We start from the raw sequence: 126663 nt of genomic DNA on the forward strand, positions 1-126663 counted from the left end.
CCAAAACAGACTGGATCATGAGACTATGGGAAGAACCTTCCATGGCCATGAGGTTCATTATAGGAAAGAGGAAGAAAGGATGGTGGCAAGGACATGCTCTGCTATGCAAATGACCTACACAGACACCTGTGTGTGTGTGTGTGTGTGTGTGTGTGTGTGTGTGTCCTCTCTCTTTCAAACACAAACACACACATCTCATATCATCTGTACCTTCAGGGCTTTTTTTTTAAACACATGATATAAAGGTCATGACCCAGAAGCCACCATTGAAACTGGCTTTCCCCAACCCCCAATTCCTTCTCCTAACTTACCTGCTTTGCTTCAACCACATTGACCTCTGCTGTTCCCTGAACAAGGTGTTTTCTTCTGTATAGAACTTTTGCTCTATTGTTATGGCCACATGCAGCACATTCTGTTCATGTAGGCTTGCTGTGTCCGTTGGTCTTGCTCAAATGTTGCCTCCTCAGAGAGGAATTTTTGGATGACCATGCCTGGTATCATCTATTTTTCATCATGACTCCCTAGCATTTTATTTGTTTATTGAGATAGGTTCTCTATATGTATCCCAGACCAGGCCCCAACTCTTGGTAATCCTCTGGTGTCAGCTTTGGTTCCTCTGTCTAAAAGGGCTGAGATCTTCTCTCAGCCCTGCCTTACCACTTCCTGTCCTTCTCTCTCTAAAGTCCTCCAAACCTCTATGGTCAGCCAGGTGCCAGCTCTTGTTGTTGGTTTTTTATCTGTTTGTTTGTTTTTTTTATTCTTTTGGCTCTTTGCTCTTTGGCTCTTTTGGGGGCCCACCACTCAGCTCCCAAGTAAATCACACATGGGGGTTTATTCTTACTTATAAATGCCAGGCCTTAACTTGGCTTGTTTCTTGCCAACTTTACCTAACTCTAGGTTTTTACCTTTCTCTTACTTCTGTAAATCTTACTTTCACTCTTACTCTGTAGCTGGCTGGCTGGCCCCTACCATCCTCCTCTCCTTATTCTCTTGTTCTTCCTTTTACTTTTCCTCCCAGATTTCTCTATTTATTCTCTCTGCCTACTAGTCACACCTATCCTTTCTACTGTCTAGTCATTCGCCATTCAGCTCTTTATTAGACCATCAGGTGTTTTAGATAGGTAAAGCAACACAGCTTCACAGAGTTAAACATATGCAACATAAACAAAAGAAACATACCTTAAAATAATATTCTACAACAAGCTCTGTCCTCTGACTCCAAGCAAGCTTTATTTGTCAGAATACAATCAAAATATCACACAGCATTTCCCCCTTTTTGTCTAAATAAATATTGAAGGTTTTAACTAACATAGTAAAACTATATACAATAAATACAATAACTATATACAAATATTTATAGGCAATAATTGCATTAATAATGTCTGGTCCATTTGCGTTCAACCAATTTGGAGAAAATACTAATACTTTATTATTTATCCTATCTTGGAGAGTCCAAAATGTTGTACCTAATTCACTTTTTACCCTAATTTGCATTATGAACCCAAAACTCTTTTTATGTCTGTCAACCTTGTACACTTTATACCTCTTTAGTGAGTTTCTTTGCTGAATTTGTTAACAAAGAAAACTATAACTATCTAGTCTTCAACTCCATCAGAGACCTGAGAAGAATGATGTAGCATGAATTCTAATTATTCTTAATAATAAAAACCCAGAGACAGATATCAGGGTGAAAGCTGAAATATCAGAGAAGAAGAACAGCCAGCAACTAGGAAGACTTCTAACCTCTAGGAATTCATACACTGAAAGGGGCCCAAGCTCCTGTCTCTACCTGCCTTATCACTTCTTCTCTCCACCCAGCCATACCACTTCCTGTCTCCTCCTCCCAAGAGCTGTACTTGAAGGCATGTACCTCCCAAGTACTGGGGTCAAAGGCATGAGATCCCAAGAGCTAAGATTAGAGGTGTGTGCAACCACTACCTTGCCTGTAGTGGCTAGCTGCATATTTTGTTAGAGCACCAACAAAATATTACCAAACAATATAATGTTACCCGAGTAAGCAGGAAGTGAAAGCAAATGACTTCTAAAAAATGTGACAAATGACAGAAATAGCTGGCTGCCTGGACAGTCACCCAAGTTTCCTCTGTAATGTTGTGGCATCCATTTTCAGCTTACAGGTCTAGAATATCTGACAGACTTATCTGTGAAGCAGGATTTTCTGAAGGGCTATCCTACCTTGTCTTGCCAAAGTTCAGCAGTCCTTTCTTTTGTGTCCTGCTTGTCCAATTTGGACAGCATATTGTCAGCAGTCAAGTGAAGAGCAGTTTCTTGCCCAGTGGCTAACTTTTGTGACAAAGAGAATAAACTCCATATAGAGTTTCTTTGATGCCCATCATCTCCTCTGAAGTAGATTGATACTGCCAGGAGCAGACATGTCTCATTGTCATAAAAACCAAAACAAACAAACAAAATCTTTATGTTGTTAAACATCTTAAATGCCATATTCTGTAGATCTTTGAAATGTTTGAAGACCACCTGTCTATCTAAAATATATCTGTTTGACCTTGAAAACATACCTAACATGACTAAAAGTTCAATTGTAATAGGTGACTAACTCCTAACCTGAATTTCTTTATTATCCTAAATATTTTGTAATAATAACTTTTAAGGACTAGAAATTTATATTACATTGTTAAATGAGCTATATAGGTACAATACCTTGAACAAGAGTAGAAATGTATATACAACATGTTCTAACAAAAATAACCTTAAATTTGTATCAATATATAAAAATATCTTAAACAAGAGTAGACATATATATATATATATATACATATATATATATATATATATATACAGTATAATATAAATAACCTCATTTGTGTCAATATACAAAAATACATACAAAAGTAAAATATTTAAGACTAGTAGTTGCTTTCTTGGTTTAAAAGTAGAGTCAATAGTCTACCTTTTATCCTTTCATTTCTATATCTCCACCTTTCTCTTTTCAGAACCTTAGTTGGATGCCTTCATTTTCCTGGAAAGACAAAAACAAAACCCTGCCCCAACCCTAACTTTGGGTAGTTTCCCTTTTGGCAAGTTATACCTGATCAAATGGAAAGCATTTGTTAGTCATATATGTTATTTTAGATTGAATGGTCATTTTTGTTGATGAACTATCTCCTCTTCGAATCAAGAGGTCTCTGTTGTTCAAATCTAATCTTTATCAGTTTTGGTGGTATCCATAGCTTTTCTTCTCCTGTGAAAACAAGAGCAAAACCTCTTTCCCAACTTAACATATATCCCGGTTTCCACTCAGAGGTCAACACATCTTTAAAGTAAACAGGCTGATTTAATTCAGAAGGTTTTTTTTTTCTATTATCCAATGTTTCTCCACATCTGCCATTCCTTTCTCATTAGCATTTAGAAAATTTAAAGTTAATAAAGCATTGTGCAATCTATCTCTGGAGGTCTTTATTACCCCTTTCTGTTTATGTAGCATATCCTCTAGAGTTCAATTAGATCTGTTAGAACTGTTTGCCCTGTATGGTGTGATATATCCATAAAATGCTTTATTTTTGCTATGCAAAATTGTTTCATTTTGAGATATAAGCTGGATTATATTTTCAGTCTTAATTTGTATAGGTATCCCCATGATAGCTATAACTTCTAACAAATGTGTGATTACAGGATCAGCCTTTTCAGAAATCAAAGCAGTGCGCATTTGGAAGCTGCAGAATTGAAATTCGTCTGCGTTATGACTCAAATGGACTTAATAGATATCTACAGAACATTCCATCCAAACACAAAAGAATATACCTTCTTCTCAGCACCCCATGGAACCTTCTCAAAAACTGACCACATACTTGGTCACAAAACAAATCTCAACAGATACAAAAATATTGGAATAACCTCCTGTATCTTATCAGACCACCATGCCTTAAAGTTAGACTTCAATAACAACAAAAATTATAGAAAGCCTACAATCTCATGGAAACTGAATAATGCCCACCTGAAACATCAATGGGTCAAGGAAGAAAGAAAGAGAAATTAAAGATTTCCTAGAGTTCAATGAAAATGAAAACATACCCAAACTTATGGGACACTATGAAAGCAGTGCTAAGAGGAAAATTCATGGCTCTAAATGCACACATAAAGAAGATGGAAAAAGCTCATACCAATGAATTAACAGCACAACTGAAAGCTCTAAAACAAAAAGAAACAAACTCGCCCGGGAGAAACAGACGCCAGGAAATAATCAAATTGAGGACTGAAATCAACAAAATAGAAACCAAGAGAACAATACAAAAAAGTCAATGAAACAAAGACTTGGTTCTCTGAAAAAAAAAATCAACAAGATAGACAAACTAACCTAGCCAAATTAACCAAAAGGCAAAGAGAGAGCACCCAAATTAACAAAATCAGAAATGAAAAGGGAGACATTAAGAACAGAAAATGAAGAAATCCAGAGAATCATCAGGTCATACTTCAAAAACCTGTACTCCACAAAATTGGAAAATCTGGAAGAAATGGATAATTTTCTGGATAGATGCCACATGCCAAAGTTAAATCAATACCAGCAAACTATTTAAATAGACAAATAACCCCTAAAGAAATAGAAATCGTCATCAAAAGTCTCCCAACCAATAAAAGCCCAGGACCAGACGGTTTCAGTGCAGAATTCTACCAGACTTTCAAAGAAGAACTAATGCCAATACTCTTCAAATTGTTCCACACACTAGAAACAGAAGGAACATTACCAAACTCTTTTTATGAGGCTACAATTACCCTGATACCCAAATCATACAAAGATGCAACAAAGAAAGAGAATTACAGACCAATCTCCCTCATGAACATTGATGCAAAAATACTCAACAAAATACTGGCAAACTGAATCCAAGAATACATTAAAAAAATTATCCACCATGATCAAGTAGGTTTCATTCCAGGGATGCAAGGATGGTCCAACGTATGAAAATCTGTCAATGTAATACACCATATAAACAAACTGAAAGAAAAAAAAAAAACATGATCATCTCATTAGATGCTGAAAAAGCCTTTGACAAAATCCAACACCCCTTCATGATAAAGGTCTTGGAGAGATCAGGAATACAAGGAACATTCCTAAACATAATAAAGGCAATTTACAGCAAGCCAACAGCCACCATCAAATTAAACAGAGAGAAACTCAAAGCAATTCCACTAAAATCAGGAACAAGACAAGGCTGTCCAATCTCCCTATATTTATTCAATATAGTACTTGAAGTTCTGGCTAGAGCAATAAGACAACAAAGGGAGATCAAGAGGATACAAATTGGAAAGGGAGAAGTCAAACTTTCACTATTTGCAGATGATATGATAGTATACATAAATGACCCCAAAAATTCTACCAGGGAACTCCTACAGCTGATAAACTCCTTCAGTAAAGTGGCAAAATACAAGATCAACTCAAAAAAGTTAGTAGCCCTCCTATACATAAATTATAAATGGGCTGAGAAAGAAGTCAGAAAAACATCACCCTTTACAATAGCCACAAATAATATAAAATACCTTGGAATAACAGAAATCAAAGCAGTTGCCCCCTGAAATCCTGAGTATGTATCTAATGATAGCATGAGAAGAGCTTATAATTCTGACTTTTGAACAGATCATAAGGGCTTTGAGCCACTTTACTTAAATTTTCTGTCTTATAACCTGCCTTTCCTGATTTTTTTGCATCAGTATAGAATGTATGAGTTCCAGAAATCGGTGTTCTCCTCATAATATGAGGAAGGATCCAGTTATCTCTGTTTATAAACCAAATTCCCTTGTTTTGGGGATATTTGTTGTTAATTTCTCCCAAAAAATTAATGCAAGGTCTTTGCCAATATTTATTTTCTGCCCATAAAGAGGAAATTTCAGCATTACTAAAAGGTACTACAATTTCTGCTGGATCTATTCCTGCTAATTTCCTTTTAGAATCAACTTAAAAACCTTTTCTTTCAACTTGGTATGCCAGACTTTGTTGACTACCATGGGAGGCCTTACCCATTCTGAGGAGTGGATGGGGGTAGAGTGGGAGGGAGATGAGGAGGCGGGAGAAGGGGAGGGAGGGGAAACTGGGGTTGGTATGTAAAATGGAAAAAAAATTAATAAATAAACATATTTAATAATAAAAATATTAAAAAATTAAAAAGTTTAAAAAAACCTTTTCTACATAGGTCTTTAACTTTTTTACTCCATTTGTGTGTAAAAATAGCCATTCTAAAATATCATCTGTTGTATGATATTTTGTTTGTGTTCTGACAAATAAAGGTTGCCTGGAAATCAGAGGGCTGAGCTAGCCACTAGTTAACCATAAAGGCCAGGCAGTGGTGTCATAAGCCTTTAATCCCAGCACTTGGGAGCCCCATGTCTTTAATCCTAGCTCTCAGGGGGTGGAGACAAGAATATAAGGTGGGTGGAGACAGAATCTTGGCCCCTCTTTTCTGTCTGAGGTTTCAGAGCAGTAAGAAGTCTCTAGTGTCTGCTGCTCTGCTTCTCTGATCTTTTAGCTTTTACCCAGATATTTGACTCCTGGTTTTTATTGATAAGACTAATTAGGATCATGCTTCAATTATCTCCTCTCTGCATTGAAATTCCTGTAGGGGAATGTGTAGAAGGTAAAATAACCAGAATACAATCAACCTCTTGAGCCAAACAACCCACATGTGCATCTTGTAATTTCTTTTCTACCAGAGCCAATTCTCTCTCAGCTTCAGCTGATAATTTTCTTGGACAATTTAAGTCCTTGTTACCTTGTAAGGTTTGAAACAAATTACTCAGTTCTTGAGTTGTTAATGTAAGAGTGGGCCTTAGCCAGCTACTGTCTCCCAGCAACTTTTGAAAGTCATTAAGAGTCAGCAATTGATCTCTCCTGATTTGTACCTTTTGGGGTTGAATTTTTTGTAAACCTATTAAATATCCTAGGTAACTAATACAATCTCCTCTTTGTATTTTTTTCAGGAGCATTTTATAATCCCCAACAAGGCAAAATTTTCTTTACTTCTTCAAACATTTTCTCTAAAGTATCTACATTTGAATCAACTAGTAATATATTATCCATATAATGTTAAATTATAGATTGAGGAAACTGTACATGAATCATTTCTAATGGCTGTCATACAAAATATCGGCACAGGGTGGGGCTGTTTAACATCCCTTGTGGGAGAACTTTCCACTGATATCTTTTAATGAGCTGAGAATTATTATAAGTAGGCACCATGAAGGCAAAATTTTCTATATCCTGTCCTTGCAAAGATATAGTAAAGAAAAAGTCTTTTAAATCAATCACTATAATAGACAATCCTATAGGTAATAGAGAAGGCATGGAAATTCCAGGCTGTAAAGAGCCCAAAATTGGCTTATTAATAGCTCACTGGTCTGTTATCATTCTCCATTTTCTATATTTAATTTTAATAACAAATACAGAAGAATTCAAAGGACAGGTTGCTTGATTAATATGTTGAGCATTTAGCTGCTCCTGTACCAGCTGTTCCAAGGTCTTTAATTTTTCTGATGTCAAAGGCCATTGTTCCACCCAGACAAGTTAGTTAGTTAACCATTTTAAAGGTAGGGCTGTTGGTATTGTTGAAAGATTAGCAGCTGTTGTATTATGTTTATGTATAACCTGAATGACCAGTGACTGTTTTTTTTATAAAACTTTTTAATATTTTTCTCAGAAACATTTTAGTTTATGGTTTGTTTCTGAGACTGGAAGAATGGTAATCTAAGTATTCCATTGCTGTAACAAATTATGTCCCCATAAATTCATTGCTATGTTAGCCACATATGGCTTTAAATTTTCCTCTCTGTCCTTCTGGTACTGTACACTTGCTCCATCTCATGCTTTGTTTTGCCTAAGATAAAGTTCCAATCCCTAAAATCTGAATATTTACTCCCTGAAAAGGCCAATTTGGATGCCAAGATTTTGGTGCAATAATTGTTACATGTACCCCTGTGACTAGAAGATCTTCAATGACAGTGCCATTTATTTGTATTTTTACCTTTGTACTTTGATCATTTAGAGGAGTTTGCCAAAATATTTGCTTTATGATTTCTCCTGAATTTTTTGTTTTATCTTCTAAAACTGTTCTATCATCCAGAACAGTATCATTTTTTACAATAGGCATTAGGTCCTTTAATTGTTCTGGGGAGGAGTTTACCCCCTTGTGACAGGAAATGATTGAACCAAATTTGACATGGGAGCCTTTGAAATCCCCCTAAGGCATTTGCTGATAGCAAAGGATTACTTTGTCCCTTATTGATCTATATTTACTGGTCCAATGTTAGCCTTTGTTGCATCTTCTCCATACTTCAGAAGGCAGAAGCTTTCTGTTTAGATTAGTCCTAGAAAAAAATTGTTTCTAGGAATGCCATGCCTACAATTGATTTTTAGGTGATCTTGTTTACCACAATAAAAACATCTGATATTTTCATTTTTCTTCAAGCCTCTGAAAATTACCTCTGCTATCTAAGCATCGTCATCAATATTGACTGTATCTTAGATCCATTCCTCTGTGAATGCTGATTTGCCTTTAAAGGTCTAATTACCCTTTTGCATTGTGAATTAGCATTTTCAAAAGCCTAAGATTCAATTATTATTTGTCTAGCTTCTGAATTTGGTATCATTCTATTCACAGCTGAAGTCAATCTTATTTAAAAAAAAATCAGTGACGGTTTACATAACTTATGTAACCGCCCTCTATAACTTTAGTAAATGACCTAGTTCTCTTTCCAACTTCTTCAACTGTGTCCTAAGCATTCAAAGCTGCTACATGGCATAGAGCAAAGGTATGGTCATCATATATAAACTGTCTCTGTACATCAGCATAATTACCCTCTCCAAGAAGTTGGTCTAGGAAAATTCCATACTTCTAGCACTACTTCATTGTTCAATGATCTTAGCCTCATCTTTCTACCAGATCCTCCATTGTAATTGAGGACCAGTTTCCAATACTGCTATAGCCAAGTGTTTCCTGTCTTGTGAAGTTGACCATGATTTTAACATCTGCCTCATAAAAAGTGAATGTGTACATTCTGAGACTCTCACTTCCTTGAATCTCCTCAAATCTAACACTTCCACAGAAATCCAGTCAGCTCTTACATAGCCTTGGGTCATTTGGCAGTTGTTCCTGTAAGGTGACTGGATAAATTAAGTTGTGTTTTGTTTTTTTTTTAATAACCTTGGGTTGTTCCTCTCTAATTTTACATTATAATGGTGAGGTTGGTTCTCCTTTAAATTCCTCTGTCTTTGTCTAAATATCCCTATTATCTGTTTTAGTACATTTTTCTAAAGCTTGTAACTTATTTGTTAAAATTGTCTCATTTTCTTTAGTAACATTTTCTAAGACCTGTATCTTGGCACTCATATCAACCAACATTTTTAGGTATAAAATAAGAATTACCAATCCTATAATGTTTATAATTGACATTATGTAAATCCCAGCTAAGTTAATTGTCCCCTCCTTTGTTAAATTTTTAAACCATACATTGTGGAATCATACAGAGACCTAACTCCCTCCATTGTAATAGTATTTCCCATTTTTTAATGTAGTTAAAAACTCTCTCTCTCTCTCAACGAATTCCCCCCTTTATGAATTCCAAGTTGTCTCACCAAATTTGTTGACGATGACAGTGAACTGTCAGAATGGCTGTCACTGCATAGCATGTCTCAGTGGAGAACACAGGTGGTACACAGTCTGGTTAAGGACAGCTGCTGCTGATCACATTTCTGCAGCCTGAGTAGGGGATCCATGGAAAGCCCACAACTCATGGGAAAAAGAATCCAAAGAACCAGTCTCTGAAAGGCAGACATGGGGAAATGTGTGAAAGCAGCATATGTGACAGGCAGGAAGTGAAAGCACAGAGCTGCCTGAAGGCAGAGCTGACTGGTGGTGAGAGGCAGCATTTGGAACCTGTGGAGTTTGGGGCTTGTGGAGACTGCTGTAGAGAGGCTGCAACAGGAAAAATCCCAGACTCTCTCAGAGGACTTGGGGGAAGAAAGGAAAAGCCAGTGTTGATGTGACTCCAGCAGGGGCAGCTCCCAACTGCAGCTCTGATGAGTACCAGTGGCTTCAAAGCCATGAGCAAACTGCTGTTTTGTTAATTCATGCCCCAAAAGTTGGGCGCCAGATGAAGCATTAATCTAATTAATCTTTATCAATAAAAAAATTGGGAGTCAAATATTGGGGTAAGAACTTGAAAGATCAGAAAATGGAGCAGCCACCAGTTGCTTCCTACCTCTTCAGTTCCTCAGTCCAACAGGTCCATGATCCTCTCTCAGCCCCACCTTACCACTTCCTGTCTCCTCTCTACAGTCCTCCAAACTTTTATGGTCAGCTAGTGGCTGGCTCTGCCCTCTAACTAACTCCAAGCAAGCTTTATTTGTCAGAACACAATCAAAATATCACAAAAAACAATAATCTATTCTTTGATCTCATTATTTTTATATCCCTCTTTTTTCCTTTAGAAAGAGATCTTTGAATTTAACTCTTTTGTTTAGATTTTTTTCTGACTACAACCAATAACAACTTGTAACCAACTCTCCTAAACAATGACAAACATTTATAATCCTTTAAATAACCAAACTCGACCATGCTCCATCTCTTGGGGATGTGGGTGTTGTTCTCTAGACTACTTCCTGTTTTATGTGGGCACTGGTATTATTGGGGGAACCTTGAAAAAATCAGAATAATTGTTAAGTCTTGGTTGGAGTAGTTTATGAGGCTGGAACTTCTCAGCCAGTATACTTGAAGCTGTTCTGGATGCACAATTCTGAGGAGACTATAACAGGCATTTTGAGATGCTGGGTCAGCCGGACCATCCATTTTCATTGGCATCTGGTCCCCTTGTTCTGAAAATACATAAACTTTTAAAGGTAACATACATGACTGTGTTGTACACAAGTTTGCCAAAAATGATTTTTTGTTTTCTGTTTGAGCAGTTCCTACTGGGCCTCATGGATTTCTCCTGCTGTCTACCATGGGTCATGTGTGCTCTTAGCCACATCCAGCTTTGCTTCCTGACTACTGGTCTATCTGCCATGTGGGGGCTGATGCATTGCCCAAGATGAGATGGAAAGACAGGATTATGCACCAGCTTCCCATATCCCCACAGTTGTGGAAAGTCTGACTCTACCATCAGTTCTTTATTTCAGTCATTCATAAGGTCTTGCTTCCCTGTCAAATTTTAATAGGTAAGCAAGTTAGCTACTTTTACTAGTTGCTGAAGTTTGTGCTTATTCTACCTTGGCTGTTTGTTGTGAGACATTTGATTACACTGTGTAAAGATACATCACTGTGATTAGTTTAAGAAAAAGCCAAACAGCCAATAGCTAGGCAGAAGGTATAAATGGAACTTCCAAACAGAGAGAGTTCTAGGAAGAATAAAGGGAGAGTCATCAGCCAGACACAGAGGAAACAGGACATGCTGGAGAAGAGGCAAAAGCCACAAGCCATGTGGCAGCACATAGATTAATAGAAATGGGTTAATTTAAATTATAAGAGTTAGTTAGGCCGGGCAGTGGTGGCTCATGCCTTTGATCACAGCACTTGGGAGGCAGAGGCAGGTGGATCTCTGTGAGTTTGAGGCCAGCCTGGTCTGCAGAGTGAGTTTCAGGACAGCCAGGAGAAAACCTGTCTCCAAAGCTACAAAGAGAAAACCCTGTCTCAAAAAACAAAACAAAACAAAAACAAACAAACAAACAAAAAGAGTTAGTTAGAAAGAAGCCTAAGCTATGGCTGAGCTTTCATGATTAATAAGAAGTCTCTGTGTCATTATTTCAGAGCTGGCTTAGACAGAGAAAGACTCGCTACAGTTTTTTTTCCCTCCACAAGAAAGGTCACATATATTGCATCCTGTACCATGCTTTGCCAATTAATAATATCTCTTGAAGATTTCAGTTTGCATATGAATATACAAAAAATTCCTTTGTTCTTTTTTAGAGTTCCAAAGTATTCAGTTGAATGGCCAAATAACATCTAACTGTTGAAATCTAAGCAAAAATTTCACTATGTGTTTTTATTTAAACACTGTCTGTTATATCAAGTGGTAAAGATCTTGGCAGGAAGGTCTTGTTTTTCCCTATTCCTTAGGACCCACAAATGTCTAGAATGTCCTAAGTTCTCAGTCAACAGTTTGCTGGAAGGACATGCTTCTACTTGTTCTCCATGAGTGATTTTATTGTACTCTTAAATCCTTATTGTCATCAAAGGCACCCCAAACCTAACTATCCCATATCTGCCTCAGTCCAAACCATCTGTCACTTCCTCATCTCATGGGGATGTTCCATCTCAGTGTTTCTATACCTCAACTCACTTTAATAGTCTATTGCTACATCTGAGCTTCAGCCTGTTTTCTTCTCTGGGTCTCTAGCTCCTTCAGTGGCACTGCAGAGAGCAGAGACTCACTCATGACCCATCTCTGTGACAAGCTCCTCTTCTTCCCTCTTCTTCTCTTGTTCAGTGCTGTGGATTGGACCTAGTGCTTAGCATGCACAAGACAAATGCTGTACCAGTGAACCACATTCCATAACAAACTTCCCTGCATGGATCAATAGTCTCTCCTTGTCTCTCCCAGTCCAAATCCCTCACCTGACTAACTGAGCTTTTGATTTTCCAAACATCAAGTCACTAGAGATTTTTATCTTATTATTTTATCTATCTATCTATCTATCTATCTATCCATTTTTTTAGACAGAGTCTCATTATGTAATCTTGGCTGGATATATAGATCAGGCTGACCTTGAAATCAGAGATTCATCTGCTCTGCCTCCCAAGTATTAGGATTAAAGGAGTGTGTGTGGTGATACTTTGTCATCTAATAAATAAAGCTTGCCTGAAGATCAGAGTGCAGAGCTAAACCACTAGTTAGCCATAGAGGCCAGGCAGTGGTAGCACCACTTTTAATCCCAGAACTCTGAAGGCAGAGGCAGACAGATCTCTCTGAATTCAAGTCTGCCCTGGGCTACACAAGATTGATCCATTCTAAGAGAGAAATAGAGCCTGGCAGTGGTGGCACACACCTTTAATCCCTGTACTTGGGAGGCACATGCCTTTAATCCCAGCACTAGGGAGAGGGAGACAGGAAGTGATATGGCTGGGCAGAGGGAGGAACATAAGGTGGGAGGAGATAGGAGCTCAGCTCCCTTTCAGACCAGTTAGGATTCGAGTTACAGGAATGTGCCATGACACCCAACTTTTTATTTTTATTATTATTATTTTTTTATTATCTCTCACTTTGTAGCCCAGGCTGGCCTTGAAGTTAAGGTAATATTCCTGCTTCATCCTCCCAAGTGCTAGATTACAGACAAGAGCCACTGTATCTTCTTCTTTTCTCCTCCTCCTTCTTCTTCCTTCTCTCCCTTCCTCCTTCTTTCTTCTAGACCAGGCTGGACTGGAACTCAGAGATCCCCCTGCCTCTGTCTCCTGAGTGCTGGAATTAAAGGTCTGTGCCACCCCCCAGCTTTGAGAACTTCGAAAGTTGCTGTGATACTGTCATTCCCTAACAACTGTGAGGTAGGGTCCCATCTTGACCTGTTCTAGGACTTTTTATACAACTCTTCCTTTCCTGTATTGTCTACTGGTTCCTAACCAGGCAGCTGACGTGGCTTGGGTATGGCTTGAGTGAACCCCCCTAGAATTCATGTATTGGAGGCTCTCTCCTCAGCCTGGAGATGCTGGAAAAGGACAGAACCGTTGAGAGGTTAGCTTAGCACAAAGAGATTCATTGATACCGGTCCTGGAGAATGAGAATTATCATACAAGTTACTAGAAAATTACAGTGGTAGAGCTTATAACACTAGAGTTCTTGTTTTCCTGTCGTGTTGCCGCCCCCCCCCCCCCCACGTAACCCTAGAATCCTGAAGGCTTGAGGCTAATTGTAGTGCAGGACTTTAAGATGAGTTCCAGTGAGAGAGACAGAGACAGAGACAAAGACACACACTGAAAGACCTTTTTCTCTCTAGGATTTCTGATGGACAAGGAAGGAAGGAAGAAAAGAAAGAGGTTGGGCGGCGGCACACGCCTTTAATCACAGCACTAGGGAGGCAGAGCCAGGCAGATCTCTGTGAATTCGAGGCCAACCTGGGCTACAGAGTGAGTTCCAGGACAGGCAACAAAGCTACACAGAGAAACCCTGTCTCAAAAAACCAAAACAAACAACAACAAAACAAGAAAGAAAGAGAGTAATAGGGCTAGTCCTCTACTCTTGGGAAGAGATTTAGTACTAGCGAGAGGTCTGGTCCACCTTTATGGACCTTTTTAATTGCCTGAATTTTAGACCTAGCCTTTCCATTCTCTTGCCTCTACCTGCCAGGGCTGAGTTCCATGCCTGTGCTGCCACAATCACCCTGTTGTGTCTTCTCTCTTTCAGTTCAGCAATCCCTTAGCTCTTTTTCCGTTTTCCTGGGTCATCTATCCTGCCCAGGTATTTAGTAGCGTCTAGTTCACCCCTGGGTCTCCATCACAGAGGACACTGTAACTGATTATTTCCAACCACCTTAGAGGTTATACCCGATGGGATCACAAGACCCTGGATCACACCCTGCTTGCAACATGGTTGACTGACCAACGTCCTCCGGAAAGGCCAAGTGATTTTCTCTCTTTCAGCGTTCTTTATGGGAACAGGGCGGGGGGATAATCGGGGGTGGGGGTGTGGGGTGTGTGTGGGGGAACAGCATTATCAGTCCTCGGCCCAATATGGCGTGCTCCAGCTTCTATACGACTCTCAAAGATGGCAGCTCCCATCTGGAGACCGCCATATTTCCACCCCCCCACAAGACGGACGGTCAGGGCCTGACGCGACCGGAACGTGACGCAACGTGGAGGCGGGGCTCCTCCCCCAACCCCTTGCGTCGTGTGTCTCGTGACAGGCACTTCCGCTCGGGGCGGCGGCGGTGGCGGAAGTGGGAGCAAGGCCGGAGCTTTGACCATAAAGCCCGAGGCGGCGGCGTTGGCTACGGTGTTTGGGGCTGGGCAGCTCCTAGGAGCCTGCTGGAGCCGGAGTCGGACCTCTCTGTCGCGGCCTGCGTTGTGTCTCCTTCTCAGCGTATCCCGCGGTGAGCGGCGGACTCGGGCCGCCCTTCCCCCGCCGCGGCCCCGGCCTCCGGGCCTGGCGTCCTCGGCGAGAGCCGGGCCGGGCGGGGCGGCGCCCGGCGGGCGGAGGTCGGAGGGCGCGGGGTGAACTGACGGGCGGCGGGTACCGGGATCCTTGGGCCAGGAGCGTCCCCGGCGGCAACCCTGCTGGGTGGGAAGAGGTACGGGCCGGCCACCGAGGCAGCGCTGCCAGGCGCGTCACATGCCCCGGCCCACCGCGGGCACTGGGAGACGGGAGCTTTCAGGGTCCTGCACGGTAAATCCTATTTCCGAAGTTCCGGAGGGAAGGACCTCCTGAGTGCCTTTCAAAAGGCCTGGTGCCCTCCTGGCTCACAGTCGTGCGGATGTTGAGAGTAACGTTGGGAAGATTTCAGATTTCTCGTTTGCTGGGCTGCGTGGCAAGACCGCACAGGTTGCCTTCTTCTCCCAGCAGCCTTCCGAAGCACCGAGGCAGTGTCCACTTACAGAGAAATCCAAGAACAGAGAGGTTAAAGTCACTCGTCCAAGGTCACACCGCCGATAAGTTAGAGAGAGAGAGATTGAAGTGTAGGTACTCGGGCTACTTAGCCATCTCCTGGCCTCTGGCCTCTTGTGCTTTAGCTGCTCCAAAGCTTGCCACCTGTTGTCTGTCCATCAGCAACACCCTCCACCTCCTGTCTAGTGTTGTCATTTGAGAGCCTCTTGGTCCTACCTTAAAGCTATGTTGCATTGGCAGTTGTAACTTACAAGGCTGTTACGGAGTGTAGTGTCACCGAATCAGAAGATCCTGAATTCTGGCAAGGTATGTATAGGATTTGAATAGTTTTCGTATCCAGATCTTTTCTTTGAGTCAGGTCTGGCATGCCTGCCGTGCGCACCTTCCTTTCTACAGGAGTTGATGGGTGCCTAGCTTGTTGATTCTTCACTGTTGAAAATACTGTGTCTTTGGCTTCCCGAAGAACAGACCCTTGTCTTTTCCTTGTGACTTGAGCAGCTGATTACCCGCATGATTGGGTTAATAAAATCTCCTGTTGGTATGTTTTTCTTGGCGCTTGGGAGGATTGGTTCAGACTTGAGTGTAAGAGTTGGAAAGTGAGTTATACTGAAGTTGACCAAGCTAAAGTTTGGTGTCCTAGAGTGTGTGGAGTTTAATTTTGCTACCCGGCTGATACACTTAAGGGCTTTATGTAATATGTAAGTTCAGAGTAGAGCAGTGACTGGTGCCTTCATTTAGGACATGTTTTTCTTCCATTATATATGTGTCAGGCATTACTGGGTCCTGACTCAGGGAGACAGGCATGAATCCTGTCCTCAAGGAATTGTAAAATGGTGAGCCTCACACTAGGAACTCGGTTTGGAATGACTGGGCTGTAGAAAGAGTGTGGGGCTTTTGCAAAAAGTAGGGTTTTTTTGTTTGTTTGTTTTATTTTGTTTTTAAATCTCCTTTGGTGAATCAGACATCCAAAAGTGTAGCGTTCTAGCTAACAACTTGAAATATTGCCTATTGAAATATTATTTAGGTTTTTTCAAGACAGGGTTTCTCTGTGTAGCTTTGCGCCTTTCCTGGAACTGCTTTGTAGCCCAGGCTGGCCTCGAACTCATAAAGATCCCCCTGCCTCTGCCTCCCAAGTGCTGGGATTAAAGTTGTGCGCCGCCACCACCACTGGGCTTGCCAACTTTTTGTATGTAGTGTATGCACATATCCATGTGTGGAGGTTAGTATTGGGTGTCTTATTTATTGTTTATTTATTTGTTTGTTTGTTTGTTTATTTTTTCGAGGCAGGGTTTCTCTGTGTAGCTTTACGCCTTTTCCTGGAACTCGATTTGGAGACCAGGCTGGCCTTGAACTCACAGAGGTCCACCTGCCTCTGTCTCCCGAGTGCTGGGATTAAAGGCCTGTGCCACCACCACCTGGCTTGGGTGTTTTATTTAATTGTTCAACTTTTTATTTATTTGATTCAGGGTCTCGTTACTGAACCTGGAGTTTAGCCACTGCTAAGCAGGCTAGCTGGTGAGCTCCAAGGTGCCCCCTACACACCCCCCCACATCCACACTGGTGTTACAGATGCTTCTGCACCTAGCCTTTTCTTTTTCTTGATTGAAATGTAAGTCCTGGAGATCTGAACTCAGGTCCTCATGCTAGTACACATCCTGAGCCATCCTCAGCCCCCAATTTTGTGAGCTTTGGTAACATATTTGTATGGTTTGCTCCTGAGAGGATCATGTTACAGTTTATGATTGATTACCTCTTGAATCGTAACCATCAACACTAAACTTGATTCCCTTTTTGTTGTGATATTTTTGTCCTTCCTTCAGGGGGGACGCCACTTGCCCGCAATGCCGAAAGAGGAGGCACAGGGTCAGTCGAGGTACAGTGTACTGTAATGTGTGAGGAAAGAAAGGCACATTGAGTATGCAGGATTTTCATTTTCAGATGACAAGAAAGCTTAATGTAGTAGCTCCTGCCAGACTTAGTGATGCATTCTAGATTAAAAAACCAAAACCAAAAACCTGTGCCCCGTTTCCCACGGCTTTCTGGTCCCCTCCTTTAAAGGGCCCAGGTTTTACTCTGAAGGTGGAGGGTGGAACTAAGAAGTCGATCTAAAAATAGTTTTATTAGTGTAATCTTCTAGGTAATTGTTGGCAACCACATGGGTGACTTTTCTGGTTTTCTGTTTTTGGTGCCAATTGTGCCTCATAATCAGAGGTCCTAATCCTGTAAGAGAAGAGTCCTTGTAGGAAAGGGGCTGTGAATCAGTTTCTGGCTCCACCACCGAGTGAGGCAAGAAAGTTTGGTTGTTGGATTTGCTCTTACTCCATCTTCAAAGAGGTCTGCACGAATACTTTTACCATGCATTTGTTATTAACCTTTCTGTGAAAATAAGGTGTGAATTCCGACCCTAAGAATCACTGGTCGTCTTTGGCACCCATCCTCCATGGGTCAGGTCAGCAGATGTGACCCACATGGATGATGACAATTTCCCTGGGGAAGTAACCAGGAGGTGGCCTCCTAATCTGGGTTTACCAGCATCTCATCTTGGAGCTGGGTCCTCTTTGGAAGGGTTCTGCAGCTCCCCTTTTTGCCTTCTGCTTTCTGCTCCACTGGGGTTGCTGTTGTGTTCCCACTGTGTGACCTGACCCACCTGTGCCAGCCTATGCTCTTGCTCTGGGGTCTGGGTGCTGCCCTGCTTGCAGCTTCAGAGACATTCTGCAGTTTTCTTGAGTTATTTGTCCTCATATCTTTCACCTTTTAGACGACATTAAAGACTGGAGATCATTTGCATTTATGTTTTGAAGTTTAAATAAAAAAACGAAAACAAAACCAGACTTTAAATAGTGGTTGTGAGCTGTGATTTGTAAACTAGAGGTAAAACTAACATGATGGGTAAAATCAGAATGGGCTTCAGGACTCTCCCTGGCCAGTTTCAGTTTTAGTACTGCACACTGAGTCCAAAACCAAATTCAAGAATAGCTACTTGCAAAATGTCCCCTTAGGGAAGGAAGAAAGCTTAGGATTTGGCTTTAGTGATGACGTGACATGCAGTATTGGCCTTGTTCATCTGCTTGAAGATGCAATAATTAATGCACAGGGTGGGAGTCCAGCCAGAACTTTGTTTTGATGATGTCATTACTGCTTTGGAGATCTGTTTGATTCCTGTTGTCCATTTCCTGGTCTCCTAGGATTGCCTGTGTTGGTACAGAGTAGATCTGAGGCAGCCTGAGGACCTGAGCGGTTTGTAGGGATTACACAGCCTGCCTGGCCTGCTTCTCAGTCAATCTTGCTTATGATGTTGCCAGGCAGAGTGAAGGTTCTTGATGCTCCCTAGCATTAAGTGAAGATAACTTCTTCAGGAAGTTAACTCACTTGACTTCAGGAATCCTGTAACAGTTAACTGCATACGAGCAAAGTGCACTATATGTACATGTATGAAAATAACATAAAAATACATGTTAATAAAAATTAAAATGGTTAATACCATTTGTTCTAGTCTGTTTCATTGTGATTTTTAAAAGGTTGACTTCAGTTTAGTAAACTTTAGTTTGAGTTGAGAACACAATGAGAAAGCTACTATGAATTCATCTTTAAAATCTCAGCCTGGACTTTATGAAAAATAGTGGACTGGTGTTCATGCACACACAAAAGCCACCTTCTTTTGAAATAGGGTCTTCTGTAGTCCAGGCTGGTCTTGAATCCTTAAATTGCTAAAGATGACTAAACTGATCCTTTGTTTACCTCCTAAGTGCTGGGATTATAGACATCCATCACCGTGTCTCTTAGATATAATGATTGGTCAGTCTGCCAACAATTCCCCATGCACTTACCAGATCTGGGGACCTGGAAGCCTTAGGTCATCTTTGCAGTTCCTAGAACTGTTTCTAGGGTGTGGTGGTGTACAACTTTTGGGAGGCAGAGACAGATGAAGCTTTGAGTTTGAGGCCAGCCTGGTCTACATAGTGAGTTACAGGCCAGCCAGGACTATATAGTGAGACCCTGCCCACCTCCCCATTTTTTTTAAAGCAGTCCAGGTGGGTTGGCACACACTTTTAATCACAATAGGTGAATCTCTGAGTGAGGCCAGCCTGGTCTACATAGTTTCAGGAGAACCAGAGTTACAAAGACCCTGTCTTGGAGAAAAGTGCTTTGGCCTGTGTTATTTTGTCAGTGTCTGCAGGAAGAACATTGTTGTAGAAACCCTCCTACCCAGCATTTCCTGTAAATGCCGTCTAGTATGTGTGTGTTACTTCTGGAGTCAAGGGAAAGTAAATTCATACTCACAGCTCGGTGTTCCTTGTTGAGAGGGTCGTGACTGGTTGGGTGGCCCAGCTAGAGTGGAGTGCCATCCTGCCTTCTCCATCCCACATGTGTTTCTTGAAGGCCTCAGTAGTTGATCCCTTATGCAAATGTATTTTCTAACCTAGTTAAAATCACATCTTTTTTTCTGATTATTGGATTTTTTTTTTTAAAGGTAGGAGCTAGAAAGAAGAAAAGTTTGCCGTTTTCTACATACTAGTTTCTTCCTGCAAGTATATACTTTAATTTTATTTATTTTTTCCAGACAGGGTTTCTTTGTGTATCCCTGGCTGTCCTGGAACTCACTCAAGGTCAGGCTGGCCTCAAACTCAAAGATCTGCCTGCCTCTGCCTCCTGAGTGCTGGGATTACAGCCGTGTGCCACCATGGACGGCCCACTTTTTAAATAGGCACACACCTATATGGAAATAACGTAGACGAGCAGTTTAAAGATACTCCACAAACTTAAAAGACTCCTTGCACCTCTTTCAAGCCATTGTCTCCTTAATGCTAACTCAAATAAGGATTTTCTTTTCTTTCTTTTTTTCTCATCTTTGTAAAGCTATTTATTGAACATCTCCAGCCTTAGTCCTATCCCACTCCCACGCTCAGAACATGAAGCCAGCTGCAGCTGATTTCTAACACAGTGACTAATTTTGCTTGGTTTGGATTCCTTTGTGTAAATGGAATTATCCACTGTGCAGTCATTCCGTTATATCTGGTTTCCTTGACTTTTCTGAAACTTTGTGTAATGTGTGGTTTTAATTCCATTTTCATTGCACTATAATATTCCATTGTGGGATTAAAATATTTAAAATTAAGTAGAGTTGGTGGTGTGGTGTGCATCTCTAGTTACTCTGGAGGCGGATGCAGAGCAGTCTCTTGAGCCCAGGAGTTCAAGACCAGCCTGGATAACATAAAACCTCTATTTCAAAATGTAAATGAGTAAATAAAAAGTAGAAAGTCTACATTTTAGGTAGGCTATGTGTCTGCTTGTATGCCATGAATCTAGCAGTTTAAACAATGGCAATGTGTTCCCTTATGGCTCTGGAGGTTATATACCTGAGCTGTATATGGACAGAAGGGGTTTCTGAAGCCTCTTCCCCACCCTTCACACCATCGTCCTCATTTGTGTGGTGTCTGAACCTCCTCCTTTTAGTCATACTGAATAAGGGCCAAATCTAATGACCTCATTTAACCTGTAACCCCTTTAAAGATCCTACCCTGCAGTAAGTCCCCTTCTGATATGGGACTAGGCTTGCAGTGCATAAATGAGCAGCTATGAAGGGTTGGGAGTGGATCATAGTTTAGCTGTTTCAGTTTGATGGACAGGGCCCCTGCTCACAGAACCTGACCTTTTGTGGCCCCTGTTTCCCTTACTAAAGCAGGGAGACCTGGAGTGGGCAAGAGAGAGAGTTCCTAGATCAAAGAGTGCCCTTGTTTGAGACTGCTAACAGTGTTACTTACTTGTTAGAGGTGAAGGCTGAAAATGCTCGATAGGCAGGTGCAGGGACCTGAGCTTGATCCCTTAGCACCTCGGGAAGGAAAGCAAGTAATGAAATGATGGATGTTCTGAGGTTAGAAAAACAGAATGACTTGAGTGTGGTGAGTGAAGAGAAGCCTTCCATGGCCACCCCTATGGTCTGTTTGCTCTTGTGCTCTTTGATCTTGACCCATCTCTTGTGAGTTTGGCCCAAAGAGGCATAGTAGAGGGTACTTGCATTCAGACTGTTGATCTAACGTTTCATCCTTAAAGTCCTGGAGTCTCTCATGCACATGTTAGTGGCTAGTCTCTTGCTGTTTTCATTGGTGTCCAGGTAAGTGTTTGCTGGCATCAGACTGCCAGTTTTTTGACTGAATGTTCTTGAGTTTTGAACATCACATCTTAGTTTGAAGTATTATATGGCTTTGCTTCTTCCCAAATATCAGCCCCCTTTAAAGCTTGAAAATTCTGTACCAGTAACTCTGCAGAGTAACTTACTTTTGGTGTTATGTGAGTAGTTTCTGGACCAGTTAATTTTCAGATTTGTATTGTCTAATATAAGAAAAGGCTGCCAAGCTGGGTGGTGGTGGCACATGCCTTTAATCCTAGCACTTGGGAGGCAGGCGGATCTCTGTGAGTTCCAGGAAAGGTGCAAAGCTACACAGAGAAACCCGGTCTCGAAAAACCAAAAAAAAAAAAAAAAAGAAAGAAAGAAAGAAAAAGAAAAGGCTGCCCGCAGCAGCTGTGGGGAATGTAAAATTAAGAGTCCTGGAGCTTCAGGAATGGTTGTAGAACCAGGAAGGTGAGAGTCCTGAAAATAGCCTAAAGAAAATGTTCAAGTTCTTTGATGACTAAAGTAGGGAGAGAGGGCCTTAGTGAACTTTTGGATGCCGTTGGTGTGGAAGTGTGACTTTGTGGGAGGCTGGCATTGCTACTGAGAGGTGCCGCTGTTGTTAGTGCTGCGCCAGGTAAATATTCTCTTCAAACCTCATGACTGCAGTGAAGAATCTGCATAGCCAGGCTGTGAGGCCTCATGCTTTTAATCCCAGCACTTGGAGACAGAGGCAAGTACATCTAGGTGAGTTCGAGGCCAGCCTGGTCTACAAAGCAAGTTCCAGGACAGCCAGGACTGTTGCACAGAGAAACCCTGTCTGTCTTGGGGGTCAGGGTGGGGGAGGAAAAAAAATTTAAAAAATAGATTAAAAAAAAAAAAAGCAGCTGGGTATGCCCTAGTTCTGAGAGAGGAATGACTTTGTCGTTATAATTTACTATTACAGTTGAACCTGGGGCCTCACAGGAGCTAGGCAAGCACTCTACCACTGAGCTATAATCCCACCCCAGAATTGCCTTTAACAGTAAATTAAAAATGGGAAGAATCGGTGTGGAAGGAGAGACTTAATTTGATTTTCCTCTTCAACCAGCTGCTGTGTAGGTTTCTCTTAGGAGCTGATGGCCAGGCTGTCATTGATTGAAGTGTCTATGGTATCTGGAGTTGGAATCAAAACTTCTGGAGATGGTGAAAATCGTTCTTATATAACTGCCTGTGTTAGTAACTATCTGCTTTTCAGCCTGCCTGCCTAACCAAAAAGAAAAAGAAAAAGAAAAGCACTGTCACCCTTGTCTCTTATTTAAAGAGTTTAAAATTTAAATAGGTTTAAAAATTTAGCTAAGAACAGATTTGGAGATACAGCTGCATGGTAGAGACCAACAGATGCAAGCCGTAAGGTCCTCCTCATCCTTGCTCACACCACTACCACCAAAACAAAACAAAACAAAAAAGCCACAAACAAACAAACAAACCTGAGAGCTGTAGGGCAAAGCCCTCTTAGCAAGAATTGCTTTCCAAGGAACTTGCCTTTTGAAAGTCGTCTTTGTTTTCTCCTCCTTGTGGGAATATGATACCTGGAACAGAGTGTCTAATTCAAATTAAGCTTCTTGACCTGTCACTTTCTATTTCCAAGGAGATCTGGAGTATTGTAAAGCCACTATATAGAAGGTCTGGGACTAGCACCTAGTGTCTAAGTTTACAGAAGGCTTTGTGACCCTAACGTGAAGATCTCCCTTAATTCCGTGCTTTGTGTTTCAGCATTTTAAAAGTGAGCTATACAAGCTGGGTGTGGTGGTGCACACTTTTAGTCCCAGCACTCAGAAGGCAGAAGCAGGTGGATCTATGTGAGTTTGAGGCCAGCCTGGTCTACAGAGTGAGTTCCAGGACAGCCAGGAGAAACCCTGTCTCAAGAAACAAGACAAAACAAGTCAGTTATACTTGCAGTTCTATTTCTATGATGATGTGTGAATTCTCATGTAGTGACCTTCGAAGCATTATCAGTCATAATAGGTGAGGTTGTGCTTTGTAACAACTTCTGAATGTACACAATAGCACACAGTTCTTGGCTTGCTGCCAGGCTTTCTGTTGTTTTGTTTTGAGAGGAGCCTTGCCATGTTAGTCCAGACTGCTCTGGCACTTGAGATAATAGGCCCACCCATTTCCATGCTTCCCTTCCCCTTTTGTTCTTTAGGTAGAACCCAGGGCCTTTTGCATAGTCAGCAAGTGTTCCACACTGAGCTAAACTCCAGCCCTGCATCCTTCTTACTCCTGAAGGAGCGTCCATGATAGGGCAAAGGAAAAACAGTGCTGAAGTTTCTTGGACCTAGAGGGAATGGTTCCAGGCCAAAAATGACTCATCACTTCTGCTACTGGCTCATTGGCTAGAATAAGTCACAACATAGAAGGCATCCTAAAGTGTGATCCTACTGTGTATCCAGTAGGCCCAGGGCTGGAAGCACTAGTGTCAGTTGAAGTGACTGAGGGAAACAAGACTTTTTAGAGATTGCTGTTCCAGGCAGGTGGTTAACTTAAAAGCTGAAAGGAGCTTAGTTCTGCAGTATATATGTACATTGTTTGAACCCGGGTCTCCCCGTGTGTCCCAGGCTTGGCAGCCCTCATGCTTCAGCCCCTCTGTGCTTGGATTGTAGGTGCTACCAGCCCTGGTTTGGGAGTTTAGCTCTGTTTGTGAAGTGGCCTGCCACCTTGATTCAAGACTTACTCTCCAAAATAGATTTATTCTAGGGACAAGTGTAAACTTTAGTCAGATACCTGGAGTTGTCCTCTGCACACAGTGAGGATGAAAGAAACATCCATTCAGACCCCCACCTTTGCTTCCCATTTTTTCAGCATTGAAATCCTAGACCTTCTAAGTATCCTTTTACTGATGGATGCCATCCCATTTTCATGAGGCAAAGTATCACACACAGTCTTCAAGTATTCATTAGGTCTTCCTTCCCTGGCTGTAGAACCCTCCTTTTCTGTTGCCTGTGGTTGAAGCCCTTCACCTGCTGTTGGTAGTGTTGGCCTTCCTGGCTTTGAACCCCTGGCTGGCAATTTAGTCCCAATGGTACCTTCCCTTTATAGCCACATGGCTTCCAGTCTGCCATGCTGCCTTGACCTCCTGAGTGCTGGGATGACAGGTGTGTTCCACCAGGCCTGCCTCAAGCTGTGCTTTTGTATGTTTGGGCTGCTTTTATGTATCCTGTGAGTGTTGGGATTAAGGCATGGTCTATCATATCTGGCCATCCCCAACTGGCTTTTAACAAATAATCTACATTTATATCTGCTGTGATTAGTGATTGAAAAGAAGAAATAGGTGTAAATTCCTTGTATTGTGTGGAATGTAGGATTTCAGGTGCTTCCTTAAGCAGGACTTCAAGGTATAGTAAATTACCTGTTTTTAGCTGGGCGTGGTTGGGCATACCTTTAATCTGAGCACTTGGGAAGCAGAGACAAGTAGATCTCTCCTGAGTTTGAGGCCAGGGTTATACAAAGAAACCTTGTCTCAAAACCAACAACAAAAAGATTACCTGCTCTTAAAATACTAATTTTCAATACTTTGGCTCTTAGTCATAGAACTTTACTGATTTTTTCTTTTTTTCTTTTTTTTCTTTTTTTTTTTTGGAGAGGTAGGGTTTTCTTGCAGCCCAGGTTGGCCTTGAATCCCTTATGGGATTACAGGAGTGTATGCAACCCTGCTTGCTTCCTGTTAGCCATTTTCAAATCACTGGCATGAAGCTTTGCCTTACTTATTTCTTTGTGAGAGGAAAGCATTACCTCATGACCTGAGATTTGTCCTTTCAGATTGTTTAAAAATTACAAAAGCAGTATAGAAGTCTTTTTTTAGAGATAGAATCTCACTGCACAGCCTAGGCTGGCCTTAAATTGTAATCATAACTCTACTACCCAAGTGCTAGGGTTACAGGTCCACACCACTTGGGCAATATGGTGCTTATTCAAAACCCTTTTAAAGTGGAATCACACAGTACACATTCTATAGCTTTGTAAAAATTCTGCCATGTATAGTAGAAACCCTTTCTTGTAATACATGCTTGTTGGTTAAGCTGTGGTGCTCCTAGCTGGCCACTGCCCGCAGTGGCCATGCTGAAGGAGGAGACTGTTGGGTGTATCGGTCGAGGAAGAATCAGTGCACCATAGTTACCTTTCTAGAACTTTATTGAGAGAGACAGAGACACCTCGCGGAAGGAAGAGAGTGTGGAAAAGAGAGAGTGCAGAAAAGGAGAACGCACAGAGGGCACAACCGTTTTTTTAGGCTGGGACGCCGTCTCAGGCTGGTGACATAATTAAGGACAGAATCCGTACAATGCTGGGTTTTGTTTTTGCTGTGGTGGTGAGTAAACTCACTACCTCACGCATGCTAGGTAGGTGGTGTATCTCTGACCCACATCTCTCATCTATTACATGCTGTTTTTAATGACTCTGATAACTGCACTGGCCATCCTCTAAAGAACATTTTAGTTCTATCCCTTCAAGGAAAGAATTCAGGGGGTTAGAAGAGATGGTACAGGGCTTAAAACTACTGGATGAACTTTCAGAAGTCCCGGGTTTAATTCCCAGCACCCATATGGCCACTCATCATGGCCTGTAACTCCAGTTCCAGCAATCTGATGCCCTCTTCTGGCTTCTACAGGCACCAAGCATGCATGTGGTACACAGACATCCATGTAGACAAAACACCCACACACATAAATAAATTAAAAGAATTCAGTGTTACGCTACTTATCTAAGATACAGTGGTTAATACACTCTTAAAATTTTGTTTTCATTGCCAAGGCGACCTCAGGAAGGTTTGTACTTAACAGTTATAGTTTGAGAATTGTGCTTATAGATGTCAACTGTCAATGTTCTTAATTTTGTCCACTTAACAAATGGGAAAAATGTTAAGTACTTTAAGCTTTGAGTTTGCTTGATTAACTGTAGTAGTTTGAATGGGATGTCCCCCATAGTCTCCGGCATTTGAATGGGTGGTCTCCAGTTGGGGAGACTTAGAGGTGTGGCCTTGCTAGGCCACTAGGATCTGGCTTTGAAAGCTAAAGACTTCTATTTTGAGTTTCTTCTCTGTTTCCTGCTGTGAGCTCTCAGTCTGCTGCTCCAATTGCTATGCCTGCCTGACACCAAGCCTCCCTGCCTTGATGGTGGTGGGTTTGATCTCTCTGGAACTGTAAGCCCAAACAAACCCTACCTTGTAATTAGTTGCCTTGGCCATAACATTTTATCACAGCAGTTGGAAAATAGCTATTAGTTTTAAAAATACATTCATTAGTTATTTGTGTTCTGTGAATTTGCTCTTATGTGCCAAAGCTCCAGTGAGCCTCTCCTTCCCTCTATCTATATAGAAATGGCTCAGATAACAGAGTTTTGATTTCTTTTTTTTTTTGGCTTGTTTTCTTGGTGAGATTTGGCCAGGTGGTGTGTTTTTTAGAAACAAACTTTTCTGGGTCAGATCTGCCACTTTGTTTTCTTCTCTGGGTTTTATGTCATACTTAGCCCCACTTAGCCCCTTTCTATACAGGACAAAAACAGCTGTTCATCTAGCCCTTGGCCCATGTGTGTTTGGGGCATTTATGTTGTTTTGTTTGTTTGTTTGTTGCCAGGATCTTTCTCCAGATGCCTGTTGTTAGCGCTTAAATTATATTGTCTGTTCCTCATTCACAATATACTACTTTATCACATGAATTCCCACCTACATGTGCCTCCCCTCCACCCTCCCCTCCCCTCCCTTACCCTCCCTTACCCTCCCACATGCCTTTTTTCCTGTCTTTGGGGCAGTTTCCTTCTGCTTTGTGCTATGTTGGTGAGCCAGGCAATTTTCTGTCCTTCAAAGAACTCCATTGAAGTTGCTTTGATCAGTTCGGCCAGCAGAATCGGTCAGTCATCTAGATATTGAGAGGAAGCTTTTCCTAAGGCGCCCTCAAAGAGTGAAGAAGCTCAGTATTTCCCTGTTAATGTACCTGGGACAAACGCTGTGTGGTGTTCATAGATGTACAGTGGTAGAAGACCTGTTTTTGAGCCCTGGGTTTGTTGGGGCAGTAGTAATGGAGTAATGGATTTCCCCTTAAAGAAGCAAGTGTTTGATTTAAATGATGTTCCTGAAACTCCTGAGTATTTCCTTCTCTGCCTTCTCTGGTCTTTTCCTGCTGCATTTGGAAACAGTCTCAGAGAGGTGGCTCAGTCTGTAAAGTGCTTGCTGCAAGGTTGAGGACCTGAGTTTGGATCCTCGGTACCTACAAAAAGCTGGCTATGGTGGCACACTGCTGTGACTCCAGCACAGGTGGTAGGAGTGAGACTGGGGAGGCAAAGATAGGTGGATCCCAGGGACTTGCTGGCCGCCAGGGTAGCTGAAAGGTGAGCTACAGGATTAGTGATGGACTTTTTCAAAATAGAAGTTGGAGAGCAATAGTGGAAGACACCTAGTGTCAGCCTCTGGCTTACACACCTACTTACACACCCACATGGGTGCATGCACTATTCAACAGCAACAACAACAAAATTTCACAAGTAGGGTTACTTCATAATCTACATTGTTTGTTAACACTGTGTGCTGATTGTTGTCTTTGAACTGGATTTCTTTTATTGTTCCTATGGGAAGTTGTTAATGGTGGATTTTCTGTTTTATTAATTTAAAATCTTGATTTTTATGTGTATAGATATTTTACTTGTATGTCTGTGCAGTATTTCTGTGCCTGGTTCCTTGAGGCCAGAAGTTGTCTGATCCCCTGGAATTGGGTTTACAGATGTCTGAGATCTACCATGTGGGTTCTGGGATTCAAACTCAGGTCCTTTGGAAGAGCAGTTGGTGCCCTTCACTGATGAACTACCTCTTGTTTTGAGAGACTAAGAGACAGTTAATTAGTCCTCACAGAGTTGACCAGTGGGCCAGTTTTTCTTTTCAGAACTTTTAAAGGAATGTTAGCCATCTGAATTGAGGAAAATGATTGCCTTCTAAATAGGAAGAGAGAATCATGGCTCAGCCAAGTCTTCCCATTTTTCATGATTGTCTTTTGGAGGCTGAGTTAATCATCTGTACATGTCATGTGAAGTCTGTCTCTCTGCTCCTACTGATTGTTCCTGCCAAATGGCTGCCTTTTGGCTTGCAGTTCTGTGAAACCATGAAGCTGTGAACCCATGAAGCTGTCTGAAGTTGCAGAGGACCCACAATCTGCTTGTTGTCTCTGTGAAGGGTGGAGCCTTCTGGTCAGTTTTTTGTTTGTTTAAGCCAAGTAGGGTTTTAAAGCAGGCAGGGTTAGAAAGATTCCACTTACTTACTCTTGTTGGTGTCTGTAGTTAGAATGAGTGTGTGTTTGACAGGCAGATGGCATGTGTAGTTAATTAGTAACTTCACCTGTTCAAACAGTGCTGCTCAGAAACTGGGAAGTGAGTTGGTTTTTCTGCTTCTCATTGCTGCTGTAGAGAACCCTGAGTTCTTCTATCCTTGGGATTCGGGGAAGTGAAAGTGTAGTGAACATACAGGCAGCCACAGGGTGTGTCATGCTGAGTCCTGTGCTAAGGAAAGAAAGACCTGTGGAGGGAGTTCTTGTGAAGGGCCATCAACAAGATGAAGATGTGATATGCTAAGCTAAAAGTTAAGATTCCAGGACTTTATGGTTGGTTTGTTTGGTTTGGTTTTTTGTTTTGTTTTGTTTGCATTATTTTGCAGTTTGGGGCTGCTGAACCCATGGCTCCAACAAGCATCTACCATTGAGCTACAACCTCATCTCCACCTTTGTGAACAATGTTTTTGTTGTTGTTAGTTACTGTTTTGTGACACAAGGTCTCTATGTAGTCCTGGATGTCATTGGACTCACATAGATCCTCCTGCCTCTGCCTCCGGAGGCATGTGCTACAATGCCTGGCCAACAATGGTTATTTTTAGAGAACTAGTTGTACAAAAAGAACCCCCTCCATCCCCACAAAATTCAAGGGATTTATTTAGAAGAGAAAGTTCAGGGTAGATACAGTACATGGGAGCAGTGGCTGCAGATGAGATTGCCTAAGTCTTGATTTGTTTGAGGTTTTAATTTTTTATCTTTTTCTTAATGTGTATGATTATTTTGGCTGTATGTATGTCTGTGTATGTATGCATTACCTGCAAAGGCCAGAAGAGGGTATTGGATTCCCTGAAACTGGAGTTACAGATGGTTGTTAGTGAGCTGCCATGTTGGTGCTGGAATTAATCTGGGTCCTCTGTAAAAGCAGCCAGTGCTCTTTCCAGCCCATGTTGGTTTTTTTTCTGTTTTTTTTTTCTGTTTTTTTTCTTTCTTCCCTGAGAGGTAAGCTGGCCTAGCACTAACTTTATGTCTCAGGTTGACCTCCAGCTTTCAGCAATCCTCCTGCCTCAATTTCAGGAGTACCTGGTACTATATGCATGAGCTGCCACGACACAAAAGGAAGTCTTGTGAGATAAAGTCTTTGTCCCATTCAGCTGAGATTCTATTAACAAACCATGTTGAGCAAGGTATAGTGGTCCAGGCCTTTAATCCTAGCACTCTAGAGGCAGGGGCAGGTGAATTTCTAAGTTTGAGGGCAGCCTGTCTGCATAGTCCCAGGACAGCCAGGGCTATGTAGAGACTCTGTCTCAAAAAAACAAAAAAGAAACAAAGTTGTGCATGCTTTCTTTGATGCCAGCTCCCAAATCATGACAGGGAGGCTTAGTTATGAATGCTTGGCCTTAGTTTATGCTTGTCCCACTAGTTCTTAGAATTTAAATTAGCCTGTTTCTCTGCATCTATGTTTTGCCTTAGGGCTTTTTTTTTTTTTAACCTTTCTTTCATTCTGTATATCCTACTCCATGTCCGGCTGTCTAGCTAGCCCAGGGCATCTCCCTCTTTTTCTCTCTTCTCTTGAGCCTGGATTCTTCCTACTATTCTCTCGGGCCTGCCAGCCTCGCCTATCCCTCCTCTGCCTCACTCTTGGCTGTTCAACTTTTTATTAGACCAGTTAAGTGCCTTAAGTAGGCAAAGTAAAACAGCGACACATCTTTCCATAACTAAACAATGCAGCATAAACAAATGTAACACACCTTTACACAGTTAAAGTAATATTCCACAGCATAAACCAATGTAACATATCTTTGCCTGGTTAAAGTAATATTCCACAACACATTGTTGAGCTGTATACAGTTAAGGGTTTCTAACCTGCAGAATGATGACTTCATAAGGTAATAATACTGATGAGAGTACTGGACTGAAATAATGGATATTGTGTCTATAGGTTTGTGTGTATACGTATTAGAGCGTTTGCTAATAATGCAATGTTTACTTCACCTGAACTAGATACTTCTCCCCAACCTGGATTTTCTTGACTAAGCAAATGTGTCTAGAGATGGAAGAAGTGTTGGCCTAACTTTCTACTTGTGTTTATGGCAGAGCCCAGAGACCCCATGTGGATAGGCAGCGACCATTGGACAGAAATTTGTTCTGGAGGCTTTCTAGTCCTAAATGAATGGGATCTTGTACATTCTGGACAGTACCTGCACTTACAGCTTTACAGAGTCTGTCCAGCAGATGACAGGATCCTGATGACCATGATGTGGCACATTCCTTGCTCCACACAGTCATTCATCATGGGGCTATCCTACTTTGAGGATATAAGCATTTTAATTGGAGGCTTGCTTACAGTTTCATGCCTCCTGCAGAAATCAAAGAATTTATAAGGCAGTACTGTGAACAATTGCATACCTCTTAAGCAGATAACCTAGATGACTGGACAGATCCCTAGAAATACCAAACCCAAGGCTGAATTACAAAGAAGTAGGAAATCTGAATAGACTCGTAAGCAGTAAAGAAATTGAGTCATTAGTCTCTAGACTCTACAGTGAAAAGCCCTGAGCCTGGTAACTGACTTAGTGAATTCTTGAGCCGGAAAGACTGTAGACCAGCCCTCTCCTGGTCCTGGTGCCTCTCCTCAGCAGTAGAGCGGTAGTGACTGAGGCGTTTGAAGAGCCTACCGCTTTGACTCATGTATCCATCTCCCTGGCATGTCAGTTGTTTTCATCAGTAGTTTGTGACAGGTTTGTGTACTCTAACCTGCTTAAATCAAACTAGTCTCCATACTTTTATAAAGAGTTTTATGAACTTCCTTTTGAGATTAGTCTATAGAACTGTGATTTTAGCTTGCAGATTTAGTTTCTGCAATTTTGCTGAGTTACTTTATCAGATCTAAGCTTTCTTATTATTGAAACCCAGCCTTGCACACCAATAAGTTAACAATTCCATGACCACAACAACTCTTATAAGGGAAGGCATTTAATTGGGGGCTTGCTTACAGTTTCATACCTCCTAAACATTTTAATCCTATCAAAGAATTCTATTCCCTGGTGATTCAGCATTCAACTATGGGAGTCATTCTAATTCAAACCAAGTCTGGTGACCCAAGTCAATTATTAGAACCTACATAAAAAGCCACATGCAGTGGTGTGCATCTGTAATCCCATCACTACTAGGGTGAGAAGGGAGACAAATTGCTCAGAAGCTTGTGGGTTAGCTAGTCTGGATTATGAAGTATGATGCAACATACACACAATATATTTTTAAAGACTTTTTTAATTTAATGTGTATGAGTTTTTGCTGTGTGTGTGTGTTACCTGAAGAGGTCAGAAGAGTGCATTGAATCACTAGGAACTGCAGTATAGGAGGGTTATGAGCCATCGTGTAGGTGTAGGGAACCAAACCCCTGCCCTCTGCCAGAGCCACAAGTGCTATTATTAACCTTTAAGCCATAGCTCCAGCCCCTCTAGGAAGGAAGGAAAGGAGGAGGAAAAGGAAAGAAGTTAAAGAGGGCTGCCATGATACTGCTGTATAGAAGCATCCTAAAGGAAAGAGTGTTTTGATCTGCAGTTTGAGAATATACAGCCTGTCATAGCGGGGAAAACATGGCCTCAGGAGTGTAGGTGTTGATGTGTCTGGAAGCAGAGAGATATGCATACTGGTGGTCAGTTTCTGTTCTGTTTTTTTCAGACCCGGACTCCAGCCTGTGGGCTGTTTGCTCTCATTTAAGATGTGTCTTCCCTGTTGAGTTGAAAGGCAGCATAGCATACACTAACTAAAGCACAAGCCTGACACAGTGGCTTTTAGTCCCAGCACTGGGGAGGCAGAGGCAGGCAGATCTCTTGAGTCGAGGCCAGCCTGGTCTACAGAGTGCGTTTCAGGACAGCCAAGAACATACAGTTCAGAGCCTGCCTCAAAACAAACCAAACAAACAAAAACAATAAAATTTTCAGCAAACAGCCTTATAGACTTATCAAGAGGCATGTTTCCATGGTGCTTCTAAATGCTTTCAGGATTTGATATAGTGTCTCACTATGTAGCCCTAGCTAGCTTGAAGCTTGCTATGTAGACAAGGCTGGCAAGACAAGATTGTACTTCTTCTGCCTCCTTTGGTTTGGTTTTAAACAATCTCTGGTGATTCTAGATCTTAATCAAATTGATAAAATTAACCACTGCAACTGGAATGTAACTTACTGGAAGACGATATGGGACCCATCCTTAGCATTGCAAAAAGGGAAGGAAGAAAGGAATGCTAATGAATGAAAAGAAAAACTGCTTGTGTTCATTGACTAGGGAATCACAGTGCTATCCAAAGTAGCAAATTCATTGCAGTTCTTAGAACATTTCCAATTTTAAATATCTTTGCATTGTGGTATGCACCTGTAACCTCAGCATTCAGCAGGCAGAGGCAGGAGGATCTAGAATTCAAGGCCAGCCTAGGGTTACAACATAGTAAGATTCTGTTTCAAAAAAAAAAAATAAAAGAAAAATGCTGGACTGTGGTGGTGCATGCCTTTAATCCCAGCGCTTGGGAGGCAGAGGTAGGCGGATCTCTGTGAGTTCGAGGCCCGCCTGGACTACAGAGTGAGATCCAGGAAAGGCTCAAAGCTACACAGAGAAACCCTGTGTCGAAAAAACAAAACAAAAAAAGTAGAGGCAGGCAGATCTCTGTGAGTTCTAGGCCAGCCTGGTCTACAAAGCGAGTTCCAGAACAGCAAGGACTACAAAGAGAAACCCTGTCTCAAAAAAGGGGGGGAGGGGACAAATAACCTCCAAATTTATGTGGGAATTCATGGAATTCTGAGTGCCCAAATTGTCTTGACTATCCAGAACTAGGTTGTGTGGAGTGGTCACAGTTCCTGATTTCAAATTTTACATCAGTGTAAGCCAGGCATCACCTGAAATCTCAGCACTTGGAGGCTGAGGCAGGCAGATGACAAATTCCAGACCAGCCCTGCTTCCCCTAAACACAGTGAAACTTCCCCTAAACAAAGCTCCTCTAATCACAGTAGCCTGGTACTGACTGGCACAAGTCCAGAGTTTGACTTGAGGTCCTTTTTTCCACCTTAATTTAGTGTCTATTGATAATAGCAATAACATAGTAACAAACATATAACTGACACCCTTTTCAGTTAATTTTTGTGATAACAATGTAAGTGGTGTAAACTCGCCATTTTTATCTTTTGCTTTTTTTGTGCTGTTGAAGGCACATTTTTGGCATTTGTGTGGTGTATATGTGTACGCATATGTTTGTGTGGGAGTGGGTGTGCTGCTGTAGGCCAGAGGCTCAGGTTGGGTGTCTACTATTACTCTCCACCTCATATATTGAGAGGCTGCATCTCAATATATCAATCTAGAATTTGCTGGTTCAGCTAGTCTAGGTCACCAGATTGCTCCAGGGATCTTTTTTCTCTGTTTCCTGCCTGCTGGAATTACTGGCAGGCCACCCTGCCCAGCTGTTATTTATATGAGTGCTGTGGACCCAAACTCCAGTCCTCATGCTTGCTTGGCAAGTGCTTACCTACTTAGCCAGCTCCCTAGTGGAGTACACTTTTAGTTTTATTTATTTTTGAGTTAGCCCTGGCTAACTTTGAACTTAAGCTCTTCCTGCCTCAGGTTCCCTGCCTTGACCTGCAAGGCTTTGGGATTGATGGGGATGAGGGAATGAAGAAAGGACAGACAGATAAACAAAAGCTGGTTTGGGTGGGGGTGAGCCGTGCACTCTGATGGACCTGTACCAACAACAGTCCAGAAACTTGGGGTTCGTACTTTTGAATGAGGACACAGGTTCAGCTAATCTTGATAGGTGGTTTCTGTAGGGGAGCAGTTTTAGACTGTAAAACATCTGGGAGGTGTACCAGGCTTTTTCTTTTTTTGGGGTGCCACCAACCAGCTCTCAAATTATGACATGGAGACTTATTAGTTTTGAGTGCTCGGCCTAGCTTAGGCTCATTTCTGGCTAGTTCTTTTAACTTAAATTAACCTGTTTCTCTTTATCCACCTTTCGCCGTAGAGCTTTATATCTTTCCCTCTTCTGTACATCTTACTTTCACTGCTTCTTGTGTCTAGCTGGCAGGCGGCTGGCTTCTTGCCCTGGGCGTGTCTCCCTCCTTCTCCTCATTCTCTTCTCCTTCTCATTCCTTTCTAGACTAGATTTCTCCTCCTCATTTTCTCTCCCTGCCAGCCCAGCCTATCCTTTCTCTGTCTAGCTATTGGCCGTGCAGCTTTTTATTAGACCAATCAGGTCTTAGGCAGGCCAGGTGAAACAAATGTAACACATCTTTACATAATTAAAGGCAACGTAAACAAAAGTAACACCGCTTTACACAGTTAAAGTAATATTGTGCAGCATAAGCAAATGTAACACATCTTTGTCTAGTTAAAATAATATTCCACAACAGGGGGAGGAAACTTTGGTCTATACTTTTTACACATACTGTCAACATCCATACACGGCGCAAGTGAAGGCTTTGCTATTTTCATTAATTCGAGGCATTGAGGTTCTTGATATGGCTATGTTCATGTCAGTAGTAGGTAGATGAATTACTAAATGGTCTTATTAAATAAAAACTTGGAGCCAGATACAGGGGTGAAAACCTGAGAGATCAGAGGAATAGGAAACGCCACAAGCTAACCACCTCACCGACACCTCAGTCTCCAAAAAGAGCTGCTTCCTGTATACCCACACCTATATGCCTTTCTGTTCTGTTACATCATTTGCTCTCTCCATCCAGCTACATCACTTGCTCTTCCTACCCAGCTTTGTCGCTTCCTGTCTGTCTGTATAGACCTCCAGTGTCTATACAGTAGCTAGTGTTGGAATTTAAAGTTTGTGCCACCACGCCTGGCTCTGTTCCCAGTGTGGCCTTGAATTCACAGAGATCCAGACAGATCCCTACCTTCCGAAAGATAGGATTTAAAGGCATGTGCTACCATTGCCTGACTTCTATGTTTAATATAGTAGCTGGCTTTTTCCTCTGATTCTCAGATAAACTTCATTGGGTTGCACAAATAAAATATTACCACAGTACATTCATTCAAGACTTCATCCACTCCTTACATGTTTGCACTGGGCATCCTCGGATTCCCACAATTCCCTAGTGTTGAAATTACAGGTGTGTGCCTCCACACCCTGCTTGTTGTAGTCTATCTGAAGTGAACACATCTGGTACCATCAGGAACCATTCCATTGTTGTGCTGCTATCACCACTACCTGTTTCTGAAATTTGTCCATCCTGAGTCAGGTATTGTGCATGGCTGTGTTTTCAATACCTAGGCCGAGGCAGGAGAAAGAAAAGTTGAGGCCACCTTGGGATACATATGAGGACCTTGTCTCAAAAAAGAATACCAGAGTTCAGATTCCCAGAAACCCACATAAAATATCAGATGGGTGAGGCAAGCTGGCTAGCAAGATTAGACATATTTGGGAGCTCTGTGTTTGATTGAGCACCAGCCTCATTGAATAAAGTAGAAGACTGATCAGGATGATTCTGGACATCAGCCTTGGGCTTTCACATGCACACAAACACATGCACTCACACCACAAAAATAAGTGCATACGCCACACACAAGAAATAAAAAGATCTCAAGCATTAAAGCACCCCTATTACTTGAAACCTGAAATGGGTACTTGATTAGGTTTCATGTCTATCCAGGTATGATGGCTGATTTCATGTGTCTACTTGATTAGACCTTGAATGCCCAGGTACTTCACTCAGAGCTGTGTCTGTGAGGGTGTTTATGGGGGAAGCATTTGAATGGGGCACTTGAGTCAGATAGAGAGGCCTATGTTGACCAGAAGGCCAAGGGAGAAAAATGCTCTGTGCTTGTCTTTTCATGCACCGAGTCTGTCTTAGACATTTTGACTGTAAGATCATGGAGCCGATTGGCCTTCAGAACTATGTGAGCCATTCCTTAAAATAAATTCTTGGACTGCAGTTGTTGTTCAGCTAGTAGAGTGCTTAACTAGCATGAAGAAGGCCCTGGGCTCTGTCGTTAGTACCACATAAACTGGGCATGGAGATGTATGTATCTGAAATCCTGACACTATGGAGGCAGAGACAGTAGGATCAGAAATTTAGTGTAGTTACTCTTCCCAGTGGAGTGAGTTTGAGGCCAACCTGGGGTACATGAGACACTATCTTAAAACAAAACAAAACTCTATGTCATCTTCTCTTGATCTGGTTTTTGGAGAACCCTACATACTCAGCATTGATATAGAGTCCTTTTTTCTCAGAGGCCAGTTTTGTCCAGACTATCCATACATCGATCATTTTTATGCTCCAGTCAAAAGGTTGGTTCACTTTCCTAACCAGGAGGAAATTTATTCAGCAACTGCACCACACCGTTCTCTGACTCCCTGGTGCTGTGCTTTTTGTTTGAGACCTTTTGACTGGCACCCTGGCTGGCCTAAAACTCAAGAAATCCACACCTCTCTGCCTTTGGCTCCCAATTACTTCACAGTATAACAGTAAACTTCAAAAATTAAACCCAGTTTTAAAAAAAAAAAAAATGGACTAGTGGTGGCCTTGAGATGCTTTGTGATATAGTACTTTGCTTAGAATGCTACCTCTATCCAGCTGGGAGTTCAACATGTAGATACCTTTTAAGAAATTTATATCTTGCTGGGTGGTGGTGGTGGTGCATGCTTTTAATCCCAGCATTTGGGAGGAAGAGGCAGGCAGTTCTCTTGAGTTTGAGGCCAGCCTGGTCTACAAAGAGTTCCAGGACAGCCAGGACAGTTACAGAGAAGTGGATGTTTTGCCTACATAAATGTATATGCCCCACATGCATGCCTGATGCCTTTGGAGACTGGAAGAGGGCATTGGATCCCCTGGAACTAGAGTTACAGATGATTGTGAGCTACCATGTGGGTGCTGAGAATCGAATCCTCAGCTCACACTTCTGAGAACTCTGAGTCATGGGATAGGAGATAATGTTTTTGTTTTGAGACAGGCTCGTGTAGCTCAGATTGTCCTCAAATTTGTTATGTAGCTGAGGCTGGCCTTGAACTCTTGATCCTCCTGACTCCTCCTGCCTGCCTGATAGAGATGTGTGTGTTACCATACTCCAACCTGATTTTGGAACTTTAAAACTTATAAATTCGAATACAGATTATTATTTGAGGGAGGGTTCAAGACCTGGTTACTCTGTATAACAGGCCTGTCTGTTCTGCCTCCTGAGTACCAGGATTAAAGGTGTGCACCACCACGCCCGGTTTACAGATTATTATTTACCTGAATGTTTTTGTTTTCCTTGGGGATGCTGTTCAGGAAGTGAACAAGAATTTGTTTTGTATAAGAAATGGTAGCACGAAACTGGGCAGTGGTGGCACACACCTGTAATCCCAGCACATGGGAGACAGAAACAAGTGGATCTCTGTGAGTTCCAGGACAACTGAAAGCTGTTACACAGAGAAACAGGGGTGGGTGTGTGGGGGGTGTGCATAGCATGAAACACCGTATTTTATGTTGTTGTTGTTGTTTGTTTGTTGAGATTGGGCCTCACTGTGTAGTCCAGACACTCACTTTGTAGATCATGCTGGCCTTGAACTCACAGATCCTCCTGCCTCTGCCTCTTGAGTGCTGGGATTAAAGGTGTGCGCCACCACTGCCTAGCTAAGTTTTTTAAATTTTAAAAAAAGGTAAAAGCTGAATATAATTATGGTGCATATGTTTTTGTATATGAATACATTATGGAATAATAAATAGCACATCATGCTATTTAATGTACACCTATGTTTTTGTGGTGAGAACACTTAAAATCTACTTAGTAATTTTCCAGTATGCAATATATTGTTACTAAGTAGTTGCCATAATGTATAACCATTCCCTTTGACCATGCCTAGCCTCTGGTGACTGACACCTGACGTCCAGGCTTCTTTGGGTTTGAGATCAAGCTGAAAGTACCTTACTGTATCTGATTTATTTCATGTAACACAATGTTCTTTGATTCAGCTGTGTTTCTTCAAAGAATTTTCTCTTTTTTTTTTTTTGTTTTGTTTTGTTTTTGTTTTTCGAGACAGGGTTTCTCTGTGTAGCTTTGCGCCTTTTCTGGAACTCACTTTGTAGACCAGGCTGGCCTCAAACTCACAGAGATCCACCTGCCTCTGCCTCCCGAGTGCTGGGATTAAAGGCGTGCGCCACCACCGCCCGGCCCAAAGTAGTTTTTTCAAAGACTGAATAGCTAGCTATTTTGTATATCTTTTTTTTTTTTTTTTTTTTAAAGAATGTTCATTAATAGTACTAGTTGTATGAATGGAATTCAGTTGGATTTTTATTTTTGGTTATTCAGAACAGGGTTTTTCTTGTGTAGTCCTGGATGTCCTGGAACACTCTTTATATACCAGGCTGGCCTTGAACTCAGAGAACCACCAGCCTCTGCTTCCCAAGTGCTTAATCTAAAGGCTTGTGCCACCACCATCCAGGTTAGTGGGATATTTTTGTTATGATAAGCATATAGTGTAAGGGGAAGTTTCGGTCTGGACGTATCTCTCCCACCTGAGCTTTTGCAACCTCTTATAAAATAGTCACTCAGAGACTTATATTAATTACAAACTGTATGCCCTATGGATCAGGCTTCTTGCTTGTTAGCTCTTTCATCTTAAATTAACCCATTTCTATTAATCTATGTATCACCACATGTCTTGTGGCTTATACCTGAGTTTCATTACATCTTGCCTTTCCAGGCTGCTTTCAGCACCTCCTCTGATTCCACCTTCTTCTCTTTGTCTCTCTGCTTGGATTCCTGCCTACCTCTAAGCTGCCTTGCCATAGTCAAAGCAGCTTATTTATTAACCAATGGCAGCAACACATATTCACAGCATACAGAAAGACCATCTCACAGCAATATAGTGATAAGCATGTACTGATCAGATTCAGCCTCCCTTTTCCACTCTCCCCACGTCTTTCCCAGCATCTAGTAATCATTATTCTACTTCGAAAAAAAATTATTTAACCTCTCATTTTTTAGCCTCTTATGGTATATTTGTCTGTGTCTAGCTGAACTTCACTTAATATACTGTCCTACAGTTCCACTCAATTTGCAGCAAATGACAGCTGTCTTCTTCTTTATGGCTAAATAATACTGTGGTATATATGTATTATTTCTCCTTTTTCCTGGGTTAAAAAAACCGCTGTATGCATGTGTGCATCACACACACACTGTTGGAAGTCAAAGGACATCTTTTGGAGTCAGCTCTTCCTACCTTTTATGGCTTTTAAGAGTTGTACTAGGTCACCAGGCTTGCTCTATAAGTGCTTTTGCACACTGAGCCATCTCACAGGCTCCTCTTTTGGTGCTTGTTTGTTTTGTGGGGTCTTTTCCTGTTTGTTTTAAATTTGGAGACAGTCTAAGTCAAACTAAGTGTCAGCTGGGTGGTGGTGCATGCCTTTAATCCCAGCACTCGGGAGGCAGAGCCAGGCAGATCTCAGTGAGTTCGAGGCCAGCCTGGTCTACAGAGTGAGTTCCAGGACAGGCACCAAAACTACATGAAAAAACCCTGTCTCAAAAAAAAGACCGTATGCACGTGCAGGTGCTCACAGAGGCAAAAGTTGTCAGATTCCCCTGGAATCTGATTATAGGTGGCTGTGACCTACTTGATGTGAGTGCTGGGAATTGAACCTGGTCCTCTGGAAGAGCAATGCTCTTAACTGATAAGCCATCTTTGCAGCCTATCTTTGCCTATTTTTGTATGGGTTGGTCTCATCCTATGAGTTGTTGCTAATATGTTTTGGCTCTTAATTCCTTATTGAGGTGTATGGTTTGGTATAGCTATATTTTCTCATTCTGTAGGTGGTGTCTTCTTTCTGTAATAGTTTTACATCCTGAGTTTTGTACTTGATAATGAACTATTTGCAATCCATGTGCTTGTCTTACCAAATGGCATAAAATCCCTTCAGAGGCCTTTTTCTTACTTGTCCATACTTTGTAGACCTTCACACCCAAGCAGGGTGAAACTGCTTGTACAGGTTGTAAAGATGCATTGAAGCTTTAGTCTGGCACACGGCGTTGCCCAGGTGGTTGTCCCTCTGGTGCTGTGGTTGCATTTCCCTTTGCTCTGGTGTTACACATAATTGTTAGGATCGTTAACTGAAGCCTCGTCTCAGTGGATTCCAGAGACTTTCAGATAGGGTTTGAGCACCTATGGTCTGCTTTGACAATGGTCACAAATATTTTGAAGTGTACACTATTCTCTTGATCCACATATCAGACTTTACCCAATGTTTGCCATTGAAAAGCCAAGATTTATGCTGTCCTTCTGGAGCAGGAGAAATAGGTAGATACTGGGTAATGAAACGGGAAGTATTATAGGTTGAGATTTGAAGTGGCACACTCTATATTAATCCTAATAAAATACCCTCAAATATTTAAATCCGCTCTGTGCAGTAGAATTTTCTGTTATGGTGAAAGTGTTCATATCTGCATTTAATTTCTGGTGCTTATTAAGCACTTAAAATTGGGCTAGTGTTGCTGAAGAGAGGTGTTTAATTTATTGAATTGATTTCATTCAATGAAGCCAGCTATGGCTAGTAATGACTATATTGTAGATCCAGATCTTAACCAGTGTTCAAGCTTTTTCCATTATTGTTTTTTCCTTCTACTGTGTCTCTAGACATTTCCCCCCAGTGTCTCCCCAGGTCCAGCACTCTACCACCTAGCAACATTCCCTAGCACCCAGCGATGATGTTAATTCCATAAATGTACTAATGTGTGTACTTTGCCTGTTAGAGCTAAGTTGATTAACATCCTTTTGGGGAATGCATGGTCAAGACTAATGGAAGGAAAGTGACAGCATAATGAAAGCTAACCAAGTGTCATTGTGTCGTTGTGACTATTGAGGCTAGCCCTGTTTGTGACTTGTGTAGTTCAGAACTGGAAACCTGAGGAAGGTTTTGGAGAGCTATAAAGTTCTCATTCATCTGTCTTTAGGTAACATTCTATATCATCAACCTGTTTTTTCTTTGTTTGCTTTTTGAGGAAAGGTGTCATTATGTAGCCTTGGCTGGCTTGAAACTGTATGAACCAAACTGCCCTCAAACTCACAGAGATCCACCTGCCTCTGCCTCGTTGGTGCTGGGATTAAAGGCATGCACCACTATGCCTAGCAATCTGTTCTGATAGTGGATAGTACTTGCATATAGAAGCAGGTAGTTGTGTACACAATTCTGAAGAGATATACTCCTCTTATCTGATCAAAGTGGGCACCTTGGACGTTAGGAGTCTAGACTCCCTTTCATGAGGAGATGGAAGAACCAAGAGTGTTCCACTTGGTTCTGGAGAGACTCTGGAAGGATGTCTTGTGGTGAAGGGTGATCATGGCACCATGCTGCCTCACAAAAGAAGCAATAGAAGAATAATAGGTAGTTTCTGTTCAGTAGAAACTGCACAGGAGGTGGTGCAGTGTTGTAGATCTTAACTGGTGCTGAATTTAATTAAAATGGGGAGGGGGTGGCTGTGCGTGTGTGCACATGTGTGTTTGGGGGAACATATGGTTGTGGAAGTGTTGCACACAGAGGCCAGAGGAGGATGTTAGGTGTCCTGCTCTATCACTATCTACCTTACTTCCATGACACAAGGTCTCCCCCATTCCTGGAGCTAGGCTGATGTTCCCCACAGCACTGTGCATTGGCCACTCCTAGATTTTTATGTGGGTGTTGGGATCTGAACTTGAACTATCATGCTTGTACAAGTGCTCTTACCCTGAACAATTTCTCCTCTAAGGATCCTTTATGGCTAACTTTAAGGTACTTTGATTTTTGTTTTATAATTGGCCTGTTCACTTATGGAATTGCTTACCTTTCCTGATCCAGTAAGGAGCTGTGCAGTAATCCCTGAATTTGGCCATTGTGGTTTCTAGTTTGACTTTTGCAAAAGCCACAGAACTCAGTGCTGTGCTTACCATCTGATAGGAAACTCAGATGGTCCCCTTTTGATGTACGTCGGCACTGGATGTACAGGTTTGTTTGAACTGAACTAGGTTTTACTACTGCTAGATCATGGTCAGGGACCACTTCTCCAGACTATGGAGAGGCATCTAGAAGCCTGAATAGTTGGGCCTAAAGCAAGAAAGTCAGAGGATATTTTATTCTGGGGTGAGTAGGATCATGTGAATAGTAGTAAACTTATCTTCAAGGATACTGCAAGAATTTACATTGGTTTGTAGGAGTGAATCACTCGGAGTCAAGAGCCTGTGATTTCAGTGCTGCTTTCTTTTTCTCCTGTTGGAATTAGCTGACAGGAGACAAGAACCCTGTGCTGAACCTGAGTTTCCACTGAAGTATTTGTTAAAAGCATATTGAAACAATGGGGAAGTACACACATGAATGTGTAAACGTGTTAGAATGAAGACGCAGTCCCCAGACACGTGCAGTGAATGCACACGTGGATAGAACAAAACCCATAAAGCTAGTGTGGGACCGCAGCAGTGGGTTAGAGGATGGATAGCGCTTGTTGATTTGGTAAATGCTTTTGTCCAAATCACTAAAGCTCTCGTGTGATGATGCTGTTCATGAGATACATTCATGTCAGCTGACATACTATCCATTTTCTTTGTATGCATTATGTTACTTAGGGTTTTTGTTGTTCACATGAAAGCAGAGACATGTTTGAGTTCATGCAGTGGAATGTGTTGAAGTGGGTGGGATTTAAACCTGGGCTTTTCCCACTGCTACTGTGCTGCTGAAATTGAAATGGCTTTGTCTTGGTACTGTCTAGCCCTCCCTCCCATCCATCCATAAATGTTATTTGTATGTATCTGCCCACAGGGCAGAGGTGTGTCCATGCATGTACTTGCCATGGCATGCATGTAGAAGTCAGAGGGCAACTATGTGGAATAGATTCTCTTTCAATTTGTCAGGCTTATGCAGTAAATACTTTATCTGTTGAGTGTAGCAGTACTTTTTTGTCAGGACTGCCAGCCCACAAATAATGACATGGAGACTTACTAATTTTGAAAGCTTGGCTTTAGCAGGCTTTTTTCTAACTAGCTCCTATAACTTTATTAACCTGCTTCTATTAATCTACGTTCTGTCAAGTGACTTAGCTACCTTTCCTCTGTCCCTGTGTCTGACTTGTTCTGTGTCCTGTTGGCAACTTCTGTGCACCTAGACTCCTCCTCCTCTTCTTCCCCTCCCCGGAACTCCCGCCTCTCCTCCCTGCCTAGCTGTTGGCCATTCCGCTCTTTATTAAACCAATCAAAAAGTACCTTACACAGAGACACATCTTTACAGTGTACACATAAAATTCCACAACAGTTCAACATTCTCACAGGTTCTTTCCCCAGTAATCAATTTAAACATGTAGCCATTTCCTGAAAGTTTGGGAGTCTCTGCTTTTTGTCTGTAGAATGGGATATGATCTCAAGTTCTTTAAGAACCTTCACTGAACAGGGCAGTCAAAGAAGACTGTAAAGTTAGGCATGGTGGAGGGTGCCTCCCAGCTTTTGGCAGATGGAGGCAAAACAGGAATTCAAGGCCTCCAGCCTCAGCTCCATAAGGAGTTTAAAGTACACAAATATCCCCAATCAAAAATAAAATATAAAGTAGAACTGCCATATAGAACCTAGTCTGGTATTGGGCATTTTGGCACCCATGAAAATTGAAAGTTTGAGTGCTAGAAGATGATCTTGTAAAAAGAATCATTGAAGAGTGAGGACTGTGCAGTCTGAGGTCACATCCTGGCTTCATAGTCTCTAGCTGTGACCATTTAATCCTACTATTCTCTGTAGGCCTTAAGTTCTAAGCAACGAGTTGCCACTTAATACAATAGCTGAGAGGATCTGTACTGTGTGGGTCAGAGCAGTTCTCCCTGGGGGTTGGACGGATTCCACATGACTTGGGATGCTTCTTTCTGCCTTCCTGCTTCCTTACCATTACAAGCAGCGTGTCACAGGTCACCTTTGGATAGCAGCATACAAGCTCCTTAGGCCAACACAAAGGGATAGTAGTGTTTAAGGGCACCAAGCCTGGCTTGTGGAAATTAACAGCAAAAGCCTTCTGACACTTAGTTCTCTTGTTTAGTAAGTGCAAGCCAGCTTGTCTCTGCTGTCCATCGTGACAATAAGATAGAGAACCATGGACAGAATTCATTGCAATTTAATGGGGCAGGCAAGGAAGTTGCCAGATAGATCTCATGTAATCTTCCTAGATTTTGCTTTCCTCTTCTTCAGTCAGCTCTTTAAGGATCATGGGCCACTGAGCAAAAAGTAGTATTTCCACCTGAGGATTTAGTTACTGGTAGAGCAGTTGCTTAGCATGCATGAGATCCTGAAAGCATATTTTGAGCACTAGCATCTCCAAAAATAAAATTGGTTCTACTTTTTAAAGGAGAGCACAGGGAGCACTTACTAATATTATCTTGCTGCTTCAGACATTTTTTTTCCCTTTTTCTTTCTTTTTTTGGGTTTTTCGAGACAGGGTTTCTCTGTGTAGTTTTGGTGCCTGTCCTGGATCTCACTCTGTAGACCAGGCTGGCCTCAAACTCACAAGTGCTGGGATTAAAGGTGTGCGCCACCACCACCCGGCCATTTTTTTTTCCCTTGTCCAGACTTATCACCCAGCCTTTTCCTCATGATGACTAATAGGCTTAAGATCTTCGTTTGAATAAGAGTAAACAGCATTACAGTCCCTACCTAGTAGAGCTGGAAACACTCGGGGCAGCCACTTAAAAATGTGTGTCTAAAGGAAGAAGGTTCTGGGCAGGACTGTACGCTATCCACAGTGTTTACCTAGCTTTCTTACCCCACCACTGCTAGACTTGAAAAGTTAGCATGAAAGAAAGAAAGAATGACTTTAGGCTAGTGTGTGCCCTTCCCTTTCTCCTGGCAGGAAAGGTGGTCCTGAGTCAACATGATAAAAGGTGGAGTGGCTTGGTGTCAGAGCATCACTTCTCTCTCTCAGGAGAGCGAGTCTGCTCCAGGGTGCTTAGTGAGTGGGGCTGGGGAGTTGTGTGACTTGACGGTAGATATTGGGGTTGGAGTGAGGCTCAGTTGAGAAGGGAGTTAGTAGCTTTAACTCTTTCTCTCAACATGGTCATGTCTCTATGCCATGGTTTGTTGCCAGCTTTGGTGAACCTACATCCCCGAGCTCTTCTCCACCTCTCAGCTGTCTCCTTTACCCTCCTGACAATCATCTTTCAGGATGTGACCCTTAGTCTTGTTTTCATTCCGGACCCCTGCTCCTTTTTTCTTTATATTTTCTTTTTCTGTCCTTTCTGGGAACTTTCCCGATGCTTGAGATGGATTAACCAGTAAAATGTCTTGAAGCGCCTGCCCCCCTTTAAAATTATGATGCATGTATAGAGAGGTCAGAGGACAATCTGGGGTGTTGATCATAGTCTCTGTTTGCACAGGTCAGGGTAGCCTATCTAAGAACATTCAGAGATTCTCCTGTCAGCATGGGACAGTGGGGTTACAGATATGTACTAGCTACCACGTTTCACTTCATGTGGCGCTGAGGATTTGTATGCAGGTCACCACAGCTGCATAGCATTTACCCGCTGAGCTACTCATTTCTGATAGTGCCAAGGAAGGAATGCTTCTTCTCAAGATTTGCACATTCAGTGTTGAGTTTGTCTGTCTCTGCTGACATGTCCCCGCCTTTGCCGTGTTCTGTTTGTACTGCCTGGTGTCTCGATGGTATCATTTGACTTCCCAGATAGCAATCCTCTAGAAAGCAGTTCTTTCCATCAGTTTTCTTTTATATTGAATTGTGTGTTTGAGGAATGCTGGTGTTTCCAGCTTAGCACAGGGTGGTAAAATCCCAACACAAACAAGCATTCCTTCAGGTGAAACTTAAGTCCCAAATAGTCACAGTATCCTTTTTTTTTTTTTTTTTTTTAAGACAGGCTTTCATAATACAGCTTAGGCACCCTTGACCTCATCATGTACTCAGGCTAGCTTCAAACTTGTGATCATCCCGTTTTTAACTGCCAAACGGTCCTGCTAGCAGAGCCCTCCATTTCTTGTGCTTTTCCTGTCAGTCAGGGTTACCGTCAACTCTCTTTCCTCCTCGCCTCCCCTTATTCTAGTGTTACCCCCTCTTGTGTGATAGCTGCAGCCTTCCCCAGCATTGGGCCTTCATGGGGTACGTGTCTCTAGACTGTGGTTTTAGGACTTTCTCATGGCCTGCAAGGCCCCATAGGATGTGGTTAATGGGCTGTCTGATTTTTGTTTCTTTTTCTGATGAGATCTATCAACATGCTGTTCTCTCTGCCTGAAAGACTTATTGCTATCTTTTTCTACTCTAAAGTAGAAACCAGGCTCAGCTGGTTCTTCTATAGGAATCTGTTCCCAGTTCTTGAAGCTGTCATAACTGCCTTCAGCATAGCTTGATTTTTATTCCACCTGTGAACACACAGTTAGTATACAGAGTAACAGAGTTCATTAGAGCATTTTCCTACATTGTTTTGTTTGGTGTCTTATTCCCACCTCCCACCCCCAGTATTTTATGTCTGTGTTTGGTGTGGTTTCTGCCTGTAGTCTAGTGCCACTTTTTGTGTTGGATGTTTTAGTGACTGGCAGTACAATCATTGTAGTGCTGATTGACAGGCCTGGGGCGGAAGATTTATGTCAGTAGTGTAATTCAGAAGTCATGTATTAGAGCTTCCACATGGTACACATGTACACATACAGACAAAAGTCCACAGGAGAGAGAACAGAACTGAAAATGTAAGACATAGGGCTGGACAGTTGGCTCAGAGGTTAAGAGTGCTTGATGTTCTTGCAGAGGACCCAAGTTTGATTTCCAGCTCCCGAATGATGGCTCACAAGTGTCTATAACTTCAGTTCCAAGGGATCCAACAGCCTCTTCTGACCTCGGCAGGCATTTATCTGCACACATTTGGTACACATTCATGTGAGCAAAACAAAAAGAGCAAGACATTTGAGTGGCTTCACTCTTCTCATCATTGATGTTTTGTCTGTCGTTTCCTGCTAGACCCATTCAGGTTTCTTTTGAAGTTTTCTAGTAGCATTTTCTCTTTGAATTTTTTCAGAGATGATAGTTCTAAATTAAACTACAGATCAGACTACAGGTCAGCAACTACTTACAAGAGGATTGGCATAAAATTCCTGGAACATACAATTTTGGCATGACCATTATGCTGTGTATTTCAAGTCTTCATACATTTCAGCATCTCATAAACAAGTGAAAAACAAACAAAATCATGCAGGTGGAGGCAACAGCTTCATTAAGAGGACCGTGATTTAGTAACTGTTCCTCATCAGGAGTGGCAACGTGACTGTCTTTCAGGCACACTTGAGTTTTGTGCTGTTCCAGCTCCCCTCTCAAGTTAACAGAATGCCTCAGATCCTCTGTGGAGCCTCAGTTGCCCAGGGAGTGCAGGAAGAGTAATTTGGCCACTGAAGGAATGGCGGTTGGAGGCTAGCTTAGGCTTTGTAGACATCCCAGAGTTGTCAGTGAAGACACGATTTGACCTGAAGGAAAACTACAGACAGGCCCTGATGCCCTGGGAGGCTGGAGCCTGGATTTGGAGTTCAGTAGCTAAATTGCCACTGCTGTACAGTCAGAGAGAGGTACACAAATTCAGTGTGACTAGTTGCTGGATTCTGCCTTCCAAGCTCTCCCCCACAAAATGACTTCATTATTTTACAGCAGTGACCTGGCCAAAGCCACCCACTCATTCCCTTCCTTCTTTCTCACCTGGCTGGTGGTATTTTTATTCTTGCCCTCTCAGAACCAGCTATTACTCACTCTCTTTTTCTGGGCACTCCAGAAAGTGTAGCTGAGCTACTACTGTTGTGCTGGAGGACACCAGCATTTGTACTGTCTAACCTGGGGATTTCTATCGTTTCCAGTTGTTTTTGTTTTGTCTTAATCAGTGAGAAGTTTTGGCTACCATTTTCAGTTGTGTTCAATTTCAGTCCCTTAGTTTCTTCCTGTTGTTTAAGGTAATGGTACTGTATTTCTTGGGCTCTCTGTCTTAGAAGTTTTATGTCATTCATGTTTATTGTCTGGAGTGTATGTTTGGGGCTGGGAGGCATTCGTGTGACTTGAGGTATTTGTGGAAGTCATAGGACAGCTTGGGGGCAGGATTGGTTCATTCCACCTTGTGGGTCTCAGGCAGTGAGCTCATGTTGTCACACTTGACAGACAGCAAGAGCTTTTTACCCACTGAGCCGGCTTGCCAGCCTACTCTGCCATTCTGTTCCCTTTCCTCTTCAATATACAGTTTCCTTGTGTGCAAGTTTATTTTACAGAACTGCTTGAAAAATAAATTCAAGAAAGTAAACAGAAGTTAATGTGGTCTTATCTGCCCCAAGGAGGTGGTTGACACTTCGTTAGGACTTCTGTGACTTTGGGTCATAGAGCAGTCAGGACCTTTCTCCACACATGATGTTGCTGGTTTCCTTAAGTCCACAGCCAGGTCTTTTAAGATCCAAAAGAACAATTGCAGAATTGAAGTATGGGTCCTTCTTCCAGCCTCTGGGTAGACTTCTTTGATTGCAGTTCTTTCCTGGTCGTATCCACCAATGAAGAGCTGCAGCTCTCTCTTAGGCAAGCATGTTTCTGAGGGAGAACTCCACATAGGGTGGCAGTGGCGACCCTTACTGATGGTGAAGACTTGCAGTAGCAGTGAGCATGCCTTCTCTAGACTGAATGGCTTCTTGTTCTCCTTACTCCTCCTGTATAATGCACCACTGCCACCGTCCCCCTTCCTTGGCCCACCTCCTGCAAGCATGAGGAAGTAGCCTTTCCTGGATTTCCTTAACCCTTGGGTTATTAATCAAAGTGGCCATTGTTATTTCTGCCCCCCAAGGACCAACTGACATCTGTCCCCAAGTTATCCTAACCATCACACTTCCTAAACCTGGTGGTAGACATAAATTATTTATTTTATTTAAAAAATTATTTATGCATATAGTTTGTGTATGAGTGCTCTGTCTGCAAGTTATGCCTGCATGCCAGAAGAGGATGTGCTGTTGAGGTTGCCCTTTAATCACTTGGTTTTTTGTTTGGTTGGTTTTTTTCTTTAAATATTGAGACAGGGTCTCACTGTGGAGCTCTGGTTGTCCTAGAACTTATTATGTAGACTAGGCTGGCCTTGAACTCACAGAGATTTGCCCACCTTTGCCTCCCAAGTGCTAGGGTTAAAGGCAGGTGCCACCATGCCCTGCTCTACTTGGCTTTTTTTTTTTTTTCCCTTTTGGCTTTTTTTTTTTTTTTTTTTTTTTTTTTTTTTTTGGTTTTTCGAGACAGGGTTTCTTTGTGTAGCTTCGTGCCTTTCCTGGAACTCGCTTTGTAGCCCAGGCTGGCATCACAGAGATCCGCCTGGCTCTGCCTCCCAAGTGCTGGGATTAAAGGTGTGCGCCACCACTGCCCGGCTTCTACTTGGCTTCTTAATGGTGGGCTATCAAGGAATCCTGGGCCCAGTTGCTTCTGTTCCTGCACAAGTTCTTAGCAGTGCTTGGAACTGATGCTGCTGTTGAGGTCTTCGGTCATTAGCTCCTCAAAATTAAAAATCCAAATTCATATTTATATTTTATCTTTCCCCTATCAAAACCATAACAAGTTTTCACCTAAAACATCTTTTTAGATAGTATATGTTTGATGCTTTGCCGGGAGCCAGTAAAGGCTGGTATCACCTGTATCTCCTGAGCTTTGTTGGTAAAAAGCAAAATATACCCTGGTTAGTAAGTTATGTGGGATGTTGACGCTCACCATGGGCCTCCTGGGGGCACAGCAACTTGTGCTGTATGTATCCTTCATGGGGAGCCTGAGCAGCTGGAAGGGAGCTTTTTCCTTTAGTGAGTAAGTGTGCTCTGCCATGAGGGACTTTTCATGTCTTTTGGGCCTAACCAAACGCTGAACGGACTCCCACTGTTGATGCCCACTGATGCCTGTTGGCAGCGTGTGGAAGCTGTGTGAGTCTGAATGGAAGATCTCTCCATCCCTGAATCCTTCTCCAGCTCTCGCTGCCTCTCAAGGAAAATTATCCCAAAGACAGAAAGAATTCAGAATTATTTTTCTCTCTCCTCTCTCCTTCTCCCCTTCATTCCCTCTCTCTCCCTCTCCTTTTGGTGCTGAGGATAAAGCCCTAGGGCCTTTGCATGGGCCAGACAGGTCCTTTTACCACAAAACAGCATCCTTAGTTCCAAAGACATTCCTTACATTTCTCCTTCCACATTTTTCATATATCAACAACATGGGAGAATCAAAATAAGAAAATTGTATGCTGGAGACACTGTTTGCTGTGGTGGTAATTTGGTGACTTTGGAACAGCATTCCTCAGTAGTTTCCAGATAAGAAAGTGACTCTGGGTATCTCCCTTTACTGCTGCAGAGTAGACGTGTTAGGTGCTCTTGACTCTGTTTGGGTCATTAATTTCAACTGCTGATGTGAGGAATGGATTCAGCATTTGAGAGAGAGAGAGACAGACAGAGACAGACAGACAGACATCTTCATCCTTGTAGCTCCTGCCCAGCTGTCTAGGCTAGCTCAAGTGTTCACGGTTCTGCTAAGGATCTCATCAGGATCTAGGGCAATCTGAGTGAAGACTGGGGCTCTTCTGGCTGAGTAGAGTGGCAGTACAGCAGACAGTGTCTGCTTTGGTGTTTCCTCAGCTCACTTGTGCTTTTCTTCTTCCTACAGCTTAAAGGATGACCTCTAGGAAGAAAGTGTTGCTGAAGGTCATCATCCTGGGAGATTCTGGGTAAGTATTTCTCATGAATTTGAGCTCACAGATGAGCTTGAAGCCTCATCTTCACTGATTCCCATGACTGACAGTTCCACATTCTGCTCTGGGCCTGTCCTCAAGCCTTACTGTTGGGATATAGTAAAAATTTGAAAGTTCCTTTGGTGTGTATTTTTGTTGCTTGGTTTTTAGCAAGGGCATGTTTGCATGACCCTGTACGGGTGTGTGTTTTCTTGGGAATATAACCCAGGGCCTTGAGCATGTTAGGCATGCACTCTACCACAGCTATATCACTGTCTCTTTTAACATGTTTTGGTTTGGATTGGTTTTTTTCCCCTTGGGTGGGGGTGGGGGTGGAGGTCTGAACCCAGTAAATCATTGTCATTTTCTGGATCCTTTTCTGTACCATCTGGCCAGACACTACCTCTACAGTAGTGCTGGTCTTATCTCCTATTGGTCTCATCTCCTATTGCCAGTACCTTGCCTATGCAGATGTGGGTCTGCCCGCATGTGCATTAACGTCCCCCTTCTGTGCCTGACCAGTTAGTTATAAGTGAAAGAGTCAGGACCAGAATCTAGTATTTTGTTTCTAGATCATCCACTCACCAAGTAATGAACTCTTCAATGGCTATTAAGATTGTTGATTTAAATGGGGTCTCATCTTGTAGTTCTGGCTGTCCTGGAATTCATTGTGTAAATCAGGCTGGCCTCAAACTCACAAGAAATTGGCCTGCCTCTGCCTCCCAGTTGTTTTTTATTATAGTTTTCAGACTCAGTTTCTTATGTGACTCAATGACAGCCTTGCTTCACTGAGGATTTGTGTGTAAAAATAGTAAGTTGGCACAGTGACACATGCCTGTCATCCCAGCTACTTGGAAGGCTGAGATGGGAAAGTCACTTAAGCCTGGAAGATTGAAGCCAGCCTGGGCAGCATAGACCCTGCTTCTGAAAAAGAAGACAATAAGAACATACAAAAAGCAGGTGTGCTCCTCTAGTGTAAAGCCCCTTCTTTTCCTTAAGAGTCAGGGATTTTTCTGTCTCATTTGGCCTATTGAATTGCTTAAGGAACCCTTGAACTAGTATTTTCTTGTCCTGCAACTATGTCCCGGTGGGGTAGAGTGTAGAGGTAGTGTCTCCTGCCCAGTGCTGTCAGAGATGCCTTAGTCCTTAGACCTGTGCTGACCAGGCTTGTCAGAAAGGAGTCTCAGGGACTGGATCCATCAAGGTCTCACTTCTCCCCCGTGAGTTCTGTTGTGCTGCAGTACTGGGGAAGGAGCCCAAGGCCTCACACGAGAAGTCAGTGGTCAGCTAGCTATTGAACTGCACCCAGCCCAGCACTGCTGCCAGGTCTTCTGAATAGGTATTTGTTTCTTTGTGGAAAGCCCTGGACAAGGAATGCTTTAATCTTTAGGTTGCATTATCTTGACCCTACCCTTACCGAACCAAACACTTGGTTGGTGTGTTTTCTTGGTGAAAAAATTCCTTTGGAGGAACATCTTTGAGTTGGTGTTTGTTTGTTTGTTTGTTTGTTTGTTTTGGGTGTTTTGTTTTGTTTTGTTTTGTTTTTTGGTTTTTCGAGACAAGGTTTCTCTGTGTAGCTTTACACCTTTTCCTGGAACTCACTTGGTAGCCCAGGTTGGCCTCGAACTCACTGAGATCCGCCTGGTTCTGCCTCCCAAGTGCTGGGACTAAAGGCGTGTGCTCCATCACCGCCCAGCTTGTTTTTTTCTTTTTTAATTACGTTTTATTTATTATTACTGTGTGTGCATGTGATAGAGGTCAGAAGACAATTTTCGAGAGTTGTTTTTCCTTTCACTATGGGAGTTCTGGGGATTGAATTGAGGTCATCAGGCTTGTCAACAGGTACCTTTACCTGCTGAGCCATCTCACAGACTGTTTTGTTGTGCTTTGTTTAGGCTTTATTTTTTTGAGAGTGCTTTGTTTAGGCTTTATTTTTTTGAGACAAAATATAAGTGGCTCAGATTACCCTTGAATTCATATGCAGCCTCATCTAGCCTCAGGCTTCCAATACTGTTACCTCACTCTTTCAAGCGCTGAATTCTAGGCATGTGCTTGGAGGGACATTTTTTTCTAGCTGGCTACTGATGCTTTCTGCTGTGTGCCAGCTGAAGTCAGTGGCTTCTTCCTGGTATTACTTGATCACACTGAGTAACACACTAACCACCTGAGATTACAGTGGTGTGTTTGGAATGGCAGAGTGATCTTATTTCAGAATTTTCTTTTAGGAGTATATATCTGCCTGCCTTCTGTAAGGGAAAAAAAATTAATACTAGGTTCTGCCATTTGAGCTGCCTGTACTGAAACTTAGAAACTGTGTTCTGTATATGATGAGCATCTGTACTGTGGGTTCTTGTTTAATGTTTTTGTATTGTACTGCTGTGCTGGAAACAAGGGCTCTGCCACTGAGCTAATTCCTTCTCCCCTTGTTGCACAAATCCCAAATGGTCCTATAATAAAAAATCTGGAGCCAGATAATTGGGGTAAATGCTGAAAGATCAGAGAGACAAAGGAACAAGCCACTAGAGAAACTTCTCACCACTACCAAATCCTCAGGCCGAATGGAAGGTGAGATCCTATCTCCATGAGTCCTTTGACTGAAAGCCTCTGAGTCCTCAGCTGAAAGGCTTTACTTAGTTCTTGTCTCCTCACGCCTTATATGCCTTTCTCCACCCAGCCATTTTACTTCTTTCCTAGTGCTGGGATTAAAGGTGTGTATGCTTCCCAAATACTACATGTTAACAAAGGCATGTGACTCCCAAATACTGGGATTAAAGGTGTGTGCCACCACTGCCTGGCCCTGTTTCTCTCCTAGACTGAATCAATCTCATGTAGTCCAGGGTGGCTTTGAACTCACAGAGATCCAAACAGATCTCTGCCTCCCAAGTGCTAGGATTAAAGCTATGTGCCACCACTGCCTGGCCTATATGTTTAATCTAGTGGCTCACTCTGTCCTCTTATCCTCAGGCAAGCTTTATTTGATGTACAATATATCACCACACCTCCTGTATTTGTTTTTAATACTTTTTTTTTTATTTTGCGCGTGTGGGGGGGGTATTCATTTTGTTTCTGTATAAGTGTAGGGATTGTACATGTCCTGGTGCATGTGTGGAGGTCAGAGTATAATTTGCAAGAATCCCCACACCAATGAAGCCTGGGGATTGAAGTCATGTTGGGCTTGGCAATGTCTTTTCCTGATGTTTTATTTTAGTTCCTTTTCTACTTCTGTGATGAGACACAATGACAAAGACAACTTACAAAAGAAAGAGTTTATTGGGGCTTACAGTTTCAGAGGGCAAGTCCATGACCATCATGTTGGGGAGTATGGCAGCAGGCAGGCCTAGCACTGGAGCAGTAGCTAGGAGCTCAGGTCATGATTTGCAGCTACTAGGCAGAGAGTAGAGATTCTTTTGAAACCTTAAAGCCCATCCCCAGTGACACATCCCTCCAAGAAATCAAGTATTCAAATATATGAGCTTATGGGAGCCTTTCCCATTCAAACCCCCAAACCTGCTGAGCCATCCTGGCAGCCTCTTCCCCTGCACTATCTAAGGAAAATACAAACTTTCTAGTATGTGATGGTAGGGTGATTATTGATGCTACCCTTGGCTGAGAGGGAGACACCTGTTCTCAATTATGACAGACTGGTTCCTTTGTTCCTTTGCTTTGTTTTGTTTTTTAAATTGCAGTACTGGGGGTTAAACCCAGGGCCTGTGTGTCAGGCAAACACTTTACTTACTGACCTCTCTCTAGCCCAGACAGGTTGCTTTTTCAATTGCAAACACAAGTTGTTTTCAGTCCCTCATTTGACTTAGATTTATGATTTCCTCCAATTTCAGTGTTGGAAAGACATCGCTCATGAACCAGTATGTGAATAAGAAGTTCAGTAACCAGTACAAAGCCACAATAGGAGCAGACTTCCTGACCAAGGAGGTGATGGTGGATGACAGACTTGTCACCATGCAGGTAAGCCACTGCAGAGCTGTGAGCCTGACTGTTTGCTACTGGATCTTCTTAAAAATGTATTCCTTATGTGTGTATCCCGGGGACAACTTTGTGGAGCTGGCTGGTTCTTTCTAACTTTATGTGTGTTCTAGGGATTAACTGTAAACATTTTACCTGCTGAGCCCTCTTGCAGGCACAGCTTATTGAATATAAGTTGTTTTCCACGGCTGTTGTAGGTGGACTTTTCTTTCCCTCTCAACAGTTCCCAAATAACTGACATGAGACTTGATTATGAAGGCTTGGCCGATAGCTCAGGCTTATTACTAACTAGCTCTTACAATTTAAATTAATTCATTTATATTAACCTAGATTCTGCCACGTGGTGTTAACCTCTCTTTCATCTTGCACCTTCTGTTTCTTCTCTGTGTCTTGCTGGTGACTCCTGACTCCACCCTCCTTCTTCCCAGTGTCCTTAGTCTGCTTTTCCTGCCTAATCTCATCCTGTCCAGTTATTGACCAATCAGCTTCTTTATTAAACTAATCACAATGTAATTTACAGTGTACAGAAGGATTATTCCACAGAAACTTGTTTTCTTCCCTGTTTCTTAAACCTACCAGTACATTCATAGAATTGTTATATAAACTAAAATAAAAGGCAACCAGTTTAAACTTGAGTAGAGACATGGTAGGGATGGAGTCCAGGGCCTCATGCTTGCTAAGTGCACATGTTCCCAACACTAAGCTAGACCCTCAGCTCTAAATTGGAATTTTATATTGCAAGACAACTAGGAATTTTTGTAAAATTTAATTTAGCTAGGTTTATTTTTTGTCTGGTTTTTGGTGGTGATGGTTTTTTCCCCTAAATTTAGCAATATGTATGAGTCTCTACTGTGTTCCAAAATGTCTTAATTTTTTCCTTCCTTCCTTCTTTTCCTTCCTTCCCTCCTTCCATCCTTCCCTTCCCTTTTTCTTTTTTTTTAAAAGTAAATCTTTGAATTTTATTTTATTTGTTTACAGTGTTCTGCTTGCATGTATGTCTGCAGGCCAGAAGAGGGCACCAGATCTCATTACAGATGGTTATGAGCCACCATGTGGTTGCTGGGAATTGAACTCAGGACCTCTGGAAGAGCAGTGGGTGCTCTTAACCTCTGAGCCATCTCTCCAGCCCCCACTTTTTCTTTTAAGATTGGTGCTGTAGGGTCTGTCTGTCTGTGCAGCCATGACTGTCCTGGAACTCATGCTGTAGACTAGGCTGGCCTTGCACTCAAAAAGATGCACTTACCTCTGCTGGAATTAAGGTCTTGAGCCACCATCCAGCTTATCTCTTAGTATCTTTGTCAGTGCTTCAGGTCAAAAATCATTAAGGTGGTTTCTATTTGTTTATCTGTTTGTTTACTAGCAATTCTGTTTGTAGCCTTTGGGGTGGAAAGAATGGCTCAGTGATTAGGAGCACTGGCTGCTCTTTGCAAAAGGACCCGGGTTCAGCTGCCCAGATCACTGTTTACAACTACAGTTCTGAGGGATCTGACACCCTCTTCTGCTCTCCAGGCATTAGGCATGCAACTTGGTGCACAAGTGCAGGCACACACACACATAGCTAAATCCTTTTATAAGGTTGAATCCTGTTAAGCCAGCCTGGTGTCTTCATGCATCTGCTCAGCTTCATGCCCCAAGTGTATTAGTTGTCCCAATGAAACATACTTTTTGAAAATCTTCATTTTATAGCTATACATTTTTTTATTGTTGAGGCATTTTGTATAGTATGCACACGTTCTTGTGGAGAAACACTTTCAGAAAAAGAATCTCAGCCAGATGGTGGTGGTGCATGCCTTTAATCCCAGCACTTGGGAGGCAGAGGCAGGCAGAGTTCAAAGCCACCCTGGTCTACAGAGCAAGATCCAGGAAAGGCACAAAGCTACACAGAGAGACCCTGTCTCAAAGAAAAAAAAAGAATCCCAATTTTTGTCTTGTCTTCTGGTGGTCCATAATGCCCCCTCAGGTAGTTGGTACAGCAACATCAAACTAGAGAGACAAGAGATTAATTTGAGTTTCACATTAAAGCTAAGGGTTGACACCCCATATTTTAATTTTTTGGTGTGTGTGAATGCAGGTGCATGTGTACCAAGGCATGAGTGTGCAGGTTAGAAAACAACTTCAGGTGTTGATCTTTACCCCCTCCCCCTAATTTTGGGTTTTTTTCTTCCTAGATAGGATCTCACTTTGTAGCTCTGGCTAACCTGGAACTTGCTGTATAGACCAGGCTGGCTTTGAACTCAGAAGTATTCATCTGTGCCTGCCTCCTGAGTGCTAGGATTAAAGGTGTGCACCATTATAGCCAGCTTCCACCTTGTTTAGAGATAGGGTCTTTTTAATTTTATTTATTTTTATTTTTTATTTGAATTAATGTTTTGCCTGCATATATGTCTGTTTAAGGGTGTTGGATCCTCAGGAGTTGGAGTTATAGACAGTTGTGAACCTGTCATGTGGGTGCTGGGAATTGAACCTGGGTTTTCTGGAAGAGTAGCAGTGCTGTTAATTGCTGAGCCATCTCTCCAGCATGTCCTTTTTTCTTTTTTTAAAGATAATGTTTCATTTAGCCTTGTATGGGGCTTGGGGAACCACAGGGCTCGTAAAAGTCCAGGCTGGCCTCAAACTCTGTAGCAGAGGATGATGGCCTTGAATGTCTGATCTTCCTGCCTCTGCCTCCTGACAAATTTGAGCAATGGAATTTCCGGATTACAGGAACAAAGAAGAAAATGAAGCTGTGATAGATAGGCTCAGAGGCTCCTGGCACAGGATGGGTGTAGATGGACTTTCTGTGGACCACCGGCTCCCAAATAATGACATGGAGACTTCTTCATTATGAAAGCTTGGCCTTAGCTTAGGCTGGTTCCCAACTAGCTCTTAAAATTTAAATTAACCCATTTCTATTAATCTGCATTCTGCCACGTGGCTTGTTACCTCTTCATACCGTATGTCTGTGTGTCCCCAGCCCCCCAAGTCTCCTGGGGAATCCCCCTCACCTCAGATTCCTCCCTGAACTCCTATCTCTCTCCATTAGTCCCACCTACCCTCTCTTGCCTAGCTGTTGGCTGTTTAGCTCTTTATTAAACCAATCAGAGGTGCCTTAGGTGGGGAGGTTAAACAGAGACATCTTCACAGAGTACAGAAGAATTATCCCACAACAGATGGGATGACTTTTAAGTTTCAGCTGTGAAAGGACAGGAGAAGTTACAGCTAAAGCTGAGAAACACACACTCCACACCACATGGCCAGGCCCCCAAAAGAATGTAAAAGCAGGACAGCGAGACAGGCCAAAGGCATGGCAATGGGCTTGAGGCAGTGCCCCATTGTCTACCTGTCCACTTGTGTGGGGCTTGCTTTGGTTGTTTGGGGAATGGAGAACTTGGAATTGAACCTAGGATCTCTGCTGTTGGGCTCTGTCCGAAGACCTTTTTAAACTAGTGTCTTAAGACAAGGTATCATTTGCTTGCTTTTTTTTTTTTTTTTTTTTTGCTGAGGACTGAACCCAGGACCTTGTGCTTGCCTGGCAAGCGCTCTACCACTGAGCTAAATCCCCAACCCCAAGACAAGGTATCATTTAGCTGCCCAGGCACTGACGAACTTGCAGATCTCTTCTTAGACTCCACAGTAGCTGGAATTAAAGGTTTACCTTCCCAGATCCAGCATCATATGCATAGAATCTAAGTTTATACTCTTCAGAGAACAGGACTCGTTTCATTCACAGAAACTCGTATCATTCTAGACAAAAACCAAGATTAGTTTGTGGGACAACTTAAAATTGGAGTGAGAAGATATGCTCCTGGCCATATTCGGAAATCATATGCCACAAGAAATCTTCACAATGACTGTCATTAAAAAAAAAATGGGAATAGAAACCAGAATGGGAAAAAAATGCTATTAAAAATGAGGATATGGAAAAGTCAGAACTTCAAAAACTGAAAAAACATCAACAGAAGTGAAAGACACTGTTAAACTATAGAAGCCCAGTAAGCTGCAAGTGTTGGGCAAGGTTTCAAAAAGAACCTGAGACTGGCGCATGCCTTTGATCCCAACACTTGGGAGGCAGAGGCAGGCAGATTTCTGTGGATCTCCATGAGGGCCACCTAGTCTTAGTGAAAGAAAGACATCTAGAGCTACATAGTGAGACTTTGTCTTGGAAAAGCAAACAAAAGGAACCTGAGATTGCAGGAAACCCAATGGTAGCCCAAGAGCTCCCAGAAATAACAGGTGACTTGTAGGAAGGGCAGCTAGGCTGGTGCTCTCCACAGCAGCAGGGGTGGGAGAGAACACGTGCTAGCTCAAATGCAGGAGCTGAACTGGGGTTCTGTGGGTCACAGGGTTGAGAATTTAGATTCCAGCCACACTGCTGCAATAATGCAATCAAGGGGGTCACAACTGGAGACCCACAGGGCAGAAGAGTCCAGGAGAGGGTGGGATGAGATGGCAGCGTTTGAGTGATGGGGCAGAGTCTGGAGTGGGCTCCACATAGTTCTCAGCTTGTAGTAAAAGATACATAGAAAAGAAGGAATCACAAAAAAAGAACCCACTGGTGACCTCCTTGGTCTTAGAGAGTGCATTTTACATTTAGAAAGGAGCCAGGTCTGGTTTTATGGGCCTACAATCCCAGCTAGTTCAGGGTCATCCAGGCCAATTGGTAAATTTTTTAGAGCTACCTTAGGCTGCTCTCAAACTCTTAGAATTCGTTTGCCTTTTTTCCCCAGGCGTTAGGTGTGTGGCCATGAATTTAATAGAGAAAAGTAATATTGCATCTGCAGAGAAGAAATCAAATAGGCAATATAGCTTTGAGGAGAAAAAATTAATAGAACTTCTACAACTTTGGGAAGTTCAGTTAACAATAGATTGGACATAGCAGAAAGGACCAACAGAGAAAACTGGCAGGAAATGGAGCAGAAGGCTCTATGAGGTCACTACCACTTGCTTGTCTGTTGTTGTTGTTGTTGTTCTGGGCTTTACACATGCCCAGCAAGTATGATTTCCATCACAGACCCACTTAGTCAATTTCAGGATGAATAAGAGAAGAGATTGGGCTGGGAGGCAGAGGTGGTGGTGTACACCATTAATCCCAGCACTTTGGAGGAAGAGGCAAGTGACTCTCTGTGAGTTCAGGCCCAGCCTGGTCTACAGAGTGAGTTCTAGGATAGGCTCCATAAGCTACACAGAGAAACCCTGGTGGGGGCGGGGGGGGGGGGGGTGTTAAAGGTGAAATTTGCCAAGAATTTCCCAGAACTGACATTGCGCCAATTCAGAGATCCAGAAATACTAACTTCCCAGGAAGGATAAATAAAAAATGTACATGAATGGCATAATAATACCCACTTTCAAAAGACCCAAGGAAAGTGTGGCCATGGAAGCCAAGGAAGGAGCAGCCATGAGGTTGCCAGTTAACCCGCCATAGCACCACAGGAATAGCAGCAGTGGGGTGTTGTCCAAAAGGCATAGTCAGCAGGTTGTTTTTAGAGTTAGAACTCTGGATACTGACTGCACAGGTTCTTTCTCCTCTGGCCTCCACAAGTGCCCCACCACAAAGACACATAAGAATAAAACACACCTAAAGGCATGGAGCTGGAGGAGTAAGAAAGTTCCATGATAGAATGCTGGCTGTGACAAATGAGGCTCGGGGTCTGTCCCCAAGAAGAAAGAAAGCATAGGTGGCTTGGCTTCCCTTGGTGTCTACTCAGAATTGTTTGAGACACTTCCCCACCCAGGTGCAACTTTTATATCGTGTCCAGGTGAAGATAGGACTCTTCTGTACCCCAGAATCTAATCATTATATGTCTAATTCAGCTGTTACTTGGCTTAAAAGGGCTTATTGGGAAATGTTATCATTTTTACTATTTTCTTTTTTTGGGGGGGGGGGGTTTCAAGACAGGGTTTCTCTGTGTAGCTTTGCACCTTTCCTGGATCTCGCTCAGTAGACCAGACTGGCCTCAAACTCACAAAGATCCGCCTGCCTCTGCCTCCCAAGTACTGGGATTAAAGGCGTGTGCCACCATCGCCCGGCCTATTTTTACTATTTTCTACAGAGAAAATATTTTCTATAACCCTGTTTTTATGTTCAAGCTATCTGTGTATTATTTCTGCTGCAGTTGTACATAAAATGTTTTTACATTTAAAAAGACAGATACAATAGAATTGTATTACATGAAATATATAGAATATACACATTCATAGAGACAGATGGAGAAGAAAGGAATATAGAGCAATGATTTCCTAAGTACAGAATTTCTGTTTTGTGTGATGGAAAAGTCCCACAAATGGACAGTAGTATCAGGACATATAATATCGTGAATGTAGTAATTAATGAATATCAAATATAGTTATTGAATTAATGCTGCAAATGTAATCAATGAATATCACAAGTGTAATTAATATCATGAGTGTAAGTAAAATAAATTAAAAAAAAAAAAAAAGGTGGTTAGGATGATCCTGGGTTCAGTCCCCAGCACAACATAAAACTGAATGTGGTGGTGCTTTCCTATAATCCTAGCACTTGGGAGCTGCAGGCAGAAGGATCAGGAGTCTAAGGCCACCTTCAGCTACAGAGTAAGTTCAAGGTCATTGTGGGTTGGAAAGATGTTGAAATGTTTTAAGAGCATTGGCTTTTTTCCAGAGGACCCAGGTTAGAATCCCAACATTCAGAGTGGTATTCACAACTGCCTGTAACTCTAGTCAGATACTCTTTTCTGGCCTCCTTGAATACCAGGCATGTACGTTGTACACAGACATACACTCAGGCAATAATAATAAAAAGTTTAATTAGAAATAAATTTTATAGTAAAATTGATTTGTCATGTCTAAAATAGAATGTAAGAATACCCTCCGGTATAACTTTAACTAATCTCCAAATTACTTCTAGACCTAATCCCATGTAAGCAGTTATTAGCCTGTGTCTAGGAATAATGGTAAGAAGGGAAATCCATGACTGAAGTTGTGGCTTGTTAGTTGGATCCACAGTGTGGCCCACATTGGGTCCTACTGCACAGAAGCCAGGGTTAGGGTTACGGTTGTGAGGCCCATGGGAGAGCAGTGGTGGCTGTGTCACCATCTGTATTTCTGTGGAGGAGTCAGCTGTTAGTGAACACTCAGGGACTTGGCACAGACACAGAAGGCCATAGGACGGTACGGAGGCACAGGACCTTGCTGGGAACTCTGAGGACAGAGCTCCTACTCAGACTGGAGTGGAACCTGCAGGCAGAGTGCCTAGAGGCTTCCAGGCCTGAGTGAGGTGATATAAATTTTTTTTGGGTACCACAGAAAGAACCTGGAGATGGAACACATGGCACATGAATGCTAAGTACACATGTGCCATGTGTTCCATCTCCAGGTTCTTTCTGTGGTACCCAAAAAAAATTATATCAGAGCACTGAATAGGTAAATACATGGGTATCATTTTGGATATAAAAGAGAAAAGATTTCATCTGGGAATCTATTATATAGATGAGCAGTAGAGCGTGCTCAGGTTTGCAATGCCCTGTGTTCTATTCTCACCACCACCTTCCAAAAAATTCAGTTATAAATTTGAAAAGGACCATTTGATGTAGGGTTGTGTTTGTTTATTTATTTGTTCTTGTTGACAAAATGAATTGCACTTTTTTAAGTTTGAAGCTAAGGTAAATTTAGAAATTTGCCAGGAATAATGCCTCAATTTTCCACTTGAGTTTTTCCTTCAGTTTTTGTCTGCTCTGTGTCTTTGGATTCCTCCTACCATTTGCACCTCAGTTGAACATGGCCCTGAAGGACAGGGTCTGTGCTGAACAGTAGGACCTGCTGCTAGCTTCCACTCTGTTGCTCTTATCTCTCCAGATATTTTTTGTAAGGATTTTCAATTAATTTTGGTTTTGTATTGAATTAAAAACAAGGGCTGGAGAGATGGCTCAGAGGTTAAGAGCACTGACTGCTCTTCCAGAGGTCCTGAGTTCAATCCTCAGCAACCACATGGTGGCTCACAACCATCTGCAATGAGATCTGGTACTCTCTTATGTATACATAATAAATAAATAAATCTTTAAAAAAAAAACCAAAACACTTTTTGATTGAAGAATTAAAGATAAGGATTGTAAAGATCCACTGATCCGAATGCCGTCTTTGTCAGTAGTCCTTTATTTCTACTCCCTCTAGAAAAGCTTGTGGTGGTGCACACTTGTGATCTCAGCACCAGGAAGCTGGGGCAGAAGGATTGCAAGGCCAAGGCCTGCCATGCTACATAGAGCATTCAAATAAAGCCCAATAGTCAAGCCCTTAGGGAGTTCACAGAAGACATAAGTCTTGAAGTTGTACCTTCATTTTCTCTGTATGTACCTGGGAGAAGAGAGGAAGCTCATGCCACTCCCTCCTCTAAATGTGTGTGCATACACATACACACTGCCCAGCATCTCCTGAGACCAGTTGTTTTGTTTCTTATAGATCTGGGACACAGCTGGTCAAGAACGGTTCCAGTCTCTTGGTGTGGCCTTCTACAGAGGTGCAGATTGCTGTGTTCTGGTGTTTGATGTGACTGCCCCCAACACATTCAAAACCCTTGACAGCTGGAGGGACGAGTTTCTTATCCAGGCCAGCCCCCGGGATCCTGAGAACTTCCCTTTTGTTGTGTTGGGAAACAAGATTGACCTTGAAAATAGACAAGTAAGTGCTAACATGAATGTTACCCCCACAGGCCCCTTCTCCTCTGATACCTTGGAGTTTGGAGGGTTCTCTTCCAGGCTTAGAATAATTTGAGAAGGTGCTGGTAGCAGTGCTTGGCCCCCAGACCCCCAGCTGACCCTGGCCAGCTTTGATGTGAGGCTATCTGAGAGCCTCTCTGTTGCCTCTCTGTACCTTGAAGGAATTGGTTCCCTTGCTTCAGAGTGGAAGAATGCTGTGGCCTTGCGTCGTGTTCCTCAGCCGTGCATCTACCCAGCATTTCTGTTGGAACATAGTTAATTTTAGCTCAGCTTATTTCTGACCATCTCTTTCCCTCTCCAGATTTTGTTTCTGTTTCTTGGCTGGGGCGAGGGAAGGAAAGCTCTAAGGGGTGAGCCCTGCAAAGTCTGTGCCACTTGCCGTTTCTACACGTGGTCCAAGATGAGTAAGGGGAAATGGAATTGTACCAGAACTTAGCCATGGACCCAGGAGAATCACTCTCCACCTCCTGGGATTGCCTTGGTCTGTGGCACACTGCTAAGGGCCACAAGGTCTGGCTATGGCCAAAAATAGTTTGGATGCCTCACACAGGCAGCAGAGTGACCAAACCTTCAGGTCTACAGGCCACAGTCATCTTCATTCCCAGATCTGTTCTCTCCTGTGTACCTGTCCTGGGGAGGACTACTGAGTCACTCCACTGTTATGTCAGTAGTGTCCTCCTCCTCCCTCCTGTAGGTGGCCACAAAGAGGGCACAGGCTTGGTGCTACAGCAAAAACAACATTCCCTACTTCGAGACCAGTGCCAAGGAGGCCATCAATGTGGAGCAGGCCTTCCAGACAATTGCTCGGAATGCCCTTAAACAGGTGGGTCTCCAGGACTGTCCAGCTGCAGGGTGCCCTCTGATGATGTCTGATATTCTTTCCTAGATACCTTTCTTCCCAAGCTGCAGCTGGGAAAACGTAGGGTGCTTCTCTGGATGGATAGGTCATGACATATTTCTCCTCAGTCCTTAGGAGATCCACGACTTTATTAGCTATCTAAAAAGACATAGGGCAGAGCTGGGCTTGGCTTGGTGGTAGAACACCTACCTGAGATACGGAGCATTCAAGGGTAGCCTAGTGCTTGACTAATGAGTTCCAGACATAGTGAAACCTTGGGGGAACAGACATCCTTGTGAAGGAGCTGTGGACTTGTTTGTTCTGGACTCTATAGGAGGTCAGTGCTTCTAGTTAATGAGATAAGCCTGAATCAAATCTCAGTTGCCACCTAGGCAGTCATGGCTGTGCTTCTGCCCCTCACCTGCAAAATGGAACGCCAGCTGTGAAGGGTGAACTTAGTTACCTGACTCAACTCTCAAACCATGCAATGGCTCTTTTCTGAGAGTAGTTTTGTACGCACACTAGTAAGAAATACAAGGAAACTGTCGGGGAACCCATAGCTTCCAGCTACTCTCTTCTGCAAGAAGATACCATGTGCCAAGGCAGTAGTATATAGAGGCTCGGCCTGTGACATAGGCCTGTAATTCTAACTGTCGCGGGGAAGCTGAGGCAGGATGGCAAATTCAAGACTAGCTAGGACAATATAGTAGTACTGGAAGTATAGCTAATCTAGAATGTTTGCTTAGCATATGCAAAATCCTGGGCTTTGTCACAGTATTAGGGGGAATTTTTTCAAAAGCGTGGGCTTGAGCTACCGGCACTTTTGAGGGCCATGGTAAATTAACATAAGCCACAAGGCACCATCATCATGTGGGATACAGAAAACTGTGTGTCTGCAGGGACGCCTGAGGCAGGTGGTAGCTAGAAAGTCAAGACAGGCTTTCTTTATCTCCAGGAAGCTAGGTAACAGTACACTGGTTCTCAGCAGGGCAGAACTACTGGCTGTGTGGGTGGCAGCGACTTGGAATGAACTGTTCCAGAGGCAGGGGTTCTGGCTTAGAGGGGCTGCACAAAGTGCCTCCTCACAGTGGTGGGCCTGCCAAGGTAGGACAGTTCACCCAGATGACAAGAAAGCCCTCCAAAGAAACATGCTTTCTTCTGACATCCACCACCACCCCAATCTTCCCTCTTACCTGGATTTTCTTAGCATGCATGTATCCATGTGGAAATGCAAACACATGGAAAAGTCTCTCGCCTCTCTGATCCATTGTAGCACCACTGTCAGGTTCCCTCCAACCCTTGCTGTTGCTCTTTCTGTGGGATGACCCTTAGAGGCTCTGGTAAACTGAGGCTGTTTAGGATGGGGCTGGGTGGTTCACCCAGGGAAGCTCCCCAGCTGTGGGTGGTGCAGCAACTAACTGCTGGCTCTGTCAGTTGCCACCTTCATAGCACTGTCCCTTAGAGCCTTGCCTCCTAGGCTGTCTACTGTGGTCTGGTATTTCTCAGTCAGTTTAGCAGCTGAAGCATCCTTCTGTTTATCAATAAGACTCAAAAGTCTTATAACCCTGCTAGCTCAGAGTTATAACTAGCTGACCTTGCTTTTTGGCTGGATACACTGCAAGAAGCATGTCTCTCTCCTCCCAGAACCAAGAGAGCTCAAAACTCTAATCCCACCCTTTCCTTCCTGTGCATTTTCTCTATCCAAATTGCTGGCTTCTCTATGGTCAATTCTGGTCAGCTAGTCACTGGCTCCGCCTCCTGGTTAAAAGTATCTTTATTGGGCATTCTCTGCAGTGTCATCAGAATATCCCAGCTCAGCTCTGGAGGGAAAGGTATCCTGACTGTTCTGGGAGTCAGGTGATACCTAGAGTTAGGGTGCGGTGGAGGATGGTCTCCCTGCAGGATATAGCAATCTTGCTCCTTTCCTAGAGAGCCGCTACAGCTGAGCTTTGCTCAGCTTCCACTTAAGGAGGCTTCTCAGTGGAGCTCTGCTTCTTCTCTAGCCCAAGATGTTGCTTCTTTTGTTTCACTCTGCTAAAGGGGAAACCCTTGCAGAAATGCAGCAATCTCTTCCAGCTCTGACACACCAAAAAAAAAAAAAAACAGGGAAGTTTTTACTTTTTCTGCTCTGCCTTGCTCAGTCCCTTAAGGGATGTCACAGCAAGGTAGGTTATTTTGTTCAGCTCCGCCTTGCTTAGCCCCCCCTAAGGGACATCCTAGCAAGGTTCTTCTTCTCTATGCTGGCGAATGAAGATCTATCTTCACACCCAAGACTCTTGAGAAAGAGTTATTTGGAAAGAAGTAGTCCAGGAGTGGCTGCCTCTACCAGGGTGGGAAAGAACAGGTTAGTTTTTTCTGCTTAGGGATTGGTTAGTTTCATTGGTCAGGGGCAGAGATGGCTCTGATTTCAGAGTCAAACTGTTTCTTTCACTGGCCTTTCTTAGCGTTTTGGCTCTAATTCTAAGGCCAGGGCATATTTCTTTCACTAGCTCTGATTCTAGGGACAAAGTATGTTTCTTGGACATGTTTCTTTGGTTCTGGGTTTGGGGATAAAGTGTTTCTTTCACTGGTTCTGGGTTCCAGGGTCAGGGCGGGTTTCTTTAGCTTCCCCTTTTCCCTGCAATACCAGTGTGTAGTCCTTTCAGAGATAGTCCCTTGGGAATGTGCCCAGAGTGATTTTATGAACTCTTGGTGAGTAGACATTACCTTCCTCTCCCTTCCAACTTCATTTACCTCCTCCCAGCTGGGTTTGTTGGTTGGTTGGTTGGTTGGTTTTGTTTTTGTTGTTTTATAGCCTTTGGCCATAGAAAAGAAAAGACCATCTTAGCTGGGTGTAGTGGTGCCTGCCTGTAATTTCAGTACTTAGGGAGCTGAGGTAAGATGAGAGGGGGTGGTGGCAAGTTCCAGGACATCCTGGGCTACACAGGGGAAAAACAAAAAGGCCAGATGTGGTAGAATATGCTGTAATCCCAATACTTGGAAATGGAGGCAAGAGCATCAGGAGTTTAAGGCCAACCTCAGCAACAAAGCAAATTGCGAGGCCACTCTGGGGTATAGAAGACCCTGTGTCTAACAAGAAAAAGTCATCTTTCTGTCAGATACATTCGAAAGGTCTCAGCTTTAGTCCCTTTGACCTTCAGAGGACCTACGTTTCCAGTGGGAGTGAGTGTTGGGAAGCAGCTGTTGTCCCCTTGAAGTGTGACCAGTTAAAGCATTCATGTTCTTCCAGAATTCCTAGACTGTCTTGGCCATGTCTGGGTTCCTTTACCTCAGTGGTTTTCAACCTTCCTAATAGCTGTATTAACTCTTTAATACAGTTCCTCATGTTATGGTGACCCCAGCCATAAAATTATTTCATTGCTACTTAACTGTAATTTTACTACTGTTATGAATCTAAATATCTGAAAAGACCCCAAAAGGGGTCACCACCCACAAGTTGAGAACCATTGCTTTACCTGGACCAATTTTATTTATTTCTGTATCTTTAGTGTCTAGTTCTGCCTACCTGTAGCTGCCTCCCAGGTCCCCCACCCCCCCCCCCAGCTAAGTGAAAGCCTTGAGATTTTTGTTGGGATTGTATTGTCTACTTGGGTGGGCCATAACAAAATACCATAGATCAGACAGCTTATACATGTGACATTTTATTTTGTTATCACAGTTGTGGAGTCTGGAACCCGAGATGCTGACAGACTGGGTTTGGGATAGAGGACTCTCCTGTTATGCTGTCTTGCTGTATCCACACAGGGCTGCTTTGCTTAGAGAGCAAATGTGATCAGCCCTCTGGGGTGTCTCAGTAACAGCATACAGACATAGTCAGCTCTGGAGCTTGAGCTCAGTTGTCATTCATGAGAGCCTGGGATCCATCTTCAGTACAACATAAACCCAGCATGGTAATAAATGCCTTGTAATCCCAGCACTGTAGAGGCAGGAGGATTTAGGAGGTCAAGATCCTCAACATAGAAAGTTCAGGGCCAGCTTGGGATACATATAAGACCCTGTCTGGAAAGGAAAATTGGAAGTCCTGTGAGATCCCATGCCATGGGTAACCTTGTCTAATCTGAATAGGCATAGGCACACTGGAGCTAAGGCTTCAACAGACAACTTTGGGTTGACACCCATTCTGTCCAAGGCTGTCATTCATACCCTACTTTTTGTGTACGTGTTAGTACTGATGGAAGTATAAATTTGTTGCTTTTAATAGTCAAAAAGTCAAAACAATACAAATGTTCACCAGCTGGTAAGTGTCCAAACAAAAGGTGGTTCATCTACTACAGATGTCATTCAGCCACACGAGCAGTGGAATAGACCCTGGCTGTAACACAGAGGCTAAAAGGAAGCTAGTCTCAAATTAAGACCCCCGTATCTTAGAAGTCCGATAAAAGAAAACTTTCTAAATCAGGGTATGCTGTGCACACTTGTCATCCTTGTAGAAGCAGGAAGATTGCCCATAAATCCAGGGCCAGGCTGAGCTCCAGAATAAGACCCAGTGTAGAACAAGAGAAATGAGGCAGGTCTGGGATGAAATGTGGCTCGTTGGCAAGTGCCTGAGTAGTGTATGTGAAGCCCTGGCTTCCACTCCTGCATCTGGTTGGTTGCTGGGGGAGACTAGCTGCTAATAGCAAGCACAGGGTTTCTTTGGGGTGATGAGTCTTCGGAACTGATGTGGTGGTGGTGGTCCAGTTTTGTAAGTACACTAAGACCACTGTGTACACACTTGGTATATTGGACCCTAGTAGAGCTTCTACTGTGTGCAGTATGTGTTCACAGACATTTTATATTTTGGTAGCCGTTGTGAATAAAATTTAAAAAAAAATACTGTTTAGGAGACTTTCCTTCTCAGGTACAGTGCTGAAGGGTAGCCCCAATGCTTGGTGTGTGGGCACTCAGTCACTCTCACAGGTGCTAGTCCAGGAAGTGTCGGAGGCCTATCTAAACTGCTCATGCAGCCTGAGGGTGATGGTGTCACCCTCAGGCTGCCCCTCAGGCTGCAACATGGGAAACAAACCTTAGGAAGAAAAGCTGGACAGCAATCCAGAAAATTCAGTGGGACATTGTGGCATGTGAAGGGAGCATCTTGGGACCATGGAGCAGTGAGCTGGACCCTAGCTAACAGTTAAGAACTGGCAGTTGCTGGGCAGCGGCGGCATACGCCTTTAATCCCAGCTCTCGGGAGGCAGAGGCAGGAGGATCTCTGTGAGTTCGAGGCAATCTTGATCTACAGAGTGAGATCCAGGACAGGTACCAAAGCTACACAGAGACACCCTGTCTTGGAAAACCAAAAAACAAAAAACCACCAAAGAGCTGGCAGTGCTGTGAAGTCAGGAGAAAGCACCTTCGAGTGTGGAGTGTGCTCCTGTCCCTAGGCCAAACTGAAAACTGGAGTGTCCTGTGTCCCAAGTCATCAACCTCTCTCTCTCTCCCCCTGACCAGGAAACAGAAGTGGAGCTGTACAATGAATTCCCTGAACCCATCAAACTGGACAAGAATGACCGGGCCAAGGCCTCTGCAGAGAGCTGCAGTTGTTGAAGGGGCAGTGAGCACAGAGCACAGAGTCCTTCACAGACCAAGAACACACATAGGCCTTCAATACGCGTCCCTCCTCCTCTAAACAGAACAGAACGTGATCTCTCACATCCAGCTGCCAAAAGAAACTCCACCAGACACACTTATCCACCACACACGAACACACACACACACACACACACACACACACACACACACACACACACACAGCAAGCAAACTCTAGCCTGTGCCTGACAGGCTCTTGGGGCAGTTGCCCACTATAAGCCCTGTGTATGGCATTTGGCAGAGACCCTGGGTGCTCTGGGGTGCAGTGGGCATGGAAAGCTTACTCTTTTTGTCCACTGGAGTGAGAGAACTGTTCACAGTTCATCTGTGTCTAATTATCTGATTTTTTTTTAAAACGGTCTTGTGGTCTTTTACCTACCTACCCCTCCTTGAAGGTCCTGTGGGAAGGCTGGTGCCCCACGCTCCATTCTGAACAGGCTGTTTTGTATGTATCTGTTAATGCTTGTTACTTTTAACTAATCAGATCTTTTTACAGTATCCATTTATTATGTAATGCTTCTTAGAAAAGAATCTTATAGTACATGTTAATATATGCAACCAATTAAAATGTATAAATTAGTGTAAGGAATTCCTGGATTGTGTGTTTAAGTCCTCTAACGCAGGCGTGCAAGGTGGAGGGTTGAACCCTGTCTGGATTACAAGAGTGTTAGAGACTCAAATTTGGAAGTCCAGCTAGCGGCAGTATTCTGTACAGTAGACACAAGAATTATGTACGCCTTTTATCAAAGACTTAAGAGCCAAAAGCTTTTCATCTTTCCAGAGGGAAAACTGAACTAGACAATTCTCCTCTGTGTCTAAATTTTCCAAAAGGTTGATTTGCATAATACAGTAGTGTGTACAATGGATAAATTGCATTATTTCAGAAATTAAATTCTCATTTTCCCCTTTTCTGTTTTTTTTTTTGTTTGTTTGTTTTCTAATTCAACACTTTACTGTGCCCTTTAGATCAATATTCTACTCTAAGAGGAAAGGAGAACCCAGCAGACCTGTCCCAGTGACTCTACCTTTGTTCTAGAAGGCTCCTTTCAGGTTGTGGTACCTGTAGTTAGCAGACCCCTCCTCCTATCCCCCCACCAGCACTAACCCACCCTGTCTCTTGGGTTGAGCCCTGGCAGTTCTGTCCCGTCCCGAGGTCCTGCCCTGCATCATGGCTTGCTTCCCGGAGCACTTCCCCTCCAGAAGTCTACATCCTAGGGTGTAGGCTGAGTTCTTCTGTAAAGAGACGAACATGATGCCAATAAAATTTAACAGGAACAAAGAACATCTGCCCTGTCTTTTTTCTTGCAGACTTTGGCTATGTGGGACATTTTGTATGTTCACCAGACCCTCATGGTGCTTAGAGGCAGAGGTGCCTTCATGCCTGACCCTGTTGGGGAAGGGGGGACATGGAATGGAAACTGTTCCCCGAAGAGCAGCAGCACTAAACTGCTGGTGACCTTAGGACATTTGTTGCTTTCAGATACAACTCTAACCTGACCAGGGTGTGTGTATGTGTGCCACAGTCAAGACAGACGGATGGACGGAATGACTGGGGCTAAATCACAGCTGTCACTTTTCACAGCTCTCCCTGAGGGGAGCAGGAACCTGTATCCCAGCACACATAAGCCACGTGCTAAGCCTGTTAAAGTCCATTTAAACAGTAGTGATTCTTAGGTGTCCGTTGAGGTTTTACTAACCTCTCCCCAGAATCTTCAGATTCCTGTTGCTTTCCTTCCTTCCTTCTCGTGCCCCTTGGCACAGACTTCATTGTTAAAAATGACATCTTTCTGGGCATTGTGACATACTTGCAGGCAGATGAAACAGAAGGCCAAGGCAGGAGGGTCTCGAGCCTAGACATTTGGGGTCGGCCCTGTATCAGACATCTAGCCAGACTTCAACTGATTTAAAAAATTGTTTCCCCAAGACAGACATGACAGAACACCAGGGAGGTTAGGGCAGGAGGAAGGGGAGTTCAGGGCTAGCCTGGGCTAAATAGTTTTGTGAAACCTGTCTCAAAAGATGTAAATATAAGGCTGGGGGAGGTGGTATAGGCTTTTAATCTCTGGAGGCAGAGAGGTGGGTGGTGGTCTATGAGTTCTCAGCCAGCCTGGTCTATGTGAGTTCCAGGACAGTTAGGGCTATAGAGAGCCTGTCTCAAAAAAAAAAAAAAAAAGGAAAATACAGTCCCCTACATACATCTAGCTTTCTACCTTCTTTTTAAAAACACTACTTCACTGAGCACATTCCTGAACTAGTAGTGATTAAGGGCCACCTTAGTCAAATTCTGGGGGCTTAGGACTTAGGAGGCTCCCACTTGCCTGGTGAGGCTCTGGATTGCACCCAGTACTACAGAAAAACCCAACACCACCAGCAACTGTAAGTGGTATTTCCTTGACCTGGTGTATGAGTATGGCCTCTGCCAGGCAGAATATGCTAGAAGAAAGCTGGAAGGTTACTGGGGAGTCTGTTCCTGCCCCTTCCTATAGAGGGGCTTATTTTCCTTCACGCTGCCTCTGCACCTTCACTCTAGCAGAAGTGCCTTAGTTTACAAGATTCAGAACATTCTTGTTGCTAGGCAAGCACATGTTCTACCACTGACTGAGCTCCACACTACCACAGGAGTTTGTTCACTTCCTAGGGTTTAGTTATGGTCCACTGTTTCTCCCTCAGAAAGGTTTGGAAACAACATAGCACATCCCATGGTAGAAAAGCTGGAAGTGTGTGTGAAGCCTCTCAGCATCACTAGAGTATATAGGTAGAGCTGGCGTGATAATGCTGAGAGACTCTAGCTTAGATCGTGAACAAGATGGGTATACTACCTTGCCACCATCAATAAAGCAGAGAAAAGGCATCCAGATTCAAAATGTCAGCATGTCTTCCACAGGTAGCACACTCATGTAGAAAACTTAGAGCTGACTAAGTCAGTAAGGAACAATCCCAAAAGGGAACCAAGAAAAATAAAAATTTATAAAAATCATCAGAATCCGGGCGGTGGTGGTGCACGCCTTTAATCTCAGCACTCGGGAAGCAGAACCAGGCAGATCTCTGAGTTTGAGACCAGCCTGGTCTACAGAGTGAGTTCCAGGACAGGACAGGCACCAAAAGCACACAGAGAAACCCTGTCTCAGGAAAAAAAAAAAAAAAAAAACAAAGGTTTTCTGTTTGGAGACAGGGTCTCTCTCGTATCCCAGACTGGCCTCAGACTCACTGTAACTAAGGATGCCTGTGAACACCTCCTTATGCTGGGTTACAGGTGAAGCCACCATGCTTGGTCCAGGCAGTGTTGGAATAGAACCAGGGGTTTCATTAACACCTTGTGGACACTACCAACTGAACTACACATCTCGGCACCAAACACCAAAGTATTTAAAAGTAACAAGAAGGTAAAAGATTGGCTCATTAGAAACGAGATGTGGCTGGAGCTAAGTCTGGTGAGTCATGACTATCACAGCCTCTGGGAAGCTGAGGCTTGAAGACTCACCAGTTCAAAGCCAGTCAGGGCTAGCGTGAGACACTCAAAAACTTTAATCCCAGCCCTGGAAGGCAAAGGCAGGCAGATCTCTGTGAGTTGGAGGCCAGCCTGGTCTACAGAGAGAGTTCCAGGAGGGCTCCAAAGCTACACAGAGAAATCCTGTCTCAAACAAAACAAAACAAAACTTTGAAATTTTCAGAAATAAAAATAGCTGGGCAGGAAAACTCAACACTTGTAAATCCAAAACCTGGGAAATGGAAGCAGAAAGGTTAGAAATCTTGGTCCAAAAAGTTTCTCTAACACCAGGTCTTACCTTCAGTGTGGTTGCTGTGGAGAGGACCCTGTTGCATCAGCTGTAGATTGGGGTCACTGGAGGGGCTGGCATTCCTGCACTCTGGCATCCCTACATTGTAGAGCAACCATTCCCAGGAAAGTCCCACATCCATGCCTGGCCCAGAGTGGTAAGCCCAGGATCTGTTTTCAGGCATTTCAGGGCTGTCGGAGTGGATAGACTCACTTTGAGGTCCCTCCCAGGCAGCTTCTAGAGAGGCAGAAATAAGAAATTTAACTGTCATTGGATCTTTTCTAGTTTTTTCTTATTCAGACCTGCCTCTTGGCTACAGGTGAGTGTTGCAGTATTGAATGGAGGACTTCAGGCAAGAGTGTGGTGCTCTATCATGGCAACATTTTTCTTAGTAAAAAGAAAGTTGTTAGAAACAGTGTAAACATCTCATATGGACCTAAGCCTAATGTGCAGTAAGTGTGATGCCCTTAAGCCAGCGGCTTTCAACCTGTGGGTCATGACCACCAGGAAACACATCCCCAATGGTCTTAGGACCCTCCAACCATAAATTTATTTTCATTGCTACTTCATAACTAATTTTGCTACTGAGCGGTGTCATGGTTCCTAAGACCATCTGAAATAAGTATTTTCCAATGGTTGCGACCCACAGGTTGAGAACTACTGCCTTAAACTGTTAAAGAGACATGCTGACATCCTATTTCTTGGCTATACGTTCCTGCTGGGTGTTCAGGACAATTGGTGGGCCACAGTCAATCATATTTTTTGTTCGTTTCACTGTCAAGACCATTGGGGATCTGCTCCCCAGGGGTCACAGGCTTGAGAGGAACCTCTGGCTCCTCTAGGCTCCTTGTACTAGTTTTTCCATCTATGTGAGAACAAGTCAAGGGCTTTGCTTGGAAGCATGGAACACATTTTTCCTCTGTATTAACCCTCCTTTTTGTAGACTGGACACTGGGTAGAGCTCACCATGTGGGGTGTCCATAGTCCTGAACAAAGGAATAGGAGACTCTCCACAGTTAACATTTGAGAGACACCCTACAATCCCAAAACCTAATTGACTTTGGAGGGCAAGGTGGAAAGATTCTGCCTTTTCGTCACTCTGACCACGGTAGTATAGCCTCTGCATGGGGTTACTGAATGCCCAGAAGGATCTGTCTGGTACTATAGCGACTGTGTGATATTTAGATAAAGCTTGTGCAAAACCAAGCACTTCAGCCCTGATTAAATATAATTCTTGTTCTTTTAAGCCAGTTCTTGTAATGATTATGGAGAATAGACTGTAGTTGGAGAGCTTCTCTCCAGGTGCCACTAAGCCCCTGCGGTCCCACAACCCACGTATAAAATAATCATACGGACACTTATATTATTTAAACTGCTTGGCCATTAGCTCAGGCCTATCATTGTCCAGCTCAGGCCTATCATTGTCCAGCTCTTACTCTTATATTTAGCCCATTTCTATTAATCTATACTTTGCCACGTGGCTTACCAGTACCTTACATCTTGTCATGGGAGCTGCTGGCAGTGTCTCTCCCCCAGCCTTCCATTTCCCAGAATTCTCTTCTCTCTTGTCCCACCTATACTTCCTGCCTGGCCACTGGCCAAACAGCATTTTATTTATACAGAGCGATATCCACAGCAATAGACCAGTAACTCCGTCAATTTAAGCTGAGGTAAGACATCAGTGTATTGAACTCTGACCTACGAGGCAGTGGTGGTGCACACCTTTAATGCCACTGCTAGGGAGGCAGAGGCAGGCAGATCTCTGTGAATTCGAGGCCAGCCTGGGCTACAGAATAATTTCCAGGACAGCCAGGGCTGTTCCTGTCTCAGAAACACAAAACCAACCAAACGAACTCTGACATACATGCCTTATATATATGACTTGCTCAGGTCCTTGTCACTTTTCCAAAAATGAAACACATGTAGCCATCTTATGGAATACCAACACCACCAAACAAAAGAAAGTTGAACCCAAACTAAACACACAATAAATTATCATTACCTGTGTGATTACATGTGTACATGCTGTTAAACTAAGGGACTTGGTAAGTTCCCAGGTAAACCTTATAAAGAACACAGGACAGTCTTCATACAGTACATGGAGTGATCTACTGTAACTGCTTTTGGTTTTGAATGAACATGTAGCAGAGACAAGAGCTGTATTACTCATGGACACAGGCCTTTACTCTGGTTATTTGCTGTCCTTTCTTCCTGTCACAAAGTTGGGGACAGACTGACTTAGGAAAAGGAGCCTTGGAAGACATTTTGAGACAAAACATGGTTGGGTCTGAAGTGGGATGGCCAAATCAGTGAGTTCAAACAGCACATAACAACTTGCTGTATCTACAAAAAGCATTCATTCCTCTCTAAAACTGAGTCCAGGGACAACTGGCTGGGCCCAAAGCACCTCCCTCCTTGTTTTATGCAGATGAGTCTTACCTATTGGGTCATGCATTTAAACTTTTCCAGATCATGAGCATCCATGATCAAGAAGGATCCAACAGCCCCAAGGTTCTGCTTTATCAATGTCTAACCTGCAGCTCTGGCTAGACTTGGGGTGACCAAGTGAATGGAGTCTGTAATCTCTGCTGTCTAGACTCTGCTAAGAAGGCCCTGTGGCTATTTGTGGGTCTCAATTACTGCAAGGGTGACATCCCATGGATACTGGGGCCATGCCTCCTGACAAGGAAGGAGAGACAGGGTTGTATGAGTTCCTGAGGATCTACCTATGCCTGGTGTTGGAGGAACAGCTGAATGCACCTTTCTTGGAACCAGATAGTTCTATCTGCAAGGGGATGGAGGACAGAGAAGTCTTGGGTCAGAGTTGCTTTCTTACTTCAGTGACTCCTCAGTCCACCGGGATGAGCATGTCCGGTGTCAGCAGTGAGCAGCTAGTGAGGTCCAGGCTGTCCCAGGAAGAGACCAGACTAAACTAGGATTTCTACACCATGGCTCAGTCCCCTACTGTCTGCCCATGTTCTCCTTTAATTGACCCCACAAACCCTGAGAGGAACCAGAAGGTTCACGTTTGCCTGTGATGAGTGCTGCTCTGCCCCAGCCTCACTTCATCTAGTGACCAGTCAGAGTTGGAGACGCAGCTTCAGAAAGGAGGAAGGTTAGACTCCCATTCCTTAGCCTGTTGGTGTACTAGGAGAAGCCCAGAAGCCTGTACTATCTGCTTCTTCTGAGATCCACCCACCTACCAATGCAGGGTCATTCGCAGAAATCCCAAAGAAACAAACATAGCCTCCTAATTCCAAGAGGGAAGAACCAGGGCACAGTTAGTCAGACAGAGCTCAGTGTCAGTGTCTGGACCCACTCAATCTGGGCTCCAGAGGGCCCAAGCAGCACTTTTCCGGCTCCGCCTTCTGCAGCACACAGCTCCTCCTCTCAGGCTCTGTCCAGCTCCACTCTGTATCTGCTGCTGTTCTTGGTGGCCATCCCCGTGCTGGCATGTCCTGCAGCTCTTGCCACTAACCCAGTGTCCTGTGGGAGACTCTTAACACATCACCAAGTTTGGCTGCAGGCATGGGATACAGCCTTGTTCCCTGTGACCACAGCCTGTGTACTGACCCTGAAGAACTACTTTCCAGAAGATTAGCTTCCACCACACTGTTCTCTTATTAATCACCACCAACTCTTCAGCCCCAGCTGACCAGAAACCATGGGTCATCAACGGCCCTGAGAGTCTTCAAGGGATTCTCAAACTGCCTTCTGAACCTTCACAAGCCAATCCCTCTAGCCCATTACCACAGCTGAGAGTTCACAGGTTTGCCTGATATCATATTCCCATCTAGTCCTCATAACAATTGCTAGAAGACAGGTGACCTGTCTCTGAGACTAATGTCATTCAACTGAAACAGGTTACATGCAGCTCACAGGTCCTTTCCGACTTGGCCTGCAAGGTTTCAGACACATGCTGGACCTGCCAATTTGCCAACTAGTCTGCCCATTTGTCAACAGTGGCTGTTCAAATCCACCTTTCCTCTTGGATCTCACCTCACAACCATCAGGACAAGCGTTCAAGGCTGCCAACAAGTAGCACCTGTGACACTGTCCTCACAGAGAGGGAGGATCCTCAATAGCCTAAACCTGCCACAGTGACCATGCCATAGCCAGGCAGGGGGAAGGAATTGTCTCAAGTGGAACTAGATGCTACCCCACCCCCACTTAACCATGGGAAGTCAGACTTAGGAGAATCAGCCCAGGTACTCAGAACATGCCATTCTGCCTTCAGAGGCCCCAAGTTTAACCTCTTGTTCTCCAGACCCTAGGGCAGCAAGGGTTTTCGGCTACACCTAGCGAAACTTTGTTGCTTCTGGAGGCTCTCCTGAAAGTCCTTCTTATTGACCACTGGGGAGAAATTGTGAAGTACTTAAGGAACACAGAACTAGCCTCCAAAGCTTCCCCAGTAAGAAACCAGTCTGGTCACTGAGCCTATGCAGAGTGTTCCACTGATGAGAACTGTGCTGTGTGTTTCCCTTCAGAAATGGAGTTAAATTCCAGGCTCTGTGTCTTCCTACGTGCATCCTTACCTACTCACTGGGATCTCTGGATCATGGGCCTAATAATGAAACACTGATCTTTTTCTGCACAACGATTAACTGAATCCCCATCAGCTTTGCTGATGACTACCCATCTGTAAGACAAAAGATATCACTGGGCAGTGGTGGCACACGCCTTAAATCCCAGCACTCGGGAGGCAGAGGCAGGTGGATCTCTGTGAGTTCAAGGCAGCCTGGGCTACCAAGTGAGTTCCAGGAAAAGGCACAAAGAAAGCTACACAGAGAAACCCTGTCTCGAAAAAACAAAACAAACAAACAAAAAAAGATATCTCAAAACCTTTCAGGTCCTTGTCTCCCTCTGCAGAGCATCCTCTGAGGTTTCTAAAGCATGGGCATGGGTACCTGTATCCTCTTTCTCTTTTGCGTCCATGAAAGAGCAAGCCTGTTCAGAATATTTGCTGCCTATGATATGACCTTTTGTATGCCCTGTGGCCTTAATGAGTATCCCCCCCCTTTTTTGTTTTGTTTTTCAAGACAGGGTTTCTCTGTAGCTTTGGAGCCTGTCCTGGAACTTGATCTGAAGCCCAGGCTGGCCTCGAACTCACAGAGATCTGCCCAGCTCTGTCTCCCGAGTGCTGGGATTATAGGTGTGCACCACCACCGCCCGGCAAATCCCTAGTCTTGTAAGACCCAACACTCAAGGAAAACTCTGGAGTATATTGTGGGCAAGCGTGATAGGTACCCAGAGGAAATAGCTCACCACGGGTTCCTGTGTCTAGAGAATGGGTGACAGACGCCCCTTTTCCTCAGTGTGTTTATGCCACAGTGACTGGAAAGTAAAGATGAAAGCAGGGGTGCCCAGAGTGTGAAGAAGTGAAGCAAAGGCAGGCAGCAAGGAGGAAAGACAGACAATGAGGCCTGGAGAGGTGGACAGACAGACAGGCATCAAGAGCTAGCAGAGCCTTACCTCCAACCTCCTTCCCAAGTGAGCTGATCCCTTTCTTCCACCAGTACCAGTGTCTGGACACTGTCATGTGAACCCCACCCCACCCCGGGATGACTGTTCCAAGTGCTGGGGACAGAAACTGGGCATCCATGCATGTGTAGGAAATCCTTCTCCCACTGGGGCCCACAGCCAGCATCTGCTGCAAGGCCAGGGGTCTGGGTGAGAGGAACGGACGTGTGTGGTGGGGGCATCTGTCATCCACTCACAGCTAGCTAAGGCTGACTCAGTTCCTGACACCATAGCCTGTCTCAGAGTTCACATACGGATCATTCATACCTCTTTTGAGAGTTACAGGCAAGCCTCCAGTAGCCATGTAGACCCCAGACAGACAGCCCTTCATTCAGCCCTGCCAGCACCCACGGGTGATTCCCTACAGAGATGGAACTTTCCCTACTAGCTCACTCAGCAGCCTCTGAATTCCAGGCATACCCTCTCTGGAACTCAGAGCAACGCTGGTCTCTACATATGAAGACAACTCCAGCTTTTTTTTTTAGCTGAGGATCGAACCCAGGGCCTTGTGCTTGCTAGGCAAGCGCTCTACCACTGAGCTAAATCCCCAACCCACAACTCCAGCTTTTGCCTGCATACTAGGCCTAAGAAGCAGCTGAGCAAGTACAGCCATGGCCAGCCTTACCCCTAGGTGCCTTCACAGCTCCCTGGAGGGCCCAAGAGCCAGGCACAGGAGAGGTAGCTATCTGGCAGAGTGGTGAGCTTCCCCATTGAGCCTCCCCAAGGTGTACTGAGTGGGAGATGTGCCCTCTCTGACCCTTCCTCCTTGGGAAAACTATCCATTCCACGGTGTCCATTTCTTGAGGTCCAGTTTGCCCAGCCTCTTGGCTCTGGAATGGCAGCCTAAGCGTCTACCCGGTTCTCCAAGGAGCACTGTCCTTCCAGCCGTAAAAGGTCAGATTACCCCACTCTCCCTACTCCTGATGGAGGGGGGGTGTTCACTGGAGTTTCACTATGCTAGCTGTGGTCGGTATGTCCCTTTGCTCAGGGGCCCTTGCAGTACCAAATGGGTCACAGCCAACTCTGAGTCCTTCTCCAAGATTTTCAGTCAAGTATACATCTTATAGAGCAGAGCCTTCTCAAATCCTGTTAAACCCCCAAGAAATATAACCCAGCTGTCTAGAAAGTTGCTGGGTTCCTTCCGGCATAAACAAAACATTGAACTGGGAAACACAGATGATACCTGAGAAAAGAAAAGTAGTAACTTTATACGCTCAGAATGGGAGAAGCTGGAAGCCTGTCTGTTACATTGACACTGGCTTAGGTATTTTATAGGACCCTGGGTTCTCCCATTTCCCCTGTCCATTCAGTGTAGACACCCTCTGACGTGGGAACAGCACACCTGCCTTAGCTCCATGCTTCTGCCAGAAGGAGCTAGGCTACAGCCTATGGTCCCCTCAGCAACCACAGCACCATCTTCAGTTTTGCTATTATCTGAGGGGTTTGTTTGAACAGGGCCTTAGCCTCCTCCTGTTAGGATGGCAGGCATGTCCGACCAGGCTAGGCAAAGACCAGTGATTTTTAAGAAATGAGTATGACTGCATTTGTTGCTCTTCCTGAGGCTCAGGGTTTAATTTCCAGTACCCACCTGGCTGCTCACAACTGCCATAACTCCAGCTCCAGGCAATCTGGCACCCTCTTCTGGCATGCCCTACCCCCCAGTAAGATTTAGGGGAAAACAGGTTAAACACACACACACACACACACACACACACACACACACACACACCACGCATGCACGCACTCACTCAAGCAGGCCACAGCTGGGGTCCACACTCGGCTTCCCACAGCGGCAGGGCCTCTGTCCCTCCAGCTCTGACCCTCAGGAGTCTGAGTGGCCCTGAAAGGGATTTGACCAGTGTTCTGTGTTTTCTTTTGTTGTCTTGGTTTTTATTGGTGTGTTTTCTTATTTTCTGGGACAAAATTTATCAGAAAAAAAAAAAAAAAATCCAAACTAAGGTCGTGAGTACATGGAGGAGAGACCTTAGGGGTATACTGGATGTGGCTGTTTGTGTGTCCCAGGCAAGTATGGGAACCACTGGTCCCACTGTCCCTGAACACCACAGGGACCAGAGGTCTGGATTTGAGATAATGAGCCAGAGATGCTGACTGCACAGGCCGGGAAGACCCAGGAACGGGCCAACATCTTGTGGTCATTGGAGAAGCCAGCGCTGCCAGGTGGTCTTGGTGGCTGGGACCCCAGAGGTCGGCTTGCAGCCTGGTCAGCCTCAGCATGAAGGCGCTGTAACCCTTTGGACCTTGTGCTGGGTACAGGGCATCTCACACCCTCAGCCTCCCTGACAGACTTAAGCATGGCGTAGTCTGGGGTAGGGCGTAAGCAGGTCTAGGCAACAATGTTCTTTCAGTTTTCCAGAATAAGAGTAAGGAGGAGGCACCTTAACCCCAAGTGGGAGGGAAGCAGTCCCCAAAGCAATGGCCTCAGGTTACAAGGAGTATGCATGCCCCAAGGGGAAACCTCTGGGCCCCTGGATCAAACGGAGGAGGGCGGGGCTGCGAAGAACAAGGCTAACAAGGCCGCCCCGCAGCAAACATTCCAACCCCCCGCGCCCCTCCCTGGTTCTTCTGGCCACTTCTCTGGAGAAGGGTCTGAGTAGATGGTGGCTTTGTGAGTGGCTGCCACACAGGGCCTGCAATGGGGGCCGCCTCCGTGACTGGGGGGGGGGGGGCGTGGGTATCCATGGAGATGCGTTGAGGAGGGGGATGGGCCTCCCAACGCTTTCCCAACGGCCAACTGCTGAGCTGCACGGCAGTCGGGCCTGGGTGCTGCGGCCTCCTGCAGCGGGGCCTGAGGGGCCTGAGAACCGGAGGGAGGCGGCTGCCTCTTCCTAAGAGCTGGGCCCTCTGCAGCCCAGGACAATCTCAGAAACAAGCCGTTCCTTCGTCCTTGCTGGCCTGGGCTGGGCAACAGCCTTGTGGGTCGCCGGACGCACGGCTGGCGGCACCTAGGGCACCCAGCACCAAGGCCGAAGACCCTTCCTAGCTCACTTAAGCGAATGAACATTTGTGAGCATGAGCCCCAGCTACAGAGGACTTGGTTACACAGACTGGCCGATAGGGCCAAAAGAGACTAGCTAGCCCAGAAACGCACAGAACTCAAGTGCCCTGAAGGAAAGACATGCAGAAGTCACAGGAATGGGGCCGGGCAACCCTACTTCAGATGGGGTGTTTGGAGAGGGCCTTTCTGTGGAGGGGCAGGGCATGGGGAAGTGTCTGGGGACATCAGCACAAAGCAGAAAACACGGAAGGGGCCCCCATGTGGAAATGGGTGTTCAGGGAAGACCAGGCCCTGACACCTCACTCCAGAGACATTGGATTTCATCCCCACTGGGGCAGGGCCCATTATGGAAGCTTAAAAAAAAAATTGGCAACAGCAGACCCACTTGGATAGGGCAAGGCCAGCAGAAACTCCTCAATGCCTGCCTCTGTGGACCAAGGCACTTCCAGGAGTCTGATTTTTTTCCCTACCTCCCCCCCACAAGAGGGGTGGAGGCGGGAGGGGAGGGGTTGTCTCTTGAGACAGGGTTTCTCTACATAGCCCTGGCTGTCCTGGAACTCACTATGGTAGACCAGGGTGGCCTCGAACTCGGAGATCCTCCTGCTTCTGCCTCCTTTAGTGCTGAGACGAAAGGCGTGTGCCATGGCGCCCAGCTCTCAGAAGTCTGATTCTTGAGGTTTTGTCATTCAGGCCGACAAAGGTGCCCAAAGCCTTCAACTACGGTGCTGGTCCTGGCCCAGGCCACCCGGGCATGAAAGGAACCACCACTCAGAAGCCATAGTCACTGGCTTTCTGTGCTCCACTGACCCTCTGACTTTAGCTATAGCATGGGAATGAGGCCATTAGAAAGCAACCAAACCAAAAACCCCTTTTGATTTGAGGCTAGGGCTGGGGAGGCAGGACAGATTGGGGGGGGTGTACAGCATTAGTGAAAAGCATGTCCTTATACTGCCTAAATGTTTGGGAACTCACTATTGTACCATTTACCCGGACAAGAACTTCGGCTCCGGCTTCCAGATGAATAGCTAACACTCTTCAGAAACTACAAGCCATGTTCACAGTGACAACATGACCCAGAGACGGGAGAGCTCCCGCCCCTTGGCTGTATGTTAGGGGCTCCTCACTCTCTGGGTCAGTCTAAGATACTAGGTCACCCCACACTCTGCCAGTGCTATTGGTGGATGCTTTTACATCCTTTCCTGAACTTTAAAATAAAATTCGTCTAAGTCTAATTTGAAAACTTCTAAGGGAGAAAAATCAAGTCTACTGATTTTGGTGAACTTTTTCTTTTTTTGGTCACAGGATGGAGCCTAGACCCTCGAGACAACTAGGCAAGCGCTCACCGCTGAGCCGCTTCAACCCCCGTCAAGGAAAGAGAACATTTTTAGAGTAATATGTATGGGTTACAGAACTGAAAATGTCTTTTTCCAGGTCAGGGCCTGAAACTTCTTGGGGGTCAGGGGAACATAGAAGAATTCAAAATTTTTGTAAAAATGAACATTTCCCACCAAATATGCTTCATTCCTTATGCAGCACCCACTGAGAAAAGCACAGAAATGGCCCTTTTGCTTCTCATGGTGAACATGTCTCAGATACCTGCTGCGTTTTCAGTGGGCAGTTTTTACACAGGAGCTGACCTTACAGAGAGAAGACCCAGAGTCTAGAGTTATCAGAGAAATGACTTTGTTTCTTCTGTTATGTCAATAAGGATAGCTGGGGGCTGGGGGCCAGGACTTTCACAGTGCAGGCAGTACATAGGAGTTGGGGACAGGATGTTCCTCAACCAACACACACACACACACACACACACACACACACACACACACAAAGTCTCCCTAGACAGTTTCTGAACTGCTGCCAATGGCACCTAAGTAAAGCCCCCTTGGGACACCTAAGGGTTGTTTTTGAGCCAAAGACCCAGGAATTCGAGTGAAGCTCTCTGTACCCCCTGTCCAACCCTGTGGCTTCTCATTTCCCCATGAGGTGACCTGCCAAGTACCTCTGACCCCGGCTAACTGGACAGTGGCAAGGACAAGGGCAGGAGGAAACTGCTTGGAATATTTCTGGAATATTTCCTGTGCTGGACCTCAGCTTCTTCATGTAAGATGTAGGTTGGGACAAGGCACAGGCAAGCTAAGGGCACTGGCCACCTCCTAAGGGCCACCTCTCCATGGTATTTGTGTCCTAGGAGAACAAAGGCTGGAGCCTCTTTTGAGGCTGCCCAGCAGTGCGGGGGGGGGGGGGGGGGGGGGGGGGGGGGGGGGGGGCTTGGTGAGGTTTGCTCTGCTTTTTAATCTTTCATAATTAGAAGTCCCAGATAGAGTGGCATTTCTAGATTTCTATCACTCGGTGTTGTAAATACCAAGTCTCTGTGACAGCGGGGTGGATATTGCAGTCAAGAAAAGATAATTTAGCCAGAAAAGGCTTAAATGAAAAGGCGTTAGGATGGCCTGTTGAGGGACGGCAGGGGGGCAGGAGATAAAGTCGAAGAGGTCAGCAGGGGCCAGGATCCCATCCCGGAGCACTGGGATCTAGGCAGAAATGCAGTCAGACACAGCTGAGTGCCAAGTCAGTGACACTGCCCATGTCTGTGTCTGATGGCAGTGAAGAGGTAACTGAGGGCCCAGCAGCTGCTGAGCGGCTCCTGAGTTGGGGAACTCAGGATCCCCGAGAGCTGATGGGACAAGGAGCTCTCTGTATTAAAGGGAAGTTCTGTGTCCCTCACAGACACATACTTAGCTTTCTGTTAGACTCTGAGGTGACCTAGACCCCAGGAAACTCTCGAACCTGGGTCTCCAGTGGAGATGGTGACATGAAAGATTCAGAAATGCCCCAAATCTGTTCTTGGCTTTGAATCTCATCTCATTCATTCAACAAATATTTATTGAGGGCCTACTATGTGCCGGGCTGTGGAGCAGTGAGCTACAGAGTCCTGCTCTACTAATGACAGGACCCCAGAAAGTGGTGGACAAGCAAAGGGGCCACTTACATGGATCCAACAGTCAAGATTGCGATCTGTCACAGCGGACCTCTCCAGCGTGAGTCCGCTCTCCCAGGGCCTGCCCTGCTCTCCTAAGTTGAAGTGTTGCCTCCTTCCCTACTGATGTCATCAGTGGCCAGCAAGTGGGGAGCCTCACTGCCAGGGCTTGTTTCATTTTGATACCTAGGCCCTTCCATGGTGGCCTCTCATCCCGTCCCAGCTCCTTAAGGACCCATCACTTCTTCAGGGACAAAAACAAGGTGTGATTAGAGGGAGGTGAGGAGTCACTGGGGAATGCAAGCAGGGCTAACAGCCCCCACCAAGACTAAAACTGGCACTAAGTGAAGAGGGACCCTTGACCCCAAAGCAACAGGACGTCCCAAGGCTTTAGTGGGAAGGCTAGCGTGCCTCCAGCTCTGGCGCTGAGCACGGAACATCTAGGATGAGGCCTAGGAATGAGTCTTTATTAACACAGCCCTGATCAACCCTTTTTGAGCCAGAATACAGGAAACAGCAATTCCAAACTAAGGGTCATGCGGCAGGTGGCAGGGCCCAGGGCAGTTAGCAGGTACACAAGGCCGTCAGCAGGGACAGCAAGAGACAGAAGCAGGAGCTCCCAGAGAATAGAAAAGAGGAAGTGCAAGGACGCAGGGGTTGAGCAGAGCTGCTCACTAAGCTGGTCTTCCCAAGAGCCTGCAGAGGGTGGTAAGCTATGGCACTTCGCCAGCACAGTAGCAATACGGAGAAAGAGGCATCAAGACTGGCACGGATAAGTCCGTCAGCAAAGAAAGCTGCACAGCCTGGCGTGCTAAGGAAAAGCCCATAATGCACAAGTGCAGAAGACGGTTGCTATGTCAATAGCATCAAGGGTCGGAAGTCTGTGGTGTCGCCCTCAGGAGAGTCCTTTTCTTTCTTAATAAACTGCCTCCATTTCTACCACTGTTCATGTGTCCCTTGTTAAGTATCAAACACTGGACAAATGAGGTGCCCATTAACATATCAAAGTGGACACTGGCCAGCTCCCCCCCCCCCCCACTTCTCACCCCACCCACACCCTAAATATCTCCCTCCCAGGTGCTGGGCTTCTGGGCTCCTCTCCCCCCACCACCCAGTCATTTTGGCTACAGTGGCCTCTTGGTCTCTTGGCCCTGGCTTGCCTCTCTTGGTTGGTGGCTCCTCTCTTGCTCTCCCTCCCCATCTCTCCCCTCATGGTCCAGTTTAGTCTGCCAGCCACGGGCAGCCTGGACCCTTCCCTCTGCCTGCCTTCTCCCTTCTGTGTCTAGTACAAATCTTCTTCAGACTTAGTCATGGACTCTTTCTATTTTTCATTCATTTGGTACTGAGACCACGGGAGCGGTATAAATGGGCTCCCTTCCAGGAAACTCAGCCTCTCGGAACCAAGCTGCTGGTCTGACTCTAAGGTAGGAATGGATCACGTGTTTCTACTGGCTGCTGCCACCCACAAAATTTGATCCCAAACTCTAGAGGCCAATTCTTTAGCTGCTACTCCCTCTATCTGATCTAGCCATTTGTCTCTCCCTCTCTACTCTGAAAGCCCAGTTCACATGCCAAACAACAACAAAACCCCTGGAAATGTAAGCAGGGGCCCTCCAAACTCAGATCCGCACCAGAAACTGGACCGGGGTTCGCGGCGCACAAAGAAAACCAGAAGGGATGAAAAAGGAACCCGAGACCGGGCCTCGGCCGGGGATGGGGGGGGGTGTGTGGAGGGGTGATGGGGGGGGTTACGTGGTCCAAGACATCAAGCACAGCACAGGTAGCCCCATTTCCATCCTCTAATCTCTGTATGGCCCTGCACAGCTTCCGGAGGAAGGCAGGTGGGGGTGGAGCAGTGGCCCTGGTACAGCCATGGTCAATGTAGCCGGCTCCTCAGGCCCAGCACCCTAGAATGAGAACTCTAGGCTGCAAAGGTCTCCATGGTGAGGCCCTGCTGCTGGCTCACAGTCCTTTCCACAGGGGCCTCTTTAGGACATGTTTTCTCAGAACATCAAAGCCTTCTCCTAGGTTCCAGCCCACAACTGGAGTCTGCCCTCATCTGGAGCCCCACTCCAGCCCCTCTGCTGACCTCCAGATCTGGGGGGCCCCAGGCTCCTCTTCAACTGGTTAAGACACTTCACTCAGGCCTGGGTACTTCAGGTTCTACGGACCAAACTGGAGGGTGGAGACAAAGGGGTCCCAGCCCAATAACAATGCCTCCCTCTGGCTTCACAATGCTCATTTGCATCTTAAAGGCACCTTCCCCACTATCCTAGCGACCGAGACTTTTCCTTTGTGCTCCCACCCAGGCCTAAAGCCACTTGACATTCCTAAAGGGGGAGCACCCTTCCCTCACCCCATCTTGCTGGGGGTCACAGCCTCCAGTTCTGACCCAGGACTGAAAACGCCACAGACCCTCCTTCCATTTGCCAGGCTCTGTCAGGTACCTGTTAAGAGTAGAGAGGGCCTGTTAGAATCCAAAGCAGACTGCTGCTCAGACATCATACTTGCAGCAGCCTGCTCCCCCCCTCCCCAATACTGACAGGAACTCCACTGAGGGCACTGTCTGTGAATCTCTAGCTAACAGACTTCCAAGTGTCCAGATTTCTCACTTGGAAAAGTAGTGTGACTCCTGTGGTCACACATCCCGTCCCCTCCCCCTTCCCTGCTGATGGCTTCAGGCTGTGGAACCCCATGCTTCAGAAGCCGTGAGAGTGATCCAGACTCTGTCTGCAGAATTGAACTCTCCTCGGACACACAGCCATGGTGCTATTTGTCCCTGGCATTAATAACTCTTCTAATGAACTCCTTACCCCCACGATCCAGCTCAGTGTTCTCTTTGAACCCCATTATGGAAGACCTTTCAGCTTGTAGGGAACAGGTGCCCCCACCACTCACAAAGTTGTGGGATCTTAATCCTGCTCCTCCTTGCCTGAGTCTGTGTGTGTGTCATTCAGCCAGGCTGCACTCTGGTTCCTGTCATTTTCTGAAGCTACTTCTTTCTCTACATGATTATGAGACTGGTACTCAAGCTGTTAGGATGAAGGCCTGGGCCTTAGCAGCCCAGGAATTCCTGCCACCCACCACCCTCAACAGGTCTACCAGACGGGCAGTAGAGAACAGAGATTTAATGGCCACACAGGGAAGAGACGGAGATCCAGCAACACCCTCAACACTATCCTGGCTAGCTAGCATCTTCTCCAGCACAGAAGTCGGACAAGTTGTCAGAATCCTGTGAAATCTCTTCCAGAAAACAAGCTCCCCCTCTGCCCTCAGCCTTTTCCTTTCCCTAACAGGAGATTCCTGGGAACATTCCAATGTATTGTAAAGTGTTGAGATCATGTCTATCTACAAAACAGTGGTTCTCAACATGGGGGTCACAACCCCTGTAGGATTGAATGATTCTTTTTCAGGGGTCGCCTACGGCTATCAGAAAACACAGATGTTTACATTACAAAATTACAGTTATGAAGTAACAACGAAAAAAATTATGGTTGGGGATCCCCACAACATGAGGAACTGTATTAAAGGGTTGCAGCGTCAGGAAGGGTGAGTGACCAGTGCTGTAGAGCATCTCCCTTCCTGCCATGATGATGGTACTATGAGGGTTCAGATGAGGAGCTAACGGGGTGTGTCACCTTCAGCAGCCCCGCTCACAGCTGCTGTGAAGGAATGCCAAGGCATCTCCAAGAGCCTGTGTATCCGCAGACCTCTGACAGACTCAGGTGCCCTGATCCGAGAGAATGGCAGGCACACTAATTATCCCTGAAGGAAGTTTACAGACCCCAGACTGCCAGACTCCAGAACGTGAGAGCTATAAGTGTGCCGAGCTCCACCCAATTAGACAGGTCATCCCTGCCAACCCTCCTTACAGCTTTGGAGTCAGACATTCCTTTTCCAGTGCAAGCTGCCCCCCAGGTGCTGGGCCTGCTCCTTTGTGCTCCCCTTTTTCAGAAACCACTAAGAAGGGTTTTACTACCCTAAATGGCAATCTGCCTTAGTGTCTCCTGTGAGTCCGGTCCCCAAAACCATTCAGTTACAAGAATGCCAAAGAGAAGGCTCCCTCACTTCAGATGCCATGTGACTAGGTGTGGGGAGTACCGAGACACAGCTCTGCTCTGAAGAGCTTCCATTAGGCAAAATATCAAGTCCTGGGATTGCTATTGAGCCTGCCAACCTGAGTTTGATCCCTAGGACACACATGGTGGAAAGAACTGGCTCTCACCCACTGTCCTGTGACCTCCACACATATATGGTGATATGTAAGCCCTCCTTCCCCACCCCACTAAATATAATTTTTTAAAAAATTAAATAGCAAGTCCCTGTCTAGAAAAAAATACAAACACAAAAGCAACAAAAAAGCACAAGCCAGAGGCCAGCCCCTGAGAAAAGACAGAAGCAGCGCCTGGTGATGGGGAGTGCTAGGCAGAGATAATACTGGGAGGCAGCATGGTCGCCCAAAGACTGAGGTGTAGAAGTCTTGAGGCAAGAGCCCTCAGGAAGGCAAAGGCTAGAGGCTGAGGCTGAAGCTAGGGTGGAGCCTGGACCCGGCTGCTGCAGAGCTTGCCTGGCCTGATGAACAGCCACTGGAGCAGTATATTAGCAGATGTTGGCACCATGCCCCTCGCAGACGCCCCTCGCAGGCGTGGGGTGAGGGTGGAGGTTTGGACAGAGGCAGGGCAGGTTACTTTGTCAGCAGCATCAGGAATACACAGCCCAACACAGCTACCAGCAACCTAAGGGCTCCCTTTGCCTTTAGACCTCACTTAGGTGAAGCAAGGTCCTTGCCTGCCTCTCAGAAAACATTTCAGAATGAGACAGAGTGGGACGGTGGCAGTGAGTTTCAATATTCGGCAGAGTAAAAGTGAGGCAGCAGAGAGATGGGGCATGAAAAGAGTGGAACCCCTCACCCCGGAATCTGGCTGAAGCCTCTCACCAGCAGAGAAGTAAGAATTCCAACATAGGTGCCTGATTACGGCTGTTCCCTTTCCGGGGAGGGAACAAGCCTGCAGTTTTCTAGGTCTCTCACTGGAAACCTCACTTACAGGGGAACACACACTGCACCCCTTCTGCAGGCCTACTGGCTCCTGGTTTTAGTGAGTCAGGTAATTCCACCCAAGGCACCTCTGGAGCCACCCTGTAATCTCACTAAAAAGATGGCCCAGTGGGTAAAATGCTTCTTGATGTGAAAAATATGAGGCTCTAAGTTCAAATCCCCAGCCTCCCCATAAAAGCCCAGTAAGACAGCATGCCTCTAAAACCCCAGTAATGGGGCGGCAACAGGCAGACCCTGCAGTGTCACTGGCTAGCCATTCTAGCACGACAGCTTAGGTTCAGCGAGAAAGCCTGTCTCAAAAAACAAGGTGTTGGGGCTGGAGAGATGGCTCAGTGGGAAGAACACTGGGTTAACTCCGCTAAATTCTTGCAGAGAACCCAAGTTCAGTTCCCAGCACCCACAAGATGGCTTCCAACCATCTGTGATTCTAGTTCCTGGAGATCCAATGCTGCCTTCTGACCTCTGCACACATATGGTACACAGACATATATGCAGGCAAAACACATACACAAGTATCTTTAAAAAATAAGGTGGAGCGTGACAGAAGAAGATACCCACATCTCCCTCTACATGCACATGGGTGTGTCCTCACACGCTTTATGCATTGAGAAAGGGCAGTGAAGGGTTTCTTAGCAATCTTTTGAGATGTAACTTGAGAGACACCAAATGGTACACAGAGCTAATGATTACTAAGAGAACTCCTCCATGGTCTCGGGCCCGCTTTCATTCTCCTGAGCACCCTTCTAACAAAATCTCCAGCTCTGCTTCATGTGGCTAGTCCTGAAATTCTTTTCTACATTAAAACCCCAAATTAGCTGCGCCTGCGTAGAGGTCCCTAAAAAATGAAGGGAACTCTGAGTGTGAGGTGTGGAGCTGTGTCTCTCTACCACTAACCACTAAGTGCTACACAATTCCAAGACACGAGTATGTCAGGAAAACAGGAATGGGGAAGAGGAGGGAGGGGTTGAGGGGTCAGTGGGTAAAAGGCCAATCCCTGGCCCCAGCTACGGCGGTCTATACACCTCTGTTACTCTAGCACTGCCAAGGCAGAGAGACAGATGCCTGGGGCTTGCTGGCCAGCCAGGCTAGCTGAACTGAGGAGCTCCAGTTTCAGCGAGAGACCCTGTCTGGGAAAATAAGGTTACAGAATGACTAAGAAAGACACCCAAGCCATGCATGCACATGCGCGCGCGCGCGCACGCGCGCGCGCGCGCACACACACACACACACACACACACACACAGAGTCACATTTGGGTGTCTTTATAATGACTTTCTAAGTTACATTACTCAGAGAATATAATTTACAATAAGGTTTAAAGATTTTAAGCAAAGCTTAAAATGCAAGCTTAAAAGTGGGTTAAAATACATGATCTGGCTCACTTTTTAAATCTTAAATAACTTTCTTTCTGTGCCGGGTGGTGGTGCACGCCTTTAATCCCAGCACTCGGGAGGCAGAGGCAGAGGCAGAGGCAGGTGGAGCTCTGTGAGTTCAAGGCCAGCCTGGGCTACAGAGTGAGTTCCAGGACAGCCAGGGCTACACAGAGAAACCCTGTCTGAAAAACCAACCAAACAAATATCCTTTTGTAAATGAAATAAGGTGTTTTATGAGTGCATTTTTTGAAGGGGAGGATGGGAGATGTGCTACTAGGATTAAAGACCTGTCATAAGCATTCTGTCCCTGACTAATTACAGTTCATTTGATGTTCAGGTTGCTTAGGAAAACCATATTTCTGTGGGCAATTTGGGTTTAGCAGTTGTATTGAAGTTTCTTGACTCTTAGCAAGAAAGACAAATTAGATCCAAGAGACTCTTGTCTTGTTACCTTTCCTTTCCTGTCTAGCCTACCTCACATTGACAGGATGGGGGTGAAAGGCCAGTCAGTCCTTCTGCCTGAAGCTGAGCCTGTAGGCAGCATCTAGTGCATAGGACAGGGGCAGCAGGCTTCTGCTTGGGGGAGATAAAAGTGGGTGTCATCAGCCCACGGATGGCAACTGAAGCCACCAGATGAGCTGCTCTGGACACAGAGGGTAGAGTGTCCAGGAAAGCCTCCCCATACAGTGTCTCACTGAGCTGCAAAGGGCCTCCTCCTGATGGCTATGGGGCAACTCAGGCTCTGGCCTCTGCTAAACCCTGGCCAACGTCCTGATGCTCCTTACCACCCCTTCCTTTGATGGGGTGTGTTGTGGGTATTTGTACACTGGATGAAGGTGCATTGCTGTGATTGGTGTAATAAAGAGCTGAACAGCCAATAGCCAGGCAGGAGGTACAGGTGGGACTTCCAGACAGAGTAAGTAAGAGAAGGAATCAAGGTGCCTGGGAGAGACTCCGGGAGACATGGAGGAAGCAGGAATGGGTGGTAGGTGACAGAATGTAGATGAATAGAAATGGTTTAAGTTATAAGGGGGCGCACACCTTTAGTCCCAGCACTTGGGAGGGAGAGCCAGATGGATCTCTGTGAGTTCGAGGCCAGCCTGGTCTACAGAGATCTGCCTGGCCTGAGTTCAATATCCAGGACAGGCACAAAAACTATGCAGAGAACTATGCAGAGAAACCCTGTCTCAAAAAAAAAACAAAAAACACAAGCCTAAGTAAGGCCAAGTTTTCATAAGTCTCCATGTTGTTGTTTGTGAGCTGGAGGCTTGTGGGAGCCCACAGAGGCTTCCTAGTGAGAACTTACTCAGGGTCAGAGAATCTGAGCTTGTTTTACCCAGCAGGGCTGCAAAACAAGATGATTTGGTCACAGGCGTGTTTACCAGGTGTTTGGAAGGGTCTATGTGTGCTTTGATCTTGCAGGGGGGGGGTGTCTTTCACCTCTTCCTTGGCATGTTATAAAAAGCCTTCTGAATAAACCTTTGAGGCTGGTGGGTATTGATCCAGGCCCTCCTGAAGCTATCCTGTGTTTCTGTCTGTCTTCTCTTTGGCTGGTCTCTCTTTCTACCTAATATTTCTTATCCCTCTCTCCTCCTTCTAAGAGCCCTATAAAAGGTGAGAAAGGTGGGGGCTGGATTCCCACAGTCACCCACAAATGGCACCAGAATACGGGGCTTAGAGACAAAGGATAAAAGCGAGGAGGCCCCATGAAGCAGGGGGCATGCCTGGTAATGAATTAAGTTGAGGCGGGGGGGGGGGGGGGTGGGGGGGTGTTCTATTCTTTGGGAGTAAAATTGTAAATATAAAGCAAAGTAAAGTTAGGCTGCAGCAAGTATCTATGTCTATGTCTCTCTATTTAGTAAGTTAAGTTTAAAGTTGTAAAAAAGTTTTGGTGAAGTTTGGAGACTATAAGTTTGAGGTCTAGGGATGTGGTGAAGGTCTAATATAAAGTAATTTACAGTAGAGTAGGTTTCCCTGAGCATGGACGGGACCTGGGACACAGAAAGCGGTGTCTAGGTAGTACTGAGCAGTCAGAGAACCAACAGTCCCTTCAGAGACTGCCAGCTTCAGAAAGCTGCAGGAGCACAGAGTGAGTGGCCGGCCCAGCCAAGCGTTGGCAGCTGAGACCCTCAGGGCACCATCAAAGTGGTAGCAGAGGCCAAGAGCCAAAACAAGCATGTTTCTGCATGCTTTCTGCCATGAAAGAATCATAGCGGGAGACTTCAGTCAGCCAGCGGGAGAGATATGGTTAGAGGCAAAGCTCAACATTGAGGAGCCCAGCAGAGATACCAGAGGAAGGCACAGGAGCGGCAGCAGCAGGAATTTCCAACCCCAGCCCTGGACCAGAGCCAAGTGAGGGATGCTTGGGAGAGCTGAGTGGGCATCTGAAGGGTGAGCACTTAGGGTGCCATGGCCACTGTGCCAGAGACAAAACCTCCAGAGAGGGGAATGCCCACAGGGCGCACAGCAGGAGGGCCAGAGAGCAGGTGACTGAGTGTGTGCGTATGTTCAGGGGACACTAAGGTAGGCCTGACTACTGCAAGCAGCAGTGAGCTGCGGAAGCCCTGGGGAGGCCAGGCAGCATCCCACCAGGGCAGAACCACAGCGGAGGTGGTGCTGCAGATCCAGGGAAGACTGCTAGCTGAAAGAATGCTTGGGTGAGACATGCTGGAACTCAGGCCAGCTTGGGCTCACAGCAGCAGAGTGAAGCAGAGCCAAGTGGCTGGCAGCATGTGGCCGTGCAAGCAGGGCCATGCACAGAGGCTTCCGGGACCCTGGCTGCTGAGCACCTGGCCGCTGGCAGAGCAGATAATGGGACCCAATGAAGCCGCAGCTTGTAGTGGCTGGGTTTCCTCCCTTGAGCGCCTGAGGCGAGAGATGGTTGAGAGCCCTCTGGCCTCAGCACTGGGACTGTAAAAAAGCTGTGCAGTTTGTTTGCTGGCGGTAAGAAGGTCTCTTTCAAAGAGGTCTGCACCAGCCAGCTATTGTTGAGCTAATAGCTTTTGCCCTGGAGCAAAATTGCCTTAGAGGAAGGCAAAGTGCAGCTGTAGCTGAGAACCAAAGTTTCAGAGACTGCTTGAACTGAATCGTTGCAAAGAAAATGTAAAAAAAAAAAAATATTGGTTGTAGGACTCCTTATATTTGGAGCTGTTTGCTTCAGGGTCATTACGACTTGGACTGCTATACAGAGACTTCCGGGCAGCTGACAAGCCAAGGCCCTGATTTTGAGCACTCAGAGGAACTGTAAGACTGGTACCAGAAATGTCTTTTTGAGTTCTATAAAGAAATTGATTTTGGGTGTTTGCTAAAGTTTAGGAAATGCAACAAGTTCTATTAAGAGATTTGGATGTTTGCTAAAGTTTGTAAAGTGAACATAGTTCTAGTGAAAGTTTGCTTTTGTAAGTAAGCTTGTGAGAATTGTAATTGTGTATCATAATCTTCATGCTAGGGTTATGTTAATGGTAATGGTAATGCTAAGGGAGTCTTTAGGTTTGATGCAGTTGCATCAGGAGTTTACTGATTTATTTGATGCAGTAGCATCAGGAGTTTATTGATTTAAAAAAGGGCTTGGTGCAGCTAAGACTGCTGTAGATATCTTAGACCCTTCAAAAAGGCTATTCCATCTTGATCACCCTCCAGTCCTTTACAGAAAGGTGTAGCAGCCATAAGGTTCAGGTATGTTGCTGTGATTGTTCCAGCTATTTGCAAGCTTTTAGTGGGAAGGTGATTCAGAGGTGAATAGAGTTAAGCTCTGTACCCTCACTTTATATTATTATTAAGAAGGGGGATCTGTGGTGGTCCACAGAGGCTTCCTAGTGAGAACTTACTCAGGGTCAGAGAATCTGAGCTTGCTTTACCCAGCAGGAATGCATAACAAGATGATTTGGTCACAGGCATGTTTACCAGGTATTTGGAAGGGGCTACACTTGGCTGTATGGTATGCTTTGATCTTGAAAGGGGGAGATCTTTTGCCTCTCCCCTTGGCATATTATAAAAAGCCCTTTTCAATAAAGGACAAGACTGATGGGTACTGACCCAGGCCCTCCCGAAGCTGTCTTGTGTCTCTGTCTTTCTTCTCGTCTTCCAGATTGCTCTATCTGATATTTTCTTATCCCTCCTCCTCCTAAGAACCCCAGAAAAGGTGGAAGCTGGACTCCCACAGCAGCCCAAAGAAAAATCCAACTACAGGGGTGAGGAGGGAGGAAGGTGGACCCAGTAATTTGAAAGGCATCTCTGATAGCTGAGAATCTTGGGTCTCCCTTTCATTTATGAGACCAGTGGAATGTGTTGGAGCCTTTCTGATCAACAGGCAAGTGTTCCCTTCACTCATGAGGCCAGGGAACTTCTTGGCACCTATCAGCCAAAAGCTGGCATGGACTCTAGAGTGGTATCTACTGTGTCCTTCACAAGCAGGCCACTGCCTGAACTACCCCCTCCTCCACTCTCATCCTAACATCTTAGGCTTCAGGCCTTTCCTGTACTACCTCCTTCAAGCCCTCTGTTACCAAGTGTTGCAGAGTTCTCCCAAAAGCCACTCCCCAGCCACACCCTCTCAGGGACATGCCTCAGGAGTTCATAATCTTACACCTGTCCATCCTGAAACACCCCACCTTGGTTTTTAGGGCACCAGAGACAGCTACTTAAGCATCACAAGATGGGGTACTTGGAGCCAGGGAGCAGTAAGCAGTGTCTGGGGGAGAGGCCTTTGTGGTTGTGCCCTCCTTGACACATCCTTAGGCTGGTGCCCAAAGCCCAAGATCTTGAGCACGCAACCTCAGGACACCTCCCTTCTTCGGTCCCCTTAGGATCCAGAGGAGACCCCTGCCCCAGAAACTTCTCGTTCTTCGCATTGCTCCTGTTGGCCGCGTGAGGGCGTACCCTGTGTTAGTTCAGACAAATTAAAGCCCTTCCTGCAGGTAGGCCTGTGGTCCCCTGGGCCCAGACCTAACTCGGGTGCCTGAGGAGCACCCTTGGCTACCACCTGCAAAGCTCTGGGCCTTGGGGTCTCTCCTGGGACCCGTGATAATCGCTTCCAAACCAGGCGCCCCCCTCCTCCACGCCCGTGCAGCCTGGGGTACACACCTCTGTGCCCCTCCGCCGAGCTCCTCCTAGGTGCAGGCTGCCTCTGCGCCGCACAGCGGGCTCGGACCCTGGCCAGGGCACACTGCTGAGGGTGCACCCGCGCCCGGAAGCCGCGGGCGGAGGAGGCAGCGGCCGCGGAAGACACTCCAAGAAGCACAAGTTGGCGCTGGCCTGGGCCCAGGCTGTTGTTGTTCTCAACGTGGTCCGCCACGGGGAAATAAAAGCGGAGCGGGGCGCGCTCTCCGCCAGAGCGCAGCGCGCACGCCCAGAGCTCCGGAGCCGGCGCAGCCACGCCGCGCTCCCCGCAGGCTCTCCGCATCCCACCCCCGAGCCCCGCCGCGGCCGGCCCGGCCCCCGCCCGCGCCCCAGCCCTGCCGCCCGGTCCTAGGCCCGGCCGCGGCCGCTCCCGCCTGGAGCCGCCGCGCGCCCCCAGCCCCCCGGCGTCGCCGAGGCCCCTCGCCTTCCTCTTCCCGGCGCGGCCCCCAGGCTACCGCGCGCCGCCTGCCACTAACCCGCTGGCCACCATGTCCGTGGAGCTTGAAGAGGCCCTGCCGCCGACGAGCGCCGACGGGTCGGCCCGCAAGACGGCCAAGGCGAGCGGCCCTGCGGCGCCCGCGCAGCCCAAGAGAAGGAAGAACCGCAAGAAGAACCAGCCGGGCAAGTACAGCCAGCTGGTGGTGGAGACCATCCGTAGGCTGGGTGAGCGCGGCGGCTCGTCTCTGGCGCGCATCTACGCCGAAGCCAGGAAGGTGGCGTGGTTCGACCAGCAGAACGGGCGCACCTACCTCAAATACTCGATCCGGGCGCTGGTGCAGAACGACACGCTGCTGCAGGTGAAGGGCACCGGCGCCAACGGCTCCTTCAAGCTCAACCGCAAGAAGCTGGAGGGCGGTGCGGAGCGGCGCGGCGCCTCCGCGGCCAGCACCCCCGCGCCCAAGGCGCGCACGGCGGCGGCGGCGGACAGGACGCCGGCCAGGCCGCAGCCCGAGCGGCGCGCGCACAAGGCCAAGAAGGCGGCGGCTGCCGGCGCGAAGAAGGTGAAGAAGGCGGCCAAACCCAACGTGCCCAAGGTGCCCAAGGGCCGCAAGTGACGCCCGACGATCTGGCGACGTTGTCAAGTTTTTCTTCTCTACCCCGCAGTGTACCGGTTCGGTACGGTTCGGCCTGGCCCAAGTCCCCACTCCCTGTCCTTTTCCTGCCCCTCCCCCAGCGATGCTACGTTCTGTTTGCTTTAGGTTTTTGAAACGGCCCTGGCGACGCCTCCATTGGCTCTCACCCTTGGCAACGGCCGTCGTCATGGTAACCGGCCTGGCGGCGCCAATGGCCTGGCGGCGCCTGCCTGCCGTACCCGACGCTGGTCACCCCGCGCTCCGCTTGCGCGGCGCCTTGCTCCGCCCGGCTCCCTCCCGGGGCGCAATAAACGGTTCCAACCTTAACCATTGTCGATGTCTCGTGGGCGCTGGAGGCTGCGGGGGTGGGGTAGGGGCTCCTGCGGGGGGAGTAGAGGTTCCTAAGCTCAGCTAGGCAACTCAGGTGTGCCCTGAGACAGCTGGCCAGTGGAGAGCACGGCACCTATAAGGAATGTTAAGAGAGTGGGCTCCCAGCCTTAGGTCTCTGCACTGACCAGCATGTACGGGATAGCTGGCCACATGTTGGGGATTACACCTCAGGATCCAGTCTAACAATGGACAGTTTTGCCAAATGGAAGACCTGCAAAATTCTTGAACAGTATGAACACATAAAAGGTGTGGGAGTGAGCTGGAGCCAGGGTAAGGTGAGAGATTCAGGGTGCTCTTTCCCTGTATCACTTTTTTGTTTGTTTGTTTTTTTGTTTTGTTTTTCAAGACAGGGTGTCTGTAGCTTTGCACCTTCCCTGGAATTCGCTTTGGAGACCAGGCTGGCCTCGAACTCAGAGATCCGCCTGCCTCTGCCTCCCTAGAGCTGGGACTAAATAATGACAATTTGAAAGGCATTTCGTAGTGCATGCGCCACCACCGCCTGGCCCTGTATCACTTTTTTAAAAGTGGGGATGGGCCTTGGGGCAATGGCTGAGGGTAGGAAGGAAACAGCATTTCTTGGCTGATGTGATCGTGAGGCAGACTCAGCCACCTGAACAAAGTGGTCATTTCACTGCCTCTTGAAGTCTGGTACCTGGCTGAAGGTTCCCTGCAAAAGGCATGGCCAGGTACCATGTTGAATTGGGCTCTACCATCCCCAAGCTGGCTTACCCCCAAGCTGGCTCATCCCCTGTCCACAGGGTCATGCCTGGGGCTAGACCTTGGAAACAACCTTGCCCGATTCCATGGGTATTTTGGAGGTTTCCTGAAGTGCTAAGGGTTGGCTTGTCTGCCTGAGTGTCCCCAGTGTTCCACGGCTAGCCCTGTGGCTCTTACCCAAATGCCTGGTAAAATCCCTAACCTGTCTGTCACCTGCCTGCCCTGCTATAACCCTCTTTTTGTGAACTCTGGGGCCTCGTGGTGCCTTTCAAATTGTCGTTATTACCTCATTCTTTTCTTAACTCCCAACACTGCACACTTGCCTTCCAGGGGCTTACCCCTCATGTGTCCATCCTGTAACTTAGCATTCCATTCCTTGGAGATGTTGGTTCTTGGTTTCTGGCTTCCACCTCATGCCCAAGCGTAGGCCCTCCTAGACACTGAAGTACCCGGAGTACTCCTTAATAGGTATCTAAGGTTTTCCATTGCTGTGATGAAACACCATGACCTTAGCAATATGGGGAGGAAAGAGTTTCATTGGCTTACATATCTAAGTCTCAATCTATTGAGGGATGTCAAGGCAGGAACTCAAACAGGGCAGAAACTGATGCAGAGGTCATGGAGGAGGGCTGCTTGCTGGCTTGCTCCTCATGGCTTGCTCAGCTTGCTTTCTTAAAGAACCCAGGACCACTAGGGATGATACAACCCATTAGGAGCTGGGCCCTCCCCCACCAATCACTAAGAAAATGCTGTACAGGCTTGCCTACAGCCTGATCTTCTGGAGGCATTTTCTCGCTTGAGGTTTCCTCCTCTCAGATGACTCTAGCTCCTGTCAAGATGACATAAAACTACCCAGCACAGTAGGTCAGGGCCCCTGTGCATTGTAAATGTCCTTTGGGGACTAAGCCCACCCTAATGTCAGGTTATAGGGCTGGCAGAATACTGAACCCCTCCAGCCCTAGGGGTAGTCATGTGACCTAAGACCAGTGAGAGCTCAAGCCGGTTGTTAACTTGGCTTCAGTGGTTGAGATAGAGATGGGTTCAGGGCCAACAACTGGAGGGCTTCTCTGGGCACTACTGAGAAACAGCTGCTCTTCCCTGAGGATTGCCAAATGGTAGCAATGTAAGTCCAGGGTTGCTTGTGGGAGAGGCTGCCTGAGAAGGAATGAAGATTGGGGTGCTGGAGGCAGGAAATGGACACCTGCCTAAAGTCCTGAATGGAGCTCCTCGGCCTCACCACCCTAGGACTGCTGCATGGCTCTGTAGAGAAGTCTGTTGGAGTTGGGTTTCTGACAGCTGCGTTCTGGCCTCCAAACTCCTTTGGTTACCTTTTCTTGCCACATCCCTGAACTTTGACATTTCTTCAAATGGTTGTTCTTCTAAACCATCTGCCCAGGGTCTCCAATCGCTCCCTACCTGCCCATCCAGACTCACCTCTTAGGCTTGCCAACTTTGTTACCCCCACACTGAGTTCACCCAAGTAAACTTGAAAAAAGAGGCTTCCCAAGTTAAGGCTATATGACCCTAGCCAGCCACTCCTGACAATTTGCAGTGGGCCAGGAGCTCGGAGTGGGGCTTCTTCGGTCTCCTCCAACTCAGAGAAGAATGTGGGCAAAAGGGGACTTAACTGATTGCAACTGTTGAGCCCTTGGGAGGCAACACAGTCAGCCAATGGCCAGGTTCCTCCTGACATTCTATTCTGCTCCTGAACTGAGGAAATCTAGGATCTATTTCCTTACTATGTCCTGATCTTGGCCCCAATGACCCTGGATTCCATTGGAACACAGATGACACCTGGCTAAGGAAAAAGGTTTTCTGGTTGAGGTAGCCCAATATAGCCAAGAGCAGAGGACTTACAATACATAAAGCAGCCCAGGCCTGAGTGCTGCCTCTCTGCACCCACTAATGGGAAGGGCTGGGTGGAGGCTGAGGCTCAGGGTGCTGGACCTGGCTTCATGGGGGCTTTTGGTTGGAGAACAAAGACTGTTCTCTCCAGGCCAGAGTTTCCTCATGCAAAGTCAGGGCTGCGTTACTTGTGACTATGCACCTGCCAACAGGCCACCACCTTGTGAGCTCCCAGATCTCAGGTATTCTTTGGGGATCTTGAGGTCTGCCTTCTTCCTGGCCTTGGGACAGCCCTGCAGACACTACTAAGCCCTTATCCTGGGTACTGCAGCTATAGTGACCACAGGCTGGGGTCTCCATGTCTGGACCAACCTGTCCTGGACTTGTGCCTCTGCCAGGCATGCCTCAGAGCTGAGCATGGGCATTGGGAGGGGTGGTGCCAAAGACCTTGTATCACATACTGGTAAGTCAGTTCTGTGTGGTGTAGCCCAGTGCTCATTAGGCATTCTGGCCTTGCCACCAGTCCTGAGGCAGCCATTCTGGCCACTTGTCACAAGATGGAGGCTGCAATGCTGGCAGAGGTGTTGAAGAACAACAGAGTGAGAGCTTATGTGTCAAGAGCCATGTCTGTGTTCTTCACTCACCACTTAGCTGGACGGCCCTTCCGGACAGTGTCAGGCTGGGGACAGAAAAGAGAAGTCAGCAACTTTTTGGTAGGGACTGTGAAGCCCAGAGACTCAGGACTAACACAGGCCTGAGGTCTGGAAGAAGCTTCTGGGGAGTAAGGCGCAGCAGCAGAGGTGAGCAGAACTCAGTTTCCTGGGTCAACCGGAGCTCAACAGGGACGCAGAAACTGAGGGGCACAGGAGCAGACGCAGGAGTCTGACTTATGGCCATTCTGTAAGGATGTCTTCATGAACGTCGGAACACGAAGCCACAGCAGGCAGGAACCCCACTGCCTGAGATGGGACTCCAGCACAGAGGCAAACCTGTCATCTTGGAGATGTCCAGACCCTTGTTCTCAGTTCCTGGCGACAGAAAGTCTGGGGAGAATGGTGCCAGGCTCTGGACCTCAGGAAAGTCAGCAGATAAGCAAATGACATAGCAACTTCCTTCTGAATCTGGCAGGAATCTGCCCAGTAGCCCACCCAGACAGGAAGTAGGCAAGCAAGGTTGTTCTGAGGTCTGAAAATGAAGTGATGGCATGAGGGGAAGGAGAGTGTATTAGTCAAGGTTCTCTAGAGGAACAGAACTGATAGAATGAATCCATGTATATAGAGAAAGGGCATTTATTAGAATGGCTTACAGGCTGTGGTCCAGCTAGCCCAACAATAGCTGCCGGCCAATGAAGGTCCAAGAATCCAGTACTTAGTTGTTCAGTCCATGAGACTGGATGTCTCAGCTGGTCTTCAGTGCATGCTAGATACTGAAGAAGGTTCTAATGCTATGAAGGAATGGACTTGCCTGCTAGAGTGAGAGCAAGCAGGCAGAGAGAGCAAGCGTCCTTCTTCCACGTCCTTTATATAGGCTGCCAGCAGGCGTGGCCCAGAATAAAGATGTTTTCTCCCCACCTCAAAAACCCTGATTAGAAGTGGGTCTTCCCACTTCAAATGACTTAATTAAGCAAAGATCCCTCACAGGTGTTTTAGTTATTTCCAGATGTAGTCAAGTTGACAACCAAGAATAGCCATCTTAATAGCCTTAAATTTGTATCAATATACAAAAATCCATACCCATGTAAAATATGTGAAATTAATAGTTGCTCTTTAGTTTAAAGTAGATTCAATAATCTACCCTTTTATCCTATCATTCCTATATCTTTTTCTTGTTTAGTTTCCTCTCTTACCATTACCAGGAACAATTTGTCACTGAAAGGCTTGTACCACCCTGTTTGCGGTTTTTCCCTTTAAAAACCCCTCACCCTGAGAGCTCAGGGCCATCCTCCTCCACCTGCTGTGTTGAGTGTTGGGCATGGACCTAGCCTGGGCTTGCTTGTTATCAATAAACCCCTGTGTGTTTTGCACCAGATATTGGCTGTGTGGTGGTCTTGCTCAGGGATCTTGCGATGTGGCCACAACATCCCCAACCCCCCTAAATGATGACAAACATCATAATCCACCAAATGACCAAAAGCCATTTACATCTTGGGAATGTGGACATCATATTCTTGAAATTGCATCCTGTTGTCTAGGGGTGATGACATCTTTAGGGAACCCTGAGAAAATTGACATTAATGGTAAAGTCCTGGGAGAGTTAGCTGTATCATTTTTTTTTTGTCCAGTCTCTGTGTAATGGGAAAGTACAGGGCTAACTGAAGTCCTGGCTGGAGCAGTCTGTGAGACTGGACTATCTCAGCCAGCAGCTTTGAAGTTGTTCTGGATGCGGAATATTGAGAAAACTGCAACAGAGGCACTCTGAGACTGGATCACCTGGCTACTTATCTTTGTTGGTATCTGGTACTTTTTTTTCTGAAACCCATAAACTTCTAAAGTTAACATATATATCTGAAATAACACAAGTATGGATGTATGGTGTGTACAAGTCAGCTAAAGATTTTTTTGTTTTATGTTTGAACAGGTAAAAGGCATCTTTCAACTTGATAAGTCCGTTTGGACTGTATGACTAAACTGTAATATAACTCTCCATCCATCCATATGAAAGGATGGCATGTAATAAGTCATGAGAACTCTGGAGCCAACAAGATTTATCACATCTCATCCATTCTCAGAGCTGTCAGTACACATGTCACCTGTCCTGTAGTCTTTCTTGGTCTCTTTTCTCATGTCAGCAGTAAAGATTTTTTGGAGGTCTTCCCAGCTCAAATCTAATCTTCACTAATTTTGAAGAGAACCATAACTTTGAGTTTCCTGTGGAAACAATGGCCCATATTGACCATCAATCAAGAAAACACTCCACAGGCCAGTCTTGTGGTAGTATTTTCTTAATTCCTCCTTCTAAAATGTATCAGAGTCACACAGCACGAACCAGCACACCCAGCAGAGGCTGCCTCACACTGGAGAGGCTGAGAATCTAACAGTTATTCAGTCGGTGAGGCTACTGTCTGAGCCGCCCCAGCCTGGCACTGAGCCAGAACGCATCCCTGAAGAGCTGCCGGTCTTCTGTCTGCGTCAGAGTCCCAGAGAAGCAGGCACTGCATCAGCAGGAAGGATGGGCTTGCCAGTGAGTGAGGCTGGCACATGGTGCTGAAAGACCCCCCCCCGGCACCCCTATAGTAATGCTATGTTTGTAAGGCTTATAAGGGAACAAAAGACAGTTCCAGGAAATAGAATGGCCCCACCGCAGCCCAGATAGCCGATAGATAAGCAGGATGTCAGGGGCAGACTGCCTGGCGTCAGTGCGGGAGGGCCAGAGCAGCTGGAATTCTAGATAGGGGTTGAGTCAACACACATATCTGGTTACCAAGGGAAAAACCCACAAACCGCCCTGAGCCTGAGTTCACGCCCCATTTGATTTATGCTCATATATTCGCGCCTCACTTTGACAGGGCTTTGTCCAATTAGAACCCTTTGACTATTCGCGCCTCACTTTGAATTGTCCAATCAGAGCTTTGTCCAATTAGAACCCTTTGACTATTCGCGCCTCACTTTGACAGAGCTTTGTCAAAGGCTCTCAAGCCTTCCGTCCTCCCCTCCGACCTAGACTCTCCCCTCATTGACCTCCTAACAGCTGAGCCGCCACCTTATCGCGCGGCACCGGCCGCGCCAGCCGCGGGACCGGAAACAGGGATGATGGCCATCGGAGGGGCAGTAGCCCCTGAGAGGATGGCAACTGGCGGGGACACAGGGGGGACCCCGGCTCCCTCACCCATCGCCAGTCGCCTTCGGGCCCGCCGGGATGACACCCCCCTGGAATCCAAGGCCTTTCCCCTCAGAGAAGGGCCCGGCCGCCATCTCCAGTACTGGCCATTCTCGGCCTCTGATCTCTATAACTGGAAACAATTTAACCCCCCGTTTTCCAAAGATCCCGTGGCATTAACCAACTTGATTGAGTCTATCCTAGTGACCCATCGGCCAACCTGGGATGACTGCCAACAGCTTTTGCAGACCCTCCTGACTGTGGAGGAGAAGCAGCGGGTGTTCCTGGAAGCACGGAAGCTGGTCCCCGGCGAAGATGGGAGACCTACCCAGCTCCCCAATCTCATTGACATAGCCTTTCCCCTCACGCGCCCGAATTGGGATTATACCACCGATGAAGGTAGGGGACACCTACGTCTCTATCGCCAGTTGCTTTTAGCGGGTCTCCGTGCCGCTGCTAGGCGGCCCACTAATTTGGCCCAGGTAAGAAGCACCATCCAGGGAAAGGAGGAGACGCCGGCCGCATTCTTAGAAAGGCTAAAAGAGGCTTATAGAATGTACACCCCCTATGATCCAGAGGACCCAGGGCAGGCACCAGGAGTTATCCTGTCATTTATCTACCAGTCGAGCCCAGATATCAGGACTAAGTTACAGAGGTTAGAAGGACTGTCGACACTGAATCTTTCGGATCTGCTGAAGGAGGCAGAGAAAGTATTTAACAAGAGGGAAACCCCGGAGGAAAGGGAGGAGAGGATGTGGCAGAAGCAGGATGAGAGGGACAAGAGACGACACAAGGAGATCAAGACACTGGCCGCCGTAGTGTTGCAGGGTCAGGACAGAGAGGGAGTTAGGATGGGAGAACGAAGGCGACCCCCCTTGGAAAAGGACCAGTGTGCATACTGCAAGGGAAAAGGACATTGGGCTCGGGAATGCCCACAGAGACCACAGGGACCCCGACGACCCAGACCCAAGGCTGTGGACCTCCTTAATCTGGAAGACTAGGGGGGTCCAGGCCAGGAGCCCCCCCCTGAGCCTCGGATAACCCTCAAGATCGGGGGGCAACCCATAACCTTCCTAGTTGATACGGGGGCCCAACATTCGGTCCTGACCCATACTGGGGGCCCCCTCAGTGACCGTTCCGCCTTGGTCCAGGGGGCCACCGGTAGTAGGAGATACCGGTGGACGACTGAAAGAAAAGTCCAGTTGGCGTCGGGGCAAGTAACCCATTCTTTCCTACATATACCCGACTGCCCTCACCCGTTGCTGGGCCGGGACTTACTGACCAAATTAAAAGCACAGATTTACTTTGATGAAAGAGGACCCACGGTCACGGGGCCTGGGGGAACCCCTTTACAAGTCCTCGCCCTAAATCTGGAAGAAGAATACCACCTTTTTGAGCCTGAGCCCCCTGAAGAACCACCGGGTGAGATGCAGGACTGGCTAGACAGGTTTCCACAGGTATGGGCAGAAACAGGAGGCTTGGGGCTTGCGCACGACCAGCCGCCCCTCGTCATTTCATTGAAGGCCTCCGCAGCCCCAGTCTCAATCAGACAGTACCCCATGTCTCGGGAAGCGCAGGAGGGGATTAAACCCCACATCCGGCGGCTAATAGACCAGGGAGTGCTCAAACCCTGCCGATCTCCCTGGAATACTCCCCTCTTACCCGTCAAGAAACCAGGCACGGGGGAATTCAGACCGGTCCAGGACTTAAGGGAGGTCAATAAGCGGGTAGAAGACATACACCCCACAGTACCTAACCCCTACAACCTCCTCAGCACCCTCCCACCGACCCATACTTGGTATACGGTGCTGGATCTAAAAGATGCTTTCTTTTGCTTGAGACTGCATCCTCAGAGCCAGCTACTGTTTGCTTTTGAATGGAGGGACCCAGAAATCGGGCTTTCAGGACAGCTGACCTGGACCCGGCTCCCTCAAGGGTTCAAGAATAGCCCAACACTCTTTGATGAGGCCCTCCATGCAGATCTAGCCGGATTCCGGGTAGAGCACCCAACCTTGACTCTGCTCCAGTATGTAGATGACCTCCTCTTGGCCGCCAGGAGCCGGACCGAATGCTTGGAAGGAACTCAGGCTCTGCTGACCAGGCTTGGGGAGAAGGGCTACAGGGCCTCAGTCAAAAAGGCCCAGATATGCCAAAACAAAGTTATCTATTTGGGCTACACCCTGGAGGGAGGGCGAAGATGGCTGACCGAGGCCAGAAAAGAGGCAATTGTCTCAATCCCCCCTCCCAAGGGCCCTCGGCAAGTCCGAGAATTTTTGGGCACGGCCGGCTACTGCCGCCTCTGGATTCCTGGGTTTGCTGAACTGGCTGCCCCCCTGTATCCTCTCACTAAGCCGGGAATTATGTTCCGATGGGAGGAAGAACATCAACAGGCCTTCCAACAAATTAAGAGAGCATTGCTCGAGTCACCAGCCCTGGGCCTACCAGATCTAACTAAGCCCTTCGAACTATTCGTGGATGAGAACTCAGGTTTTGCCAAAGGGGTATTAGTGCAAAAACTGGGGCCCTGGAGGAGGCCGGTGGCCTATCTATCCAAGAAATTGGACCCGGTAGCCACTGGATGGCCCCCTTGCTTACGCATGGTGGCCGCTATTGCAGTCCTGCTCAAGGATGCGGGTAAACTGACTCTGGGTCAGCCAATGACTGTGCTATCCTCCCATGCGGTGGAAGCCCTAGTCCGGCAGCCCCCAGACAGATGGCTCTCCAACTCCAGAATGACTCATTATCAGGCCTTGCTGCTAGATACCGACCGAGTGACTTTCGGCCCCACAGTCTCCCTCAATCCGGCCACCCTACTACCCCTGCCTGCCTCCTCGGGGGAGCATGATTGCCTCCAGATCCTGGCGGAAGCGCACGGTACCCGTCCAGACCTGACCGATCAACCATTAAAGGACTCAGACTATGTCTGGTTCACGGACGGGAGCAGCTTCCTCGAGGAAGGGACGAGAAGAGCAGGAGCAGCTGTCACCACTGAGTCAGAGGTGGTCTGGGCCTCGCCGTTGCCGGCTGGAACATCGGCCCAGAGAGCGGAGCTGATCGCACTCGCCCAGGCCCTCCGGATGGCAGAAGGTAAGAGACTCACAGTCTATACTGACAGCAGATATGCCTTCGCCACTGCTCATATGCATGGAGAAATCTACAGACGAAGGGGCCTCCTGACTTCAGAAGGTAAAGGAATCAAGAATAAAAAGGAGATTCTGGATCTCCTACAAGCACTATTCCTCCCACGGCAGCTCAGTATAATGCACTGTCCAGGGCATCAAAAGGGGAACACAGCAGTGGCTCGGGGAAACAGGCTGGCTGACCTAACCGCCCGAGCCGCAGCCTCCCAACCACCCAAGGAAGGGCAGCTGATGCTCCTGCAGGGTCACCCGCCGCCTGGCAGAGGCCCTATGCCCTACAGCCCTGAGGACCATGAGCTAGCAAAGAAAATGGGGGCGGAATGGGACTCTGAGAAGCAGGCTTCTACAAAAGAAGACAAACTAGTCATGCCTACTTCCCATACCCAATACATGCTCAAGTTCCTTCATGCACTGACCCATCTAGGCAAGGGCAAAATGAAGGCCCTACTGGCCGACGAGACTTCTGGGGCTATACTACTGAACCAGGACCAAATACTCCAGCAAGTGACCTCTAGCTGTCCAGCATGCACCCAAGTGAACCCCGGAAAGGCCCACTTAGGCAAGGGAACCCGCCTAAGGGGCCATCGCCCTGGGACTCATTGGGAAATAGATATCACAGAGGTAAAGCCCGGACTCTATGGCTACCGTTACCTCCTGGTTTTTGTGGACACCTTTTCTGGATGGATGGAAGCATTCCCCACCAAGAAGGAAACAGCCAACGTCGTGGCCAAAAAGCTGTTGGAGGACATTTTTCCCAGATATGGGATGCCCCAGGTAATGGGGTCCGATAATGGGCCTGCCTTCGTCTCCCAGGTAAGTCAGAGGGTGGCCAGATTGCTGGGGATTGATTGGAAGCTTCATTGTGCATACCGGCCCCAGAGCTCAGGACAGGTAGAACGAGCTAATAGAACCATTAAGGAGACTTTGACCAAATTAACGCTTGCAACTGGCTCTAGAGACTGGGTGCTCCTACTCCCTTTAGCCCTTTACCGGGCCCGGAATACCCCCGGACCCTATGGTTTGACTCCCTTTGAAATTATATATGGGGCCCCCCCACCTATTGTGAATTTCCTTCATCCTGACATTTCGTCCTTCGCTACCAGCCCTACCTTAGAGGCACACCTCCAGGCCCTCCAGCTGGTACAGAAGGAAGTTTGGAAACCTCTGGCAGCAGCCTACCGAGAGCAACTGGACCACCCAATAGTCCCTCATCCCTTCCAGATCGGGGACTCCGTCTGGGTTCGGCGACACCAGACCAAGAATTTGGAACCACGGTGGAAGGGACCATACACCGTCCTGCTGACCACACCAACTGCTCTCGAGGTCGACGGGATTGCTGCCTGGGTCCACGCCTCCCACGTGAAGGCTGCTAAGGAGATTGACCCGACCAGCGCCAAGGAGTCCACATGGAAGGTACAGCGCACTCAAAATCCACTGAAGATAAGACTCTCTCGTGCCTGATTCTCCTCCTTACTCTTACCCCTCTCCCAACCCTGGGGTCAGGGTCCCCTCACCAGGTTAAAAGGCTCATTTGGCAAGTTATATCCCAAACCGGGGAGACCATATGGTCAACCACAGCTAACCATGCCCCCCACACCTGGTGGCCCCCCCTAACTCCCGATATTTGCCAGCTGGTAGTGGGCCTGGACGCTTGGGACATTGCTCATTTGAGTCACTCTGACTTCCCGGTTCGCACGGCCCGGTCAATCAGACCTGGGGGAGGACGAGGCCATCTCCCACAGAGGGGACCTGGATGTATCAATGCAGACACCCGTTGTTCCTTGTCCACTTATGACTTTTATGTCTGTCCCCGTGATGGCCGCAACCGGAATGAGGCCCGTAGATGTGGGGGATATGAGGAATTCTTCTGCAAACAATGGGGATGTGAGACCACCGGCGGGGCCTATTGGAAGCCCAGCTCTAGTTGGGACCTGATAACGGTGTCTAAAAATTATTCCAGCCCCAACAAATGTATAGTCAGCACTGAGGGAACTGTCCCCTTACCCATTGTTATCTCTTTCACTGAAAAGGGCAAGGAGGACAGAGGATGGCAGTCCGGGCATACTTGGGGACTCAGGTTTTATATGACAGGGTTTAACAAAGGCCTGACCTTCAAAATTCAGCTCAAGGCAGAAACCACCCCCCTGTCAGTTGGTCCCAACTCGGTCCTCTCAGATCAGAAACCCCCGTCCCAGACAGGACAGGGTAAGCAACTCCCCACTCCCACTACGTCACCCAATATGAATGTTCCCAACATAACTGCAGCCCCAACAACTGCGGCCCCCGCCAGGACCCGCCTAGGAACAGGGGATCGACTCCTTGGTCTACTGCAAGGAGCCTATTCCACCCTAAATGCCACCCAGCCTAACCGAACTCAGGAATGTTGGCTATGTTTACTCTCCCTCCCTCCCTATTATGAAGGGGTAGCAGTACAGGGCCCGCACTCCCAGCTGGACACCCCCCCCCCCCCCCCCCCCCCGCTCGATGCCTGAGAGAGACCCAACATAAGCTGACTCTGTCAGAAGTATCTGGACAGGGATTATGCCTGGGGAATCCTCCCCCATCCCATCGTGGCCTCTGTAATACTATTGTGACCTTGGGAACCGGATATTCCATTAGTCCTAATGGAACTTACTGGGCATGCGACACGGGACTCACCCACTGTGCATCCTGGTCATTACTACAAGGCAATGAGTCCAGCTTTTGTGTATTAATAGAACTGTTTCCCAGGATAACCTATCATGAGCCTGAAGACATTTATGCTCAATTTGAGATGGGACCCGCCCGAACCAAGAGGGAACCTGTGTCCCTGACCTTAGCCCTTATGTTAGGAGGTCTCACTATGGGGGGAGTTGCGGCTGGGATAGGAACAGGAGCAACTGCCCTAGTTGAAACTCAACACATCCTACAGCTCCAAGCAGCCATGAACCAGGATATACAGGCTCTGGAGGAATCTATAAGTGCCTTAGAAAAGTCCCTAACCTCTCTCTCTGAGGTAGTACTCCAGAATCGTAGGGGACTGGACATCCTGTTTCTACAGGAGGGGGGACTATGTGCCGCTCTAAAGGAAGAATGCTGTTTCTATGCTGATCATACAGGTTTGGTCAGAGATAGCATGGCGAAACTCAGAGAGCGGTTGAAGCAGAGACAGAGATATTTTGAGGAACAACAAGGATGGTTCGAGGGATGGTTCCGCAGGTCCCCATGGCTCACCACCCTCATATCGACCATCATGGGCCCCCTGCTGATTCTTGTGCTTATTTTAATGTTTGGCCCTTGCATTTTAAACAGGCTCATTCAATTTGTTAAGGAGAGAATTTCGGTGGTTCAGACTCTGGTACTAACTCAACAATATCAACGACTCCATCAGTCAGAGACTGAGACACCACCCCTGGCCCCTCACCTTTATGCACCTCAGTAAATGAAAGATTCCATTTAGTTAAAAAGAAAATGGGGGAATGAAAGACCCCCCGGCACCCCTATAGTAATGCTATGTTTGCAAGGCTTATAAGGGAGCAAAAGACAGTTCCAGGAAATAGAATGGCCCCACCGCAGCCCAGATAGCCGATAGATAAGCAGGATGTCAGGGGCAGACTGCCTGGCGTCAGTGCGGGAGGGCCAGAGCAGCTGGAATTCTAGATGGGGGTTGAGTCAACACACATATCTGGTTACCAAGGGAAAAACCCACAAACCGCCCTGAGCCTGAGTTCACGCCCCATTTGATTTATGCTCATATATTCGCGCCTCACTTTGACAGAGCTTTGTCCAATTAGAACCCTTTGACTATTCGCGCCTCACTTTGAATTGTCCAATCAGAGCTTTGCAACCATTCGCGCCTTGTTTAAATTATCCAATCAGAACCCTTTGACTAATGCTTTCCCGCGCTTCTTGCTATAAAAACCCATCTTACCAACCCAGAGGCGTGCAAGTTTTCCGAGAGACTTGGTTGCCCCAGGTACCTGTGTTTAAATAAACCTCGTGCTGTTGCATCTGATCCGTGGTCGCTGCGTGCTCCTTGAGCCGGGGGTCTCTCCTGAGGGGAGACCTCTCCGGGGGTCTTTCAGTGCTCCCCAGATTTCAGGTGAGTCTCCCTGTTGACGCAATCTGATCAAGAAAACGCCTCACAGGCATGCCCTGCAGCTCGGGGTGTAGTTAATTCCAGATGCGGTCAAGATGCACCACCACATGAGAGGAACTCAAAAGAAAGAGAAAATGACCCTGGGAGTTCCGGGTCCACGGGGACAGGAAACAGAAGCAGCAGCCACAGAGGAGGGAAAGGAGGGCGAAGCAGAGCGAACCCCGTTTTAGAAGGAACTAACAACACAGGGACAGGAGGGGCCCCAGAGCCGGGAGTCCACCAGAGGAACTCCGGCGTTTTATAGAACCCTGCCCCGCTTCCCTCTTTTGTCCAGGCAGGGTACCCTTCCTTGCAGGGAGCTCTTTTTCTCCTACCTGTGGGCTTTCCTTTCAGCTGGCCAATTACAACATCCAGGAGAATGGAGGGACACGAAGAGGAAGAAACAGGGCCTTCCCCTGCTTTCCTGATTGGCCTAATATCCCGACCCCTTTTCATTCCCCGCTCTCAAAGACAGACACTGATTGCCTTTGGGAATGGGGGCATCGGGGTGGTGACCACTCTGGCCCTTTCCTGTAGAGAGGGGATAGTGTTTTAGGGTGTTGGCTAGAGAAAAGGGTTCTCAGGGAAGAGTCTCCCGGACAAATCCAGAGGGTTGCAATAGAATTTAGCTGACTGTGTAGATCTGGGGTGCAGGACAGCCTTTTGGTGACAGGGTTCTATGCAGGTGTAGTGACATCTGTAACATATGAAGTGAAACTGTTAGAGTAACTATAGTCTTCTATAAATGTGACTAAAAACAGTTGCATTGGGACATGGTAGCACAGCATGTTTAATCTTTTAATCCCAGCACTCGGGAGGCAGAGGTAGGTGGATGTCTGTGATTTTGAGGCCAGCCTGGTCTACAGAGTGAGTTCCCTGACAGCTATGGTTGTGTAGAGAGACGCTGTGTTCACAAAACCAAAACAACCAAACAACCAACCCCAAGTGCAGCAGCTCCTCTCATCAGAGGAGCACAAGCAAGAAAAGCACGGTGCGGGCAAAGCTTCCGTCCCGCCAGCCGGCTCCCAAACGACCACACAGAGACTCAATTCTAATTGTAAATGCTCGGGCAGAGACTTAATGTTCATTATAAATGCTTGGCCGATAGCTTAAGCTTGTTTTTAGCTAGCTCTTACAATTTAAATGAACCCATTTACTTCTCATCCTGCTCACTCTCACTCTGCGTCTCCTGGTTTCTTCTGACTCTGCCCTTTTTTTTCCCAGCGTTCTCTTTGCCCACAAAACCCTGTCTAGCCATCAGCCAACCAACTTTTTTTTAATTAACAATGAGAGCAACACATCTTCACAGTGTACAGAGGATTATTCCACAGCATGTGGGCTTTGTCACAAGTGTCAGCCAGGCTGGTGATTTCCTAGACACTTGTGCTCATTGCAAGGTGGACACACTGGGGAAGCAGCTCACCAGTCAGCTGGAGTTTAGAGGTGGGCCACCATGTTTCTAATCACCACCTCTAGGAGAACATTAAGAGACAAGGTTAGCCGGACAGTGGTGGTATGTGCCTTTAATCCCAGCACTCAGGAGGAAGAAGCAGGTGAATCTCTGAGTTCAAGACAAGCCAGGTCTACAGAACCAATTCCAAGACAGCCAGAGCTACACAGAGAAATCCTGTCTCGAACAAACAAACAAACAAAAAGGTAGGAAATGTTAGGGACTGGAGAAATGGCTCAGAGGTTAAGAGCACTAATTGCTCTTCCATGGTCATGACTTCAAATCCTAGCAACCACATGGTGGCTCACAACCATCTATAAAGAGATCTGATGCCCTCTTCTGGCATACAGGCAAACATGCAGACAGAACATTGTATACATAATAAACAAATATTGTTTTTTCAAGTTTAAAAAAGAGAAGGTTAATGAAGAGACCTCAATATCATAATCAATGCCTTGCTCAGTGAGGTGAACTGCACCTGTGCACCAGTCTGAGCCATACACCAGGGCCCTGCAGTACATAGGAAATGCTTAGGATGTTCACATGAGAGGTCACGAGTGTAATAATATCCTTAGGCATTCCCTTCCAGCAGAACTGCCACCTCACCTCCCATGTATCAGATGTGCTCTTTGAGGGGAATGGACACCAGAGGCCATGTCTGGGTGAAGTCAGGATCCCATTCTCATTGGGGGCAGAAGTCAAATGTCATTCATTCTCTAGCTTACAGCCTAGGATGGGAGTAAAATTCCCTTGGGTTTTATTTTGTATAATTGCCCAGTGATATCCCATAGGCACAAGACTAGTATTCTGAACAATGGAACCTAACCCTGTGAGTTTGATGACTGAGAACTTAATCTCACTTTGTAGGGGACCAGGGGCAACTAGAACACTGAATGTCATACGACTTTTCCAGAAGGGAGGTGTACCATCACCAGCAAAAATAGGGGTAGACCTTGCCTCTAATTTTAGGAGGGAAGTCATGGGTTCATGGACAACTAAGATTCCATTCAAATTTGTTGGGTATGGGTACAAGCTCTCTACCAAGCAGTTAGAGAGGCCTAAAAGCTCTACAATCCAAGAATCCATCTCCCCTGTCATCATGAGGAAATCCCTCCTTTGCCTCACAGTCTGAGGAAAGGCTTGCACTGGAGTATGCTGGACTTGTTCAGACTCAGGCTATGTTTCCCCTAACATTTCCTACTGTGTAATTTGAGCAAAGTTGATTTTCCTGAGACCTTATATCCATCCCCTTTTAGCTAAGAAGTTGAAGAGAGAGACTCAATTCCCTGGGAATTTTCTTCCTCAGATGCCCCACAAAGTAATGTCACTGGAGAAGGTCATGTGAAGACTTGACCAGTCCATGAGGTCCTGGGCTAATGCCAATCCAAACAAACAGAGACTGTTTCTGAATCCCTAGGGTAGGACTGTCTAAGCGGCTCGTCCTGCCTTCAAGTTGGATCTTCCAAGGCAAATAAGGTCTAACTGCCAGGATGCAGGGAACACAGAAAAAGGCATCCTTCAAATCCAAGACAGAATAGTAAGTTTCCCTCACAGGATTTGAGGAGAATGTGAAGACCCCAGCCTCACTGCACTAACCTCCATTTATTAGGTCTCTTCTGAACTCCCCAAATAGCAGAGTTTTAGGGCCTAGAACATTCCATCAGGAGTCTCTGACATGTGTGCGTGCGTGCGTGCGTGCGTGTGTGTGTGTGTGTGTGTGTGTGTGTGTGTGTATGTGTGTGTGTGTTTGTGTGTGTGTGTGAGTGTCCTAAGGGTTAGGGTTTTCATTGCTGTGATGAAACACCATGACCAATAGTAACCTGGGGAGGAAAGGGTTTATTTGGCTTATACTTCCAAATCACTGTTCATTACTGAAGGAAGTCAGGACAAGAAGTTACAGGCAGGAGCTGATAACAGAGGCCATGGAGGAGTGCTGCTGCTTACTGGCTTACTGCTCATAGCTTGCTCAGTCTGCTTTTTAAAAAAGATTTTATTTACTTATTATGTATACAGTACACCAGAGGAGGGCACCGGATCTCATTACAGATGGTTGTGAGCCACCATGTGGGTGCTGGGAATTGAACTCAGGACCTCTGGAAGAACAGTCAGTGCTATTAGCTTCTGAGCCATCCTCCAGCCCCTCAGCCTGCTTTCTTATAGAACCCAGGACCACCAGTTGGAGGATGGCACCACACAGAATGGCCTTGGTCCTCCCACATCAAGCACTAGTTAAGAAAATGCCCTCCAGGCTTGCCAACAGCCCAGGCGGCTTTTTTTCTTCTTCTTTTTTCTTTTTTCTGGTTTTCCAAGACAAGGTTTCTCTGTGTAGTTTGGGTGCCTGTCCTGGATCTCACTCTGTAGACCAGGGTGGCCTTGAACTCAGAGATCCACCTGGCTCTGCCTCCCCAGTGCTGGGATTAAAGGCGTGTGCCACCACCGCCAGGCAGAGGAGGCATCTTCTCAGTTGAGGTTTCCATCTCTCAAATGACTCTACCCTATGTCAAGTTGATATAAAACTAGCTAGCACATAGGTCTCTCCATACAGCCCTCCCTAGCTAGCCCAGAACTCTTTATGTAAACCAGGCTGGCCTTGAACTCACAGAGATCTTTCTGCTTCTGCCTCCCTGTTAGGACCACAAAAGTCCTTGTGCCCAAGATCCCCAGGGAAACCAGAACTGTTAATCACACAGAGCTGTCTTCACAAAGGTAGAAAATGAAGACCTGTTTTCCACCCAGAAGGCTGAGGGTGGATGTTGTTAATGTCTTGGTGATCTTTGCTATCTGTAGGGCCGGACCTCACCCAAACCCCCCAGAATGTTTGCCCTAGACCCACCTGTAAATGAACTTTACCTTCCCCAAATAACTGACTCAGAAGCTAAACATAAATGATAAATGTTCAGTTAATAGCTCAGGCTTGTTTCTAGTTAACTCATACATTTAAATTAACCCTTATTTCTATTTATGCTTTACCACATGGCAGTACCTTTATTAGCATGGGATGTTCATCTCTTGCTCTCTCTGTGTCTGGCTGGCAACTCCTGATGCTGCCCTTCTCCTTCCCATTATCCTTAGTTTGGTTGGCCCACCTATACTTCCTGCCTGGCTACTGGCCAATCAGCATTTTATTAAACCAATTTGAGTGACAAATCTTTACAGTATACAAGAGGATTATTCCATAGCACTCACACCCCCCTCTCTTGACCTCTATCTTTTGCTTTGTTTCTCAGTTAATAGAACCCATCCTTAGGGGAGATATCACATGTACTTTATAGCCCGCTGACCTCTATGCTATGTCAGTCAGAGACCACACCAGATCCTAGGCCCTTAAGCTGTAGAACCATTTTCACGGTTGCATGTACTTTGAATAGTGCTTCAGTGTAATTATGCTTCCCTATATACTGGGGATTGTATTACACCAGGGAACTTTTTCTAAACTGTACTGTGTTTAAATATGCTTGCAATAAACTACCTGGTCTCAGGCTCTCTAGAAATCTGAACCAGCACTAACTAAGTCAGTCTGAACTGAATCCTCCTTTCTTGCCTCTTGCCGTTCATTTCCCTGCCAGCCATGGTGATTGCAGGAGCCCCCACCTCTCCCAAGTGTTAGGATTAAAGGCGTGCGGCACTCTATGCCCATCCAATCACCACCTCTTAAGAGTCAGAATTGGTCTGAGCCCCTCTATTGTCTGATGTTTAAATGGGTACTGTTTTTGATGGGGACACTATGTAGGATTCCTGAAATACGTCAGGACTGATGAAGCAGTTGTATAGCGCAGCCTATGGTTTCACTGTCCATCCATAGAGTGGGGTCTATGTTAGTATCCACCAGATATAGGCATAAATTCCCCCCTGATAGCAGGAACAATTCTGCTTAGCATTTGGAAAGGATATCACTGGCCAACAGAGGTGCAGCAATCTCAGGTACTATGAAGAAAGAGTGCCCTCTCCCTCATTAGCAGGCAAGAGGTTGCATAAAATTGCATTTTGAGGGCTGAAGAGATGGCTCAGAGGTTAAGAGCACTGGCTGCTCTTCCAGAGGTCCTGAGTTCAATTCCCAGCAACTGCATGGTAGCTCACAACCATCTACAATGAGATCTGGTGCCCTCTTCTGACCGGCAGGCAGAACACTGTATTGGCCAGATAGATCTCTGAAGGCTGTAGTGTGGCTGGACTGTGAGATAGTAGAGAAAGGCAATACTGACTCCTGGGCTGTCATAGCCACTAAGACATTGACCATATGCTGTCCTACTGGTTGGGCTACCCTGAGCATCTTGAAAGCTGGAGTGGGAGCCTGGAGAGGGTATCCCAGGATTCATCAACATTCAAGTGAGGGAGAGTGCTTCAGGGCCTTAGATGGACATCTGACTTTCTGGTGATCACCTCCAGAATTAGGCCAGGGTCTGGTGAGAGCCTGGCCTTTCCCTTATGGCCTAATCTTTCTGAGAACATTCCTTCCAGAAGTTTCCTGGCTGTCTACAGAGAAAAAAACATCCCACAGGAGACTTTCGGGATGATCCTCCAGATGACTCTCATGATGGCCAATTGGTCGTGATGAATTTCTTCTTCTAAAGACGATATGTATCGAATTACCCTCCCTCACCCGCCTTTCTGCTCCTGTGGTATTTGAATGAGAATGACCAGCATAGGCTCAAATATGAGAATGCCTGGTCTCCAGCTGGTTTGTTTGAGACAGGGTTTCTCTGTGTAGCTCTGGCTGTCCTGGAACTCACTCTCTACACCAGGCTGGCCTCAAACTCAAGAGATCTACTTGCCTCTGCCTCTTCAGTGCTGGGATTAAAGGCGTGCACTACCACAGCCCAACTGATGGACTGTTTGGAAAGGATATGGGGGTGTGACCTTAATGAAGGTGTGTCACTGAGGGTGGGCTTTGAAGTTTTAAAATCCCACACCACTCCAGTTAGCTCTCTCTCTCGCTTGGGCTTGTGGGTCAGCTGTGACCTCTCAGCTACTGATCCAGTGCCATACTTGCCTGCTTGCCTTGTCTGCCTGCTACTGTGCTCCATGCCATGATGGTGTGGACTCTAACACTCTGAAAATGTAAGCCCCAATGAAATGTTTTCTTCTATAAGTTGCCTTGGTCATGGTGTCTCTTCACAGCAATAGAACAGTAAGACACCATGCTGCAGGATGCAGAAATATGAAGTGGGAATTTGTCTGGCTATGACAAAGCTATAAGTCAAGGGCCTTCCAGAGGATAAAGCCAAGGCTTAAGGAGTCTTGGTGATATTGGCTTTTGAATATTACCTGTTTCCTGTTATGAATTTCTCATGTGTTATTGTAGCTTTTCCATTCCTAAGAACAGTATGCTTGATCATTCATTGGGCACAATTTCCCCTATACAATTAAAGTATAAGTGTTTCCAACTGGGCTAACAACAGACACAGTCAAGAACTCTAATTTCGAGGCAGGTAGATCTGTGTGAGTTTGAGGCCAGCCTGGTCTACAGAGCAAGGTCCAGGACATGCGCCAAAACTACATGGAGAAACCCTGTCTTGAAAAACAAACAAACAAAAAAACCCTAATTTCAGGCCTTTCTGTAATTATTGCCATTAGCAATATCCAGCCAGGACCTTCTCTGGACGAAGATACCTCCCAGATTTTCTAAGAACAGACTTAAGCATCCAGACTGTTTTAGAAGGCCTGACTGATGTGCTAATTAAGTTTAATCTTCTTTCTATCAATCTCTAGATCAATTAACTCAGAACTAAAGGGTTTTTACTTACCAGATATATCAAGCTGTGATGCAGGTTACCTAGCTACACTTCTCCTGCCCTGCCAGAAAACAGGCAGCAGCCGAGATAGCTTGGACAGATAAGGGGACAAAGGAAAATAAGGCAGTTTTATTTTCACTCATCACTGATAGACTCCCAACACCTTACCTAACCACTTCTAAAATATAGTTTGAGCACATAAAATCCCCTTTGCTTAGATATTAACTGAATTCGACCCTCAGTTGGTTCTATCCCCACTAGTCACTTCCCTTTTGGGTTGTAAATGACAGCTGACAATTACTGCTCTTTGTATGGATCTTATCACCCCTCTCTTTGACCTGGAAGGAATCCAAGCCTGACCTTACCTTAGCCAGCGCATTGCTATTGCATGGGTATATAACTGTAAACCCCAGAGACTTGAGGAGGACTAAAGTGAGGACTAGAAGAATGAAATGGAAGATGGAGGTGAACTAGAGGAGGAAGACCCAGATGGAGGAGGACTAGACGGGAAAGAAGAAGATGGGGGGGAGAGAGAGAGAGAGAGAGGGAACGAACTTAGAAGAATAAAGACTAAGGACAAAGAGGAACTAAAATGGGGAAGAACTAGATGGATGAGAACCAAGATGGGGCGTAACTAGATGAAGGAATTAAGATAGAACCTAGAGGGAACAGCAGAAAAATGTAGAGAGAATCAGGCAAGAAAGGAGCGAGGCATGAGAGCAGAAAAGAAGCCGTGTAGACAGAGAACTGACTCAGAAGAATAAAGTGAATGGACTGAAGAGTCTTGTGTATCATATATTCATTTGATATTATCAGGGTCTACAGGGGATTCAGCCCCTCAATGGCCCTCTCCCAGGGTCTGTGAAGAATCTATGACCAGCTGATAATCTAATCTTTGACAATATTAAATGAAGCTAGCTACATGAAACTCTTTAGTTCATATGCTTTATTTTTCTGAGTCAGTTTTCTCTCTACACAGCTTCTATTTTTATACTTAGCTCCTCTCTGCTCCTTCTCTTGTCTTCTCATAACTCTAACTCGTTTCTTTCTCCATCCTCATCTTCATCCTTGTTCTTCTCCATCTTGGTTCCTTCCCTTTCCTCCTCCAGAACCAGTCTCTCCCTCTCAGAAGCCTGACTCTTACAATACAATATGATACAAAGCAAAGCTTCCAAGATTTCTACAACAGCTATGATAGCCAGCTTCATTTGCAACCCAAAAGGGGAGTGAATAAAAGAGATGGGGTCAGATAAGGCCTGGAATAAGTCAAAAAGGAATTTGTGTGCTCAAAATATATTCTTATAAGTGGTTAGGTGAAACATCATGAGTCTATCCTAAAAATGCTCAAACTACAATCTTACAGGTGGTCAGGTAAAAGAGTCTGTAAGCCACTAAAATAAAACTGCCTCTATCTTCCTATGCTGCCATATCCTTGCAGGGTGGGGTAACTGCTCAGAGCTAGGAAGTCTGCCTCATAGCTACCCTGTACCTGGTTTGCAAAAAACCCCTTTTCCCCCCTGAGTCAATTGCTCTGGAATGCCATTTGGGCTGTGAGAGAAAGGAGGGTCTGAGCTTCATTTGCACAAGAAACAAAGCTCTGTGCCTGTCTGCTAGGCAGTGTTTATACTAATTGAGGAAGCTGCCATTTTGGCCTAGGATGCTAGAGAAGAATTTCAGGTAAAACACACTGTTAAAATTTTTTGGGGGGGAGTTGTGAGCCCACAAGAAATTCATAGCAAGAAACAGCTGATATATTAAAAGCCAAATAACACAAAATATTCCTTGATATTTGACTTCTTCTCTAGAAGGATTCCTTGATCCTTTACCATATACAGCTGAATCTCCCTTTCATATTCTGAGGCTCATAGCATGATATCATTAAGATTATATTATCAACTGGTTGTAGATTCTCCCACAGACCCTGGACAAAGGCTATTGAGGGACTAGACCCCAATTGCCTTTGTTAGCACCATCCCTCATAACAAAAGAGCTGCTATATTGTTTCTTGTAGAAAAAAAAAAATCTTAGTTACTTTTCAATTGTGTTACATAATTCCATCACAGAACAAACATTACCATTCCAAAAGGGAGGAGGAAAGGGAGCATGGTGAGGAAATACTGGACCAATGCAAGACCAAATCCAGCAGGACAAACTCCAAGTACTGGAGCTCCATGTCTGATGCCGCCAGAAGGCTCAGATGGCTCTGCCCTCCCAACTTTGCTGACAGTGACACTTTCTCTCTCAGGGGCTGGTTCTACTCATGTCTGCAGCTCTCTCTAATAGATCTCTCATGGCTCTGGCATCGCCAACATCCTAAGGTCAATGCAATTCATGATTTACTTTTACAGCTTCATACAATGGCCTCTCTGGGACTCCATGCAGGGACTCCACTGCCAAATGCCTCAATGACTCTCCTTAACCACAGAGGAAGTTTCCACAACCCCTTCACTCCTGTATCCTTTATGAGAAAAGCCAGAATCACTAGGTTGATGCGGCCAACTTAGGCTATCTCCTTGGGATGGAGCTTGGCTCACCTTAAATTATATTTGCAAATGCTTTCCTTTTTACAAGTTGGAAGGTTAGTTGGGTGGGATCTCCTGAGGGTATCACTCTTCTTACTCTGTTTTGAATCTGGCCTCTCCTTATCTCCTTTGGCACAAGCCTTGTCTTCCTGGTATACAATTCTCCCACTTGCACAACTTGACAGACCCCAGTCCAGCATCCCCACAGGCCCATGACTCCCTCACCACCTCCCTTTTCAGAACATCGCTGTCTTCAATTTCCTTCCCTCCTTTTTTTTTTTGAATGCCGAATGTCCTTGATTGAAGGAGGGAGGTCTTAAATACAGACTTACAGCACAATGGGAGAACCCCGGAGGGCAGAAGTTTGCTTCTGATGTTTTTGTTTGTTTGTTTGTTTTGTTTGTTTTTGAGCTGAGGATCTAACCCAGGGCCTTGCACTTGCTAGGCAAGTGCTCTACCACTGAGCTAAATCCCCAACCCGGCTTCTGATGTTTTACAATCTTGCATCTAAGCTGTTAATGCCCAATATGCTGGATACACAGACAAGGTGTTAGTTATTTTTAGTTATTTAGAACACCAGTTTGTGAAGGCGGTTTGGCGGCGCTCTTACCAATGTTAGTTATTTAGTGGCCCTCTTACCCCGCAAGGAACACATCCCGAACACGACAAATCCACAGAAGAGCTGTTTATTTATATAGGATAGAGGATAGAGGTGACAGGTCTGTGTGAAGCACACATGTGAGTGAGGAGAGGAGAGGAGGAGGAGAGGAGACCTGTGCAAAATGGCGCCGGCTTTTTAAAGAGTGAGCCACGCATGTGTACAGGACCACATGTGGCTACTCCACGCATGCACGTATATTGCATGGCCGCGTGCTTTACGCACCCATGTAAAGCCACGGAGTCCTAGTCAGGCGAGATGTTCTGACCTGGAAATGGCTATTTTGAACCGGAAATAACTAGGCGGTCCACCGGGAAAGCCCAACCGTGTGGACATGTGATTTCCTATCACAAGGGTCTTCCCTTAAGCATTCAGGAAGGTGGAATCTCACAGGGAATTAGCATAGGGAGGATATGAAGGTCAAGGTCAGCAAGCAAAACAACAGTTACCCAAAACGGGGGCCAGAACCCTACAGGTCCCCCCTTTTACTAAAAAATTAGCTTCTGACTTAGGTTGCATGGGACGTCAGTAGGTCACCTTACCCATCATGGAGATACCTGTCCAGGCCACAGAGGCATTCTGCCCAGTCCTTTTCTATTTGAGAGTTTTCACTAATGAGTAGCAGATGTGTACCCTGACCACATCTGCTCTCCACCACAGCAACCTTCTACAAATGAAGGCTTGTTTAGGCTGGGTACAGGGAAGTTGTTGGTAGAGTTTTCCTGTTCTGATCACCTGCTCCCAAATAACCAGCAGCTGCTTCCCAAATAACTGACTCAGAGACTTAATATAAATTATAAATGCTCAGTCAATAATTCAGGCTTGTTACTAACTTAACTTGCTAACAACTTAACTCTTTTCTATTAATCTATGTGCTGCTCCAAGGCTCATGGCTTTTACTCTGTCCTATTTTATGCGTCTGACTCATTCTCTGTTGGGGTGTTGACTCCTCTGACTCTGCTGTTCCTCATCTCATCATTCCCATTTGGCTTTCCTCCCTAACATTATCCTGTTCAGCTATTGGCCAGTCAGCTTGTTGATTAAACCAATCATAGCGACATCTATTCAAACAATGTGCAGAAGGATTATTCCACAGCATTCCCCTTTTTTGTCTAATTAAAAATGAAGGTTTTAACTTTAACATAGTAAAATTATATACAACAAAAACAGTTATCAAGAATTACAGTTACAGTCTATTTGTATTTGGCAAAATTAGAGAAAATACTCTTTATCTGTCTCATCTTGGTGAGTCTAAAGTTTTATACCTAATTTGCTTTCTCTTATAACTAGGGAAAACTATAAGTTTAACTCTTTAGTTTTGAACTCCATTGAAGACTCCAGAAGGATGAAATGTTACCTAATGACAGGGACATCAGGCTGCCTGGACAGTCATCCAAAGTTCCTTTGTAACATTGGGGCATCCACCTTTGGCCTACAGGCCTAGCATATCTGACAGACTTTCCTGTGAAGTAGGGAATTTTGAAAGCATGTCCTACCTTGTCTTGGCAAAGTTTGGCAGTTGCCTTTCTTGCATTCTGCTGGTCCAGTTTGGACAGTATCTGTCAGCAATTGAGGCAAGGGCAGTTTCTTTGCCCACATGGCTAGCTTTTGCCACAAATTAAACAAGTTCCATACAGGTGCCCATCATTTTCTCTGAAGTAGATTGGTGCTGGCAGAAACATATTTGTCTCACTGTCATGAAAAGCCTTAGGTTATTAAACATATTAGATGCATTTATTCTATAGGTCTTTGAAGTGTTTGAAGACTCTCTCTCTAAATATACCTGTGTATGCCTTGGAAACATATCTGTCATGACTATTATATATGACTATTAATCTGTATTATACATTACATTTTAAAATGAGCTGCATAAACACAATACCTTAAACAAGAGTAGAAATATACATACAGTATCTCTGGTCTTCCTAGGACTTGGTTATCATCTTGAAATTTTCTCTCTGGGACCTAAAGATACTTCGTCTACAAACAGCATGAAGAAGTATGGAGAAACTGTGCTCACATTCCAAAGAATTGGGGGATGTGGGTGGCTGTTGGTTATTTGGTGGGTTATGGATGTTTGTTATCATATAGGGGAATATAGAGTATTGATACATATTTAAAGTTATTTTTGTTACACTGTATATATGTTTCTACTCTTGTTTAAAGGATTTTTGTATATCGATAAAAATTTAAGGTTATTTCTGTTACAACATGTATATATGTTTCTATTTTTGTTTAAGGTATTATACCTATGCAGTTCATTTAAAAATGTAAGGTAAAATTCTAATTTTTGAAAGCTGTTATTATAAACTATAGGATAATCAGGAAACATAGGTTAGTGGTTAGTCATTTATAACAATCAAATTTGTAGATATGTTAGATATGTTTTCTAGGTCAAATAGATATATTTTAGATGGATGGTCTTCAAACCTTTCAAAAACCTACATTTAAAATGTTTTGTTAACTTAAAGTTTTTCATGACAATAAGACATATCTACTCCTGGCAGCACCAACTTACTTCAAAGAAGATGATGGGCATTGAAGAAATTCCTTATGGAGTTTGCTTTCATTGTGGCAAGGTTAGCCACTGGGCAAAGAAATTGTTCTTGCCTTTGACTGCTGACAATGTGCTGTGCAGACTGGACATGCAGGACACACAGGAAAAAGACTGTTGAACTTTGCCAAAACAATACAGGACAGCTGTAGTTGGAGAGCTTCTCTCCAGGTGCCACCAAACTCCTGCGATCCCAAAACCCACGTATAAAATAATCATACAGACACTTATATTATTTAAACTGCTTGGCCATTAGCTCAGGCCTCATTGTCTAGCTCTTACTCTTATATTTAGCCTATTTCTATTAATCTATACTTTGCCACGTGGCTCATGGCTTACCAGTACCTTACATCTTGTCATGGCTGCGGCTGGCAGTATCTCTCTCTCCAGCCTTCCTGTTCCCAGCATTCTCCTCTTCTTGTCCTGCTTACCCTATCCTTCCTGCCTGGCTACTGGCCAATCAGCACTTTATTTATTTTAACCAATCAGAGCAACACATTTGACATACAGAACATCCCACAGCAGACAGCCTTTCAAAATTCCTGCTTCACAGAAGAGTCTGTCAGATTATTGGTAGGACACAGAGGAAAGTGACTGATGAACTTTGCCAAAACAAGGCGTGACAGTCCAAAATTCCTATTTCACAGAAAAGTCTGCCAGATACTCTGGGCCTGTAGGGTGAAGATGGATGCTTCAATGTTGCAGAGGAACTTTGGGTGACTGTCCAGGCAGCCAAATGTCTCTGTTGTTAGATAATATTACATCCTTCTGGGTCTTTGATGGTGTTGAAGACTATTAAATAGTTACAGTTGCAGTTTTCCTTAATTATGATAGAAAATAAATTAGGTGTAAAATTTTGGACTCATTAAGAATATGATAAATAATGCATTATTTTCTTTGAATATGCTAACTACAAATAAATTGAATATTGTAGTAAATAATTCTTACTCGATAACTGTTTTTGTTGTATGTAGTTATACTATGTCAAAGTTAAAACCTTTACTTTTATTTAGACAAAAAGGGGGAAATTAGTAGAATATTTTAAGTTGTGTTACTTTTATTTATGTTGCATTTGTTTAACTCTGTGAAACTGTGTTACTGTGCCTGTCTAACACATCTGATGGTCTAATAAAGAACTGGCCAATAG

General features: G+C 45.7%; 2 protein-coding genes and 1 long non-coding RNA gene across 3 annotated transcripts; 2 read left to right on the forward strand and 1 right to left on the reverse strand.

Annotated features, from left to right (window-relative positions):
• The first annotated feature begins 14836 nt into the window (after positions 1-14836).
• On the forward strand, positions 14837-71950 carry Rab7a (RAB7A, member RAS oncogene family). The gene is made up of 6 exons (XM_036180888.1): positions 14837-15034; positions 51549-51609; positions 55449-55575; positions 64003-64221; positions 64954-65082; positions 70528-71950. Exons 2-6 carry the CDS (start codon positions 51557-51559, stop codon positions 70621-70623), a joined length of 624 nt encoding a protein of 207 aa, XP_036036781.1. The 5' UTR covers positions 14837-15034; positions 51549-51556; the 3' UTR covers positions 70624-71950.
• On the reverse strand, positions 57476-75734 carry LOC118579553. Its single transcript, XR_004944478.1, has 3 exons — positions 74452-75734; positions 64414-64500; positions 57476-57576 (listed from the first exon to the last, which is right to left on the reverse strand). It is a non-coding gene; the product is annotated as an uncharacterized LOC118579553 (long non-coding RNA).
• A 21783-nt stretch (positions 75735-97517) lies between these two features.
• On the forward strand, positions 97518-98902 carry LOC118579901 (histone H1.10). Its single transcript, XM_036181690.1, has one exon. The coding sequence runs from the start codon at positions 97991-97993 to the stop codon at positions 98555-98557; it is 567 nt and encodes a 188-aa protein (XP_036037583.1). The 5' UTR covers positions 97518-97990; the 3' UTR covers positions 98558-98902.
• Positions 98903-126663: the final 27761 nt, after the last annotated feature.

The sequence above is a fragment of the Onychomys torridus genome, chromosome 3 (genome assembly GCF_903995425.1).
Source record: "Onychomys torridus chromosome 3, mOncTor1.1, whole genome shotgun sequence".
Classification (NCBI taxonomy): domain Eukaryota; kingdom Metazoa; phylum Chordata; class Mammalia; order Rodentia; family Cricetidae; genus Onychomys; species Onychomys torridus.

Coding starts and splice junctions, on each gene's coding strand:
- Rab7a (XM_036180888.1), top strand. CDS start 51,557: ATGACCTCTAGGAAGAAAGTGTTGCTGAAGGTCATCATCCTGGGAGAT. Junction 51,610..55,448: donor ATCATCCTGGGAGATTCTGG/GTAAGTATTTCT, acceptor CTCCAATTTCAG/TGTTGGAAAGACATCGCTCA. Junction 64,222..64,953: donor TTGACCTTGAAAATAGACAA/GTAAGTGCTAAC, acceptor TCCCTCCTGTAG/GTGGCCACAAAGAGGGCACA.
- LOC118579901 (XM_036181690.1), top strand. CDS start 97,991: ATGTCCGTGGAGCTTGAAGAGGCCCTGCCGCCGACGAGCGCCGACGGG.